At 45.0% G+C, this 144,179-nt stretch overlaps 1 protein-coding gene across 2 annotated transcripts; it reads right to left on the bottom strand.

Annotated features, from left to right (window-relative positions):
* Positions 1-52,935: 52,935 nt before the first annotated feature.
* Hlf (HLF transcription factor, PAR bZIP family member) lies at positions 52,936-109,818 on the bottom strand. 2 transcript variants are annotated; one of them, XM_028885923.2, is made up of 4 exons: positions 109,229-109,818; positions 106,740-107,075; positions 62,278-62,498; positions 52,936-57,440 (listed from the first exon to the last, which is right to left on the bottom strand). In XM_028885923.2, exons 1-4 carry the CDS (start codon positions 109,341-109,343, stop codon positions 57,222-57,224), a joined length of 891 nt encoding a protein of 296 aa, XP_028741756.1. In that variant the 5' UTR covers positions 109,344-109,818; the 3' UTR covers positions 52,936-57,221. The 2 variants fall into 2 exon arrangements, with proteins under 2 accessions (XP_028741756.1, XP_028741757.1); XM_028885924.2 differs by having other exon boundaries at positions 52,936-57,437; positions 109,229-109,817.
* Positions 109,819-144,179: the final 34,361 nt, after the last annotated feature.

Raw genomic sequence — 144,179 nt, forward strand, 5'->3', positions numbered from 1 at the left:
TTGGGTGAAAGAGAAGGAAGAGTGGTTGGGGGAGGACCAGGAGGTCTATCATTTTAGAGCTCGGAGCTTGGCTTTTCTGCACTACTTGGAACTCGATTTGCAGCTTCAGGAAGCTTGTATAAGCCACAAGGAAGTTGAGAAACTGGGGTGTAAACATTAGACACTACCCTAAATAAAGAACAGTTACACTTGTTTATTAAAGCTTTTATAAAACCCATCAACAGTTTACAAGCTTAGAAAATGATGCCCCAACGTTGCAGAAGAACTTTGGATGACTGTCCAGGCAGCCAGCTGTCTCTGTCATTCTAGATTTTTGGAAGTTGCTTACAATCTCCTTCCGGTTTACTTAGATAATATTGTATCCTTCTGAGGGCTTTGATATAGTTGAAGACTAGATAGTTATACTTATGGTTTTCCTTGGTTTTGATAGGAGATAAGTTAGATATGAACCCTTGGACTCACAAATATAGGATAGATAGGATATCTTCTTTGATTTTGCCAAATACAAATAGACTAGCTATTATAACTATAATTCTTGCTTGATAACTGTTTTGTTATATGTAATTTTGCTATGTTGAAGTTGAAACCTTCTTTTTGAATAGAAAGAAAAGGGGAAATGATGGGTGATGTCATTCTGTATGCTGTGAAAATGTGTCACTCTGACTGATTGATAAATAAAGCTGTTTAGCCAATAGTGAGGCAGAATAAGGTTAGGCTAGACATTCTAAAGAGAGAAAGAGGAAGGAAAAGAAAGGGCAGAGCAGGGGAGATGCTGCCAGCTGCCATGAGAAGCAAGATATAAAGATACTGGTAAGCCATGAACCATGTGGCAAAGTATAGATTTATAGAAATGGGTTAATTTATGATGTAAGATCTAGCTAGCAAGCAGCCTGAGCCAGTAGGCCATACAGTTTGTAATTAATATTAGCCTCTGTGTGTTCATTTGGGTCTGAGTAGCAACAGGACTGGCAGATGAAAGAGATTTATCCTGACCGCAGGCAAGGCGGGACACAGGAAAACTTTCAGCTACACACTTATTGATATTATACCATATATTTATTTTATCCCCGAATCATGCAAGTGTACAATTCTTGGAAAAATAAAGATAGAAAAGATTTAAATCTCTGAGTTGACTCATCAGAATACACCTCCATATGCTTCTTATGTCAGTCTTCTTTTCTCGTATTTATGGGACTTGGTTTTGTTTCATGCAGCTGTCTATCTCATATGTAAAAATTGTAGGGGCTGGACAGATGACTCGGGGTGTAAGGGCATGGGTGGCTCCTGCAGAGGCCTGTAACTCCAGCTTATGGGGACCCCAATGCCTTTGGCCTTCGCAGGCATCTGTATTTATGTGCAGACAGACAGACAGACACACACACACATCAGAATTTAAAATTGTAATAAAAGCAAATCTTTTAAAAATGTTTATGTGGCACTGCATTTCCACACTTACCATACACATTTAAAAATATTATCTAGCTCTCGGCTGGTGAGATAGGTCAGCTGTCTAGCTCAGGACATCAGGTCATTGCCAGCCAACCTCTGCTCCATTCCTGAGACCTACACAATGGAAGTAGAGAACTGACTCCCAAAAGTTTTCCTCTGACCTCCAGGTGTGTTCCGTGACACGTGTACAACACACACACACACACACACACACACACACACACACACACTAACAAAAATGGTTTCAAAGTGTGTATGATATATGTTGTAATACATCATTTAAATAGGCAGGATATTCTTTTTTTGGTGTACTACTGGGCACTGGAGCTGAGATCTCATTGCATGCTGAACAACAGAGCCAGAATTTTCTGTGGCTCTACCATTTTCCAGAAGTAAAAATTCTGCTAGTTTTGGATTTGTTTTTAGGGTTCTCTTTCAATATTTTATTATTTACAAATAGTGCTGCAAGGAGCCTATAGTTTGTTTTAATTTGTAGTTTGACTTTAAAGGCAGTAAGCAACTGTGTTTATTTGATTACATGTTTATATGCATGGGTAGGTAGTCTGCATATATGCCTGTGCAGCACATGCATACAGTGCCCAGGGAGGTCAAAAGAGTGTTGGATTCCCCGGAACAGGAGTTTGGACAGTGAGCCACTGTGTGGGTGCTGGGAATTGAACCTGGGTCCTCTGAAAGAGTGTCCAGTGCTCTTATCCACTGAGCTCTGTGTGTTTCTTATAGGGCAAATACTGTTCTGGTTTACCTAAGTTATCTCCTTCAACCAATTGAAAAATTCTTGTTACATACTTTTTTCTTGTCCCCATTTTATACAGGATGAAGTAACCACGGAGCATGAGTTTTTGCCCAGGCTCAGTGGTGATAGCCTGGGAGCCAGAAAGCCTAGAGTCTATTTTTTGTTTTTTGTCAGTTCAACCTCTAGGTCAAAGTTCCTCTGATGGGCTTAGCCAGAGGAAGATATGTTTAGAGATACTTTGCTCTGTATCTTGCCCATTCTTGGTGTTTGGTGTCTTTGGCTTATGACTCCTGCCATATGCCAGTTCGATAGTTCAATAGGAAATGACGCTGACCCAGAAGCAACCTCCCCCTCTTGACAAGCAAACTGAAGTTTCCCCAGAGGTCCTGGGCAGTGCTTTTAGTTTAACCAGGCTTGGTTTAGTGCTTTCAAGTCTTTCTGCTGCCCCTGCTGTTTTAAATAGACAGCGCCAATATGTTCTTACATTCTGTGCCGTTCCCACCTACATGCCTGCAATGTATCAGTGGTGGCGTTTTCCAAGAAGTGGGGCCACTGTGCACTCTAGCTGCTCTGCATGGGGAGTGACGCTATTCTCATCGGGGGCCTGCTTGGCCCAACAAAACCCGTTCTCATTCTGCATAGCTTATGGCTACTCTGACTTTCATTACACAGTCAAAAGACTGAGTCCAAGAGGTCTGAGTAGGCTGAGGGAGTTGGGGGAACTCAGTTTTGGAGCCTTACTCCAACTCTGAGGAGAGACCGTTGTTCTAGGCCATTCTTAATATACCCAGTTGATGTTGGCCAATGAAAAGATCAGGCCCTATTTCCATCACAAGGATTGGGTTTCCCTAAAATGGCGTTAGTGTTTTCTGGATCCCATTGGTGAATGACATACTCATGTCAGCAGAGTCAGAGCACCTGGAATAAATTGGCCGGGTTACTTTAGGCAAGTTACACTGAACCTCAGTTCCTATCTGTTACAGGGGTTTATCTGTTTTTCTCCATTAAGTCATAAGCAGAAAAATGCATTGCATCCTGGGATATCATTGGCATTAGATAAAATATTCAAGTGCTTCCTTACCATATGGCCAAGCTTTTGAAATGATGGCTCGAGCCCACCTGGGGAGTTTTTTTATGCAGAAGCAGCCTTAAGGAACTCTTTAAAATGTTTGTGCACTTTTTTAACTCTTAAAAATAACCATGGGGGCTGGAGAGATGGCTCATTAGTTAAGAGCGTTTGCTGCTCTTGCGGAGGACCTGATTTCAGTTCCCAGCATCCATGTCTGATGCCTCCTAATTGCCTTTAACTCCACCTCCAGTGGATCTGACATCCTCTTCTGGGCTCCATGGGCACCCTCATGCATGCATGTGCACACAAACATGTTTTTTTTTTTAATGGTCCATGCTTCCTAAAGGTTTTGTGTGGTTTAAAAAAAATCAGTTCTTTAAATATTCAACATTTCTCCAGGCAAGAGGCTGTGTATTCATGGAGGAAGCTGGGTGAGTTATTTTGTGCCCAGGCAGTGTTGTATGCTTAGTAACATATCAGGCCTTCAGTAAAATCTGTTCTTACTGAAGCCTGGTTTCTTTCTTTTTTCCCCCTCTAAGGAGTGTCTTCCAACTATCCACTGTAGTACCTTTACCTTGTCTTTTTCCTCCAGTGATGTATCTCACTTTCATTCAACCAATGTTTCTTGGATTTCAACTACTTGCCAAAGACTGGTCAAGACATTGGAATGCTGGAATATTCGTAAAAGCCCAGGCTCCAGCCTGATGCAGGCTACATCCCTCCTTGCCTCACTCTGTAATCTGTATTGGGGTCTTCATGAGCTTTGGTCAGTCTGTTGGCACCATATGAGTGGCCATTCAGTACAATCATATGCATAGGCAAAGAGAAATGAATGCTGATTTACCCAGCTTTTCAGCATAGGGGCCTTTGTTTGCGCCATGCACTTGCTTATCTACTAGGCTGAGTACAATTTGCCGATTTGAAAATCAGCTCTTTCTTTTGAGAGCACCCAAACAGCACACACTTTTTAAGGGAACCCGTGATGAACTCCACTTTCAAATGAATAACCTTCACGAGATGATGCCAGAGAAACACCTGCCTACGCTGAGATGTTGTCCTTGGTTCTGGAATCCCTATAGTCTCTCCATTATCCACACCAGTCCTTCTAAGTGTCATATCGATAGTTGTGGCTGAGAATCCAATACTTAATAAGGTGAGTCTTTGCTGCCTGGCTCATTCAGTCTCCAGGGAAGGGCAGGGGAACAAATGAACAGTTATCACGAAATGTTTATATTGGGTGTCGTTGTCAGAGGAGGGTGTCTAAAGAGTCAGAAGAGTGGCCTGAAGAAATGCCATCTTAACTGAGACTTGAAATGTGACTAGGGTATTGGCAAGCAGGTGGTGGTGGTGGTGGTGGTGGTGGTGGTGGTGGTGGTGTGTGTGTGTAGAGTCAGGGTAGGGAGCAGCATGGGGTGCATTTGGGAGAGTGAACACTTCAGGGATGTCTGGAAGGGAAGACAATCACAACAGCTAATATTGACTGAGCTCCCACTAAGAGTCTGGCCCGTTCTTCATGGTTTTCATCCGTATTGACTCATCTATTATTTTGAAAGCAGGGAAGGTGATTTTGTAAGCATGTAAATTCTTTTCCAGCCAAGTGAATCTCTTTGTCTCAATATTTCTGAATCTCTTTGCCTTTTATCTACCCCCTATGATCATGGCCCTCTATAAAACTGTTATGAAAGAAAAATATTTTATGGTCCATCTGAGTTAATGCCTTTGTTAAAATCGTGATAAAAATAAAGGCATGGTGAAATGCATTATGAATGGGTCATGGCTCATTTGTCATTGGGAGTTATTGTGTTCTGCCACTGACATGCATAATCAAGAGCTGAAGGTGTTCATAGAGGCTCCATCCAGCCATTCAATTCATTCAACTGAGAAAGTCCTTCCTATGCGCCGCTTGCTCTTTCAGGTGCTAGAGTGAAGGCCGGAATCGGAACAGACACAGTGCTGCTTTAAGGGATAGTTACTGCATAGGAGGAAACCAATGAAAACACATCAGGAAACACATGGTGTGTCTGTCAGGTGGTGATGACTTCTAGGGGGGTACAATGGATCAGGATGACGTCATAGGGAATGCTGAGATGGGGTGATCTATGCACAGATAGGGAAGGCCTGCTGGATAAAAGGGTAGGCGAGCAAAAGGCCCTGCCTGGCCACCCTGGAGCTTGCTGGGAAAAGCCTCCAGGCAGAGGCCACAGGAAGTGCAAAGGCCTCAGCTGGAGAGATTGATTTGAACACTGTGGATGAGGCAATGAGGTTGTGGAAGTGACAAAGGACTTGAACCAGGCTTGAGTCAGATTCTTCTTGCCCAGTCCCTGACCACCTGTGTCATTTCATAAAAATTCCCTGCTGTGCATAGTGGGTTGAACTCCGTGTCCCTCCTCGCCTGGCCTTCAGTGACAATCTGCCTACCATTGATGGTTCTTCATAGTAATTTTCCATCTACTGACCCCCACTGCTCTTTCTGGGCTATAAATCTCCACTCATCCTTGTGTTCAGAGTTCATCCTAAATAGCCTCACTGGCTAATCACTGCCCTGCCATCCTTGAGCAATATCAGGAATTATTTTTTTCTTTAATAGTGGCTCTGAATGACAGGCTACATAGGACCACATAAGGCCCGGAGGCACATGCATGGCATAATTATTATTGGTGACATTTCTGGTAGAGTCTTCCATGCAGCAGGTATTATAATTATCTCGGCATCTCTGTTCAGACTACTAAATTGAGCCCTGGCTCCTAAATGGTGGAGGATACTTGGACAAAGACCTCAGCCTCAGCTCAGTTCCTGCTAAAATGCAGCTGATTTACCAGGGCCATTGACCTCACAGAGCAGGGAAACAGCATGAAGATGTTAGTTTAAAAATATTCATCTCTTTTCTTTAACTTTGTTTGTGTGGTAATGTATGTGCACGTGTTCATGAGCGTACAAGTATGTGTAGGTGTTCATATGCATTCATGTGCAGAGGTCAGAAGGTGACATCAGATGCCTCTATCATTCTCTACTTTGGTTTATTGAGATAGAACCTCTCACTGAACTTGGACTTCATCAATTCAGCTGGACAGGTTAGACAGTGACCCCCAATAGCCACCTGTCTCCACCTCCCAATGCTAAGGTTATAGTGGTATACACTGGCACCTGGCTTTTTATGTAGGTGTGGGGGAGTCTGAACTCAAATCATCATGTTTTTGCAGCAAGTATTCACAGATTGAGCCCTCTCCCCAGCCCCTAAAACTGATGATCCTAAAGATAAATGTGAGCCAGCATATCCCTAAGAGCCTCGAGAGCCTAACTTCTTGGTCGAGTGGGGAAAGTCTGGGAACTGATTTGCCACTCAGGAGGAGGAAGCTGAGCTACCAGCTGAATTTCCTCCTTACTCTGCTCCTCCCTGCACCACCCTAGCTCTCCTCTGCTCCTCTGCTCCTCTGGAAGATAGTATCTCTGCAGAGTGTGGCACCTCCCTGCTACAGGCTAGCGTAGCTGCATTCCCGTGGAAGTCTCTCTGGGAGATACCATCCCTGACATCCAGCCAGCCATTCTTGTTTTTACTTAGCATTAAGGGCTTGAGACACTAAGAGCAAAAAGGCTTTGCTGAGGCAATTGTAACTTGAGGACCCCTGGAGAGAAAACAAGAGAGGCAGGTAGCTTAGCATGCTGAGGCTTGATTTCTTCCTGTCCATGGGAGAGAAGGTTATGCATCCAGCTCCAAGGGCTGTGGTGTAGTTATTTACATAAAGTGTGTAGCATAGGACCTGACAATCAATATGTGCTAAGTTCTATTTCCACCTCTCCCCCCCCTCCCCCATCGGGGTGCTCTGACAACTGTGAAATTGTCCTTGGCTAGGAATTAGGACAGAGCAATGCAGGTGGGTTGATCACCTATTTCATTCATTTTATGTCGTATTAGTAGCAGGCAGCCCTCCCTGGTCCTGTCTAGATGCTCCCTTAAACACATCAGTTGCTTGGCCCTTACTGAACCACTGAGTCTCACCACCTCCCCATTTGGGGCTTTCTTTATATTTATCCTCTAAAACCTACATAATGTCTGGGCATGGTGGTGCATGCCTCGGCCCTGCTCTTCCTGGCATGACTACCTTCATTTCCCACATGCATTTCTGACCTCTCGTTCTGAGACTTCTTACTGCTTCCTCCTGTTCGAAGAGCCCTTGAATCTTGTTTCCCGTGACCCTCCTTCCCCTCCCTACCCACTATCCCTTGGTGATCTCATTGACATCTATAGTAAGAGTCTGAAGCCCTAGCCAGGCCCTGATTTCCAAATCCCACAACCTGTTTATCTACTAGCTATTTCTACACAGGTGTCCTACCACACCTACATCAAAGTCAATATTTTCAAAGATAAATTAATTTTCTCTGGAACTGGATTCTCCTGCTACATTTCCCTTGCAAGCCAGCACTGGTAAACATGGGTATATTCACCCAAGTCAGAGACCTGGAAGTTATTCGGATTGTCTCCCTCTGGTGTGTCTAAGCTCTGCACTCCATGGTCCCCGAGGCTCTGTGGAAATGTCTTCCCAGATTCTCACCACCTCCACAGATACTGCCTTGGCTAAAGTCTTGCTCCCCGACTCGTTGGCATGTCATGATAGCTCCCACAGGCCTGCCTGCTGCCCACTCCGCTCCCTCAGCCTCACGGCAGGGGTCCATTCTCTACCTTTCCACCAGAGTCATCTTCTTTCTAATGTGAGAATCTCGTTCAGTTCTCTCCAGGGTTCCGCATCTCCTTCAAGACAGAACTCAAGACAGGATCTTCAGGGCTCATCTCTCCTCCCCCTTCTAAGCTGCTTGTTGTTCCAAGATGCCGATGCTTTCTCTCCCTTCCCAGCCTTTGCACACATTGGATTCTTTTCCCAGGATGCTTTTCCTGCCCCCAACCTCAACTTTGTCCATCTGCGTTGAAAATCCCCACTCAGCCTTCAAGCCCAGTTTCAAGGGTCGCCTTTCTAAAGTTGTTCTGACTGTCCTAGGATTAGAGCTTGCTCCTCCATCACGTTCCCCTAGTATATTCCATTATGCTGGTCATGAATCACATTGTGTTTTACTCACCTGTTTCCATAATAAACCACGAGGTAAAGAAATTTCTTAAATCTTTATACTCTTGATCTTCAAGAAGATCTTGGCAAGGTGGCATCACTTGGAACTTGTTTCTAAAATGAGTCAATGAATGACATGAAAAATGTGAATGAAGACTTGATGGTCAGCGTACCAATGGGAACATTCATTGAAATGAATGCATGGAAAATTCTGAAAAGACAAGAATCGGGCTGTTCACATGTACTGAAGTCTTCAATAATGACAGCAAATAAGGGGAAATACCTTGAGGCAGGCTTAATTCCAGGTAATCTATACATTCACCCCTACCTATGAGGAACACCTCTCTCTTTTTCCAGGTTCAGCCTGAATAAACCAAAATTAAGACTATAATAACCTTAATACCATTTTATATTATCTCAATGCTGAATTAGAAAGATTCATACTCTTTAAGATGAACTGTTCTTTGAGGTGATTCTGTCTCCCTTAGCATGGATACATTAGTTATATATAATTAGCATGGAATTAGTTACATTCTCCAAGAACACTCTTTCATGATGCATCAGGGCAAGCTGATAATACCTTCCAAGATGAAAGTTTTGTCAAGCCAAACCAAACAGAGGACCAGAAAGAACATGGGACTCTGGAGAGCTAAGGTCCTTTCCAGCCATACATGCAGTTAGGGTCCTTTCCCATTTAATGCCAGGGAATTTGAGATCCTTGAATTATAATAACCATAGCCCAGGGATTCTGGGGGGTGCAATAATGATAGTGTCTCCCATCCTAAGACAACTCTCTTTGAAAATTTTCTGAGTGCCTGTCACCCTGGCTCCTCTTCAGTTTTTCTGGAAGCCACTGCATGGCAAATGTCCTCAATCCTGTGTTACAGCTGAGAAGCAACGTCTCCTAGGAGGTTAATGACCCAGGATCACACAGTGAGTTGGAAAACCAGTCAGGCCCTGTGCTCAGGCTTACTAACTAATGAAAGGCTATTTTACCAAGTGTTCTATGAGGCATCATCTGTTCTTTATTTAAGTCTGTGGCAAAATTAAATTTGGGTAAAAAGAATAGAAATATAATTAAAGGATCTGGCAGGAGAATATAAAACCCCTGGGAACAAGTCATTCCATTGTGCCTTTTTCTTATTTATATTTATTTATTTATTTATTTATTTATTTATTTATTTTAGCTGCTTGAACATGCTTGTGATTTTCTTTATTTTTTTAATCCCAAATGTTCCTCTTCCTGTTAAAAGTTAATTCTTAGAGCACTCAAGCCGAGGCCTTTGAGCACCTGACTACCTTGGGCCTGATCTCTTCTTGATGTACTCTACAGGTGCTGACTAAAGACTCAACTCTGGTCTTTTACATCTTTTTTAAAGGTTTGCATTATTGATAATGTCATATGTATACAGGAGTTCACAACGCAAGTCTAAACAGAAAATCTAGCCCAGAGAGATTATAAACATATTAGTATATCAAAACACTATCTCATTTCCCAGCTGCCCTGGGGCAGAGTTAACTCAAGACTTGAAGAAGAATGTCTTCATTCTGCTTTCCCTGATGCTACCTTGTGGTGTTGGGAAAGGTACTCAGAGGCTTGCGTTGTTTGATTTCAGGTTAACCAACCTTTGGAAACTCTGTGACAATCAAACAACAAAGAGGCATTGAAGACCATGTTCAGTAAGTTATACAATGCTCTTCAATATGAAAAAACTATTACTAATGTTTCTCAGGATGCTTGGAGCCACAACAGGCAAAGGTGTTCAAGAATGTAGACAGTAAGTGTTCTGCAGGGCACACTTTCCGTTCAGACTCTGTAGTGGGTAGCCATTCCAGCTTTGATCTGGAAGTTCCAACCCCCATTGAGGCTTCAGTAACTGTCACACCTACAAGGCGGGGCCAAGAGAGGGCTCTGAAGACCCAAGATCTGGATGTGCCCCCTTCCCTTGGTTCCCAGACCCCAGAGCTAGAGGTAGACTGAACAGAGTTCTCCAGAGAACACTGCCGGACTGCGCTATGTCTTCCCCAGACCCTGTAGCCTATCCCTTCATTTGTGAGTTACGCCACAAAATAAACCTCCCTTTTAACTACATGGAGTGGCCATAATAATTTCACCAATAGACTCAGTGCTGAACTGACGATCACCACGTACCATCTTGTTGCTTTCTTTTTTCCTGCCTACTTCACTACCCACCTTGCTACCACTTCCATTTTACCTCTCTGTTCATAACAAGTCTGTCCAACAAGCTTCTCTTCCCACTTCTACCCAGGCTCCTCCAGTCACAGGTCCCGGTTTTGATATCCAGACAAGATCAACTCATGCTGGCTTTGGTTAGACTTTCCCCAAAGGACAGCTGGCATTTTCTTATTCTGGAATATTTCTTATGGGCAGAACTTCCAGTCAGCACTGAGAACCCAAGAAAGAAGCAGTGTAGGCACGTGAAGGAGAACAGAGAAGCATGAGCCCTCGAGGCAGAGGCAAGCTCTCTCTTGTGGACTCCGGAGAGACATGGTCTCTTTATGAGGGAGTTTAGGGACCAGCAATGACCAGATGATACACAAGACCTCACGGAATGTTACAGTCTAGAAGGGGAGATGATTAGGAACAAGAAAAGATAAAATTGATAATAAATAAAATAAATGATAAATAGTGCAGATGGAATCAATCAAGGGTTAGGGACAGACAGAAGACTTTGACTAGAGGGTAGTTAACTCAGATGGTTAAGGTCAAGGGTTGTGGCTTGAGTTTTTTAGGCACCTATCCCACCTTATCCACTGGGTCTAAGGAAGCCCTGCTTGCTGCTGGCAGCCCTCCCAATACTAAGGAAGTTAGAGGTAAAGCAAGACATCAGTGTAGATAACAAAACACTTTTGAGTTGGGTCCTTGAAGCTACGATTAAAACTATGACTTATTAAATCTTGAAGACTGCCCACATTGAGATCTTCGCATTGGCCGAGTGAACACCTTCTTCAGGCCATTTTGACTGGGGTTTTCAGTCCCCAGCAACCACAGACACTGTTGCTAAGTTATGCCTCGCGTGGGTTATTGTTCCCTGCTTAGGCAGTTTTCCCATCTAGGCCCTTACTGTTCTTGCCCTGAGAATCTAAAAAGACCAAGTTTGTCTTCTTGCATTTCCAGGGATGACATTAACAGTCTGAGGCACGTCTTAATGTACCTAGCATATCAATGACACCTGACAGATGCCTGACAGACTGAACTGAGTGAACAAGTCACAGGGCTGCTTAAAAGGTGAAAAACTGAAGGAGGTCCTCATTTCCCTCTAGACATTCCAAAATAGATCTCAAAGTCCTTTCTAGGTCACAGAAAGCTTTCACATATCTTGTATAATTTAACCTTAACCTTGCACTACTCCGGGGAGCATCATTATCTTCACTTTATGGATGAAGAAATGGAATGAGAAGGTTAAGTTGGCAAGGTTAAGTTGGCATGCAGGCACTTAAGCCATGCTCAAAGATAGTCTGCCTCCCTCCCGCACTTTTCTGGACTCTGTAAATAGATGGGACGATGCAGCCCAGAGTCAGGCTCTAGACATGCCTTTAAAAATGACCTATGTGCTTACTGACCTAGGGGAACAAAGTTGAAGTGACTGGAAATGCGTCCGGAATCCACTGAGCCCTGGTGACACCACATATTTGTTTCCAGACACACCGCCTGTTTCCACTCTAGCGCCACTAAAGCTGATTGCGAGCCCAACAGACTCACGGGACAGAAGGTTAAAGGCTTGTATAGCAGCCTGGGGACATGACCCAGTACTAGTCCTGCAAGCAAGAGACTCTGAATTCAGAGCCGTAGAAGCTTTGCAAAGCTGGACGCAGAGCTTATGTTTCTAATATCAATTCTCCTAAAGAGAGATGGAAGGAGACAAGAGAATCCAGCAAGTTTGGGGGTCACTATCCTGGCAATCTCAACCACAAACAACAATAGACTCTTTCTCACATGAAATGGAAGGTGAGGACCAACACTCCACCAGGCTGTCCCCTGACTGCCACATTGGCATGCATATGTCCATACTCACACACATGAACGGGCACAAACATGCATGTATTAGTCAGGGTTTTCTAGAGGTACGAAACCAATGGGATGAAATATATATGTAACAATAGAATTGAGAGCTGGGAACCTGGTCACTGCTCAGTTCCTAAGGCTGGGGGGGGTTCCTTAGCCATCCCAACATGGTGCCAGAAGCCAGGAAGTTTCTGGAAGCCTGTTGGTCCCTAGTCTGGAAAGGAAGCTTGGGAATTCTGGTTCTGTCAGCAAAGAGATCAGTAGCAGCAAGCAAGAGGGCAGATTAACTCCAGAGCAAGAGGGAAAACCATGGGAGGAAAAGGCAGGCTACTCTTCCTTCTGCCCTCACCCACTTCCGGGTGGGTTGGCTCACATCAAACAGGGCGATCAGGACACTTCTAATTTGTGACAAGTGGACATTAAAACAGACCATAGTAATACATATACACAAACATACCACACACACACACACACACACACACACACACACACACACACGATTTTTTTAAAAGACCCCTCTGCCTTCTAATGGTAGCAAATTATGAGGGTTTTGTTTTCCATTTTGCAATTCACCCTTGTTTTTAAATTTTATTTTTTGTATACTTTTTATTTTAGATTTATAGAAAAGCTGTGATGATAATACAGTTCCCATATACCCCTGTGCCCAGTTTGCTCCCTTACTGATATCTTAGACCTCAGGATGTATTAGTCATGGTTAATGTACCAAAATAAATAAATTAGACCTTGTTCACATTTCGTTATATTTTACATGATTCCCTTTGTGTGTTCCAGGGTCCCATACAGAATACCATGTTACATTTAGTTATCATATCATGACTCTTCTCAGCTGTCACAGTTTTTCAGTTTTGTTGCTAGTGGTGTTAGGAGAGAGAGAGAGAGAGAGAGAGAGAGAGAGAGAGAGAGAGAGAGAGAGAGAGAGAGAGAGGCTGTGTCTGTCTGTTTTGAAGAATGCTGGTTGGCTGTGTTGTTTAAGGTGCATTCATTTGGATTTGTCTGACATTTTTCTCACAATCAGCTAGTGGTTTTGGGTTTTTGGTGAAGACTAGAAAGTTCCAGTGATATTTGCATTCTGCATTTTCAAGGGTACATTCTTCCACCATGACTCATCATGGATGCTGTTGACCTTCATCCCTGGCCGAGGAAGTGTTTGTCAGATGGCTTCTCTCTAAGTCAAGTCATCTTCTCCCCTTTTCCTCAGTAAGTCCTGAGGAAGGACATCACAGGGCTCAGCACACAGTTAAGGAATAGGGAGTCACATTCTGCATCCTTGAACACGGAGTAGGAACATAAAATTACTTGGAATTCTTCTCCAGGCAGTTGGTTATTCTCCTTCATGGACTTGCTTCCTCCATCATTTATTTCCATCTGTATAGAGTTTTGTTTTATTTTCTGAAATATGCTGCTTGATTTGTTTGGCTGTGCAAAGTTCTCTGGCTTTGGCCCCTGGGGGCTCTTTCCTTTGGCTGGCTGAACCTTTAACCCACACAGATGTTCAGATGTCTCTGTGTGAAGCAGTGAGTGAAGATTATTGTCACCTCGAACTCTTCCGCATATTTTTCTGTCACTTTGGTCATGTCCCAGCCTATCTCTCTTGTCCTTTCCCTGTGCACGCACGTGGACACCATCTGCTTATCTTCACTTGTGCTGTGGCTGTGATGCTGCCATGACGGTCTCAGCAAGAGAGTACCCTAGAAAGTGAGTCACACACAGACGAATCCTAAGCATCCTTTAAAACCGCTTTGGCTCCCCTCACACACATTGCTAGAGCCTCACAGTTCAAACTTAATAAGTAAGTGAGTATTTTCATATTCTCTCTCAGACTGAGCTTGTGAATGAATTAGGGAAGAAACAAATACAGCCTCACTTCCTGAGCCCTGGCAGGTGGGAATTAAAGGGGATGGGGGAAGACATATCTATGGACAGACACATCAGAACACACTGCCTCCAACTCAGTTCATTTCCAACAGCAGCATCACAAACTAATCCAGGCTTCCGATGTGCAAACCTTGGCCTTGGAGGAAGTGGGAAAGTGTAAGATGCAAAATATGCCATCCAGGGGTTTACAGCTGATGAGGGAAAGCAACTGTTCTCATGGTGTGATCCAGTTCATGGGCAACGAAAATGTGCCTCCACAGGAAGCATGGCTTGACCTGCTCCTTCCACCTGACTGAACACTTAGTCACACCTATCCCAGGCCAGGGGCTCTCATGTTTTCTTCTTTTAGGTCCTTGCCTCTCTTGAGCCCTTGTTTTGCAGGACTGTGTCTGAGTTCTACACTCCATGTACTGACTAGCGGTTCAACACCTCAATTCATGAGTAATCAATTGGATCGTCTAATGCTATCCAAAGTTCTAGGTTGCCAAAGTTTCTTGAGAAGTCCACGCTTTCTCCTGGTGTCTGTTTTCACTCTGAAGTAAACTTCCTCTGGCTTGCTTTGTGTCATCTCTAAATTCTTTCACTGACGGTGGCAAAAACTGGAAAAAGTGAGTCAAGGTCTCCATCAGGTCTCTGTCACTGCTGTTGAGACCCCGCCAGCCTTCACCTACCAGCAACCATTTCAGTTGTTTCTCACTACTTTTGAAATGTCCCAGTAGTCACCTAAGATTATATGTCTTAACCATATTATATTTCTTGGTGTCTTAGTTAGGGTTTCTATTGCTGTGAAGAGACACCATGACCATGCAACTCTTACAAAGTCAAGTATTTAATGCAGGCTGGCTTACAGTTTCAGAGGTTTAGTTCGGTATCTTCATGTTGGTGTGCAGGTGGACATGATGCTAGAAAAGGAGCTGAGAGCTCTACATCTTGATCCACAGAAAGCAGAAGCAACTGTGTGGCCCACGCTGGGAGTAGCTTGAGCATAGGAGACCTCAAAGCCCACCCCCAGAGTGACACACTTCCTCCAACAAGGCCACACCTACTCCAACAAGGCCACACCTCCTAATAGTGCCACTCCTTTTGGAGGCCATTTTCTTTCAAACCACCAAATTTGGGAACAGTCTTGAATGTATGTCTTGACAGCAGCTCCTGGGATGGGATACATGGAGAAGTGTAAAGAAAGATGAATTTAGAGCATGCCCCAGAATCATCTGAAGTACTTATTAAAATATAAATCTTGGGGTCCTGTACCCAGGGATTTTAATTCAAGAGAACCAGCATGGGGCTCAAATACTTTTATGTCTGATGACTTTCCTTAGGTTGCTGAGAGTGGCCATCAGGAGACGCTGGGGACTCTCCTTTGCAGGACTTGGTGACCAATATAATACATCAAGAGGAACAGAGGGGAACATCTATGAAGATTTTTCAGGCCCTGCTCTTGCTACCTAGGAAGATAAAGGCAGAGTAGAAGTTTGTTTGGGACAAAAGGCAATGAAATGAGTTCAGGATATCTGTAGCTTAGATTTCCTTTAGGAGCCCCGGGAGAATATATCTTTTGGGCAAAATTGGCTATCTATGATTTTTAAATTCTAAAGAGAGATTGAAGTGTAATTAACAATTCTAAGGTCGCCAGGATGTCATTGGTCATCACAGCCAACTTTAATGCAAGTGAAATTGCCCAGAGACACAGTGGGAAACAGGAAGGGAATGAATCAAAGGATGGATTCCCACAGTTAAAGCAGCTTCCTTTGTGCCTGGGAAAATGGCTCAGTGGGCAAAAGAGCTTAGTGTGCAGGATAAGGATGAAAGATCTGAGGTCAGTCCCCTGCATCTACAGAAGGCCTGGGCACAGCCACACATGCCTGTAACCTCGGTGTTGGAGCACAGAGACAGGTGGATCCTGGGAGCTTGCTGGTCAGTCAGCCTTGCCAAATGACAAGCTTTGGGTTCAATGTCTCAAGAGAATAAGGCAGAGATCAATAGAGGAAGACATCCAGAGTCTTCCATCATTTTCCACATAAACCCTCATGGCCATATGGACCTGTATACTCACATGCATACACCCTACACACGTGCTACATACTTATACACAATACACACGCATACACACACACACACACACACACACAAATAAATAAAATTACATCTCAATTTTAATAAAGACCTTCAACGTTCAAGAAAAATAAAATGGGTATGAATTTCTACTTGCTATTTTTAATGGAATGCTACTCATGTTTGATCACAGTGACCCAAAATTAGTTAACCATTTTGCTGGGATTCAAAATCCTTGTTAGGAATCTAACCAATGGTTACCTATGTTTTGTCAATGACACAGAGTGAGTTAATCAAAGCTTTTCTTTGTGATATTGATCACTAATAAAAGAGTCTTGGCTGAGTAACAGAAGCTTTATGTTGCAAGCACTTTGTCTATAAATTGAGGGTCTATAACTGCTGCACAGGGTTATGGGGAAAGTGGGGATGACATATGTATGCATGGTATCGGACTGGCCAACAGAATCATCTCATGAAAGACAGTGTGATCATTGCTATGATATAAGTGTGTTGATGAAGCTGCTTCTTTACTGAAAAGTGATCAGTGGCAATTTCAGTTTTAAAGGGCCACAATGTTATAATTCAGAGAGAGAAAATAATTGTTTGCCAGAGCAATGAATGTCATCCAGTCCACTGTTTCATTGTGGGGTTTTTTTTTTTTTTATCATAACTGAATTGGAAAGAAAATAGCTTGCCTTCTTGCTAGAATAGATATATTATCTCCTTGAAGTTACCAATGTAACGCCTTTAAATAAGGCTCCAGTGAATGACCTGAAAGGTGTTTCTTAGGGTGAACTGGGTCCCTCTGAGTTTATCAAATACTTTTTCCAAGCTCCTCAGAAGCTGGGCCCAGGGCTGGAGAGCTGGCTCAGTTGGCAAAATGCTCGCTTCACAAGGACAAGGACTGGAGTTTCATCCTCAGAACCCATAGGAAAATCTAGGCAGGGCAGTGTACGTACGCAGTCCCCGTACTAAGGAAACAGAGATAGGAGGGTCCTCGGGGCTCATGGGCAGCTAGTCTAGCCAAATGGGTCAACTATGTTTTCAGGGGGTGACTTTGTGTCAAAATATATGATGGAGAGTCATTGAGGAGCTGGGCCAGTAGGCAAGAATACTTGCTTCTCAAGCATGAGGCCTGGCCCAAAATACTCAGGACCCAGACCACGTGTGCCTATAGCCCCAGCATTGGGGCCTGGAGACAGGTAGATCCCAAGAGCTTGCTGACCAGCCAGCCTACCTGAAAAGGTGAACTTCTGGTTTAGCAAGGGAGTCTGTCTCAAAATAATAAGGCGGGGTGTGATGGAAGAGTACACTCAAAGTCATGCTCTGCTCTTCACATGGGTGCCATACCGTCATTCTCATTTACCAGACACACACACACACACACACACACACACACACACACACAAACACACGCACGCACGTGCACACACAGACATATACACACATCACACAACACATACACACACACACACACACACACACACACACACACACAGAGACACATACACACACATCCTTTACACAAATAAAGTTGAAAGTGATTGAAGAAATTGAAGGAGCTACTGGATGTCTATTCTGGCCTCCCATGGACTTGCACACATGTGTACATGTATACATGTATCCCCTATGTGAACATCCACAAACATGTACAAACACACGTAAAAGCTAAGCTGGGCAATCACACATGGCCTGCAGTCTTGGTTTCAGATCAGCAGATGGCTGGAGCTGGTCCTGACTCCACTGATGGTCGGCCCGACCAGGTGGACAATCACAGCTTCTGCACATCCTCTTTTTCCTATGGCCTTCTCCTGTTCTCATCTTCTTCGGGAGCCACAGTGCTTCCTTTGATCCACATACTATTCTGCACCAAACAAAACCCTTTCCCGCCTGAGGAAGAAGATCCCTCTCCTGCTGCCATAATCTGAATACTCTCCTAAGCAGCCTACCTGCCTTATCTAGTCCAGCAGCTTGATTTCCTATGAGGTCTGGGGGAAAAAAAATCAGAACTGAATTTGGGAGGCTCGCCTGACATCTCTCCTAGTCATTTGCGTTTTCATTTGCAGAGATTTCTCACTTCTTCCCACATCCTGGTGCGCTAATGAAATACAGCTTCTTTTTGGGTTGCTGCTGGGCACACAGAGAAGCCCAAACGCATTTCCTAATGTTTATTTTCCAGCTGAGCTGAACAGAATCAAAGCCACAAACCACCAAGGAGGACCCAAGATATCTGAAAGAACAAAGGAAGCCATTTAAAAAGAGCTAAAAATAAAACCGGATCAGATACCACTGGGATTCTCTGCAGTTGTTTTATTAAAGGATGGGGAGATTGTTTTATATGCATATAAACGCATAGCCTCAACCAAGTTTCTTGTACTAAGTTGTGTACCAGACAACCAGCTATTCTGGTGCTATTGAGAAGATATATGCTAAGGACTGAGGGGATGGCTCCTTTGGTAGAGCGCCTGCTGTACAGCGTGAGGAACCGAGTTTGGCACACATGTAAAAGCAGCCACATTAGCTTCAGTCCCCCTGTTACAGGGGACAGAAGCCAGTGGGTCCCTAGAGCTCACTGGCCAGCTAATTTAGTCCAATCTATGAGTTCTAGGTTGATGAAAACCCTGTCTCAAAAGGTAAGGTAGAAACTGAGAGCAAGTCACCTAACATTGATCTCTAGTCTCCACACAGAACAAGCGCCCATGTGCATGCTCACATGTATGTATGTATATATATAATCACAAACACATGCATACCTAAACACACACACAATATATATATATATAAAATATCCCCCCATCTAAATAGTCCTTATCTTTGCCTCCTTCCAACCCCTACCACTTTGTCACCAAGAACCTACTAAGTGATTAAGAGACTCACCTACGTTCCCAGACATTCTTTGAGCATCTGCTGTACTTCATTCCTTTGGTGACACTCAAGATAACTGTGTCATCTGCTATGACCTGAATATCTGTGGCCTGCCATTCATGTGTTGAAACCCTAGCCTCGATGATGGTAGTATCGAGAGGAAGGGGCCACTTAAATCAGAAGAGCAGAGTCCTTGTGAATGGGATTGAGACACCGACAGGAAGAAAGCGGAAGGAGATTGCCCTTGCCGATGAGCACAGCCACAGAGGGAAGGCACCATCTCTGAGGAATGGACCTTCAACTGACACCAAAGTCTACCAGCACCGTGAGCTGCCATTTCCCAACTTCTAGAACTTTGAGGATGACATTTCTGTTGTTTATAAGGCACCTGGTTTATGGTATTTTGTAACGGCAGTCCAAGTGTTTGAACACTGCCCTGCTCTCCCACAGTTCAAGATTAGATGGTGGGATAGGTGTCTCCTTCGTTCCCCACTGCTACTTCCAGACAATTATTCCTGTTAAAACCAAACTGAAACAGCACCATATAGCCATTATAAACACAACTTCTCTCAAGCTGGGCTGGTTTATGTCACCCCTCTCTCCCTGTTACTGGTCACTTCCCCTGTTTGAGTGAAGAATTTAGGACCTGCTGCATGATCTTTTTCTCCCGCAGGCACACAGCCCATTCATTAGCTTTGAAGCAGGCCAGTTGCTTACCCAATACCCAGGCAGTATGAACTCACTGACCGCCTCACTCCTACCCCAGCTCATGCACTCACAAACATACCCAGGTGTCAGGTGTCACCCTCCTCACAGATTGGTGTGCCTTTCCAAACCATGGTTTTGCAGCGCTCTCTCTCTCTCTCTCTCTCTCTCTCTCTCTCTCTCTCTCTCTCTCTCTCTCTCTCTCGACAGGGTTTCTCTGTGTAGCTTTGTGCCTTTCCTGGATCTCACTCTGTAGACCAGGCTGGCCGTGAACTCATAGAGATCCGCCTGGCTCTGCCTCCCTAGTGCTGGGATTAAAGGTGTGCGCCACCACTGCCCGGTGTGGTTCTCATTTTTTAAACCCTTCTTTACCAGCAATTCCTCACCTTCAAAGAAGCTTTCAATCTGTTAGTTGAACTACCTGTTTATCTTTGGTCTCATGAAGTTATCTCTATTTCATGCTGATCTGTCAGGACCTAGCAGGCCCAGCCTCCCACGGCCGCTGCCTCTTTTCTGTCCTTCTCACTTTCACCACAAACTGAACAGTCCCCCACTTACCCCAATGCCTCTTTCTCCGAACCAGTCTCAATGCAGACCCTAAGGATGTTTTTCAATTCAAAGTACAATGCACTCTCAATTAAGAGAGGACTGCGCTCTGAGAGTTTATCAGGAGCTTGGAATTCCTAATGCTTAATACTTCCCCCAGAGAAATCATGCTGGCTTCTGCCTTGATTTCTAGTCTAATTCACAAAGACTGCTGAAGGCACACTGTTCTTGGAAACTTCCCAAGGGCCAAGAGCCTGTCTTATTCATCCTAAAAATTCAGCTTCATGGAGATAGGACTCAAGTACCGTACAACTCACTTGCCACAACATAACTCTAAGGCATTTTTATCTCCCTTCTTCTAACAAACCTCATGCCCTTCAGCAAACCATTACCCCATCCTACCACTCCATCCCTAGGCAACCATTAATCTACTTTCTGTCTCTATTGAGTTACTTATTCTGGACATTTTCTGAAATAGATTTGAGCACTTTGTGACTTCTTGTGAATGGATTCTTTCTTTCACTTAGCATACTTTAAAAAAAAACAACAACACTTATTTTGGTGTGGGTGTGTGTGTGTGTGCGCGCGCGTGTGTGTCTGGGGGGGAGGCACACATGCCACAGAGCACTGTCAGGGTAAAAGGACAGTGTGCCAGAGTTGGTTCTCTCCTACCAAGTGGGTTTTGTGGATCAAACTCAGGTCTTCAGGCTCGGCAACAGGGCCTGTTCCCATTGAACTATCTCAGCACCCAGAGTAACTGTTTTTATTTTTTTTTCATCCATGTGGTATTATCACGTCTCTTCAGCAAAGCTGAACCGTGTACAAGGACATTTCAGTCAAAACAGCACATGTAAATCAGTGGTCCCAGATGATCACAATGGGATTGAAAGACCCCTACCAACTATGGTGTAGTTGTAGCGGTACAACATGTTACTGGTGTGTTTGTGATAGTACTGGTGTACATAGAGCTACTGTGCCACCAACTGTATGTAAGTACAGCACATGCAATTAACTACCATACGGTAATATTTGGTAGTGATAAGTGCCCACGCTCCTGTTTATGAACTTCTTGTGCTATGCTTTAGTCATTGTTCCAGAGTGTAGTCCTGTGCATTTTTGAAATGTTTGGTGTAAAATAATATGCCCTGCTACACCAGCACATAAGCCTTATCCATCTCACGGTTGCTGAATCTCTTGATTACATAAAGAGGCCATAACAACAGTGTCGCCTGTACCAGAGAGGTTTGCTAAGTGCACTTTATGATGTTTATATAGTGATGAGATCACCCAGCAATGCAGTTCTCAGAACACATCCCCACTGGCAATCCAAATATGACTGTGCTTCATTCCTTTTTATTGCCAAATACTATTCCGTGTGTGTGTGTGTGTGTGTGTGTGTGTGTGTGTGTGTGTGTGTGTGTGTGGTTTATTTGTTCATCTGCCGATGGACATTTGCAGTGTTTCTGCTTCCTCAGCTACATAAACAATCCTGCTGTGGACATCGGTAGGTGTGTGTTTTTGTGTACGCTTCAATTTTAGTTTTTCTAAGAGTGGACTTACCAGGTGATGGAGCAATACTGTGTTTATGTTTTTAAGTACATGCCAGGTGGTGTTCCAAAATAACTGCATCATTTTGTATTCTTGGTGATTTGTCTTTGTGGTACTTTGAATGTGATCTCTTCCTGCTTTCTAGCCTCCGCTGTTTCCTATGAGAACTTGACTTTCAGGGTTCTCTCATTTCTTCAACATTTGAATAGACGAGTGTTTACATGTCTTGGTGTTCACTGATCTGGATGTGCAGATCAATGCTTTGCATCAAATTTTGGGCATTTTATCCATTCTTGTTTCCAGTGTCTCCTGTCTCGTCTTCTCCATACCTTCTGTTGTTCTCATTTCATGGACGTTGGTGTGTTGAACGGTTCCACATACTACTGGGTTCTAGTCATTTTTTCTTTTTATGCCACTGCCTAATTAATCTCTCTCAGTCAGTCTATCGATTCATTAATTCTTTCTTCTACCAGCTCATATCTGCTATGGGGCCTCTCTCTGGAGATATTCATTTAGGTTATAACTGTTTTCAGCTACAGATCTTCTCCTTGTTTCTTTGGAAAATAATTTGTCCCTTTACTGACATTATGTACTGGGCAGGATTTTTGCACCTTCACCTTTTCTGTGAGCAAATTACCCTTCAGGCTTTGAACATCAAAGCAGCTACTTAGAAATTTTTGTCCATTAAGTGCAGCATCTAGGCCCTACCCTAAGCAGGTTTAGGGTGCCTGCTTCTCATTGTCTTTCTTATGTGTAGGTCACATTTCTTTGCTTCGTTGAATGTCTCACAGTCATTTCTTGGAAAGTGGACACATTTGATAATCCACTGTAGCAGCTCTGGGCCTTGGTCTCCCAGGAGTGGTTGTTTCCTTGGCTGTTGGTCTGTCTAGCAGCTATGCTGAAGCAATTCTGCAGGCGATTTTATCTTCAGCGTGAAGCCTTTAACATCATTGCTTGGATTTTTTCTCCTTCATTTTGCCTTTTAGCCAAATGAAACTAACTACTCCAATACTGTATGTTCAATAACACTTGGCCACATGATATGGAGGCTGTTATCACAATCCAGAGAGCCTTACTACTTTTCTTCCACATGCAACCAAGAAACCATTATTTGGTGGGTCCCTCTGATTCATTCCCCCTGTGAGGGTGCAACTTTGGACATGCACGTGGTTTTCCAAGCTGTGAGGGATGGCTGACTTTACTTCTCAGCCTGGCTTTCTAGTATTTTTGTCTCAGTTGGTTGTTCAGGCAGCTCTTGATAAGAAGCTGTGGTTAAGCCCTTTGTGCCATCAAATTTCCACTCTCTGTCGCTGAATCTGTGGGTGCTATGAGGAACATTTTCAACCTGTCTCACATCCCACACTGGCTGCTCCTAGTGAGGAAAACTTAACAATGATTCTGACCCCCTCAGGGTAGAGCTCATAAGCTTTTACTATTATCCGTGGCTGTTGAGGAAGCCCCTGACCTCCCTATATAGACTAGGATTTCTGCAGACTGAGGCTCTGGATTTGGTGAGAAATGCGCTCTGCTTCTCCAGGGGAGAAACCATAGCTTTAGACTTGGGAGAGGCCACACATCAGCAGTGTTATAATACAGCATAACATGCCCCAAATGCCACAGACTCTTATGTTCTTATTAAGATGTTATATATTTTCTAGAATGAATGTTCCACCTTTGCTATATGGCACATAGTAGAGGTCCTCAACCTTCCTAATGCTGCAACCCTTTAATACAGTTCCCCATGTTGTGGTGACCCCCAACAATAATATTATTTTTGTTGCTACTTTATAACTGTATTTTTGCTACTGTTATGAATCATGATACTAATATCTAATATGCAACCCCACCAAAGAGATGACTCACAGGTTGAGAAACGCTGCTTGTACACTTTCTGGATACTTTAAGTAATGCAAATTTTAAATAATTGTATCTAGTTCAGTTGTTCTTTTTCTTAGGAAAATCTCTACTAACATTCTTGTGATATCATTCCAAAGGTATGGCCTCTAAATTCATCTTTATATACAGACCATAGCATCTTTTCCATAACATAGGAGTCAGAGGCAGAGGCCAGTCTAACCTGCCTGGACTCAAGCCCCTCTTCTGCCACTCACTATCTATGCTCTTTGGGATGGGTTACTAAGCAAACAGTAGCTACCGCACTTGTTATTGGATTGCTATGAGGCTGGATGAGCTAACCTACAAAAACTGTCTAGCCTGGAGCGTAGAATTAGGTACCTCTGGGATGGCCATCTTAGAAACATCTGCATGGCTTCAGATCACCACCAGGGGGCACCCGGCCCTGTGCATAATGTTGAAGGACGCAAGGGTTTCTAAGTCATCCCAACAGCCACATTAGTAGACTAATCAGAGGGAAGTGTCTTTCCAGACAACAAAAGGTGGACATTGAAATCATTTCCTAACTGTCAACATCCCATTTTATACAAAAAAAATTTGAAGGTCATGGTCCTTCCCAAATTCACTGGGCAATGTTCTCAAACTGGAGAGTTAGATATGAAGGAACTGTGTTGCAGGGGGGGAATATCTTTTCAGTTTGTGAGGCACTGTTCCCTGAACTCGAGAGAGGCAACAATTCCCTTAAGGAACAATAAAACATACCGCATTGGGTGTTCACTCACTGGGGGCAGGCTCTGTACTAACATTCTAAATAGCCTAACCCCTTGTTTCTTTCATTCCGACTGAAGCGGGTCCCCAGAGGATTGGGTAAGGCTTTGACCTGTGGCCAAAAGATGATTAAAGAAAGACAACAAGACATTCTGGAGCAGAGAGAGGTAAACTTAATGAAGGAGCATTCTGCGTGAGTTCCGTAGAGCAGGACACAGGAAAGAAGGCTGGCCAAGCCGAGGGGTGCCTCGAGAAAGGTTGCCATACAGCGGTGCAAACACTGTTAAATCAGACACTCAACATATATCTGAATTTTTAAAACCCATAGTAGTCAAGAGGAATGAAAATGGAGCTTTTGTTCTAGCTGGAACAATAGTAGAAAACCCAAGTCTCCACCTACACACCTCCCTCTTACCTTCTAATATACTAGAAGGTTATGGCTTTGAAAAACTGAATCGAATGTTGGAAAAATCTTGGATTTGAAAGAACAATCCGAGGACCCAAACCGTCAAATGAATGGGAAAGACCTGGGTAAAGGATGGTTCTGGGGAAGGAGAAAATGGAGCAGATTGTGACGGAATACCTGGACCCCGCAGGTGCCTTTGTTCAGGCAGAGCCACATCCTACACCCTCCATCTCCTCTTTGGCACTGTTATTCTGACTTCTTTTGTATTCTGTCCACTTCCTGGTGGTAGCGTGGCCTCAGTGTTGGAGCCCGATCTGTGGCATTAGTCTTGCTTCTTGTCATTAATTCTAATTCACGGCTGCGTCTCACTCTCCAAAGGCAATCTTGCCTGATCCTGCTCCATACGTGAGAGATCACTAGCCAGCATGGGCCCAGAGGGCTAATCACTCTGCAAGGATATTCCAGCTTCCGTGACAGCGAAGAGAAGCAGATGAACAGCGCCTAGCTACTGCCTATGCGGAGAGTCACAACGAAGGGAGGAGTCAGTGAAAGGTGGGAACGTTATTGAAAAGCTAATATTAAATGATGTTTTATTGGTTGGATACATTGCTAAGTGCACGTACGCGTGATCGTGCACACATACACACACACACACTCACACACACACACACACACACACACACACACACACACACACAAACGCGCGCCTAACAACAAATATCTAACTCAGGAGAAGTAGAGTAAGACTAAAATTCACATTGGACTTTAAACCTCTTACACTTTTGTATTCTGTAGATTCCAAACTTCTTTGCCTACTTGGCCAAATCCCACTCCAAAAACCCTACCCTACTTCCCATAGCTAGTCAGAAGGCATCCACTAACATGAACACAGGACGGCTCTTGTATGTACTGTAGCATTACTATGGATTCTCAGCACAATATCTCAGGTTGCAGATTCCACTTTACTTAATAAAGTTCAATAACTGAGTGATAGTACAGTCCATTAGAGACCGAATAAAGGGAAAGTAGACAGACACTGACTATTACAAATCAGCTTTATAACCCATCTCATTACAGCTGCATAGAGTCTCATACAGCAGACGTGACAGGATGGTTGTCTCTTTCCTGGAGATGAAGAAACTATAGTTTCACTGCCTCAAGTTAAACAAACCTTACCAATTCATCCCAGTCCAATGAAGCTGATCTCATGACCTAAGTTGTCTCTACAGAAATTACTGCTGGCCTCTGGCTGTACAGTCGTCAGCACCTGGGTGGTTTCTGTCAGTACCATCCACAGTTTTCCTGGTCCAGACAGAAACAGTGATTTTATGAACAGTGGGGTTTTGTTGTTGATGGTTGTTTTTTACAAACATAAACAGAAAGCCAATCCCTAAATTTTCCCACCATTAATAATCTACCGAGTACTCAGAAATACACATTTTAGATGGCGAGAACTGATAGGTTTTCCTCTGACTTACAGACACAGGTCAGACAGAGTGGGACAGGGATGAGATCCCTGCAGGCTGAGATCCCTGCAGGCAGCCCCAGAGCGGGCAAGGTAAGAGGATGTGAGGATGAAGGCAAAGATCAGGGAGTGGCTGCTGAGGAAGCGGGTAAACGGTGAGCAGAGCCACTGATACATATACAAACATCAGCCAAACGACATCGTTCTTCCTTTTAAATCATTTAATGAGGTAGGATGGGCATATGACTCAGTAGGTGAGGAGGACTTGTCTGGCACAGACAGGGTCCTAAATTCAATCCCCAGGATGCCAAAGAAAGGACATCATTAAATTATTACTTCTAGGTATTTCATTACAACAGTAAGAAGAGTACCTAATATAGTAGCTCAGGCTGACTTAAAACATGCCATTTTCCTGCCTCAGCCTCCTATGTGCTGTGATTACAGGCATGTATCTATCTCTCCATCGGGCTTGGGGTATGTCTTTTTAAATGTGTCATTCAATTTCAGATGTTTGTCACCACATGCTCTGCCACTGAGCTATACCCTTAGTCCTCCGTTACTAAGTCTTCAATTTTTTTCTTCACCTTTGTTCTCCTCTCTCCCCTTTGGTACGTCATTATTCATATATATTAGCATGTTGTGTGCTCGATGTTTGCTCACAGGTCTCTGGTGATCCCCGTTTATCTTGATGAGGTTTTTCTCTTTTCCGCAGACGTCACAGGCACAATTGACCCACTCTCACGCTCGCCCTGCAGGAAGCTCCTCTAGCCATCACAGTTATTGTAGACTTCTCAACTCTACAACTTCTATCTGGTTCTTCCTTATAACTTCCGGCTCTGTATCGATGGTCTCCATGCAGCTAGGATTGGTCTCACGATTTCCCTGCATTCCTCGCATATGGTTTTAGATCTTTGAGCAGAGTGATAATTGCTGCTTTGAAGTCTGAGCTTCCTCACAGGCAATTTTCATGGAACACTTCATTCTCTGAACACAGAACACAGGCTGTAGTCTCTTCTCTCTCTCTCTCTCTCTCTCTCTCTCTCTCTCTCTCTCTCTCTCTCTCAACAGGGTTTCTCTGTGTAGTTTTGGTGCCTGTCCTGGATCTCGCTCTGTAGACCAGGCTAGTCTCTGCTGAGATTAAAGGTGTGTGCCACCACTGCCCGGCACTGTACTCTCTTTTTATCTCCGAGTTTTGTTGTTGTTAAAAACTGGATACTTTAAATGGTTGTTTGCTTATATAGCAATGTTTCTGAACAGATTCTGAGAATTCTCCACTCAATCAGTTGGTGATCAGCTAACAACTGAATAGAGATGATCTTAAATGCATTATACTATTTTGCCAAGGCGCTCTCTGTGAGCTTTATGATGAGCCTTCTCTACTTGGGCAAAGCATTTACAGCTCTGCCTCCTTGGCCTTCACTTCCTGCTAATGTGGAGCCTCGCTGTCAGCAGAAGGTAAGACATTGGAATACTCTTAGGTCTTTTTGAGGGCCCAGCCCTGCATACATGTGTGACCTTCTCGATCTCTTTAAAGATGCTGCAGCTTTCCAAAGTCTCCTGGGGACATCTCTGTCTTGAGTGTTTCCTTTTAAGGCTTCATCTTTGTCCCAACTGTGACCTCTGCTTTAAGTGACCCCAGTGTTAAACATTGCTCATGATTGTTTTCAGCAGATGCCCCCAACTTGACTTATCAACAGAGCTCTGAAAAGATTCAGTAGAGTTAAATTTGAGCTCCTTGAGACACAGGCACGGGCAAGGACTTTTTGGAAAGGATTCCCTGATAGCTCATAAAGTAATAGCAAGCATCAAAAACCCAAAAAGACTTCTGCTTGCAAAGGAAACATCAGCAGGGTGAAGAGACAGCCTATGGAATGGGATGAAACATTTGCCAACTATTCACTTGACAGGGGCTAGTACATATAGTCTATAAAGACTCCAAATGACTCATCCTATCAATAAGTGGAAAAATGAATGGAAATTGCTAATAAATATTTGAAAAAAATGTTCAACATCCATTGCTGGAAGGGAAATGCAAAGTAAAACTATACACAGAGAGGTCACAGATCTTCAAGGAGAACATACTACCACCACTTTACTAGACTAGCCTAACTCCTAATTAGATTCTAACACATAACCTTATACCTACAGAGAAGTACAGCCCTCATCCTCATCAAAGGAGATTCTCTTTGCAGTGACCAGAGACCATTAAGAAAACCACAACTGATCGTATTGTAAAGATAGCAGGTCAGGGGGTGCCAGGCCCAGTGGAGATAACACACATCCATAACACAATTCCCAATTTCCACCATCTTAGGATCTGGGAGCATGGAGGAAGAGGGAGCAGAAAGATTGTAAGAGCCAGAGGAACAGAGAGTCTACTGTGAGACTATGTCTCCTAGAAAGGAGAGAGAAGCTACAGCCATGATATCTCAACAATGTAGCTTCCTAAAAAAGACCCGAGTGATGGCCATACCAGAAGTCATGCTAACATGCAAAGGGAGAGTCTTGCAGTCTCATCTCTAGACAAAGAACTGCAGGCAACTAAAGACTGAGTCACCCCCAGGGGTGATCCTCTTGAATGGCTATCCACTTCCAGATGGTCAGCCCTGAAATCATATACATACAAGCAATACTAAAGGGACTCACTAGGTTTCATTTACATATTTATACATGTATACATACACATATACATATATCATAATATATATATATACACATATAAAATCAATAACAACTAAAGAAAATAAGCCCATGAATTTTAGATGGAACAAGGGGGGAATAGAAAGGGTTGGGGGAGGAAGGAAAGGGAAGGAATGATATATCTTAATTTCAAAACTAAAAATAAAAATGTTTATAAAAAATAAAATCCCACAAAACTACATTGAAAATTCTGTCTCATACTAGTCAGCGATGTCAAGAAACAAGCAGCTGGGCTGTGGTGGCACATGTCTTTAATCCCATCACTTGGGAGTCAGAGGCAGGCAGATCTCTGTGAGTTCGAGGTCAGCCTGGTCTACACAGGGAGTTCTGGGACAGTCAGGGCTACATAGAAAAACTCTGTCTCGAAAAACCCAAAACAACAACAACAAAAACAAAAACAACCCCCCCACAAAAAAAAAAACAAAAAAACAAAACAAAACAAGTAATAACACATGTTGGAGAGGATGTGTGGAAAGGGGAACCCTCATGCACTGTCAGCGGAAATATAAACGGATGCAGCCATTATGGAACTCAGAGTACAGGTTCATCTAAAAACTAAAAGTAGGACTGCCATCTGAACCAGCCCTGTGTAAATACCCCAGTCACCTCCTCCAGAGATGCTTGCACAGTCATGTTTGCTGCTGCACCATTCACAACAGCCAAGATATGGCACCAGCCTAGATGTCCACCAATGGATGAGTGGATAAAGAAAATGTGGCCTATATACATAGTAGGGTTTCATTAAGCCATAAAGTAGGATGACATTACACCATTTGTTTAAAAAAAAGGGGGGGGGATTTGGAGGTCATGGTATTAGGTAAAATAATCCAGACTCAAACAAATATTGTCTGTTTTCTCTCATGTGTGAAGTAGACTTAAATACATATGACATGACAATACACACACATACCCACATAGGACATAAAAATTAAAGAAAACTATGAGGGAGGAGAGAGGGACTAAGAGGGGGGAGGGCATGGGAACAAGAGAGAATAATGGGAAAAAGAGTGTGGAATCTAGATATAACTATATATCCAACATAGAAACAGTAGGGATGCTGCTAGTTAGGGAAAAGAAGAGGACCAATGGGAGTGAGGAGGAGGGACAGGATAAGGTCGTGGAAGGGTGAACACAAGCAAAGTACAATGATAGGCGTGCCGATGAAAATATCATCATGAAATCCACTTAAGATATTAAAATTAGTCCTAGTTTTTATTTGAAAGACAAGCTCTGCAAGCAGAGATCTTCAGGGGTTCCCAGACAGGCCAAAAAGCAACAGCTCTCTGTGTTAGGTTTTAGGTGGTGCTCCAAACATGCTTTGCTCTCCCTGGGCTGCTAGGATGCTGATTTTTCAAAGCCACCAAGATGGTGAGGCTATGAGGTTTTATGGCTATAGTGATGCTGGGAAAAGGGGAATGGGGTGAGGTAGATACCCTAATTGCTTTTCCTGTTGCTTTGATTAAATACCCTGACAGAATCTACTTAAGACATACAGGGTTTATTCTGGCTCTCAGTTTAAGGATTTAACCTATCATGGTGGAAACCCCACAGCACCTGGAGCTTGAAGCAGCTGGTCACATCACATCATCACACCCCACAGTCAAGAGGCAGAGAACAATGGATGCATGCTTCCTGATGCTCAGCCCTGTAGCAGGTTTTCTTAGACTGCCAATCCTCAAATCATGACATAGAGACTTATTATTAATTATGAATGCTTGGCCTTCACTTAGGCTTGTTTCTAGCTAGCTTTTGTTGTTGTTGTTGTTTTAACTTAAATTAACCCATTTCTATTCATCTATGTGCTGCCCTGAGGAGGCTCGTTTATGTCATCTACATACTGTCCATCCTGCTTTCCTGCTTCTTCCATGTCTGGCTGGTTGGCCCTCAGCTGGCTGGCCCCTGACTGGCTGGCTGGTTGGCTAGCTAGCTCCCCTTTTCTCTCTGCCTGCCAGCCCTGCCTGTCCTTCCTCTGACTAGCTATTGGCCGTTCAGCATTTTATTAAACTAATCAGGTGCCTTAGGCAGACAAGGTAAAACAGCAACACATGTTTACCTAGTTAAACAAATGCAGCATTAACAAAAGTAACAGATCTTTACATAGTTAAAAACAATTACTCCGTAACACAAACAAATGCAACATATCTTTATATAGCTAAACAAATATTCTATTCAACAATACAACCCCATTTCTCTGCTTACACAATCCAGGATCCCAGGCAGGAAACCATGCCACCTAGAGTGAGTAGGTCTTTCTGCCTTAATTAACTCAGCCAAGATAATCCCCAACACAAATGCCTAAAAGCCTATCTTAGTTAGGGTTTCTATTGCTATGAAGAGATACCATGACCACAGTAATTCTTGCAAAGGAAAACATTTAATTGGTTCTGACTTGCAGTTCAGAGGTTTAATCCATTATCATCATGGTGGGAAGCATAGTGACTACATCTGGATTTGCAGGCAGTAGGAAGTGAATACTGCTAGACCTGGTTTGAGCTTCTGAGACCTCAAAGCCCACCTACTAGTCACTAATGACACACTTCCTCTTACAAAGGCACACCTACTCCAACAAGGCCACACCTCCTAATAGTACCACTCCCTATGAGCCTGTGGGGGCCATTTTTATTCAAACCAAGACAAGATCCATCTCCCAGGTGATTCTGGATCCTGTCAAACTGACTGATAATACTAGCCATTACAGTAAGTTAGCATGCCACAGAGTTCTCCAGAGCTATTAACCACATTCTGGCGTGCTCTGAGCCTGGCCAATATTCTTAATCCCTATAGCACCTAGTCAGTAAGCAGTGATTGATCCTCATGATAATGAGGATCTGCCATTTCTCCCTCTATGAGAGCTGCTGACCTGCTTCCCAAGTCAGGCATACTATACCATGAGCTGGACAACAGTGGATGTGGAGAGCCCCAGCCTACGGACACCCACAGCTTATATGCTTCCTGAAAGTGTCATCACAGTTCCAATGGAGTATGGAGCATCTGTGATTCCCAAATGCAAGAGGATGGAGAAGTCTCAGGGTACCAAGAAACACTGCTTTTGAGAACTGATACAATATAGAAGAAATAAAGGCTCCTCGAGCACAGATAAGGATCAAATTCTTTGGCAAGTTGCTTGGTATCTCTAGGTTTCTAATTCTTAAAATAAAAGCACATCTCCGATTAGGATTTATAGGAGAGAAAAAGATGTGTAGGTGACACTTGACACCCCAGAGGTCCAATAAATAGTACTTAGGGAATTTCATTTTCTTTCTGTGAGCAATTGCCAACATTTACTGCTAGGTGGCGCCAACGAGCGGAGCTGCTGTTCCCAAAGGCTTTATTTTTCACCCTAGACGCTAGGTAATCCTTCCTCTCTGCCAGTGCTCAGGCTGGCATTTAAAAATCCAGTGCTGCACACAGACTTTGTGTTTTTTGATCCATCTGCTCTATGGAGAACTGTGAAACTCAGAAATACCTATTCCTAGCTAGACATCCATAGGAGTTTTTAGATGATAGAACTTGGTGATAGCTAACCGTGCAGCTGGGCATTCAAAAGAAGCCAGACAACACTTAATTAGTCATCTGCGTCTGCAAGCTTACCTCTATTATACATTGCAAAGGCTGCAAAAAGTTCAGAAACTCAAGTCCAGGCTGCGTGGGTTTTTGCGTCAGTGACAGCATTAGCTTGGACGATGATTTGGTCTCTCTAAACCTCAGTTTTGCAGCTTTGTTGGGATGTGATACTGGTGATGACAAATGAGATAATGCACACGTGATCCTCAGCCCAACGTCGGTACTTAGGAAGTGTTCACTAGGTACATGTGATGATGCCTCCTGGAGTGTGAGCTTTGGGATCAGATGGATATCGTCTTGACACCTTAGCGCTTTCACTTGGAAACTGTATGTATGATCTTGAAGTTGTTAGGTAACCCCTCTGTCTTCCTTGGGGTTTCTATTGCCGTGATATAACACCACGACGGAAAGCATCTTGGGAGAAGGAACAGGTTTGCTTTGGTTTACAGTTCCACATCACATTCCATCACGAAAGGACGTCAGGACAGGAAGTCAAGCAGGGCGGGATCCTGGAGGCAGGGACGATGGAGAAGCCGGGGTGGGGGTGGGGTGGGGGTGCTGACTGGCTTACTCCCTGTTGTTTACTCGGCCTGCTTTCACGTACGCCCTAGGATCACCTGCTCAAGGGGTGGCCCCACCCACAGTGGGCTGGGACCTCCCACACCAATCATTGGCTAAGACAAAACTCTGCAGACTTGCCCCCAGGCCAATCACATGAAGACATTTTTCTCAGTTGGGTCCCTCCTCTCAGCTATGTCTAGGTTTGTGTTGAGCTGGCGAAAACCAACCAGCAGACCCTCTGAGCCCCATGTCCCTGGTCAGTTGCGGAATATTGGGAAAACTTCAGAGGTCTATATATGTTATATTTTATTCGCTGTTTAATAGTCTTCCCCTTGATCCAGAATTTGAGCTTAGTTGTCCAAAGGGGGAGGGGGAAATCTTTCCAAATATTCATTTCATTTCATTGTCAGCATCAAGAGGAAAGAAAGGCAGAGACAAAACAGGAAAAGAATAAAGGTAAGGTTAGCCTTTTCTATCGCATCACAGGATTTGGTAGATGTACTAGGGATGGGTCACAGATTTTATTTTATTTTATGTTTTTGGCCTGGAGCATCTGAGCATCCAAGGCAAGAAAGGAAAGGAAATATGGTTGGTTAGATGACTCACAGTGCCAAGATAAATGCAGAGGAGTTCTGGAGAAGAGCTCTAGCTATTCCTAGGCCCGATACTGAAGACACAGTAGCACATGGAGGATGCACAGTGGTTGTCTATACGGTAGCTGTCCTCATCTTTGAGCACAAAGAGTCAGCCTAAGAATAGAGGCAATAAAGAGGTAACTTTGGAGCTGGATCAGGCTGAGTATGAGGTTCCTAGGAGCCTGGAGAGTCAGCAAAGGGAAGAGCCTTTCCATGGGGCCCAAAGCTGCAGCATCTGGATGGTCCTCACACACTAAGCATGGTAATTTTAAAGTACAGGGCCCATGCAGAAGAGAGATTCCCTTTCAGCTGAAAGGCACAGGAACCTGTGGTATGAGGGCCTGGAGGGCAAGGGGACCTGAGAAGCCATGTCCACACAGCTGCTTTGTTTTATAGGATTTCCCTCCTGGACATCTGGTACTTCATGGCAATCCTTAGCAGGAAGTTAGCTGTTCTTTTATTGTTTCATAAAGTGTTTTTTCTTTGGTTCTGTTTTCCCAAGGACTGAGGAGAGTACCTCTTGAATGAAGAAAATGAGGAGAAGAGTTATAAAGGATGTTATCTTTCCTTCTACATCTTTTAATTCATTACAGCCAGAAGAGACACAGGCGCAGGGCAAAAGGAAGCTTGGAAGTAGGGGTGAAGAAGTGGGGATTCTGATACTCAAACAGGTTTGGGGGAGGTACATCATCTTAACAGGACACCAGCAGCATTTCGTTCTTTGCTTTGTGGCATCTCTGAGCGGGGGACTCTCAGAGCTGGGATGACAACTTTTAGTTCCTCAGTTTATAGATGAAGACCAAGGTCATGAGTGTTGTAATGTTCAAGTCATGTAGGCCACACAGGTAGCCTCTGTCAGAGCAAGGGCCAATGCCTCTGCACTCCCAGGCTTTGGAAGAACACGTTGTCCCAGGGCATGGGTTAGGAGCAGGAGAAGAGATCTGAGGAAGAATTTTTGGTCTCATTCCCCAGGGCAATAAAGCCCATAAGAACTAGCTGTAGGGAAACAGCCAGGGGCCTTTGCACAGCCTAATGGCCACGTGTCTGCCTCCTGGTGCCGCTTTGACTCCAACTCACCAGCTGGGAAGTCAATGGAGCTCCAACTCCTGCCCTGCCACAGGAGATCTGCCTTGTCTTAAGTAGGCCAGCTGTCTACAAGTAAATGCACAGTCTCATTTCAACTATCCAATAGATGCCAGGTGTTCTATCAACATCTGGGCCTCTGGCAAGATACCTTCTCACAAGCCTCCTGGTCTAGTAAATAGGCAAGGGTAACTGTAACAATCACAATACAGGAAAATACTCTATGGGATCATGGGGGGGGGGAGTATTTTAACCAGCCTGGGAGAGAGAAGGGGTCATGAAAGTTCTGGCAAAGAAACGCTACCCAAAAGCCCAAGGGTGGAGTAGGCACTGAACGGGAGAAGGGCTGGAGCATAGGAGGCAGAGGTAGTGGATAAAGGTGTGGTGCATGGAACCAAAGGACATGTTCAGAAAAATGAAAACGTTTTGTTTCCTGGAGTGACTAGTCTGCAGAGGAGATATTGAGTACCAAGTTCCTAGGACTGATGTAATGAAATGCTTCGACTGGCACCTGAAAATAACCCAAGTTCATTCTCTTATAGTTCAGGGGACCAGAAATGCAAGATCAAAGCTCCAGTGGGGGTTTCTTTACTCTCTGAAGGCTTTAGGTAGGAGAGGGGCCTTCCTGGTCTCTTTTAGCTTCTGGTGGCTTCGAGCAAGTCTTGGCATCCATGGGCTGTCCCTATGTCACTAGCCCCTGTCTCCATCATCCCAAGAACAATCCTTGACATTCCATGGGCTGTCACTAGTCCCTGTCTCCATCATCCCACGAACAATCCTTGACATTCCATGGGCTGTCACTCTGTCACTAGCCCCTGTCTCCATCATCCCACAAACAAGCCTTGCCATCTATAGGCTGTCACTCTGTCACTAGCCTCTGTCTCCATCATCCCACGGATTCTCAACCCTGAACTCTAGGTGCTTTGTAATCCTCTCCTCTTCCTACAAGAACAGCAGTCATTGGATTCAGGACCCACTCCAATTCAGTTTGACCTTTTCTTTTAAAATTACATCTTCAAGGACCTTATTTCTACATAAGATTGAATTCCAAGCTTCTGGGTAGATTCCAAAGAGAAAATCCATAGTTTTTTTATTAACTTTTCTTCCATAAAGGTCCCCCAATGCAAAAATCTTGAATCATTGCCTAGATGCATTTTTGATTTGGGAGAGGGACAGGAATCATTGTTCATTTTAACTAACACATTGTCACCCGGTTCTTAACCCCAAAGCCAATCTGAGCCAGGGCTGCTGACACTCCCTAGCAGGTGGTTGTCCAAAGCCCCTAGAACCCTTTGCCAAATGTGCCCGGTCAACACAGGTGGAGCCAGGAAGCAGAAAATGGCTGGGAGTTGTCCCTCTGCCCCTCTCAGGGTCTCTCATCTGTAAAACGGGGCACAAATCATTTGACAGCCCATCTTCAAGGCTGCTGGAGGACAAAGTGTTGAGTATAAGCAACTGAGAATATGTTTTTCAGGATGTAAAAGCCCTCACAATTGTAGGAAAAGATATTCTTATTGCCACTCACACCAGCATCATGGCTTCTTTCTCCTTCCTTTTTCATTTCCAAGTTTCCGTTCTTTGAACACATTATCTATCCATCTATCCATCTATCTATCCATCTGTCTATCTATCTATCTATCTATCTATCTATCTATCTATCTATCTATCCATCCTCTACCCTTCTTCTTCTCCCTTCCCCTTCCTCTCTCTTTTAGAAGCAGAAGGAATGTAGGGTAAGCGTCACAGAATCTGCTTCCTTCTACTATAGACAAGGGAAGGTAGGGGTGAGGGACCATTCAAGTGTCCCATCCCCTTGGGACTTTGTCCTAAACCAACTGGATTACAAGGACATAGAGCTGCTGCTTGGATGTGTTCGTGCCCAGGAGGTTGAAATGGGCTAATTAGTAATCTCAATTAGATTGAATTCCTGAATACAACACTTGGAATTAGTGCCTTGCTCTCAGGAGCAGTGGGGTGAATAGTCACCCATTTCCAGGACTTCAGCACCCTTCAGGCTGTAAAAGCCCTCACAGTGCTCTTCTGCCCAGGACAGACATAATCTGGTTACAACAGCCCGGGGCAGGACCCTCATATCTTAGCTGTCATCTGTTTCCTAAGAACTGGCTCTAGGACCAGTTCTCTGTATCATTCAGACTTTTATTTTCCAATCCTCAGCAAGTGTGACCCATGCAGTCTGGCCAGGAATCACAGAAGGGAGAAAGGATTTGACAGTCCAGATATCTGAGTTCAATTTTACCAACTACAAAAAAATAAAAATATAATGTATTGGACTGAGAAGATGTTTCTGTTGGTAAAATCTTGCTTGCTTGCAAGCATGGCGACTTGAGTTTGACCCCCAGAACTCATGCAAGAAAGTCTGGCTGTGGTAGAATCCAGGCCTGGAGAGGAGGAGGCAGGTGGACTCAGGCTCCATGGCCAGCCAGCCTAACCTGCATGGTGAGTTCAAGGCCAGTGAGAGGCCTTGACTCAAAACAAGGTGGATGGCACTTGAGGAACAGCACCCATGGTTCTCCTCTGCCCTCCACATGGACACATGTATATCTGCACTTCCACACACAGGAACATGTGCACACATGGAAATCTTGTGTTTAAGTTTTTGGCATTACATATTGTAATAATTTGACTTGATAGTGAAGAGAAATAGCTTAAGTGTCATATTGCTCCTGAAAGAACCTTGTCAATTTCTGTTCCAAGATGATTTCAGTTATGTGACTCACTCATGATAGCAACAATTTAGAAAGAGCATGACCTAAGAAAGCAATTCAACTCAATGATATTGAGACAATAACTAAATAAACAGCCAATTTATGGGGATATGGAGGCTTTAGATACAAGATGAAATTATCTTTAAATAATACTTTTACTAACTCTTTGAGACTTTCATATAATGTGTTTTGATCATATTCACCCCCAAATCCTCCCAGATCCCACATCTCCATACTAGCTTGACTTTTTGTCTCCTCCCCTCCCCTCCCCTCCCCTCCTCTCCCCTCCCCTCCCCTCCTCTCCCCTCCCCTCCCCTCCTCTCCCCTCCCCTCCCTCCCCTCTCCTCTCCTCCCCTCTCCTCTGCTCTCTTCTCCTCTCCTCCTCTCTCCTGCCATCTTTCTTTAAAATTTATCAAGTACAATTTGTATTGCCCAGATACTCTTGGACATGGGGCCTGCCCTAAAGCATGGCTGACCTACCAGGGGTCACATCCTTTAAAGAAAACAATCTCTCCTTCTTCCAGAAGCTATCAAATGCCAATAACTCCTCAGCTAGGGGTGGAACTTAGTGACTGCCTCCTCCTTCTGTGGTGTTTTTTGTTTTTGTTTTTGTTTTTTTTTTGTTTGTTTTTTTTTTTCTCTGCCCTGAGGTTGCACTGGTCTTGTGTACAGGGTTTTTTTCTGCCCTGAGGTAGGCAGTCACCTACGGCCTCTGGTTCTTAATCCTTTCTGCCCCTTCTTCTAAGATGGTCCCTAAGCCTTGGGGATGTGTGTGTAGATGTCCCATTTAGGGTAGGCACTCCACAGTCTCATTCTTTATACCTTCATCAGTAGAGGGTTTCTGTGTTAATTGCCATCTACTGTGAGAAAGGTTCTTCCTATATAGCCCAAGCTTGCCTCAAATTCGACACCCCCCTGCCTCAGCCTCCTGAGTGACGGGATCACAGGTATACACCACCATGCCTGCAAGGAAATAGTCTCTTATGTATGGGTTCTTTTGGAGGAAAGGATCCATGACTATCATCATTTTTCTCAAAAGCATCTGTAGCCAACAGATTAATAACTAAGAATAATTAGGAATGTCAGGCATCTAACTGTTGAGCAGCTTTTTGTGGATTGCCGACTGCATACAAGGTCTTCGGGCATGGCCCACGACTGCAAAAGCAAATAAGAGCCCTTTCAAGGAGGCCATTCTCCTATGGAGAAGGCACAACTACAGGGAAAGGCTTACAATAGGATGTAACATCTAAGATACTGTGATGCAATAGTGATAACCTGGGTAGAGCAGCAACGATGCTCACAGGATGACTGGGGAACATAGAACTCTTGGAAATGTTCAGAAATTCTATCCTTACTTCCAGAGGAGTTGTGAAGTGTTAGAAAAAGAGGAGGCTGGGAGGCTTTCGCAGCAGGGCCTCACTTCAGGAAGCACACACCCTCAAGTTCATCTGAAAGTGCAGGTCACTGGCTTTCTCATGCCCAGCATCTTTATGTCTTTCTGTGTCTTTATGTCTTTCTGCCATCCACATTGGCGATCTTGAATGGACATGGGCCTCTTCTTTTCTGTCTGTCTGTGTCTTCCTCAGACTTCTTCAGGGTCAGATGCTCCACAAGGAGTTCAGGGTCTCTCAGCTCTTTTTTTTTTTTTTTTTTTTTTTTTTCCCTGCCCTTTCCTGGTGGCCTCCCATGGCCTATTCTGTGACCAGCATTCCAGGAAGATGGATGTCAGAGATACATGATCATGGCTCAGACCATGTTACTCTAGTTCCTGTGGAGACATTAGCAGTCCCCATTGACCAGGTCATCCAGCAGAAAGCACTGTTGGGGGAGGGGAGGGGAGGATTCAAGCATTTTTTTTTTTTCTAAAGATTTATTTATGTATTATGTATACAGTGAGTGTTATGTCTACAGGCCAGAAGAGGGCACCAGATCTCATTGTAGACGCTTGTGAGCCACCATGTGGTTGCTGGGAATTGAACTCAGGACCTCTGGAAGAACAGCCAGTGTTCTTAACCTCTGAGCCATCTCTCCAGCCCCAGATTCAAGCATATTTACACTGCCATATAGTAGGCCTGGAGCACATGGTTCAGTGGGCTTAAGCCCTAGTTCCTGTTCTCTTACTTACCCATTGGATCCAGGCCTTTCCATAATGTCCCTACCTGGAGTCCAGGCTACCATCTCTTCCACTGTGGACTTTTCCACTCAATTTGCGTGCAAGCCTCTTTCTAATTCATTCGCCATATGGCAGCCAGAGGGATCATTTTCAAATGTAAACCAGAGCAAGCCTGCCCTCTGTTAAAACTTTCCAAATATTTTCACCGCTTTTAGAATAAAACCCGAGCTTCATACCATGTCCTGTAAGCTCTTCCACGTGCATCGGCATCTGTCTTCTTCTATGTGCCCATGCTGGACCCCTCCACATCCCACCAGGCCCACTGATGTGTCCATCCCTGCATCAAGGCCTTTGCACTTGCTGCTGTACCTCTCTTTTCTCTCTTCAGATGGAGGCATGGTTTCTTCCCCTCATCAGTTTTAAAGGCTTTTGGATTTTTTTTTGAGCATCTCTCCTGACGGTCTACCCCCTCTCCACCATCACAGCCCTTTAGCACCACTCTCTCTCAGTCTCTTCACAGTTCTCATTATAATCTGAAACTACTCTGCTCATTCCCTTACCTGTCCTCCCTGCCATGTTCACTACCAGTCACTGCTCCATCCCTGCCATCTAGAATACAGACAAGAGATGATGAATAAATACTTGTTCAATGGTTATGGTAAAAGACACGTGATACAGCTGAGGCCCCACAATTCTTTAGCAGAAAAACAGAACGGAAAAATGGCTGCTTAGTAATCATCTAGGACCCTTAGAAAAACTAGGCAGCCGCCGCAATTAGAGTCATGGGACTGTTAAAGAACTGTAAAGTCAGGGGCTGGGGAGAAGGCCCAGCAGGCAAAGCGCTTGAAACACAAATGTGAGGACCAGATTTCAGTTTAAAAGCACCCATTCAAAAGCTGGGTGTGGGCCACACACCTGTAATTCCAGCCCCAGCAGGCTGAGGCTGGAAGATCCCTTGGACCTTCCATCTAGCTGGTCAGTCCATGTAGCTACTTCAGCAAGCCCCAGGTGGTCAGTGGGAGACCCTATTTCAAAAAAAATAAAGTGGAGAGCAATTGAGGGAGATGGCCAGTGTTGCCCTCTGGCCTCCACATATGCGTGTGCATACATGCACACATACATACACACAAAGAAATACAAAGTCAGGTGGCTTGAGGCTTTTGAGTAAAATCATAGTTGTAGGCTGGAAATTAATTTTCATCAAGATTTAGGAAAGAAAAGCGGGAGCAAGGAACCTTTAAAAATATATTCCAGGCCGGGCGGTGGTGGCGCACGCCTTTAATCCCAGCACTCGGGAGGCAGAGCCAGGTGGATCTCTGTGAGTTCGAGGCCAGCCTGGGCTACCAAGTGAGCTCCAGGAAAGGCGCAAAGCTATGCAGAGAAACCCTGTCTCGAAATACCAAAAAAAAAAAAAAAAAAAAAAAAAAAAAAAAATATATTCCAAATTTTAAGTCTCAGCAAAATGATAGCCATTCATTGGCAAGTGGAACTGTATACTACAAGTGGAGCAAAAGCGAAGTCTGTGGCTCAGACCTTGTTCACAAACACACACACACACACACACACACACACACACACACACACACTTCTTATTCATGCGATTCACTCTGAATATCTCCATCACACTCACAATTCATTTAGTTACACATAGGCCCCATCCTATCTCTATTGTTGACAGCCAGACACCCTAACAGGTGAACAGTGGCTGCAGGGAGGCGTCCCTGAGTAATGCTAAGGGCACGCTCCCGATAGCTTCTAAAGCATTTGGTTCCCAATTAGATCAGTTGCTCAAACTCTCACCTCTTGACCAAGTAAGATAATGACCATGAGGCCCATTACCCAGCATTCTGGCATGGAGTAGAATTTTTTCCCCTACCAGATCCATCCCATTAAAAAAATATAGTTCACATGACTCTTGTGGTCTTTTCTTAATCCACAATCTGTACGAGCAACTGAAAGCAATAAGCATAATTTAAGTGCAATGTCTTTCCTAATTAAAATCTACCCCAAAAGGAATTCCAGAGTTATTTTAGTCTGTGTAGCAGAGGAAGTTCCATTATACAAATCCAGACTTCTAAATCAAGTCCAAGGGGAGGTGTGCCCATGCATGTGTGTGTCACACGCATGTAGCATAAGTTTGGGGGCGCTACCAGGAATGCAGAGTTGGCCCTGAACAGGCTGAAGGATCTGAATTTCCAGAGACAACTGCTGACAGAGCTGTGGGGAGTTACTTTTGAGGTTCCTGTGGCTAGTAAAGAGTCCTGGAGTCTGCTCTGGACTTCTCCCGTGGTTCTGAAGAAACATACTTGAATGGTTTTTCCATGAGGGAATGTTGTCTGAGCTCTCTCAGGAGAGGCCCCACATGCTTGGCGACCCTCCTTGGAAACACTGGTTGCCAGCGCAGCTGTATCTGTCTGGCTTCCCCAGAAAAGAAGGCAGGCAGTCAGCAAGCCCTCTGCTCACCCAAGGGCTTCTTTCCAGGGACAGTCCACACAGGAAACCAGCCCCGAGCGAAGGCAGAGGACAGTGGAAGGAGGGTAGAGAAAGGACAACTCGGAAAAGCAAGGGGGGTTTTCAAAGCTTACACCACAGTCTCTCTGAGGGTGGGTTTGGATCTTCAAGGGCAACAGATTATTTCCGTGTGGGAGGACAGCTGGCAGAAGTCTGAAGATAATTTGGAACATGCTTTTTCATTTTCACAGAATTCTTCCCATCACCTGGCCATGAACCCTCACCATAACTCTGTGAGTGTTTTTGAAATGGACATCAATGTTTCGATAAATCTGCTATCCCTTGGAAGGAGCAAAAAAAAATGTTTCATAGGTTCGAGTAGATAAATTGTTAAGGGAGGAGTGTCCTACTTAATTACAGGTGTCAATTTGACATAGCCTAGAGTCACCTAAGAAAGGAGTCTCAACTGAGGAACTATCCAGATCACACTGGCCTGTGGAGGATTGCGTTCACTGTTAATTGGTGTAGGAGAGCCCAGCCCACTGAGGGCGGCAACACTCTCTAGGCATGTTGTCCTGGGCTGTATAAGAAAAGCTAACTGAAAAGTGAGCCGGCTAGTGAATCCCCATGGTTTCTGCTTCAAGTTTCCACTTGAGTTCTGCTCTGACTTCCCTCCGTGGTGGCCTGGGACCTGGAAGTACAAGCCAAATAAACCCTCTCCTCCCCTAAGTTGCTTTTGGTTAGAATTTTATCACCACAACAGAAAGGAACTAGAGCAGTGAGGGGGAAAAAAAAACATGGTGGGGCATGCCTGTATCTTGAGCATTTGAGAGGTGGAGGCAGGAGCATCATGAGTTCAAGGCTATCCAAGGCTGCATAGTGAGAACTTGTCTCAAAATGAAAAGATAAAAGAATTCCCCACTCCACAGGGGGAGGAGTGGTGGTGGTCATTGTAGTTCTGAGGAGGTTCAGAACAACTTGGATTGTTTCAAGTGGGAAGGAAGAAAGGACGATGAGCAGGACCACACAGATAAGGAAATAGAAAAATCACTTACACCTGACCTAAAGAGAGTCCTTGGTCCACACAACTCATCCTCCAAGATAGCTCCAAGGCAGCAGGATGAGGGCTGGGAAGGTGTCCAGGTAAGTTGGCTTGAAGCCCTATATGCTAATATGCACAGATTGTGGTTGATGAAAGACATGAAGGACAAGAACAGACCAGGTGATCAATAAGGTGACTTCAGGATGCAGAGACCCCACTCCTAGAGGCCAGGTCTGGGAAGACACATTAATCTCTGAAGAACAAGATGAACACTATGAACTCAGTCTCAGATATCCCAGAGATTAGCACAGACCTGACCTGAGGCCAACATGTGGATTGAAACTCTACCACTCACTATCATAGGACTGATAAGTTACACCCGACCCCAATATACAACCTCAAGAGAGATGCTGAGGAGAGAAAAATCATAAGCATCTGTCCTTTGAATTGATCTTCAAAGGGATTGTGTTGAGTGGAAGAGCCTCTTTTAATTTAGAAAAGAGGAAATTACCTTTAATTGGACAATTAAGGTTTGAGGGACTGAAATAAAGATGAAATCGAGTTCTGGACCTTTCGAAGAGATTCAATTGCCCCACCACCACCACCATTGAGTTGTTACATCTGATTCTTGACCTATCATAATGACTTTATGAAGCCGTACAAGTCATTTCCCTGTGTGTGTTATCTCTTGTGAACTTGATATCAAATCAGAATAGATGGTATTATTTTTGATTTCTAGGTGTGGGGTCAGGGGAGAAGAACAAGAAGGAGAGTTCAACAACATTGGCCAAGTTCAACAACGTAAAAGGGAACCGTTTCATCAAAGCAATGCCGGAACTCCCGTCTCTTACCGTGGTTTTCAACGGAGTGATTTCTGGCGGGCAATTCTGTTGTCACAGTCAAGGAGGAAGTACTTCTGGTATTTAGAAGGTAAACACAGGGATGTAGCTGGACATTCTAGGATGCTCAAGGCAGTTCCCCCTAATGAATTGTCTGGCCTGTCAATAGTGTCAGTGTAGAGAAACCTTCCACCCTCTGACAGGAGGTTCTGAGGATGGAAAAACGTCTTTCTCCTTTCACACTTACAAAAATGGGCAAGGACCAGAAATTTAATAAGAAGCTCCAAGTAATACACCTCCTTGCCAGAGACATCACCTTATTTGAGCTCTGTTTCCAAAATTCTGTGGGGATGTTGGAGGTCTTGCCAAAGAATGGATCTCCACAGCAGGGGAGTACCCAGCTTTTGTTTGGAAAGCAGCTAGCTTATAACCTCCTCTCCTCTGTCCAGTGTAATTATTTTTAGTAATGTTGCAACTTGTAAGAAGTAATAATATTGGCTAGAAAGCCATAATTTGGTTCTACTGACTGAGTTATTAAAAAAAAATCATGGTAGTAAAATAAATATAATAAATAGAAAAAAAGAGTAGTTATAATAATGTTTTTAATTTTTCACTAATTTTTGTTTGTTTGTTTATTGTTTTTAAGACGGTATTTCCCTATCTAGCAGAGGCTGGTTGGAACTCGTCATGATCCCCCTGCTTCAGACTGTCAGGGAGCAGAGATTATAAATCCATTCTACCAAATCTTTCTTATTAGTGTATTTTGTATGTATGCAGTGTAAGTATGTGTGTGTTAATATGTTTGTATATGTGTGGTGCACATCCATGTACATGTGTGCAGAGGTTAAAGGCCTACCTCCAGTTCTTCAGGAGTCATCCATCTTGATTTCTGAGACAGCCTCTCCCTGGTACCCGGGGCTTGATGATTAGACTGGTTGGCCACTGAGCCTAGGGATGCTTCTGTCTGCTTTCCCAGTGCTGAGATTACAAATGTGTGCCTCCACACTTGGTTTTATATGGGTCCTGGGGAAGAACTTGGGTCCTAACGCTTGTATGGCGTGTACATTACTGACTCGGCTTTCTCCCCAGTCTCTCTTCGTTAGTATATTTTTAAAGGGAAAAACTCACACTTGAGTATTGGCCTGTTTCAAAATTATTTTTATTGTAGGTTTTATGTTTGTGCCTTAACATAGGTATATTTTTTTTTTTGACTGACTGTCAAAATTGCACTTTTTAGCATATTCAGTTAATGGACAGGGTAGCTTTTTTCACATCAAGCTTTTTCCGTCTGTGGGCAATTGGAGAATGCTCATCAATCTAATTTCTAAGATTTTCTTTCACATAAAGCAACAGGTTTACAAATAGGAATTTTCCAAAAAGAAATTGAATATTCATGTGTGCCCAAGATCAGCAGTGATTCATTTAAAAAAAAAAAAATCCCATTTCCCGATAGATTGTCCCAAATTACAACACTCCCAATGTCTTTGTTTTCCTCTGGGGTCTAGTCTACCAGTGTTCCAAGTTTCTACAACTAAAATTTTCCACTAAAATACCTTCAGCAGAAATTTCACAATTCTGATTGTATTTGGTAAATGTTTAGATAAGTTATGAGAAAAGATAAAATGGTCAGATAACAAAGACTATTAACATCATCTCATTTCAGATCACTTCAAGCTATGCATAATGGCACACTCCTGTAATGTAATGTGGCACTTACAATGTGGACACAGGAATATGAAGGGTTCTAATGGAATTTTTCCAAGTCCCTGCCCTGAGAAGATTCCTCCCAGAGTCCTGGGGAGGACACTGCATCCGACATGGGGTTATCTGAGGGAAAAGAATCCACGTACACCATGTTCTTTGGCCATTTACTTTATTCCTCTATGACAAAATTCTATCTACACAGCTTCAGTTCCATCCTGAGCCTCCATTCCTCTCCATATCTACTTTTTCTGTTCCCTCATAGCCCTAGTAATAACTAAGCCCTTATGCTTTCGATCTCATCTTCATCCCCTGTTCCTTTGTCTTCCATCTTTCCTTCCTCTTCTCCTCTCCTGATCTGATTCACCTACAATCTACAAGAAACTTTGCCTTGCTCCTCACTCCTCAGCCTGCGTCATTCTGCCTTACCGTCTACAGAAACTTTCCTTGTTCTTTCTTTCTTGGCCCTGTGGCTCTCTGCCTGCCTCTGGAATTCAACTCCAGTCTTTATTGCACCAGGTTATGCAGAAAGTCCTATTGCTCTCAGTCAATCACTTTGCAATGCCACTAGGCCTGAAGGCAAGGAATGATCTGGGCTTCATTTGCACAAGAAACAAAGCTATGCATCTACAGTCTGCCTGTCTCCTAGGCTCTGTGGAGGAGTGTTACCTAGTGGATCAGCATCTGGGAAGCTTACACAGTTTGCCAATATAGTCTAGTAGTATATGGGCCCACAAGAATTTCATAGCAGCTGAAATATTAAAAACTGAATAACACCAAATATTCCATGATAGATGGCTTACTCTACAAAAAAAAATGCCTTGAAATTTCTAAGTACAGTTTTAATATACATCCGAGTCTCTATAATATATTCTTGTGGCCCACATGAGGGTTCAGTGTCATCCTGAGCTACATAACTAGTTAAGAGCCAGTCTGGGATGCATGAAGTCCTATTTCAACAAGACAGAACAAAACAAAAATCACTTCTGAACAATTAGCTTCTTACTACCTGTACCTGGGGCAGACCCAGCCTACCACCAGCCTTTGGTGTGCACCTATTGAGGGTGATCCCTTGAGAGGTTGTTTCACTAGGATTGGGTTATACATGGCAAGCAGACTTCAATAAACAATGGTGCTCCAAGGTTAGAGTCTTTCCTAACTTTGTGGTGTTTCATGTGTGTGTGTGTGTGTGTGTGTGTGTGTGTGTGTGTGTATGTTCATGTGTATACATGTGTACACGCATATATGTGTGCATGGATTTAGAGATCAGAGGCCAACTTCCGTTGTTGTTTCTTAAGTGTAATCCACCTTGGGATTTTTTGTTTTTTGTTTTTTTGTTTGGTCTGGGACTTGTCAGGTAAGCTAGGCTGTCTGGCCAACTGGGGTTGCAAGTGTACAACACCACACCCAGCTTTTTCAATTTCTATTTGAAATTGAAAATAAAATAAAATATCATTTATTTTATTTTATTTTTTTAGTACTTTCTGAGGGATCAAAATCAGGTCCTGATTCTTGCAAGACAAATATTTTACTGAACAAACCATCCTCCCAATCCTTCATTGTATTTCTCACTTAATGTTCATCAAAAGCCAAGAAGGGTTTGTTGTGTTTCCTTAAAAACAAAACAAACAAACAAAAAAAAACCCCACAAAACAAAACAAAAAACTTTGCAAACCAAATCTGTGCAAACAGAAACACATTTTAAAAAGCTCACATGATGATGAAGTAGTTAGAGTTAGATTTTAATCCCAGTCTCAGGCGTCGAGTCTCCATCCTCAGAGATGCTGGCATCTTTTAGGCCCGTACTATACTATGGACCAATGTACTTAATCCACATTATAGGCAGTTAGTCATCAGAAGAGGAGGACATAGGCAGCCTCTAGTGGAAATGGGTGAAATTCTAAGGAGGGAGCAACCACTGGCAACATGGGAGACTACAGAACATTTCAGAGAAAGTGATTTCAATTTATAATGAAGAGTGGGCAGGATTTAGATATTTAGAGCGAATACTCCATCCTAGGAGAGAGTGGACAGAAGGGATGAAGGTCTTCCTGTGCTCATTTCTCCATCTGCAAAGCAAGAATCAGGCCAGTTTCACGCTTTGGGTCTAGTATGGGGAAATAGCCAAAGAAGAAAGAAGGGTTCCGCATTAAACACTGGGCGGGAAAGCAGGGGCTGCTGCAATACAATGGTGTGCAACTGTGTGCAGCGTTCTGCAACTCACCTTTCTTCTCAAGACCACAAGACCACTTCTCATCCAGACAGTAAAGGGATTTGATAAATGGAATCTAGAAAGTGCACCTTCTGATTCCAACATTATGTTGTGATGCTAGGAGGTCAGTATTTGAAGATGGGAAATTATATTGACTTTTTGGTGAATGGGTCTCAAAACCACGGCATGTATATAAGGTCACTGTCAGAGGGCCAGGAGGTCTTGGCTGCCCTCTGGCCTTTCCTCTTGGCCATCCTCCGCATGGAGACATGAATCTCATCCTCACTTTCCCACCTCTTGTCCATGGGCAGTTATCCCCCTGCACATAGGGGGAGAGAAGAGTGAAAGCCAGGGAGCAGAGAAGAAAGGGACAGGGGAGATGAAAGACAGTACGATTGAGAGGGAGAAGGGCCCTCAGCACACAAATATCTCAGATCCGAGGCTCCTAGCAGGAGCTGGGGGACCAAGGAGTGGCTCATCTTCTTTCTGTACACCCACCTGTCTCCTCTTTCAAACCGCATCCCCCTACTTCTAAGTGTCATCTTCATTCAAAAGAACGAAAAGCCTTTGGTCTTCTAAGAGTTCTTTCATGAGTCTCTTCTGTGTCTCCACTCCTGTCTGTAGCTGTGGGAGGAGGCGACCTGAAAGAAGGATCACAGGGTTCCACAGCGCTGCCCAGTTAAGAGGGAGGCAGAGGCAGCTGCAGACAGGGCGAGGCATTGCCAGGAAGCTTTGTCAAAGAACACCCATTTTTAATGGCAAAGTTCTGAACAGAAAAATTAGGGAGAACTAGATTCCAGGTGAAGGAGGTTCCTTCTGGAGAAGGCAGCCCTGTCTCAGATGGAGTCAGCCCCCAACTGTCATCCCCTTTGCAAATCAGAATCTTCCAGTTCAGGGGTAGCGGGTGGAAAAGCACTGGGGTGCAGGCTAGGGACTCAACAAACTGCGTCCGGTATTCATTTTCTTAAATTTATTCGAGATTATCTAGTTATGGCCGAGGACATTTGAGTGTGTGTGCATAGGACTGAGAATGACATGTGACCTTCCCTCTCCTCCCCCGCCGCCCCTGCCCAGACCCACAGGGAAGGAGGCTGGGTCAGGATGCACCCCCTTAGGAATAGAGAGATGTCAGCTGGCCTTGCCACAGAGGGCTGTCCGACTTCCCAGACCTTTGGGTGAGGCTTGCCATCGTGAAATCTGTTTCTTTGTTTGTTCGGCCCCGAATACCTCCCAGAGTTCCTGAAAGGGCTGTGATGAAAACCAGGTGAGAGAATGTTGCTCATCTTACGCAGTGCTATTCAGACATGGCGAGATCCTCATCACAGGGAAGGGAGCAGGCCGCCTCCCTGCTCCCTTCTCCACTGCTGCTTCCTCACAGAAGTTCATGGGAAGACCCCCTTCCTCTCTCCCCTCTTGCCCCTTTCCAAGATGCGAGTGAGATCCTGACAAAAAGACAACTGATTTCTGGGGAATGAAACTGGATTGCATCCGTGCCTTGTGACTCACGCTAGAAGTCCACCCAGCCTACTTCCAAGGAAAACTGCACAGTTTCTAATTGCCTAATGACTGCAGGTTCAACTCTAGGGCACAGACCTCTTTTGTATATGGGAACTCATTTTCAGTAGTGGTTTGGGGATTCTTCCTAGAAGAGGCTTAGGGGCTGCACTCTGAGTGGAGAGGTTACAGGCTACAGAGCTGAAACAAAACTATGTTAGCAAAAAAAAAAAAAAAACACTCTGTTTGCTTGTGCATATACAAAATTGGGGTGCCTTTGAGAGAGAAGCCCACAGTACTTACACTACTTCTTTATCTTGGGGGTGGAGGGTGATGACTGTTAGGAGGCTGTCTTTGTTCCTTTGTGAGTTATCGTGATAAAATATTCAGACAATAGCAACTTAGGCAGGAAGAGTTTATTATTATCACCAGGGGTCAGTCTATCCTAGCAGGACGGTCACAGGAACTTGAAGCCATTGGCCACGTTACATCCATAGTCAAAAATGGAGAGCAGTAAATGCCTGCTCAGCTCATAGTCCAGGATCCCATCCCATGGAATGGTGCCACTATGGTGGGCGGGTGGGTCTTCCCACCTCCATTAACCTAACTAAGGTACTCCCTCAAAGGTGTGCCCAGAGACTCATCTCCCAGATAATTCTACGTGTCATGAGGTTGACAGTTGACATTAACCATCACAGAGGTGTATTACTTTTCTCACTGAGATGACCAGATAGATAACAGACATAAAGAAGGTAGCAATTATTTTGCTTGATGGTTGCAGAGCATTTGGCCCCGTGGTCACTTGGTCCTTGTGCTTGGCAAAACAATATGGCTGCAGAAACGTGCAGCTGCAGAAACGCGCAGCAGAGAGAGGAGTTCACCTCAGACAGGAAGGACAGGGGTTGGTGTAGGAAGGCGAGAAACAGTACCCCTAAGCATCCATCCCAGTGACTTACATCTTCCCTCTAGGTCCCAGCACCCAGAGATTTTGAAACCTCCAAGCATAGCTTCAGCAGCTGGTGGCCACATATCAATCCATGAGTGTGTGATGGGTGGACATGACAGATATAGGGATCATAACGGATATACAGAGATGGCCAGACCATTAATCCACTTCCTGTCCTCTAATTTATTTGAGAGAGAAACCTTGTGTGTGACTCTAGCCTGAGGGAGAAATGGCTAAATGGGCTCTTTGTTTCTTTACGCCCCTCCTGGTACTCATTTGATTTTCAAAGGCCAGACAGAGGACACTAATCCTGAGCCAGTTAATTCTAGAGACTTCTTATCTATCATTTGGAATGTCCAAAGAAAAGGAGTGGGGACTGGACAGTATTGGGGAGCAACTCATATTTGCTGGGTATTATATATTTGACAAGTGATGTGTGTGTGTGTGTGTGTGTGTGTGTGTGTGTGTGTGTGTGTGTGTGTGTGAATGTATATGTATAAAATCTGGTGGTGTAATGTAAATGATATTAAAATAACATCAATACGCCAATTCAGAAATATTAACTATAAAGTTACCAGCTGGGAAGAACTGATTGTAAGAAACTGAACTCCTCTCAAATTAGCCCTTTAAAGGGTGAAGTTGGAGAGGGTAATTCTCAGGGCTATTGATTTTAAGGGAATTTGAACAATGAGGCACTGGGAAGGTCAAGACCTGGGAAGTCTGAGGATGTCAAAGGAACACAAAGGCCTTTATAAGCCTGTCTTTCACTACAGCGCTGGTCTCTTTAGCACCTCTCCATCATTCCCAGGAGGACTTTGCAAACTTTGAGTGTGCACAGGGATTAGCTAACTGTCAAACTGCCGCACCTGGTGGAAGGCAAAGTATTCCCAAGAAACACATGCTCACAGGCCAAGTTTACAGGCGTTCCCGCCACCTGTATGTATGTTTTCCTTTCCTGAAAACTGATCTGTCTGAGAGAGTACTTGAGCAAGGCTCAACCTGGATGCTGCTCTTCTATGCTGTGTAGTGGGCTTGGGATGGTTGTGTCTACACTGCACATGCACAGACTTTTTCCCTCTTCATCATTCCCTATACATACATCCTCCTATATAACATTTACATTGTAGTAGGTATAGGTACCACAGAGGTGAATTACAGCATCAGTTGGAGGATATAAATACAGGCTACATGCAAACACCGCACCGTATTATATAGAGGACTTGCGCATCACAGATTTCAGTCACCGTCGAGGGTCCTGAACCAATCCCTTCAGATCTGGAAGGTCAACTATGCTTGATCATATGTATCAATTAGCTGGGGGCACTAAAAAAATTCCCATTTCTGGGCCCCAACTCAAACTAGCTTCATAATTGCTTGGCCTGTGTGCCTATATGTCCCTGTGTGATTCTGTTTACCCAACAAGAACACAGACCCAGACTAGTTTTTGTGATCTCCCTGTATATGGTACCTAGTCAGCAGATCAGTACTCATTTCTGTAGCTTATCACTTTGAGAATGTTTTGTTTTTAAATTTTTATTCTATGTGTATGGGTAAGTTTTGCCTGTATAAATGTCTGCACCCACAAAGGCCAGAAGAAGTTATCAGATCTCCTGTAACTGGAGTTATAGGTGGTTGTGAGCTGCCATGTGTGTGTAGGAAACTGAACCTGGGTCCTCTGGAAAAGCAGCCATAGCTCTTAAGCACTGAGCCAGCTCTCTATCTCCTTATGTAAGTTTCTTAACTTGCCTACACTGTCATGTCCTCTTCTGTAACAATTGTTACTTCATTGGTTAGTTTGGAACTTACATCTTCCATGTGTATAGTGCAGTGTGGTGGTAATCTAATTGTACTGAAATGTGATTTTGATTGTATGTTAATAAATAAAGTTGCCCGGGGGTCAGAGCTATTAGAGCCATAGCAAGAGTGTGGCGGTGGTGGTACACGCCTTTAATCCCATAGATATCTGTGTGTTCAGGGATATAGCCAGCATTGGAGACATATGCCTTTAAGACCTAGGGGGCTGTACATTCAGACAGTGACGAGGCAGTCACGTGTTTGGGTTTGCAACCAATGAGAAGGCAGAACAAAATACTTTAAATAGACGAACCGACAGGAAATAGAGTCTCCTTCGGGAAGCTGGGACACCGCAGGCGGAAGGGTAAGATTTTAGCTCTGAGCTCTGACCTCTCAGCTTTCTCTTTTGCATTATTTCTGTGTTTCTTATTTAATAAGACGGTTGGTTACATCTATAGTGCAGTATTTGGTACATAAGTCATCCATAAATGATACTTTATTACTAATTATATAGTACAATTAACATCTCTGCAAATCTCTGCAAATGAACTATGGGTTATGTTGACTGAAACAGACAACTGCTAGTCGGCTGTTCAAAAAAAATACATGAAAAAAGGAAAAAAATCAGTTTATTAAACATTTAGAAGAACAAATAAAGTTTTGGACTTGACAGCATAAATACCACCTATGTCATGGTGTACAATTACACTAACCTCCAGCTAACTTGAACCTGTTTAACAGATGCGATCTTTGTGGTGTTGCCGGAAGGATAATAGCTAATTGTTACATCTGGTGAGGTGCTAAAAAATTTACAGATTTTATGTCTCCACTTAAATATCCACACACAAACACACATTGCCTTACATACATTTTGGCAAAATGCATTGGCTGTAGTTACTAAAACTTTAATCCGTCAAGACCTATGGTTTTGTTCATTTGTTAATGACAATGATTTTACCAAACATCTGGAGTTGAATTTGGCTTCACCAGAGGGATGTCCTGAGGAGCCCTCAGCAGGAAACAAGCACCTTCAGAGCCAGAGTGGAAGGTATCTACCACAGGAAAGGCATCACACCTCAGCTCAGTCACCTGCCGGGGACCGACCTCCAAGTTAAATCCTGGCCCATGGAGACAGGCCACACACAGTCCAGTAGGCTACCTGCTTGCGGACCTCATATTTAACTCTGACAAAGTTTCAGTTTTTCCTCAAAGGAACAATAGGGACAAACAGATGAACTCTTAGAAACACCAACGTCTAACTTGTATGTTGTACAATGTTAATCGCTTCACCCTTGGGCAGGAGAGAAGTTGCCATCTACAACTTTGTCCCCCCCCCCCCCGCCACCCTCCACAGCTTTCCCCAAAACAAGGCTATGGCCCTTTCAAAGGTATATTTAGAATTAATGTAAGTTCCCACAGTAAGCTAATGGGTTATAAGGAACCTCTGGGTTCTCTAATTTAGTTCCCACTCAACCAGTGACTGAATTCCATTCTGACTTTCTCAGACACAGGGTCCTTCTGCTTCAAGGGATGGTTCTTTAAAGGCCTGTTATATTTACAGACAAAGGCCTAGCTCAGCCATGCCTGATGTGGTTTGTGATTGGTCCAAAGTACCACTTCCTCTAGAGTCAAGAGACTTTTATTTATAGCCCTCCCATTCCTTCAAGGTAGCATGAGCAGAGAGACACACTGATTTATTTTTGTTTTTGCTTTTTACTTTCTTTGAAAATAGTTGAAAAATGAGATGACATGACCTGGTAAGGAAGTGCTATACTGTTCATTCCAAATTATGTCTAGATCACATAGCATGCTACAGCTTGGATGCATTTTTAATGGCCAAATAATCATTGAAAGATGCCTAGGTTGAAATGGTGACTGTTGAAAACAGGACTTTCCTAATGGCCGTGATCTGCTGTAATCATCTGACCCCGGGCCTTGCTTCTTGGGACACTGAGCATCATTGTTTTAATGTCCCCAGACAGACAGAAGTCTGCCAGGGGAAGGAGGGGGTGATAATGACCTATATATAAGGCACCTGTGGAGACTCCAAAGTGGTGGTGTTTTGTTTTGTTTTGAATGAGGTAAGTTCCTAAAACCTTCCCTGGCATACAAAAGAGTAAGTTTTATTGTGATCTTTTTATGTCTTCTGCAGAAAACATTTGTAAGGTTCATTTGGTACAAACAATTCCAAGAAAGAGCAGGTATGCCCTTCTGTCAGTTACCACTTACCAGTTCCATTTGAATCTGGATGGTCTACAGTACAACACTTCAACACTTCTCTACTTAAGTTTAAATATATTCATCTTTGTATGATTAATACTGTCATTGAGCATTTCTGCAATCAGCCCCTTTATCTTCAAAAAGACCAACTCTTTGTCATCTCATGGCTATTACTGAATCATCTCTTATTCAGTTCTATGTGAGGCTGTCGAAGTATTTTTTTTTATTAGTAATTTACTTGGAAAACGTATTGCAAGTCTCTATTCTCTCATCTCTTGCCATAATCTGTGGCTTGGAACAAAACAGGTACCTGGGACTAAATCCTAAAGGTCTCATGTTCCAGAACTCTGACACTAGACAGAAGAGTGGCTGATAGAAAGAGAAGGGCATCACTGGATCTGCAGAGAATTCAGATACTGTGGAGGCAGGAAACTGGAAAACATCCATGGATGAAAGGGGATTTTAATCAAGCACAAAATGTGCCTTTGAAGCAGCAGCAGACTCTCTTGACATTATACAACTCAGTGAAACAAAAGAACAACCATCTTTATAGTCAAAACATCCATGAAATCATAAGCCATACACATAGCACCGAGGTCAACCTTGCATTGCCTGAGATACACAGGCCAAAAGAGAACCAAAGCATTTGGGGCTCTGGCAACAACACTCCAATCCAGCAACCCAGAATTCTGAAGTGAACATTTATGTGGCAGATGCTTTTCCTAAAAAACACTGTATCATCCAATAAATATTTGACTAAAACCCATTTTGTGCTTTTGGGTGACGTTAACTGACTTCCTTCTGAGACCTAATAAGAAACAAGAAAGCGTTGGAGCAGGATTCGTCACAGCAAGCCTCAATATTGTCATAAAATTTTAATTTTAAGCAGAAAACATGCTGATGTGTCAGTAATAGGTTTAAAATATTAAAGACTTCAAAAACCCCCAAGCACTCCTCTGAACAGCATTGGTGAATATATATCTTTGCTATATAATTTTAAAACATGGAATAGTTTTCCTTTTTTTCTCTTTTCTATATATAATATATGTCTTCCAAAATACATTGTCAGTATTTATATCTGAAAAATACTGTACAAAAAAAGAACTTCCTATAATTACTCTGTATAAACATTAAACAATTTAATAATCTCTCCTTTTGGTCTATAGTAAACATTTAAATGGATTGGATAAACCACAGTTTGTGACAACACCATCCCCTTCTGAGATACACCAGTGTCTTTTACATTCATTTTTTTCAGAAGTCCACTTGATAGGCGCACATATGTTCAAAAGCAAACAGAGGGTAAGGAACACAGGCTCCAGAATCATTGATCTGTGAGGCATTCAAAAAGGACACCACGGGGGGAAGGGGCTTTACAAAACATCAACCCTTTAACTTAATTAACTGACTTCTAAAAACAGCAAAATATCCTCCCCAAAATATATATTACAAAAAAAGTCGGTGAACTGAATCTTAAGTAATTCAATCGTTTTGAATATCAAGAGGGACATGTTAACTAGAAAAGTGGAATGAGCTGGGTGTGGGAGAAGGGAGATAGCAAAACGAAGCACATCCATGGCAAAGGCTTCTCCAAGATGCATTATTAATTATTCTTATTATTATTTTTGGCTTACATACTGATAAATCAACTCCTCATTCTTAGGCCTCCCATTGCCCTCTGCTTCCCTGTCCTGAGAATATTCTGGTCATGCGCAAATGCATTACTTTAATTTTGATTTTTTTTTTTTTTTAAAGACAGTGAAATTCCTAGGTAGGGAAAATTTCCTACGTCCACTAGTTATACTCAGGCAGCATGCTCTAGCGTACACTAGGATTATTGCTTTAGGTACAGACAGTGCAAAACACACTCTGTGTTCTATAATGGTACTTACTTATCTGGGGTTGGTAGAATTAAAAGGAAACTTAGTGTAGGTAGCAGTAAGTAAATATGGGATCTACTAAATCTAAACAGCACTTTAAATTTGAAGACAATTATCACCAGAACTGAAAGGAAAACGAGAAAGGGTAGGAGAGAAAGAGGTGGTGGGGGGGAACGGGACGGGGGCAACCTATGAAGGAATTCAGCTGCAGCGTAGTGCTAGGGTATGCTGTGCACCTTTTTAGCACGGTAACTCGCGGCTGAAACAGAAACAAGAGCTTATGTTCTAGATAGCCGAGATCTTTGCCAGGGGGCCCCGCTTCCCGTAACCACGCAGCCCCTGGAAAAGTGAGCTCGCTGGAACATGAAGCAAGGTGGAAAGGGCCAGGAGTGGAGAAGGGAGGGGAGGAAACCCCACAGGAGTCTCCAGAGTCTAATAAAAACGTGGCACCTTTCTTGTTCGGAACTAAAAGACAACAAGAGGACTATCTTTAAATGGCAAATGTGAAGGAATACACACACACACATACACACACGCACACATGCACACCACTGAGCACACATGGGACCATAAGCACGTGGACACGTACGCACGTGTGTACACACACACACACACACACACACACACACACACACACACACACACACACACAGATGCACACTGAAGTATGAGTCAGTTTGCGTTTATGCCTCTGGTAAAGTGCTGATGTCGGAAAGGTTGGTTTTGGGTGTGGTGCTACCAGACAGGAAACAAGCTGTCCATCTATTCAAAAGCCAGCCCACAAGAAAATGCCATCCTACAGGGGCCCGTGCCTGGCCTCGTACTTGGCAAGTATGTTCTTGCATTTGCCCAGCTCCTTCCTTAAATCAGCCACCTCCTGGCGGAGGGCTGAGTTCTCCTTCTCCAGGAACGAGGCCCGGATGGCAATCTGGTTCTCCTTCAGCCGCCGGGCGTCGCGGGAGCGCTTGGCCGCCATATTGTTCTTTCTGCGCCTCGCCCAGTACTTGTCATCCTGCTCATTAGTTACAGAAGGAAAAAAGAAACAAGATATTAGGTTTCAGCCGCACACACTGGGTGTCAGCCAGGGGTGTGCTGGGACACCAGCCCGGGGTTTCTTAATTCCTGTCTCCTTCCTTTACAGCTGCTACACGGCTGAGGGCATGGTCTTGCCAGCCATGGCTTCCTTCCTAGAGAAAGGACCGACCTGTCACAACAAGCTTTGCCCAACGCAGTAGTGTGCCCAGGAAAGCAGAGATCAGAGCTCCACTGAAAGCTGGAAGCTCACCACACACCCTAAATTCCATTCCAATTTTCTTCACTCTCTTGGTGGAAAGGTTTTTTTTTTTTAACTTATTTTTTTTTTCTTCCGTGAATACACATGTAGGCTTTTCTATAAGTTGGGACCCTGTTCCTGGAAGGCAATATGGTTATATTTCTCAGTAGTATGCATACATAATTTTTGTTTTTTTTAACTAACTAATTACCTACCCCCACACACTTGTGATCAGGTCTTACATAACCCAGGATAGTCTTGAACTCACTATGTAGCTAAGGGTGGCCTTGAACTCCTCATTCTCCTACCATTGCCCCTTAGCACCATCACGCTAACATCTCTAAAACCTGTCTTCAGGAATACACTGTCGATGTAGCAACTCCACCTCTATGATTTCATCTCACATTCTCCATGTATGCAGACACAGGTGCAATTGTTGATCATAGGATTGTTTGTAAAAGTTAAAAAGGAGAATAACTAATCATCTCTAGTAGAGTCGATAACTACATTATCACAGAGTCACACAAAGGGATACTCTACAGTTGTTAACAATGAAGACCTGTTGTGGGGGGATACTGCACAGATGTGTGCGATACACTATGATGTGGGTAGAAATTACAGTGGCCTGCTGGAGAACATGCATGTTTACCACAGTTCGATTAAAACTATTCTTTACTAATAGTGGGAGGCCCAGATGGCTTTATAGTGACCAATATAGGTGCCTCTAATAAGAATGGCCAAACCAGTGAGGCAACAGACAAAAGGAAGATCTCCCGCCCTTTTAGTTTATATATCCTGAGCTATCAGAATGTCACACAAGGGCATGTACACTTTGGTAATTGAAAACAGAAATGAAAAAAATGTATTAGCTTTCATTACTCAGTGGACTCCTACCAATGACTAACATTTAAATAATGTATTCTAATTTCCTATGTAAATGCTTACTGGGCTTCAGTTACCCTATCTGGAATTCCCATATCTGCCTCCATCATTGCTCTCTCTCTACCAAGAGAAAGGACAGCCCCTAGGAGGGCTGAGGGGATCTTTTTGACCTTCTTAATCCATTGATGAGATGGTGCCAAAAGGAAGTTTCTAACTCCTTTTGTATCACCAACGTGCTACAGCAAATACCTCTGTCTTAGCAAAGCTGATACTTTATGCCACCTAGAATAAATGGGTGAGGCCGGTCCCTCCCCTCTCTCAGGATGCCAAGAGACAGTTGGTATCAGAAGAAGTCACTCACAGAGGTGGGGCTCAAGGCTGCAAAAGAAGTCTGGATCAGTGGTCTGCCCCTACACTTGTCCATTATCCTCAGCGGACATGTACCTTTTGCGAAGACAGTGTGTGAGATGGAAAATGCGTGAAGGTACTTCCTGTCTGCTGGTCACAAGATTGTCCTTTGTTCATAAAGTTTCTCTGGACTTCTATATATTTCATAATGTGTCACAGGAGGAAAAAGTGATCTTCATAATAGCTGGTATGAGAATTCTTCTTAGGGAGGAGGCAGCCCTTTGGGGAATACCTCCATGAGCAAGTGTGGACAGGTATGTGGTGGCTGTTGATAGAATTTGATGTTTGTGCTTCTCAAAGCTGGTGGGAATGGCAGAAAAGGAGACTGGCTGGGAGGTCCTGGGAAACCCCTTGACATCACATAGGCGAGGGCAACCAAAGGTATCCTCCTAACAGTCAAGTACCCAGCTTTGATGGAGGCCATTTCGCTCACTCGTTGTCATCCTCCATGCCACCCCTTTATAGTATCAGGAAAGCTACCACACTTGTCAGTGTGCCCAGGAGTATGGTTTCCAAGAACATTCCGATGGAGGGCTGAGTCAGAATGGATCAAAACCTACACACAGGGTAACATGAGGGCACAAGGTGAGGCTGTACATGAGAGCAAGCCCTTGGGAAGTGGTAGAATGGATTTGGCACTCTGTGACAATTCTGACCATGCCTTTAAGGACCACGGAGTCACCGAATGACCTTAGTGTAACAACCAACTCTTCTTCCTCAATTCTCTTCAGACTTAACTCGGTTTTTGTTCAGGCCTCTTATCACATGTAAGGTGTTTTTTTTTTTTTTTTTTCCCAGCCTCATCTGCCCACACGTGCTGATGAGCTAGCAGAAGTGTGGAGTGGAGAAGAAAGCTCTTGAGTGGGAGGGAAGCAGAGAACAGAGCTGTAAGAAAGGATGGAGGAGATGGGAATGATGGAAGAAGGAATGCCCTGACCTAGGAAAGCCATCTTGCTCCTTTCGTCATTCTGACTGGAGACAGGGAGGCAGGATCTCTACATAGGAATGATAGTCTTGGCACAGGGTCCTCTGTTCCATCCTGTCCCTGCCAGGAGCTGATGCTCTCTGGCTACCCAGGTACCGTCACACAGCAGGGACCCACTCATCCCACCCACTTCTAACAGACACTCCCCTTTTCTCTACAGACTAGAATTCCCATGAGCCCAAATACAGTGTTGGTGTTGGCTTACTTTAGCCTACATCTCTGAAAGATGTCTGTCAAGGCAATGAATGCCCATTAAGAGTGGTAAGAAATAGATGTGATTGTGTGTGATCAGTTAGGAGCCCCCATATGTCCCTGTTTAGCTTTCCCTCATCCCTCAGTATTTGTGCCAGCCCAAAAGGCCAACTTCAAAGAAGAAAGTCAAGCACTGGTGGGGAAAACCATTCTTGGTAGGTCCCACTCAACTCTATTGCTCTGACATCCAGTGCTGAAGGCCACATGCACCTTGTCTCCCACCCACCCCAGCCCTGTCCTCTCTGTGAAAGAACACTTCTTCTTCCTGCTTCTCAGCAGCTCCAGATTTGTGCCTGGTGGCTTCACCTGCAATTGTAAAAAAATCCCTAAGGGCACACTGAAAGAGAAGGTTCCTGCCAGTTCCCTACCCACCATGTGGAAAGGGCGGGCTCAGCCATGACAGAAGCAATATGCATCATTCCAGCACAGATGGTTTAGTATGGCCTCTTTGCTGCCAAGAGCACACGGGCCATTAAGTAGGCTCACTCTTCCAACATGCAAACTTGGAGACTCTGTGAAGGTTTGGCTAGAAGTTCAATCTACTGCTCAGTAGCATCCTGTCAAACCACCTTCCAGTCAAGAAGTAGCCCCAGCTGAATAGGCTTCCTGGTTTAGGTGAAGGGCTAAAACTCTGAAATACAGAGAACTAGATGACTAAGAACTCAAAACCCCTGAAGGCATCCAACTGTAATAAGGTGTTTAACTCGACTTGGACCTAATTCTGTGGCCCCTTACAATCTAACCATCAAAGCCCTGAGAAGTTTAGGTTTTCTGGGATTTTTTCCTATAGACGGTCTTGGTTTTGATTCTTAGGGTGACAGTTCTTGGTTTGTTATGCAAGAGTCTCTTGTCTGGGTTAACATGCTACAGTGACCTTTCCCAGAATCTGTCTTACTCTAAAAGTAGAGTTCACCTCAGTTCCCCTTTCTGATTCTCTATATCCTCCACTGTAAAGTGATAACTTTGGACTTCAGCCGTGACATTTGCCCATTCTGCAGCAATTAAGGAGTTCTCAGATGTGAGATATATGTGAGGATAACAGCTGTCTTTAGATCTTCTGGGCACATCTGCCTCCTGTGTTCTTTCTAGATACAAACAGGTAGAAAGACTGGCCTTCATCAGTTCACACAGTGTCCCAGACTCTCATTTTCCTAGGGAGTGTCTCTACATAGGAAGCATATTTATGGTTGGGCAATGAGGATTTGGTATCAAAAAGGGCTAATTATGCTTGGTCTTAATGCCTTGCATATATATAATAATTTATTGTTCTCATGATTGGGAAGAAGCATGAACAGAAAAAGTCCTATGCAATGGCTAATCACACATAGTTCTGTGCTGGCATAATTTCAGGAATATCTCTTATCCTAAGGTAAATGTATCAGAATAAACAGGCAAATCTGTTTCCCTGGATAAGTGCTACATGCCTTTCAACACTGTTGAGAAAACCCACTCAGAACTAACTGTTGAATTAACATCAAGAGAACCTTACATGGCAGACAAATGATAGCAGTGGATCCCCCATCTCTGCCCATAAGATGCCATCCTGGTGGCCCCGAATCGGCAATATGGAGGGGGTTGTTCAGACTTGTTTAGTCTCCAAGGCACTCAAGGAAATGGTAGTGCTCACTATCAACAAACAATGAACAAAGGAGGTACGCCTCAGAAAGCTGAGACCCAGGTTCCCTTCTCAAATCCTCTTTTTTTTTCTTTTTCTTTTTCTTTTCCTTTGCAATCTTGAAAGATCTGGGCTTGATACATGGGCTCGTGGGATCCCTTGTAAAGAGGATCCAGTTTGCTTCCTGTGGGGACTTAACATCTCTCCAGCCTTTTACTGCTTCTCCTTATTTTTGATCAGTATCAAGACATGAAAGCATATTTCAGAAAACTCCTAGAGAGGAAGCACCGTGCCAAGAAGTCACATGCCAACAAACATAATCAGAACTCATAGGCCCTTCTTTTCCAAGTGTGTGCAGCCTTCCTGGAATCACCCCTTTAATTTCTCCTAATCCGGCTTTCCATCTACCCACAGCCTGATTACCAGTTCCAATTTACCTTCAAATCATCTGGGATGAAGACTTTGCGAGCTTTCTTAATCATGGGCTGTGGCTTCAGTTCTTCCTCGGAGAACTTGCGTTTGCGAGGGTCAAACATTTCCTGCCCTGGGATACTGGAGAGGGCAAGGTCTGCTGGGTCTGGTTCATAACCGACAGGGACCTGGATGGCGTCAGGGTCAATGGGACTCGGTGTATTTCGGTTTGCCGGTAACAGCTGGCCTGGAACAAACACAGGAGTTTTCATTTATATCGCCTCTCAGTCTACCCAGGACACAGCCACTTAGTGATTCTCTAGGCTTGTTGAGAGTCTTTAACCAACCTATGTCTGGCCCGACTGCCATCTGTCCTTACTTATCTTCACTGTGTTTCTGAGGACACAGCAGGCAGAAGATGATCGACTCATGTCTTCTCAGGCAAAACAAAGACACATACATACTTGTTCACAAACAGGATGAAGAAGGTTTAAAAAAAATACACATTCTTTTTTTCCTATTACAATCATTGTGTCTGTTAGTTTTATGTCAGCTTGACACAAGCTAGAGTCCTTTGGGGAGAGAGAACCTCAACTAAGAAAATGCCTCCACCATATTGGCCCGGGGCAAGACTGTGGCGCATTTTCTTAATTGATGATTGATGTAGGAGGACCCAGTTCATTGTGGATGGTGCCACTCCCAAGCTCGTGGTCCTGGGTGCTATAAGAAAGCAGGCTGAGTAAGCCTTAAGGGGCAAGCCAATAAGCAGCACCCCTCCATGGTCTCTGCATCAACTCCTGCCTCTAGGGTCCTGTTCTGTTTGAGTTCCTGTCCTGGCATCTCTCCAGGATGGACTGTGATGTTGAAGGGTAAACTAAATAAACCCTTTCCTCTCCAAGTTGTTTTTGGCTGTAGTGTTTTACCACAAAAAGAGTAATCCTAACTAAGACAGAAATTGATAGCAGAGAGTGGAATGTTCCTGCGACTGATCCGACCATTCTGTTTTGGGGAGGATTGTGGAAGGACTTTGGTACTTTGGACTGGAAAAACCAGTCAGTGCTCAGAAATCAGTGGGTTGTTCTATGGGAGCTTTGAAGATAATGTTGTGCAGCATAAATTATGGAGGCCTGGCATGTGAAGTTTCAGAGGAAAGTTTGAGTTCCTTAAAGACCTTATTAGGGCCATTTGATATTTTGAGTTTAAGAAGCTGTGGTTCTGGTCAACTGGGGTTGTAGAATCAGCTGTGATTAACAAGAGATCAAGACCACGGAAGTGAAACCTTTGCTTTACTAGGACAACTAACTGATGGTGGGTACCTGGGTCAAGAAATTTGTGGTGATTAAAAAGAGACCAGCATCACTGAGGTGAAATCTTCTGAGAAATGTTTCCTTGGAGTCAGCACAGAGAAGCTGTGTTCCAGAGGTGGCCAAGGTTGGACCTCATGCTGGCAGCCAAACTTGTCCATGTGTAAGAGTCTCCCAGGTGGTACTGGTTTTGAAGGCATGACGTCAAGTGCAGCTGAAGGTTGGCCTCATGGGAAGCTAAGTAAGGCCACTAGTGAATGTTCAGCTTCAGTTGAAGTATAAGTCCCAAGACTGAAGAGTTCATGGAAAGAAGTTGAGACTTGCTACTATGTGGAATAGATCAGAGTCCTCAAAGAGAGCCTAGGAGAGGCTATCTGTGAAGGTGCAACTGAGTTGACCCCAGGATTATGGAGAGGTCAGAACCATAGGAAAACCACCATGGTGTTTCATCACAGCAATAACAACTCTAAGACACACATGGAGCATCAATACATGCCAGGCATGCTGGATGGTGTGATGGATAGAGTTATAGGATTTTAGGAATACAGTTGTAGGAAACTCCAGGTGTTTCCCAGGTGAGTCACAGAGACAAGCCTGTACTTAGCCAGTTCGGCTAAGGGGTCTTGGTAGAAGGATGGAAGTAAATCCCATGTACAGCCATAGTGTAGGAAAGCATACATAACATAAGTTAGAGGATGATCTTGGCGATGACACCTGGTCCAGCTGTGTCTTGGAACAGATAGTAAGCAGCAAAGAGGTACTCTAGCCACAAAGTTAAGATAGAAATTTTCAAGTGTTTCAGTGTATGTGTGTGTGTGTTGTGTTGTATGTGTACTTGACAGTGTAGGTTTGCACATATATGCATATGAGTATGCACGTATGCCTGCGAGGCAAGAAGCAAGCGATAGGTGTCATTTCTCAGTCATTCTCCACCTTTATTTTTCAAGATGGTGCCTCTCATTGAACTTAAAACTCATAAATTTAGTTAAGCTGGCTGGCTGATGAGCTTCAGGGGTCTCCACCTGTCTCCATACCCTCTCCCTTTTGGGTGTTCAGATGGGGTCTAGGAATCTCAACTCAGGCCCTCATGCTTTGGTGGCAGGCAATTTACCAACAGCCATCTCCCCAACCCTTTGTTTTCTCTCTTTTCTCTCTCCCTCCCTCCCTCCCTCCCTCCCTCCCTCCCTCCCTCCCTTCCTTCCTTCCTTCCTTCCTTTTTATACTGGGGATCAAACCTGGGGCCTTGAGCATTGTAGGCAAGGGCTGGGCCACTGTGCTGCAATCTCCAGCCCTCTGGTTTGCATTTTTTTTTTTTTTTTTTTTTTTTTTTTGAGAAGCTGCAAATTGTCCTCAGTGGTTGGAACTCAGAACCGGAAGACAGACTAAGTTTAGGTAAAGCCACAAGAGATGTGGCCACAGGCAAGGTGAGCTGTGGGGAAGACAACAAATGACTCTGAATGTCACAGAGAAGTAATGAATAGCTGGCTTAGAAAAAGACTTGCAGTAGAATGGACTGAAGGGGGCACAGGTGGATACAGGTCAGATCCAAGGCTGTTGTGATAGACCAGGCACACTTTAACAGTGGCTTTACAGACGCTGAAAAGGGGTACCTTAAAAAAAAAAAGATCAGAAAGGGCATAATGGAGACAACCTAACTTCAACTTGAGCCCTCTGCAGACAAGGCCACTGAACTACACCAACATCCGTGGAACAATGGGTGGATTGTGTTTCTTTGTCGAGCTGGTGAAAGTGAACTTAATAATAGACCAAATGTTTATGCTGGGAGTCCTGAAGCTTAACTTCTGGTTTCATCTCAGTTTTACAATTGCGCCTTTCATGCTGGAGGAATAAATAGGAGGATGCAGCTTGGCTGTGTTTGACCCAGCTCCTCCTCTCCTTCACTGCCAAAGGTGGGCCCTGTGTATGAAGAAATCTTTACGTTTCGTTAAAAACCTACCCGAGGGCAAAGCGTGAAGTCCATTGCTTATATTGTAGTGAAAACGAAACCCTGTGTGCCTGTTTCAGAAAAGGCCTAGAAGGGTGCTTGAAAAAGAAATGACCCAAATGACCTTCTAGGTTCCTTCTCTGCTTTGAGCTCTGTGTACTGCATGCCAGAAAGGAAGAGACGGCCCCTGAGGCGTTGGCAGCTGATGGGGTTTTCTCATTAGCCAAGCTGCCTCACAGGGACTGCAGGGCTCCGTACTGGATGGTGATCATGCAGTTTCATCTTGTGCCTCTTGACCTTGCCTTAAAAAGGAACCTCATCTCCATCAAATAGGGATGTTATTTTTCATGAAGGAACTCTCTTTGAATTTAATAACAATAATCCTAATGTTCTCTCTTCTTCTAGCTTCTTGTTATTATATTCGTGTCTCTCTCTCTCTCTCTCTCTCTCTCTCTCTCTGTGTGTGTGTGTGTGTGTGTGTGTGTGTGTGTGTGTGTGGGCACGCATGTGGAGGTCAGAGGACAGTTTGCAGGAGTCAGTTCTCTTTTTCCATCATGTGAGTCCTGGGGATTAATTTCTGTTGTCCCTGAACTTAGGTTATTATTACCAGCCTTGGTGCCTTTATCCACTCAGGATCTTACCCACTTCTTTCCCTACCTCTTCCCACGTCGCTCCTGTTTTTTCAAGATGAGGTTTCTCTGTGTAGCCCTGACTGTCCTGGAACTCACCCTGTAGCCCAGGCTGGCTTTGAACCCACAGAGATCCTCTGCCTCTAGAGTGCTGAGATTAAAGGCCTGAGCCACCATGGCTGCCTTTGATTCATCTCTTACTGCTTCCCAAATAGAATTTCTCCATTATTTCAGATTCCTCCTTCAGACTTCAGTGTTCTGTTTATTATGCTATCTTAAATGGGTTTAAGCTTTATACACACGAGCATGCATGTGTAAGCAGACACACACACACACACACACTTACTTTCTATCAGAGGGCATAGATCTTCACATTTTAATTATTTCATGCCATCCAACTACTTGTTATGGTATCTACTTCCACATTCAGCTCTGGCAAAGAGCAATCCTTTTATTTTTTATTTTTTATTTTTGGGTTGGTCCTCTGAGACACTGAACTCTTTTTTTTTTTTTTTTAATGGGTGCTGGGAATTGAACCTGGGTCCTCCAGAAGAACAGTTAGTGCTCTTAACCACTGAGCCATCTCTCCAAGCCCCGAGACACGGAACTCCTGACATGCATCCATGGTCACTCTAACAGTGGTACTTTCCCATTTAGGCAGAACATTCTAGCATTCTATCTCTGTAGCCCTCTTCTCCAGAGGAGCAGGTCAGCATTTCCCACAGAATGGGACAATGTAAGTGGACCTCAGCACGAGTAAATGGCCGCCCCAGGGTCAAGCAGAAAGTGGCTAGGGATGCAAAGAGACAAAGCCAGGTCCCTCCTGTCGTCTTGTTTATCCATCTTGTCTGCTACATTACCTCCCGCTGAAGTTGTTTTACCCTTTATTGAAAACTCCCAGGAGTCACTGGGTCATGGCGAGAAAGGCTTTTGTTACATTTTTCTACCTTTTATGAATTTTCAGATTTCTAATGTAAGAATTATTGATTTAGAGCGAAGCATTACATTTTACTTTTAAATTACCAGAAACGTTCACAGCAAAACCTCAAATGCAGAAAAATGTCAAGAAAGGGAATGTGCAGTTCCCATGGCTCTTCTCTCTCCAGCCCCTCTCGACACCTCCACCCCCACCCCCACCCCGGGGATGAATATCTTGATGCAAAACCTTGAATAGTTATCATTTCAAAACTTTAGGAATTGGTATTGGGGATCAAACCCAGGACTTCCATCATGCTAGACAAACACCCTACCATTGGGCTGCACCCTTCCCCCATTATGCCTTGGCTTTTACACATAAACAGTATAAGCCAAGTGGGAATATGTATCTTATATTTTTTTTTTAAATATTTAAGGCATGAAAATATTAATACAAATAGTAAATGTATGATGCATTGCTATGTAAGCATCAAGCTCAGGGACTCTTGCATGCTAATGAGGTGTTATCACCCCACCTCCAGCTCCATGCCAAGTCTCTACTTTGTTGTTAAAGAATTAGTGTTGAATATAATAATTATCCAATAATTCCCCAGCTAATGAGCTTTTTCAGTGGGTTTTTTTTAAATACAGGAGATCTCTAGAAATTGGGCTGCTCACATGAAGCCAAGTACATTTTTTTTTATATTGTGATGAATGTACTTCCAAATTTTGCCCTAAAATGTCATCCTATTCATACTTACACAGGCATAAATGAGGGTCCACATTTCATATAACTAAACATTCATTTTAAAATGATGCCAATTGGATAGGCACAAGTTTTTGTTTCTCTGGTTACTAGTCATCCTCATCATCCTACACATTTATTGGGTACCAGCTTCTTCTCCGTACCCCTCATAGTTTTATCCTACCCAAATGGGTACATCTACAAGACAGCGCCTACACCTATAGCTCTGAGAACATGGAGGAAGAGGGGGCTGAAAGATCGTAAGAAAGAGAGGACCAGAAAGTCTACTCCAAGACTGTGTCTTCTGTATACGACAGGGAAGCTGCACTCATAAAATTCCAACAGAACAGTGGCCTAAAGAAGACCAACACAATGACACCAGCAGTTAAAATGCCAATGTGGATGGAAAAATTTTACAAGACCCTACCTCTAGATGAAGAACTATGGATAATTAGTGGCTGCTGAGAGAGGGAGAATTGGTGTTCTCCAGGGACAAGCCCCCAGCAGTTTATCCAATCCAATCCCAAGTGCTCAGTCTTGATTTAATAATAATTATATATATATATATTATATATATGAAATTAAGTAAGAGGTCTTGAATATGAGGGCACAAATAGAGCGGAGGGGGAGAGGGAAGAGTGGAAATGATAGTGTAAACACAATATACATATGTGAAATTCTCAAAAAGACTTAAAATGATAAAGTAGATTTTATGCATTTTAAAATACATTTATTATATTTTATTTATTTTGTGAGCCTGTGTGAATATTTGTGTGGGCTCATGTGTGCACACAGAGTGGAGGTCAGAGGGCACCTTGTGGGAGTTGGTCCTTTCCTTCTCCCATGTGAGTCTTGGGGATCAGACTCAAGCCATCAGGCTCAGTGGCAAGCACCTTTACCCACTGAGCCATCTTGTGAGCTCAGTGTTCATTCAATTTTAAAATTAAACTTCATAAGCTGTCGACACACTCTTCTCATCTGGGTTACATATAACAGTGTCCCCCTATGTTTATGATCTTACAGTTTTTCACCACTGAGAGATTTTTCCATTGTCACGGTATATCTTACATATGTACGCAGTATGCCCACATATCTGCATATAACCCCATACTTTCCTTTATTACAACTGTAGCTGGTTTATTCTGAATGACCCAAAATTTCTCTTCATGTACAACATAAAAAGGGTGTTCGCTAATGCTTTCCAATGCCTGGCTCTAATGAATGATATTGGTAAGGCTTAATGTTTGACAGGAGAGGTGCCATCTCCATTACTGTCCTTTGTAAAAAATGTCTCTGGTTGCTCCTACACTTGCATCCTTTTAGGTGAGTTTCGGAATGCATTTGTTGAGTTGTATTTAAAATCTTCACTAGGAGCTTTGTGAAGATCACCAGTGAGCCCTGCAGGAACAGTTATTCTTAACATCTCAATTTTATTTTAGGAGTCTTAAAAAACATGTATTAGTTCAGTTCTTACAGTAGTCTTAACTTTTCAATTTTTTTGCTGTGTTTTTTTAATTTTAAATGCTCTATGGTGGTTGTTCCTCATTCCCTTATTTCTTCACTAGCTATGGCTGGGATGTAGGAAGGACCTGGTCTTAAAGTGCCAGGCTCACATCTAGCCACTTTCCCCATCCTGCTTCTAACAGTTTTAGCAAGTCTGACTTTTCTTAACTTTTTGGTGAATAATTTTATCATCTGCCTCTAGGGCCGGTTACAGCTTGTTTTGAACGCTTCTAATTCCCACTTCTCTCTTTGGGAGAGGTTTAATCTGCCTGTATCAGCTGCACCTGCAACATGAGGTGGAATGAGGTGAGATGGGTGATCCCACTGTACAGACGTCAATGGAAAATGCTGTTGACTCCTCAAACCATTAAGCCCAAAAGGTCAGTCTCACGGTTAGGGAGTTCCACCCTATTGTATTGTATTATTGTATTGGCAGTTGTTTTTTTAAATCAGAAATAAGAATGTTAAATTTCCTCAAATGTGTCACCCTCTTTTTAAAAAATGTTAAGATAATTGTGTGTTATTGTTTGTGTTTTTCCCCTGTATTTTCTATGTTTAAACTTGATGCTTCTCTAAGGTTTGATTTAAATAATGCAGGTTCAACCCCACTATGTAGGGTTGTGCATGGGTTTCCTCTTTTACAGGCCTCATGATGACATTTCCAGAGGAGCCAAGAAGATTCTGGAGGAAAAGGTAGAAGAGAGGTCCTAAAGAAATCTGGGAAGAGATTCAAAGTCACCCTGAAACCCAAAGTTGGTCTCTGCTTTGGCCACCACACAGGCCTGCTGAAACCTTCTCATTCCTCCTTTTTAGTAAGAATTTAGCAGCCCCTGTCCAATGAATTGATTAGCTGGCAGGCATCGACGAGTGGGGACCGCCGCAATCTGTGTCCTTTCTGCTCAGAGCATTGGCTTATGTTCTTAATTTATGGCTGCATCAAAGTAATAAACAATCATGTTATTTATTGCTTAGTCCTCAAGATTAGTTGCAGCAACCACAACCCCTCTGGTGTGCGCCACATTCAGGTAGCTAGGTAGACAGACAGGCATTAGATTTAAAGCAGCCGTGTCAAAAGAGACAGAGACATGTCGCTCGGTGTTTGTTCCTCAAGAGCATGAGCAAGCTGAGGGCAGTCATCCTCTATCAAGGAAGGCGGAGAAAGGCAAAGGTAGTTTTTACCTTGGCCAAATGGATCCCTTTCCATTTCCGGTGGGTGAAAAGCCTTGTGATCCAAGTCTTGGCTCTTTCTCTCCTGCCTCCTTCTCTTCTCTCCATCATTAGCTTGGATCCTTTTGCTTGTTATGATCTTCCCGATCCCAGATGGTCATAATAAGATCTTTTATTCTCTTGGCAACCCCCAGATTTCAGGAGAAAACAACATTGGGGGTTCATAGCCTGCCGGCTTCAATATAACACACCCCTGTTCCTGGAAATCCCTTTAGAATGTAAGAAGCCCATTGCCTTGGGAGATATTTCAGGATCAATAAGGAGAGTTTGCAGTATGTACAGAGATTAAAGAAAAACTTCCTGAGCATATCCTAAAAGTATGGGCCTCCCCAGACTCTGAGTCCAGGCCAGTTGGTTTCTGATGGCAGGGGATGTAATTTCCTTTAACAAGTGCAGATATGTGCCCGTGGTCAAGGTCCCATCCCTCCCCTGCCCATAACTTTTCCACGTAGCTTTGCAATTCCAGGCACAATCTATTTCCCAGCCTCTCTAATCCAGGCTGGTCTCCTACCTTCCTTGCACTGGCCAAAAGAATAAGGGAAGAATGCTTTGGTGTTTCTGCAGCTAGGCCGAAAGGCACCATGCAGGTTTCCATTTCTTTATCAGTAGCCTGTGTGCCATCACCACAAACATGTCTGGGCCAGCCTGCGGGAAGATGAAGGGCGCTGGAAAGGCCAGGGATCAGCTCAATCACCTCCTTCCTAGATGCATGGGTCCAGCTAAGGTCAGAGCAGCCACTGACTGACTCACAGCAAATGCAGATGAGTGAACAATAAATCCTTACTTGCGTATGTTCCTGAGTTTTCGCAACTGGTTAGCATTCTCATGACAGCACACGACTGACCCAGGAACTGAGCTACTGTGCATGGGGGATGTTTATGGTCTCCTTCACATTAAGCCAGAGGTTAAGGAGGTAACGTTCAACTGGGAAGTGAGACATGCTTAGGTTCTTTCGAATTCCAGTTCTGCCACCTGGCTAATATACATCAGGACACTTGTGAATAGAAGGACAAAATGAATTGCTCTGCCACACCCCATCAAAGTCTGTTTGGGAAAAAGAATAATTGCTCTCTCTCTCTCTCTCTCTCTCTCTCTCTCTCTCTCTCTCACTCTCTCACTCTCTCTCACACACACAGACACAAAGAGAGAGAGACACACAGAGAGACAGAGATAGACACAAAGACAGAGACATACAGTGATGAAGAGACACAGAGTTGGAGACAGAGAGAGATGGGGAGAGAGAGTTGGAGAAAGAGAAGGACAGAACTGGAGAAAGAGAGAGAGATGGGAGAGAGAGTTAGCAAGCAAGAGAGAGAGAGAGCGAAAGAGAGTTTGGAGAGAGACAGAGAAGTTTTATCAGCCTCTTTCTGAGTTTGATTTCCTTGACTACAAAAGGAGCTGAGAGTGTTGGCCACACAGCCAGGGAGAAGAATATGTGAAAGGAATGAGACAATGTACACAGGTAAATGTTCAGCATAATACATAGTGCCTGGAAAGAACTTGGTGAGTGATCTATATATAACCAAATGCAGAACTGTAGATATTATGATCACAGAGACTGACTCACACATAGATTCATCCCTGTTTCTAGACCAGCGCCATCCTCTCCTGACCTCTGGAACCTCTGTCCTCCTAGCCAGTCTCTGTCCTTCCACCCATGCCCCAACCATCAATCAGCTCCAGAAGACATTCTGCAAGCAGACAGACACCCAGGCAGGTCACCTATTACTACCGAAGCTTCCAGAATCATCCACTGTCACATGTGACAACACTGAAGACCCCTGCCCCACACTAGCCCTCCCTCTGCATTCACACAGGCAAGTGCCTGCTGCCTCAGGCCTGGGTACTTGGTATCCTCCCCATCCATTTTCCCCTCCATTGCCTGCCTGCTCCTCTGCATTATATTAGTTCCGGCTCCAATACCGTCTCCTCCATCCTCGCATGTGCTTCTGCCCCACCCACCTCCATCCAACCCCTTTGGGTTTCCTCATAGTATTCATCTCCATGCACTTATTATTATTATTATTATTTTTTTTTAATAGCACTGGAACAGGGACTGATTTTTCTCATTTTTGTTTTGGATTGCTTCTCAGGGGCATCTTTGCATTTCAAACTCTGAAGAATAAAAGCATTTTTAAGCGGGCATGTTTTCCTGGATACCTATGTTGTAAGGAGCTGTTCCATATGTTGCGAGGGAAACCACCCAAGGAGCTAGAAAGTTAGAAGAGGAAGAAGAAAAGGGGAGCCAAGGAGACGGCAAAGATGGGAATGGAGGAAGAAACCCAAAGAAGGGCCACAAGAGTGAATGAAAAAGAAATGCAGGTTAAATAAAAGAAAGGTGTGGGAGGGGAAAAGGAGTTAAAAGTGGGGGCGGGGAGAAAAGAAAGAGACAGAGATAGAGAAGGTTTACCCTGGGCTGGAGAGATGGCTCTCTGGGTAAGAACACCTGCTGCGCAGCATGGAGATGATTTCAGATCACAGCATCTAAGGCACAAGGACGCAAAGCTGGGCATGCTCCTGCGGCTGCTATAACCACAGCAACTGAGGGGCCGGGAAGGGGGCTTGCTGCCTGCAGCCTAGCTCAGGGAATGGCAGAGAATAATACAGCAAGCCATTCATCCTTCTCTGGCCTTCCTATATATATGCACCATACCGTGTGTGTGTGTGTGTGTGTGTGTTGGTGTGTGTGTGTGTGTGTGTTGTGTGCTCACACATGTGCCATAGGAAAGGTTTAGCCTAAGATCATACTGAAATGGGTCCTCTGTTCCCCGGAACTAAGAGCTTGCTAAGACTGAATGTTTTTAAGTGTCCTGAGCCTGGGATCCTGGGCACTCATTCTGCCTGTCTCTGTCTACACACACACACACACACACAACACACACACACAACACACACACACCACAACTACACACACACACATATATATAACATAATATATGTCTTTCTATATAAATATATATGTGTGTGTATGTGTAGTCTCCCGCCTTTACACACACACACACACACACACACACACACACACACACACACTTCAAGCCATCCTCAGACATGGTGCCAGGAAGTCTTCATTCTCAGACTGCAGAATAAATACAAAGGAAGTCCCACTGTAAAGATGCCTTTGATCTCCAGGCTCTTATCCAACACCTCTATTCACTGAGTAACAGGCTGTCAGCAGAAACAAGGGTAAGCAGTAAATCTGCAAGCATCTGAGCCCTGGTGTGTAACAGCAGGAGGGGAGCTGCTCTCTTCCATCCAGTGTGAAGATGGATGCAATGTGTCCTGGGGCAAGCAGGTGGGCTCCCTCCCGTGAGTATCATTGTTACTAACCGAGGGTAACCAGTGGAACCCTTACTTCCACCAGCTTTTCAGAAAGCTCAGAGTTTAATCCTCACATTAGCGCTCTGAGGGTGGAATCACTAGCTCCTCATTCTCTAGCAGGGAAATAAAGGAACGGAGATCAGAAGAACAAAATCAGCTCTGAAATGCCGCATCATTTCCCAGGCATGCCCGTAACAAAATCAAAATCAGATTCTTCTGACTTTCCTTCTTCACTCTCAACAGACAAATGTACCACCCGGGGTGGGGGCAGGGGGCAGGGCATGAAGCCTAGTCCAGCCTCTAGGGCAAGCTAGGGGCAGCCCTGCATCCTGACTGGGCTAGGATTCTCTGAACAGAACACATTGACTCATCAGCCTGCCCTGCTCAGGGACACTGTCTCATGTCTTACAGAAGGAAAGAAAGAGGTCATAGATGAGACCACTCACATGAGTCAGTCACTCAAGTCAGCTGGACTCGGCCACCAGCAGCAAGACCCTAAATGCATACTTCACTCTACTTCACCCTCTCCCTCACAGGTGCAGAGGAAGAAAGAGGGGTATCTTCAGATCCCAACATCTCCAGTCTAATGGGCGCCTCGACAAGAGCTGGTAATCCAAAGAGACAAGTACACCTCCTGTCATGCACACAAGCTCAGTAAAGTCCGATCTCTACCCTTGTCCCTCCCTCCCTCCCTCCCTCCCTCATTGTCATCCATCCATCTCCTCCCTGTTCTGGTTCCAGAATAGTGAGCTTCTGCAGAAAGTGGGACCACATTTGCCAAGACAACCACAGACCCACCGGCTAGCACACCTGCCACTGTGGTCCCTCACACCAGCATATGTAAGGAACCTCTACGTAGCCAGACGCTCCTCCTCCTGAGGAGACAAGATTCCTGAAGGGCACACATATACCTTCTGTACATAAACAAAAAGTTGGCTTACAGGTCACTTCATGGGGAAGAAGTGTTTTCATATCTATACTCTTTAGGATTAGCATGACGATTAATGTTTGGTGTGGGTAGAATGCTATTGGGAGGCTCTCACTCATGCTAGGACCCTTGTCTGGGACCTATCCTAGAGGAGGGAGCATCACATCAGAAATGCAAAACAAATCAGAGCTTTTCACCACAGAGCTTGGGGCTAGTCACGCTACCCTGAAGAGTCCTACCACCCCTGCCTGTGAATTGGTTGAGACAACACGGCTCCCCTCTCCTGGAACCCTGGACATACAGAAAGAAGAAAGGCCCTGAGTACGTCTGGAGCCTGAACCTCTCCTGCCGTGCCCCTGGCACCCATTTCCTCCAGCCCTAGCCTCGCTAAGCTGTTAGATACCGCCAAGTGTGACCCTGTGCTCAGGACAACACTTTGCCCTGGGGCGGTGTATCAGCACTCGGAGTGGCCCTGACTTGACTCGGCAGCTTCTAGCTTGGCAGGAGCTTGGCCCGGAGGATTAGCAGGCCTCTCATTCAAGGGTGTTTGTCACCAGGCCTCTTGCCAGAGCTGTCAGCAAAATCTGCTTTCTTGAACCCGCTGAGCGGCGAGAGAGCGAGCGGTGGGACCAGAGCTCACAACCACACGCCTGGCAGAAGCCAGTCGGTGGGAGGGAACAGATGTTTCAACTAGAGGTCAGAGTGTGTGTGTGTGTGTGCCCTGGGCCTTCCCGTTTTTATCATCAAGAAGAGGACGCAGGGCACCACCCTCTGCCTGCTCTTCCTAGGCTGAGGACCTCTTGCAGACCTGGGTGGGGCGTCACAGAGAAGTCAGCATATAGGGCTCTGTGGGTTTCTATAGCCATGACTGCACTCCAGGAGGCCGCTAACGAACTCACAGTGCCAGCAGTACTGAGTACCAGCGTGAGTTCCTTTTGGGATCTTGCAGCTCCGAAGCCCTAGAATGGGGGAAATTCTAGAAAGGGAAAGGTGGATACAGAGGCTATGGATAGGGTGGAAACAATGCCCACCCCCATTCCATACCTATTCTCTGTCCCACACTGCACCCAATGTTTGGAACTACATAAAAATGGGGCAATGTCCTAGTTCCTGCCATACTTGTGAGGGATTGGGGTGGGGGGTAGGGCTAAGTCCTGGGAATGAAAGATGAAATCAGGTAGCCAGTTGCTGGCTGGCTCAAACTCTGTAAATTGTTTGGCATAACAGTGGCCCCTCTTAAAAGGGAGCGGCCAGATCTCTTCCCACCACGCCGCCGCTGTGGGGCAGAAGTGTAGAAAAGAACCGCATTCCAAGCTGCCTTTCAAAACAACCCACATAATAAAGGACAAGTCAAAGGGTCCAGTGGAGTGGGAAAAATGGAGCTAGACCACAGCCAACCCACTACAGAGCCCCTTGTGGTATGCAAGGTGACAATGGCCACCGTATCTCCACAGAGAGAGGGGGTGGGGATTCTGCTCTCACCACGAACACCTTCTAGACCTTCTTGGATATCTGCTGCCGTCTATGACCTCATTCTGCCCCTCTGCCAACCCTGTGAAATGGTAGGACTAAATGGGTACATTTTACCGGTAGAGAAATCGAGCAGTAAGCAAACTACCTGACTCCCCCTAGGCCGGGCGACCTCCTTATCGAGCAGGGGAAATGAGCTGGCCATACCTGCAGTCTATTTTCAGAAAGCGGCTCTTCCCGGTTTCAACGGCAGTCCTCACCGCTAGCATCCGCGCTGCCTAGGTCCCCGGAGACTCTTTAATCGCTGAGTTGGTGGAAATGTGCACGCCTAGCCATTTAAAACCTGCCGTTTACAAAAGTGCTGCCAGGGTTAGTTATTACACGGACGGCTTTCCTTTGGGCTACGTTGCAAATTTTTGGTTTGGATCTAGAAGGGGGCCGCGAGGCCGGAGAGCCGAGGAAGAGACCGGTGTTGGCTTTTTGTCCATTCCGAACCTAGGCTCGAACCGCAAACAAAGGGCCCATGCGCTCGACCCTGACACCCTTGCTCTCTCCCCACCACCCCCACCCAGCCAAATTAAACAAGACAGGAAGGAAAACAGGATTGTTTGAGACATCCACTTCTGGATAACATGAATAGCACTCAGGTGTGTCCCTGGCATCTCAAGGAGCGCCACAACCCCCCCCCCAACGAGGCACGAAGTTTGCCCCACCCCCACCCCGCGCCTGGTAAACGTGCTTCCCGCCTAAACCGCCTTGTCTTGGCTTTTGTCCAAGTGCTTTCTGCAACTCCCTGCACTGAAGTTCACACAGAGTGCTAACTGAGCTGCTGCCTGCCAGTCAGTGTCTCCAGCCTCACCATCATCAGCCTGGATGCGTTCAAGCCCAGATACCTCCAGCTCCCACTGACCTTCACCCTTCCTGCAGGGCTCCTCATGCCTGGAAACTGGCTGTTTCTCACGCTGTCCGGCCTTAAACTTTAGCCATCTACTCTCAGGCAGAAAGGAGAAATGAGCCATGGCTTGGATTCCAAGGACCCTCTTCTCAGTATGGGAACCTTGGGAGTCACGCCCTGAACCTCGGTTTGCACTCCCATGAGATAATGAGACAGAAGCTAGTCCAAGCTCCCTCTGGGTGCAGTCATAAATACAGTCCAGTACAGTCTCTTGCTTGTGTTTTGGAGCCCTGTCGTGGGCTGGATGCAGGCCTGTTTATATAGGACTTGGACGACCAAGCTATATTTGTACTGATCTTTCTGCCATTGCTATATCCAACAGAACATCTTCACGATCCAAGGCAGCCCATAATGTTCCAGTGCCTCTTCGTCCCAGCCCTTTGATGGTGGATGACCTCCATGGTGAGGCGTATCGCCCCTGCCTTGTACAATCTGCCCAAAGGCAAACCGTTGTCTTGCCTTCGAACACTTGTGTTCATCTCTCTCCAGTTTTCTTTGTCCTGTCACCTAAACAAGCCCTGATCAGCCCTCCACCTCCCCTGAACTATGACAAAGTTAGCTGAGGTTAGGGCAAACCGATCTCTCCTCAGATACTATCAATGCCATTTTGCACTTAACACACACGCCAACCTGGAGTTTCTATCATATTAACTGTCTCTTGACTTTTAAGTAATTACCAGTTCTCAAACTTGATTGTAAATCTTTTCAGGCAAGACCATATCCATGACTTATACAGGAGAGTAATAAATGCTTATGATTTAAAAAAATGCATTTGTTTTTAATACTTTTATTGGGTGCCTATTTGTGGACTGGGTTCTGAGAACATAAAAAGGAAATCTAAACTCTACGAACATGCAGTCTGGCTGTGGAGACTGCTAAGTACACGGATGATTAGAGTACAGGGTGTAAGTGACTGAAAAGAACTCTGTCCAAAGAGCCAAAGGTTATAGTTGAAAGGTTGCTTATTCATCTCTCTCTTTGGAGGGAGTACAGGACATTAGGAAACACTTTTCAAAGGGAGCTGGCATCTCCGCTAGGCCAAGCTCTGGAAACTGGCCAGAAAGTAAACAGATGAAGAGCAAAGGGGAAAGGAACCGAACACACACGAAGATTCCAGACACAGGAGAAGTCACACACCAGTTGGGGAACAGCTGGGAGTTCAGGGGCAAGGAGTGTGGACTGAGAGCCAAGAATAGTTGGAGATGGTCAGATTTTACCATCCAGGAAATGGGGGCCAGCTGGAGAGACTGGAACAAGAACATCACTGGCATGGCCCTTTTCTGGAAGATGGATGTGGCTATTGCATGGGGGCGGGGTTAGAAGAGAACAGAATGGGTGAGGGTCCACACACACCAGGGCAGAAACTCATTACTGATGTGGGATAAGGATGAGTTTCAGCCAACTGCATAGGAAGAGGAGAAGGAGAGGGTGATGGTAACGTGGCTACTGGACAGGAAGGAGGTGTTATCAATTCACTGGTGAGGGAGTAGGCAGAGTGAAACATTCAGAGGAAGAGGCAGAGTCTCGTGGCCCCATGCTGATGGAGCAGCCTCGAGGCCATGCACCGCAGGTTTATGGGTCGATTTAGGTGTCTGAAGAGCTGTGTTAACCGGTTACAGAAGTACTGATCTTGAGGCCTCGCCAGGAAGAGAACACACAGCGCAAGAAAGTCAAAGAAAAGATCCTGGGGAAGGGGCACGGACTCTTCAGGGACAGGCAGAAGAGGGGACTCAGAGCAGCACACTTAGAAAAGGCTACCAGCTCTTTCACAAAGCAGAAATGGGACGGACCAAAGAGAGATGCTCCTGACTACACTGTCGATCACTCAGGAGCAGTTACCAGGCCTGTGAGTAAGCCCGACCACATCACCTCCATTAAACAAAAGAAGAAACAGTTCACGCTGAGTGTGGAGGACACACCTATATAACCCAGCACTGGTAAGTGGAGAATAGAAGGTGGCCAGTTCAAGGCCAGTCTGGGCTGGTAGCCAGATCCTGTCTTTAAAAAAAAAAAAACTAAGCCAACTAGATAAACAATGTCACTGAACGAATTAAGTCCTTTGCTGAAGCTTAAATGGTGTGTTGAAAGAGGCTATATTCAAAGTTAAGGCTAACTCCAAAGTCCTTTCTTCCTACACCTCCACTCCCACACACCCAAGCCCATCAAAGATATCACTAACACAAACAGCTAATGCCAGACAATTTCTTCAAGCAACACTCACATGGCTCCTGCATGAGGCAGGGATGCTGGGGCTCTCTCGCATGTGTCTTGGGGTGTCGGGTGTCTGCATCTCTGCGGGGAAACCCAGAGAGATGCTCCTAAGAGCATCTTAATAGGCTGAAAAACCTAGTGTGATAAAGGTGCCTCTTTTTACTGCCTGGTAAATCTAAGGTCTCACATTGCTACTCCATCTTTTATGTGTTTTTATATCTAGGTCTGGAGAATGATGTTATGGAAGAAGAAAGAATGGCAAGTGAAATGCCTGTAGAGACATCCTCTGTGGTCTGCTATCAGGGCCATCTGCCCCCTAGGTTGCAAAAATACCACAGAATAATGGTCATTCCCTCACTATATATTTGTCATTGATAATTCTGAAAGATTATGGAACATGTGTAGTTAGGCGGAGGGAGTTCCAGGGGTAGAGGTTGGTGATATGCTTAGTCAGGAATATGGATCTCAGAGGACAAACCGAGTTAATTCCACAGGGGGACCTGGTGCCTAAACAAAACGGATTTCATGTTTCCAAAATCTCAAGGTGAACTATCTCTCCAATGCTTTTGCACTCGGTGACAGACAGGTTAGTCTCATGCATGTATTCAATGCTCAAGTCTTCTTGTGCTAATTGGTATGTAATTTGGATTGTGTGTATGTATTTGGATGTGTGTATTCTTCATAGCATGGGGGACATCATTGGAAATCTACAGCTCCATTGTCAGTCCCTGGGGCAGTAGGAAAGGGAATATTATAGAGCCACATGTCTATTACAAATACCTATTATCTGAATCAACAGTCATGGAGGACATAGCTTATTTTTACATTCAGATGCAAGCCAAGATTCGGAGAAAAGGCCTACTTGGACTTTCCAAATACATTCAAGTCTTTCATGAGAGGAAAACTGTTTAACAGCCATGGATACAGCAAGTAAGAAAAATGAGGGGGCTTCTTAAATCTCTTCTTATGTGTAAATAGGAACGAGGGGTTCAGGCAAATCCTCACACATATATCTAAGCATACAGTAGTTCAGCTTTGCCCTATGGCCATGCCGCTCTCTCATACATACATGAGAACAATTTTCCACCCCAGACAATTTCTTAGAAATGTGTTATTTCAGTTGAAATTTCCCAGCTTGCACTAAGATTAGCCAAACTGAACCCATCTGGCTTCTGCATAATGTAGTCTGTGCAGAAACCTTCATGGGACAAAAGCTGCTTTTCTCTTTCACAGACACAAGGTGAGGTCTGTGTGCATCTTGGTAACAGAAACGCAGCATTGAGTCATCACCAGGCAGTTGGATCATCCATGCTGTGGCTCCCTTTCAGCTCCTCTTGCTCATGCCCATCAGGACTGTGCACCAAAAAGAAGTCCCATCTTAGTATCTACATTTCCATGGACCAAGAGCATCCCAGAGCTTCCAAATCCCATTTGTCAGGCCAGGGTGTTGACAGGTAACACTCTATTTGGTGTATGCTTCCTACACAAAAGCCCCTATCAAAATCTTATCTTTACCTAACCGTGGGAATGAGTTGAATGAAGAGAAAACCATTTTTTAAGGCTATGCTGAGCTTCATGGTTATTTGACTACCAACTTGACATGACTGAGAATCACACGGGACCACAGTTTTACTGAGGATTTGTCTAGACCAGGTTGGCCTGTGTGTATGTCTGTAGGGGGTTGTCTTGATCGTTAACTGGTGAAGGAAGGTCTGCCATGAATGTGCGCAGCACACTTCCCTAGGCAGGGGGTCCTGCACTATACAAGGCAGGAGAATGCTAGATGAAGCAGGCCAGCAAGCAAGGATCCACGTGTTTATTTTCTCTCTGCTCCTGGCTGTGGAAATGATGCCTGAAGTTCCGGCCCTGACTTCCCTGCAGTGATGGTCTAAAACTTGGAATTGTAAGCTAAATAAACCCTTTCTTCCCTGAAGTTGCTTTTGGACAGGTTTCTTACAACAACATTAAAGAAAGAAGAACACTAGGAAAACCCTAGATAGGAGGGGGCAGGAGGAAGTTCTCTCAGAAGGAAAAAGAAAGAAGCCCGGTATGGGGGCTCATGACTATAATGCCAACTTATAACACCATCTCATGCTTATAACACCATCTCATGCTTATAACACCATCTCATGCTTATAACACCAGCCATTCTCATGCCTAGAACACCAGCCATTCTTTTATTCAGAAGTCTGAAGCAGGAAGATCAGAAGCTCAAGGCCAGGTTGAGCTACATAACAAGCTTAAGGCCAGCCTGGGCAACGTGGTGAGGATCTGTCTCCAAAAAAGTAATAAAATTGTGCAGGTGATACAGCTCAGTGACAAAGGAGAGGGTTTGTCTGTCATGTGTGATGCTCTGGTTTAACCCCCAGTACTGAAAAAGGAAAGGCAAAAGAAAGAAATGCTATTAGGTGGAGATGAATGGTCTCTTTCTCTGTCTGTCTGTGTCTCTGTGTCTGTGTCTCTGTCTGTCTGTCTCTCTCTGCGTGTGTGTGTGTGTGTGTGTGTGTGTGTTTTAAGTGTGCACTGTGAGGGAGAGAGTGATCAGGTACAGGCTTCAGAGCAGCTCGGAGGACAGAGACTCCCCGGAGAGAATGAGATGGTACAGCCTCAAAGGACAGGATCAAAGAACTGAAGACTAGTGATGTTTGTCTGAAACGGGCTGCACAGAAGACAGTAACTAGTGTGAGTCTTCGGGTAGATGACATTTTCTGTGTCTCTCAATGTTTTGAGTTACCTAAGCAAGAGAAAGAAGAGACTTTGAATTTCTGAAGGTGGCAAGCTTTGCATCAACCTGGGGCACTTCATATTGCAATAAAAGCAAACAGTGTTAACCTTTAATATCTGCAAACTAGCTACTTCTAAGAAATCTGAGGCCATGACTTTTCCTTAAGAGACCATACAAAGAAAAAAAATGCATTGTTACTAAACAATTACAACAGAGAGGAAAGTATCCAACAGAATCTATGCAGCATTTCTCTGGTCCTTGTTGTTTCAATATACCATGTTTATGGATAGAGATTCATTTAATGCCATGTCTGTCTAAATGGGATGTCCCGCGTAGTGGGAATTTCAGAAGAAATACATCATTCTGTTTCTCCCAACTCACAACAGTGCACGAGCTCTTGCTTTTTGGATCCCAAAGGATGACCAAGTAATTACCCTTACTCTCTACTCATGGCTCATATTCTCCATCTTGTTCGAGATCCACCTATGAGGCTCTGAGGAACACTGAGGTAACACTGACATCCAGCACCCTCCCAGCTCAATCAGAAGATCTGAAAATGTGGCCTGGGCTCTCTGATTTCTCTTTTCAATGAAAGAGGAAAGAGATTTCTTACATGCTTCCAGTGGGAGTGTGAATTGGTTCTCTTCCTCTGGAGCCTACACATTTCCATCCAGCATTTCCACATCTAGGAATTAAATTTTAGGTCTACCACAAACGTGAACGGTAGCATCTGTGGAAGAAACCGATCTAAATGCCTAGAAGCAACGACGAACCACTGAACACCCAGACAACGGGACTCCATGCAGCTGGCAGATCTCTATGTGCTAATAAGGGTAGTTCTCCAACAGATATTAAAAAGGCAAGTTGTGCAACAGCACGTGCCAGGTGCATATAAGTATATATACATATATTTTCATGTCCCCAAACACACGGTATACACACACCCACCCACCCCACACACATATATATGTATATATGTATATGCTTACAAAGGCAAAGAAACTCTCTGGAAAAGCATGCAAGAGATGGTAGGAAGCCAATCTGGAAATAGGCTGTAAGAACTTAAGCTATATTGCTGTATAGTCTGACTTTAAGAACGACCCTGCAGTACTTTTTTAATGGAATATTTAAAAAAATGTCAAGAATCGCCACTAGTTAACTATTCTCCTGTGAGGCCAACTTTACGAGCTACTAAAGTGGCCAAAGGAGCCTGGGCTTGCAAACCAAAGCTTGCCTCCAACCATTGCCTCCAACCACGTTATACAAGGATTCGTCGGAAGGTGGCGCCTCGGAGGCAAGCACCGAGGTCTTTGAAACTCATCACAGCCAATTTTTCATTAACCCAAATCTTTCTGCCACTCGAAAGTCTATTTTACTTATGTCCCCGAAGCATTCCGTGCTACTGCTTATAAAAAAGGCAGTGTACACTCACGGAGGCCATATGCATTTATGTTTTTCATGGAAATCCACAGGCTACTCCATGCTTTCCAGTATGGGGAGATGCATCCTGAAGAGTTGGCAAGCCGGCTCGGGTTCCCTCTCCCTCACCGTTTCCCTGTAACCTCCTAGCTGGTGTGCTAACTGTGTCCTTATCTTATTCCAGGGTCAATTTCACAAAGACCGGCTGCAGTGAGCCACGTGGGGCATTTGTCCTTTTGAATTTGTCCAGACCTTTGGCCCAGAGCAGGAGATAGGCGGGCACAGGAGAGTACGGGGCAAAAGCCACAAGCTTGCCTGCCCTCCCACAGACACTGACTCTCTAGAAGTGGGTGTGTTGCCACAGCGACTTCTAAATCATATCAATTATGCCGCCTCTAACCTCCCAACAGCTTCTTTAAACACACCATGTTTGAGACACAGGCTTTGGCGCCCTGGGCGTGCTGACACAGGCCCCACACTATGCCACGAACTCTTCCTTCATCGGGGAAAGAGAGCCAGTCAGGTGGAGTGTATTAACCACCACTTTCATATTTTTTTCCCTCTTTTCCTCTCTGACCCACGTCCTCTGTCATATAACCCTCTGAATGGTTCTTGCCTGTGATTCACTGGTGCGGATTGGCTATTTTCCCCTGCACATTACTGGTACACTGTTAATGCCTGTTAGGAAAAACTCATTAAGTCTCGTAAAACCCATTCAGTCGGAAATCCTTCCTGTCGACTGATGGATTCTGTTTTTGCTTATTCTTCACCACGTTGAGGACGGAACTGAGGATCATCTCTGCTATTCCCTCTTCTACCTGTGCAGAGATTATCATTCATGTCTCCCTTCCCCCTCTTATCACACTCCAGTCATGATGATTTTTCTCCTTTGCACCTCACAGGCTTTAGCAGCTCAAAGGACGGCATCTTCCTTCTATCTCAACTGTAGACGCCCAGCTCAGCGCACCGTAAACAATTGGCTCTGAATAAACGTGAGGTCAGAACCGAATGGAAGCAGCTCTAAATGAATATCCACAGTCTCTAAGCTTCCCCTCATCTTTGCTGTCACTAAGCAACCGGGGAAATGATGTGATGGCCACGCCTTTAACTTGAAGGCGATACCTGAAATCCATATATCCACACATGCGTTTGATAAAGAGCAAGACTCCCGGACTGTCTTTTGGGCTCTTGTTTTTTTTCAGATCCACAAATCACATGGGAAGAGAGGCTTCCATCTGGAGAGAAGCACTGAGGGCCTGCACGGGAAAGCTGTCACATTCCCGAGTCCTCACCAGGCAGCCTGACATCTGGTCCACACTCGGGGAAAAGAGGCCACATCCTCACAGGCAGAGCTATTTTTGCATTCCGAGTTGTCGAAGCCTCACTCGCTCGTACAACTTGCCTTACACACAGGAAGAGGAAGGAAACTAATATTTACCAAGTGAGGCTGCATGTCCTGTGCTGCCTCCCGTAAGCATCTCTGAAGAAGCGACTTCCTTGGCGGGCATCTGGAAGGAACCCTCACCAGGAATATCACAGGGAAATAGATGGATAGGAACATTGAAAAAGTGCCTCTGTCTCCCTCCCATGTCTCACTGAGGGCTAAACCCACAGCTGATGTCCAACATAGCCAGGTATTGATGCATGTGTCTCGCTAAGGACCTACATGCATGTATGTGTCCATACAAGAGAAACCTATTCATGAAAGAAGGAGGCTCTCTTGACCATATCCACATATCATCTGCGGCACTGGGCAGTGTGGGTTGTGACTTGTTTGACTATGCTGGGAGCTGGGCACCCGTGGCCTCAGAGGCACAACATCATTCCACATTCCTAACTCCCCCTCGGCCATTCCTACATATTGCTTGATTGCCAAGTCAAGTTCTTCATCCCGGGTACATCTCTGCTGCTACTATGTCAGAAGGAACTGAGGTTTTGCAAATTGTACAAAAGCACAGAATTCACTTTTAAACTAAACCTTCATGATTTAAACATAAACCTTGTGCTTTGCAAGCTGGTCTGGCTGTCCTTTAAAATTAGATTCTCTCGTTGCTGGTTGAAGAGAGCCTAGGACTCGAGAGATGCTGCCAGATCCAAACATCCTTTTCCCTTCTGTCCCTCCACATTCAGGATCCTAGAACCTACCTAGCCAGCCACCATGCCATACCATGGACACAGGTGCACCGATAGCGCCCGACATTCTGCTCTCTCCTGCGGGCAGAGACCCCTCTCCTGAACAGTGGAGGAGGCCACAGCGACCTAACATAGAGCCCCGGCGCCAGATGGTGGCACGACATCCTGTCCCAGCCCTGCCAGCTGACTGCTCTCTCTCCTATTCTGCTCACTTTCTCTGGGTCTCATCTGTAAGAGGACAGCAACAGCAGTACCAATCTAATGCTAACGCCAGCAATACCCAGGGGTGGCTTTGGAGTTTAATGAGCTAACACATATAAAACTGTGTAGCCTGGCGCCCGAACTATCCTAAGCACAAAAGAAGAGGCTAAGTAACTAGGGAGCTGTTCCTTTTCTGCCTCCTGCCGGATAGAAGGTTGAAATTTGGAGTAGAGGGCACACGGTTTCTTGTCGGAGTAAGGGTTTCCCAGGCAGAAGGGAACAGGAAAGCTCTGTCCCTCATCAAGGGACCAAGGATGAGAGGTCCGTTCCTCTCCTTAACATATGGATGAACCGAGGCATGGTGCACGTGGGAAGGATGAACGACTCCGGCTGCTGCCGGAGACTCCCATTCCACTCCCTGGCATGGCCCCGTGGGATGGAGTGGCAGGCTCAGGATGGATACAGGGAGGACTGCGGACATCCGAAAGAAGCAGCTGACCCTTCCACCTAGGGGGACACTGCAGTAGTGGCCGCTGTTAAATTGTGAAATGGTTCTCTTCAGCACTGGGCACATCTGTTCCCATGTCAACCGTTGGATGGTGTGGAGAGACTCACCATTTTGTAAACCAGTCAGACCCTACACACAAAGAAGCTGCAACTGGCATGTCTATAGAGAAGTGCTTGCCTTTATCTACTAATCAAAGAAGTTTAACTTGATGGTGTGTGTGTGTGTGTGTGTGTGTGTGTGTGTGTGTGTATGTGTGTGACTATATCAGCTTTTTATGTGGGTGGTAGGGGATTTGAACTCAGGTCCTAAAGCTTGTAAAGCAAGCACTTTACCAATTAAGCCATTTTCTTAACCCTTGGTAGATAGTTACTTAAAAAAAGAAAAAGAAAAGAAAAGCACATCCTCTTCTCTTAGCCCACTCTGTCTACTTGCCCAGTTAAATCCCAGCTAAGAACTTGTTGGGTGGGTTCTAAGAACTCTTAACTAGGGATCTGGGCACATGCAGGTGGAGCAGCTGACTTCCAGACATGCCTCTGTGATGAAAAGGTGGAGAACTGGAGTTGGATATCCACCTAGATTTGCAAGCATTGAAATTCTCTACTCTCAGAGGTTTCTTCTTTCTTGCATGTTTATACAGTGAATCAGAAAATAATGACATGTAACAAAAGCAGATCATGAAAGTGTCATGCGTGGAGGATCCCAGGGCCTGTCATTGCATCAGCGGTGGGAGACTACACTTGACCTCCTCCGAGACCCACCGGCTAAGGAGCACCCAGTGGCTCGCTGCACCTTCAGGACCTTTTGTAAACACCTACTGTGTTGGAAAAAAAAAATTTCTACTGGCACAAGCATCCACTTAAAACCATTTCTAACCAAAGCAGGGGTCTTTGATGTATCCTTCACTCATTCACCTACTGATTCCCGGCTACCAGTTCTGGTGGAAAACATGTGCCGAGGAGTTATCAACAAAAACCTAGTCAAAGGATTGGCAAGGTCTCATTATGAAGTATGGAGAGCTTCGGGGAGCCTAGAAGATCAGTTTCCACAAATCTTTTCTTATGAAAAGGCAAAAATCCTGCAAGCTTCAAGTTTAACACTGGTAAAAGGCAGGACACAATCCCAGTCCTACAACCTTAATGACTGATTCTCTTAGTCCAGGCACTGTCTGAATAATAATTGTCCTATTGCTATAATGTTGCAAAGAAATTACATTCCCCAAACACTCCCTAAGTGGGATAGAGGTCAATGGTCTTTCCCTAAGTGGCAAATAGTAACTAGCCAGGTATTCATTTACCAGGCCAAGTACACTGAGAAGATAATCTACACATTCACAGTGGAGAATTGGCACTTGATGTTGACAAGTGACTGACTCTCCATCCTCTCTCAGAGATTTTGTCAAATAGCCTCCCACCTGCCCCCACCAACAATGTGACAGGTTTGAGGGTGCCTCTCAGTGGTAAAGTGTATGCTCAGGACATATGGAACCGTGGTTCAATCTCCGGTCTCCTCAAAAAGAAAGTAAGACTTAAAAATGCCCCAGTCTCACAGATGAAGGGAAGGGGGCGTGGCTCTGAATAGATTTCTGACCTTCCACTATTCCTCAACACTTGCAGATCTCGTGGAAGGCACAAGGTGACGTCATCTCCCGGATAACCTGATTTAACCCTACCGGGAATGACTAGAGCGATGGCCACAGCGTTTATTCTGTGAAGCAGCACTCTCTTTCCTTCCCACTGAGTTAACGCACCCAGCAGCCATGTGTGAACCCTGGCATTATTTTTAAAGCTAATTACCAACAGGTTTCCAGGCGGGTGGATGGGTCTCTGGCACCTGCCTTCTGCAAAGCAAGCAAAGGCTTCACCAGGAGCTGGCCAGCAAGAAGCTGCAGCCTGGCTCTGAGAGTCTAGGCATCCTCTATGAAGGAGGGGGGTGGGGGGCGGCTCCCAGGGGCTACCTGGCCTAGGAAACAACAGCCAGACACGTGCATCTGCCAAGGAAGGTTCTCTAGGTCCCTATCAGTTGCTGCTTGGCCACACAGTACTGACAGAAAGTGCAACCTTCCCAAGTTTCAAATGTTAGAATGAGAGCAAGGCTTGGCCCTTGAGAAATCTTTATGTAGCTTCTGGGTGGGGGTGAGGGCGAAGACAGAGTTTCTTTTCACAGAGAGGGGTCTAGCTCATTAGGGAATAAAGAGGTCCATACTATGCCAGCAAATGCCTTTTAGCCATTCTGATCTTTCTTAAAGGAGATTTCAAATTCCCAAGCCAACTTCATCACACAGACTCAAGTTTGGCTTCAGGTTGTCACTTTACAAGTAGAGAGCAAGAGGTAACCGAGGAAGATTACTCAAATTAGACTTCCTTTCTTCTGATTCCTCAGTTTCGAAGTTAGGCATTTTGTTTTACTGGAGGCAGACTAGTGAACGCGGTCCCGGAGAATATGAAGGTGGGGAAAGGAGCAGTATAGAGCAGGCGGGGTACTGCAGCGTGCTGGAGAACAACAGGGGGAAAGAAATAAAAATAGACAAGGGAGGGAGAAGGGAATGGAAGAGGTCTGTTTGTTTATTTTCATAGCATTTACCATTCCAAAGGCTTGCTGGAGTTCCTTCCTTCGCTGGCTGGCTGAGGTCCAACCGTAGGGAAGTCTCAGATCTTTTGGAATGAAAGAATTGGACAACAATGTTTTATCTGGGAGAGGAGCCCCTTTGCCCCCGGAGCTGCAGAACTTAGCTTTTGATGTTGTTACCCTGGCCTAAGTTTCTCCAACCCAGGCCGTGTTGGCTGTGTTTACTGATTATGCAGGGCAGCCAGGGACAAAAGGGGGCGGCGTCTCCTTCTCCTGCTGTTCCTGCCTTTTGCTGGATCTTATAGATATCTGGGCACCCTGAAGATGCGAGGATGGGAAAGGTAAAACACGTTCTAAAGGTCCTATCTCCTGACACACTCCTAAGAGAAAAACAACACTTCTCTAACTTACTCCCCAAATAGACACCGCCAGGGATGTTCTGCCAAGGAGTGATTCGAAAGTGTGTTCCGAAGTGAAATGTAAGCTTGGCCCGGTGCCCGGCTCTCTGCTGTATTTTGCACAGAGCGCTGCAGGCTGGCGGACCAAGGAAACACATTTCTCTCCACGTGACTGCCAAACCAGGCAGCCCAAGCAGATTTCTTTGTGTTAATAAAATGTGATCTCTAGACTGTACATACACACTGACAGCCCCGGGAAAACACGAAGGACCAAAGAAATCGACGGGCCTGGCTAGAAAGAGGCGGCAGATGCTGGACCCACGGTGGGTGCCAAGGTCTGGGAGATGGGAAATGGGAACCCAGAGAGGAAGACAGAGTCAGGTGCTCGGGCGAGTGCTGCTTGCTTGAGCAGTAAGGGCAGTTCACGGAACCCCATCAAATATGATGTGTATAGGCCCCCTCTTTCTTTGTGATCCACAGACCTAAATCCTTAGTGGACACTTTCTCAAGGTTTGAAATCTACCTAAGACTCAAGGTATCTGTTGCCCAAACCCAGATGTGGTGAGAGCTTGAAGCCAGGTTCCAGGGTCTATTCTGACCTTGCGTAAGGTGTGGCCAGCTTACGTACGTACGTACGTCTGCCCTCTCACCCCACGGGCACTCAGGCCACGGTGGTCACCTAGGACAACAATGATATCCAATCACAAGCATCCTGAACCATCACCGTGGGTAGATGGGGACCTTGAGGAGCCTGCGTTTGCAAGCAGCCCCTGCCCCCACTGTCACTATGGCCTTAACTTCCACAGACCTCTGCTGGGATCCAGTGCTTAGTGATGGGGGGGGGGGGGGGCGGGGACTGTCAGTCTACATGTGTGGAGAGGGGAGGTTTACAGCCTGAGGAGGAAGAGGGGGCTGGCAGTCCCCATTGCTGAGTCCTGGGTCTACTTTCAGCATATTAGATGTCTAATCACAATGACTTTCACATTCACTGCACCCCATGGTCAACTTAGATTTCCCAATTTGGAAAGTGGGTTGCTTCCAACACAAGGTGGGGTGAGGGCCCAAGAGCAGGGTCCCAGGGAATGTCTGAACCTCTGGGGAACCGGGCTGGAGAATCCAGAGTTTTCCATGACCAGTGAAAACCTTCGGCTGAAGAAAGAAAAAGGTCGTGGACAAAGGTGCCCCTTGACCACCCTCCTCTGCTGTGAGTAGCCCAGTCCCAGAGTCTCAGAACCCTAGAGCAGGCAATCAGCCATAACCAACTAATTAATCAGCAAGAGCAACTGAGTTGAAGAGCACCTCGCAGACCCAGGTGAGCCCTCACCTTAGTTAATCTGCAAACTGACTAATCAGGCTCAGGATAATTGAAAGTTAATTGTATGCAGAGCTCAAGTGCAGTCATTGGAAAATAACAGGAAGCAGCAAGAACAAAGGAAGTCAGGGCCACTCTCCACTCTGTGAGGTCTTCAGTGGATTCTTCACAGACAATGTTCAGCCTTTCGTCCCTTCTCCCAACACTGCCCAACATCCTCCTGAATATACATACCCTCTTTCCGCAGTTACCAGGATCCCAGGGGTCACATAGTAAGAATGCAATACAAGGTAGGTGTTAGGATTCCAATGGTACCATTCATGGGCTTAAAGTGAGGAGGCTTGGAGACATTTGGCTGGCTATGAGAAACACATCGAGAGCTGCAAAAAAGCACTTCTCACCCCCTCCACTGTTCTTAAAAAAAAAAAAAAAGAAAAAAAAGAAAGAAATCTGAAATGCTCAAACATCACCGGGAAAGCAGATCAACAGTATAAAACTATAAATCACATTCCAAAACTGGAGAGAAACAGATCTCAGATGCTCTGTTCCATCAGCATGAATAACTGAAAGGTATCCTCAATTTTAAATGAACTGGCAAATTCTCCAGGGCCATGGGATGTGGAGGATATGATTGATTGCCTACCAAAGGCCCAGTGTCCAGGGAAGTTGTAGCCTTGACCTTCTGGCCAGAGGCAGGTAAGATCTGTGGTCTGTGGTCTGTGGCGGCCTTTGCTGGGCCAGGGGCACCTTGCCTGGTCTTCACTGGAGTTTCCACAGAGTTACACGGTGGAGTTTCCAACTTTCTTGACCTTGCAGCTCCTGCCTTGTGACTGTGGAGCCGAATCAACCGACTTCCTTTCTTCCATTCTCTCTGCTCACTTAACTAGAATAAACCTCCCCTAGAGAATAAAACAGAACCTGCTGGAGGCTTGGAAAACATTTTTTTTTCCAGGACACCGGAAACAACACCGGCCCAAGTCCTTGATCTGCTGCCCAGTGGAGGGGACACGACCTAGAGGATCTTCCCAACCTGCTCTGGGTGGGGGGGGGAGGGGCGCGGACCGCAAATATCTGGCACTAATACTGCCACACCTAAGCATGGCAGACCTTGTTAATTAATCCCAGAACTCTTTCTTTCCGCTGATCCAGGCTGAGCCTCTGAATTTTTCAAGGTAACATTCCAGGCTGTGAGATGAAACTTACCACCACGAGCAGGCCTAGAAACTTGCCTCCAGACACACCAAAGAGCAGCTGAAGCCCAGGTGGGAAAATTGCCATCAAAAGAGGTAGCTGAGGACCTGGAGGGCGCTCCCTCTCCCCCTCTGCCTTGTAAGCTGTCTGGCTGATGAACCACGGCTGACGCAGTCAACCCTTGGAGCAACGATTCCAGACAGATAACTGAGGTTCGGAGTAGCTCCGGAATGTGTAAGAAACCAGTGGTTTTCATCCAGAATCGAGGTTGTTTTTTAACCCACTTTAATTGTCTCCCCTCCTCAAACGGTGTCAAATGCCTGCCACTAAAGCTTCAGTTTTTAAACACCATCGACTCTGAGGAGTGGCAGGCTGTCAGGTTCTCAACTCATTTCCCTGGCACCATGACTCCAAGAGGCTTTTAAGAAATTGTTTTTTTTTTTTTTTTTTGGTCCTCCAAATATGACTATTAGTGTCACCGCTCAGAGGAGTCTAAGCACACAGAATCACAAAGCTAAAACCCGCACCTGCATTTCACAGACAAGAACGCCGGGGCCTTGAGAGCAGTGGTCACCTGTCCAAAAACACACACCGTCATCCTGCCAAAGTGGCTGCCAAGCCTGGATCGGCTGACTCCAAGTTCTTCGTTCTTCAGGGCTATGCTACCTTTGAAGTGGTTTTGCTACATGTTCCCCCCTTGGCCATTTCAAATCCAATGGAAATAATACAGCCAACCCAGTTTGAACTTCACGCTGAGCTTTGTTTGGTCCGATTTCTAACTGGCTTCTAGATGACACATAGAAGACACGCGTTGTTGTCCCTTTATAAACAAAGAAGTAAAACCCAGAGAGGTAGCTAGCGTAAGACGATTCTTATAACTAGTCACACAGAAGAATTACACACAAGATCTCTTCCTGTCCCCAAGCAAGCATCTCGGAACTTGTAAAGACTCAGTCTAGCAACCTGAAACTGATACTCCAAAGCTAGGAACTACACACTCATTTTAGAAAGTTTTCTTTAAACAACAGAATGTGACTCTGAATTAAAATGACAGTCACAACTCTTAAGGAGGCCCAGCCCCAGGCTGTTTCACGGGTATCATGTTTCATGTAACTTAACCCCCATGGCAACTTCGTGAAACAGGCCACCATTTCTAGAGGAGAAGGGCAGAGCTCAGAACTGGCTCAACTTTTCATGGCTTCCTATAAGAGCTGGGGTTTCAAACCCAGTCTAATTTGGTGACATAAGGGTCCATACAAGTGTGAGGATGCCCTCAGGACCATTTCTCTGGCTAGCTCTATCAGAGCTTGTTATTTCTGCCTTGATAATGATTTCATCCTGATTGCCATGGTTTCTGGCCACTAAGATATGCCCAACTTATTTTTAAGCTGCTTGTAGTCAAGATGGAAGGGCTGATAGAGAACAAAAGAAGAAGTATTTTGGCAAAGCATTTCCAACATTCAACCCTCCTAGGAAGAGGCTAAATTCCAAGAAGCACTCTCATGCTTAGTATGAGTAAATCTCTCCCCTTCTTATATGGAATCCTTAGCACGACCCTGGCTTACCCACATCATGGGAGCTCAGAGGTATATGGCTTGACAGGTAAAGTACTAGCTCTCCAAACATGAGGACCAGAGTTCAGGCTTTCAGAAGCAGAGTTGAGACTCACTGGGCAAGGTGACTACCCTGTCTCAGTAAATAAAATGAAGAGTGATTGAGGGAGCTACTTAGGGCAACCTCTGGCCTCCTTATGCATCTGCGCGCGCGCGCACGCGCGCGCGCGCGCGCACACACACACACACACACACACACACACACACACACACACACAAAGGAAAAAAAGCCCTTGTGCATATGGCAATGATTCCATATTGCATTTTGCTAGTTTAAATTTAGGAGGATTAGATCTAATCTTTTATAAAAGGAGTGGCCAGAGATGCTTGAGAGGATGAGAAGATCTGATGAGGGCGCTTTAGCTGAGATGAAAGCAACATCCTTCTTAAGAGGGGAACATTGTGTTAGGTCTGGTGCTGTAATACTGTGTAATCCCTTTGGGTTGCTGTACCTCCGTTAGCTTTACCCTGCCTCATCCACATGTGCATGCAGCACATGACAGGGTGCCAATAAATACACCAAGAACCTCACACCTCTAACGTGGTATGAGAGCAAAGATGTACCAGGTTCATCACTTTTCTTAATAACTGTTTCTAGCAATCCCTTTATGTTTCCATCTCATGTCAGGAAAAGGGCAGCATTTCCTGTGTAAGCTTTTCTAGTCACCTTCCTGTCTGGCATGGTGCTCCCCAAATAGCACTGAAGAGATTCCTATGAAGGGGAACATGGGCCTGTGGGGATGCTGGCTTTGGAAACCCACTGTCCTGTTTATTCCCATTAACAAGAGTGTCACCCCCCAAATGGAGAGCAGCATATCTCTCCTTTGACTCAGAGGTGTCCCCCCAAAAGAAGACAGAAGGGAGCATCGCAAATGTCCCGTCATGGTGAAAGGCTCAAGAGTGAAGAGGCACGTATCTCTGCTCTCTTTCCCTCTACATACTGCAGCCGTGTTGGAGGAGGGCAGGGTGGAGGATACAGATGAAAGCAAGTTCCGCCTTCAAAGAGGTGGACTGGAGGAGCCGCCCAGGAAAGCACGTGATGTCCTGAAGGGCTAACGGCAACAGGATCAGTCATGGAACTGCAAACGTGTGCATCTTCCCACAGGCACAGATGCACACAGGGTCGCCTCTCTGCCTCCTCTTCACAGCCCTTTCTTCCCTACGTTGGCCCAAGAGGTGTGGAACAGTGTCCATCCATCACCTCACTCACACGGGTGTGTCCACAGGTGAGAAGAGGAAGAGGAGGAGAAACAGTGACTGTATGACACAAACAAGAGTGCTGGAAGCCACCATTTGTCACACAGATAAGACGTGCCTTCCTATCTGCTGCCTCACTGGCTCCTCCCAGGGTCCTGGAAGCAGCTGTTTCCATTCTCTTACAATGCAGGAAATAAAGGCAGAGGCTGTAGGCCGCTGGTAAACAGTGGAGTCAAGGCAGAAGTCCAGGGCCGAAGTTTAGCAATCGCTTCTCAATAAAAAGGGAGCACTGAGCCGGGCAGTGGTGGCGCAGGCCTTTAATCCCAGCACTCGGAAGGCAGAGCCAGGCGGATCTCTGTGATTTCGAGGCCAGCCTGGTCTACAGAGTGAGCTCCAGGACAGGCACAAAAACTACATAGAGAAACCCTGTCTTGAAAAACCAAAAAAAAAAAAAAAAAAAAAAAAAAAAAAAAAAAAAAAAAAAAAAAGTTGACTGAGAAGTGGCTCTGACAGGTGAGTTTTTATTAGTAAAATTCAAGAAAAAAAATTACCTTTGGAAATTGTCTATGACATCCTCTCCGACAACAAATCAATGGGAAAAAAAGCTATTTGGTTTTTAGGTCCCTGTATGGAACTTTTGTATAGGAGCATAAAACACTTCTACATTAAATAGCACTGGAGGGGGCAGCTGGAGACAAAGAGCAGCAATGTGGAGGGGACACAAATGTGACACAGAAACGTCTCCGTGTCACAGGTCCTTTGGCTTCACTAATACATACTCGTGGTTAAGAAGGTCAATGCAGATGCTCATGGTTAAGGTCCTTAAAGACTTTTTCCTGCTCGGGTAAGTCCAAGTGCTCCCCAAATCATGTTTCCATAATATCTTTCTTTATAAAGAGACACAGGCGATGGCTCCGTCAGCAAAATGTTTGCTACGCAAGCTGAAGGACCCGAGTTTGTAATCCCAGCACCCACATCAAAGTCAGGTACGATAACGACATGCACAACCCTATCACTGACAGGGGAGAGGCAGGAGGACCCTGGCACTCGGTGGCCAGCTACTCTGGCAGAATCAGTGAGCTCCACATTCAGTGAGAGACACTGTCTCAAAAAGTGAGGGAGAGAGCCATAGAGGAAGACATCTGATATAGTCTCCGGCCTCTACAAACACACACAATGGACACATGCACATACTATACACATATAAAAGCAAAGAATGCAAATTTCAGTATCATTGACTGTAAGGTCAAATGGTCGTAAAATCTAAGTCAATGCAATGCTACCACCAGACAAGCTGAAAGTCAAAAAAAAAAAAAAAAAAGAGAGAGAAACAGACACAAGCAGGCTCAAATGTTTCTTTATGTCTAGTTGATAAAATACCCACACTACTATATAAAGTACACCTTCAAACATCTAAGGGATCTAATAACTGGATACTTTTAACTGGCCTTCACTATTTGGGCAAGTTTAACTCATAAGCTAAAAATGAAATTTTTTTAATACAGATCAAAACCTTTAAAAATTCGTTCATTTCTATGCTTATTGCTAGCCATTTAAGCCTACTGCAGATTCTATGAAGAAATATAACTGTTGGCTTCCCTGAAAATGTAGGTCAGTATAAAGAACTCAATTGTGAGCCGGGCGTGGTGGCGCACGCCTTTAATCCCAGCAGAGCCAGGCGAATCTCTGTGAGTTCGAGGCCAGCCTGGGCTACCAAGTGAGCTCCAGGAAAGGCGCAAAGCTACACAGAGAAACCCTGTCTCGAAAAAACCAAAAAAAAAAAAAAAAAAAAAGAACTCAATTGTGGGCTGGAGAGATGGCTCAGAGGTCAAGATCACTGGCTGTTCTTCCAGAGGTCCTGAGTTCAATTCCCAGCAACCACATGGTGGCTCACAACCATCTGTAATGGGATCTTGTGCCCTCTTCTGGCATGCAGGCATACATGTAGGCAGAACACTGTATACATAATAAATAAATCTTAAAAAAAAAAAAAAAACCCACCTCAATTGTAATGAAACAAAACCTATGCAGTTCTTATAAAGTCGGCCCTGCAGGGCTGTCATCCCCAGCATGTCTATCCAGACTTTGTTTCTCTCCACATTCTCTTCTTTCTTACTTTTCTACCTTTCCCCCTGGGTCTTTCCAGGGCGTTGGGACTTTTAAAAGCAATGCGAGGGCAGCAGGATGGCTCCCTGGGTAACGGCACTTGTTGAGTCTGACAACATGAACTTGACCTCAGGGCATACATAGTAAAAGGAAAGAAGGAACTTGTGGCAGCTGTCCTCAGACCTCCACGTATGAACTGTGTCACACAGTAAGCACTCACACGCGTGCGCGCGCGCGCGCGCGCGCACACACACACACACACACACCCCACTAAATTAAATATGTAAATGTAATTTTTAAAATATAATGAAAGTAACGCAATGCTATTGTGACTGAATTCAAGAGTGCTTCTTCCTTTGTTTCATAGTTCTCTTGAGCAAAATGCAAGGTGTGTGCATAATGAATAAGATGAATTAAGTCTTCTGTGCCAAGCATGGGGCTTTCTTTGCCCACATCCTTAACAGAGCTTGTATAATACCTAGGGGTATGGTGGTCTCTGTCCTGGCTAAGCTGACTGCTGCGTACCTGGGTGATCTTGCCCAGCTGGTTTCCAGCACTAAATCCCATGGGTCAGGGCCCTGTGGCATCCTTTCCCTCACTGGCAAACTCTCCTCTTTCTCATTCACTCAGTTCAACTCAAGAGGCATTCCGTGTGCATGGATGGACAGCGTCTTCTTAACCCTTTCCAATGACAGCAGTAGCCCTCGGGCTGGGGAGCTAGTTCAGCTGGTAAAGTGCTTATCTCACAGACATGATGATCTGGGTTGGATCCCCAGAACTCACATAAAAAGCCAGTGGTGTGTGGTTGTAATCCTGGGAAGCAAAGACAGGGGGATTGCTGGGATCCCTGGCCAACCAGTCTTGCATAATTGGTGAGCTCAGGCCAACAAGAGACTATGTCTCATAGGAAGTGGACTGTATTCATGAGGTTGACATCTGAGTTTTCTTCTGACTCACACATGCACACATGCGCGCGCACATGCACATACACACACAAATTAAAAAAATATATATATGGCAGCTCTACCAGACCACTAAGGAGACCTCAGCCTGGGTTCCTCAGCGAAGACATCAGGGAAGATTGCTACCCAGAGCTAATTAGAAGAGCAAACAGCGCTCTTCCGCACTCAAGGACTTGTGCCAAAGCACTTATTTCTGCCGATCCATTTATGCAATTCCACTCTTTGCAAGAACATTCTGTCACAGATGATTTAGTGCTGTGGGTCCCACGAGCATCTTTCTGTAGCACGCACTCATTGTTTTTTAGGAATTCAGGGTCTATGGGAAAGACTCGAGTGCCAAGGGGTTTCCATTAGCCACCAAGCATACCTCATTATAAGACCGACAAATTCCAAAGCATTCGTGCATCGATCATAACAATAATAAACATGCCAGATTAAACTTTTAAAAGTAAAACTTTTCAGAACTTGGTGTGCCCAGTCATTTTTTTCAGGAGAGGACATGAGGCTGAGTAAATGGTGATTTCAGATGGTAATGATATTGGTTAGTGTCAGAAAAGAAGGAACACAAACATTTTAGAAAATTTCGTGTATACAGTCACAGGGGAACAGAAGCATGCACTGTATAATTTCTTCTTTAGTAGACTCATCCCAGAGATTGTCCACTGCATGCAGCCGGAAGTGAAACTGCAAAATAGCCTCTAACTTATTTATTTTTACTAAAGGTCACTGGTTTGGGTTGTAGTAAATCGTCCAGTCTCCTGTAATGCTAGCTTGATATGTGCACCATCTAGGGGGACCCAAAGATGTCATTTCGTGCTTGTCTCATGCAGCACCTACCTGCCATCCCAACGCCTCCCACCAAGCCTTCTCTAGGAAGAAAACCCCCCAATACATATGGATGCTACAAACAGGAGGCACAGTTTATTCTGGTTTCAGGGAAGATGGGAGCCACAGATACAAGGTCAGATAACAAGTATGCACCAGTACGATGATGATTCCTTCGGTTCTCAAGTAAAACTAATACCCTGGCCAGAAACTTGGGTAATTATTTTTAGCTTGCTATTACTGTTGTGGTTAACCCTTACGATCAAGGACTGCTTGTACCACTGAGGCATTCACTCCTCCCACACTTGCATGTAATCACATACACACCTACACACACACACACACACACACACACACACACACACACACACACACAAATGTGCTCATAAAAATTGGTTCAATATGCTTGTTTGCAAACCTAGTAATACATATAAAATAGAGGCATTTAAAAGCAATGAACACTAATGGGCTGAGTTTATTAAAATCTATTTTTTACTCCTTTGAGGCTGGCTCTGCTTTTGGACATTTAAATTCTAAACCATTCAAATCCCTCCAACTATCTTCTTGCCAGACAGTGCTTCCCCCAATCACCAAAATTATGGGTTTCACAAGTGAAACTTAAACCCTGTGTTTTGAAATTACTTCATCTAGATCAATTAGAACACCGTGTTTTAAAAAGCTGTTTGATGTTGGAGGGAGAGTGTTTATTTTCAAAATAATTTAAAAAAAAAAAGAAAAAGGAAATCCTAGTTTGCCAGAGGAAACCATTGTCAAGTTTCTAAAAATGTTTCAAATCTAACCTTGAGCCCAAATAGAAACATTCACATGCTGTTTCCCTGTTCCTAAACCTCCAGTGGCTCCCCACTGCCTCCGGAACACGGGTCAGGCTCTGAAGCCCGCTACGCATGGAGCTGCCCAGGTGACCGACCACCACAGACCTCTCCCACAGAACTCTCCACTGTCGCCTGCAGACACGAACCTTCTGTACCAGCCGCACCCAACCTGTACCTTGTTGCCCAAGCACACCGAGGACTTCATTCCTCTACAGCTCTGTGCCACTTCCCACTTCCCACTCCCCAACCTAGCTCTCCCATTTCTTCTGGGGCCCCCCCGAGCACTGGGTCCAGCTCTTCTAGGAAGCCAGGCCAGGGGCACTTCCTGTGGGGTCTGTCAGCTAGGGCTGGCACTAATCTCTTCTGTAGTTTTAAATGTTATACGTGTCTATTTCGTCCTCCTCTTTTCAGTAGACACCTGAGGCCTCAATAAACTCATCACTTGGCACTGAGAGCATAGTTTGTCCTGGTACTGATGTGTGTGAAGTTTGAACTTCCTTCTGAAATGACCACCCTCTGGAGACAAGCAACCAGATCCTGGCTCCTCGGTCTTCCCCCAGGAGCACAATGGTAACAAAACAAAACCTGATGCTATTTCTGGGCCTGTCCATCCTGCCCCTGGCATCTTGCAGCCTTCTCCGGTCCAGTCTAATCCCTGTATCACCAGAGAAAGGCAGCAGAGCTGACTTGTGGGAAACATGGCGTCTGCTGGGCCCTTCTTGCATAAGGAAGTTAAAGAAGTTTGAGGATGTATACACTAAAGGAAAACATGGGGGTGGGGTGATTAATAAACGGTTTTGCGGGTCGCCAGGACTATCAACTGAACTCTCCTTTCCCAAGAAGTCTTGCTTTTCCTTTCTCCTGGGGTCAAGTGCAGTTATGAAAACTTCCTATAAAAAATTAGGCTGTGGCATTGGAAGATATACTAGCCAATAACTCATGAGATAAATCTAAGCAAGCACTTCTTCAAGCTGCATTTTGTTTGCTTGCTTCAGTTTTTAATCCTGTAAGTGAGGAGACATGAGTAAAGGTCACCATTAGCCATGACCGATCACCTGAATAAAAGCCAGAGGCTAAGTGAGGGCCAGGTAAGACAAACTAGAGAGGCAGAAGAGAAATCCTGAGTCCTTGACCTGAACTCTGGTCAGGAGGGCAGCGTGAAGACTCTCTGAGTCTCAGGCTCAGTCCCCTAAGAGAATGACACTCCCCGGAGATTGGTGGCCGTGTTCCAGGCTCCGTGCTTCTGCCCTACCGTGCCCTGCCTCAGAGGACCTTCACAACCCTGTGATGATTCCAGAACTCCACACGGGAACCCAGCAGCTCACATCACTTAAACGACTTACCCGACCTCAGCTGGGAGCCCGGAAGGGGCTGCGTCAGGACTCATCCTTGGCTGTGTTTTTCAGAGCCCATGCTACCTTGTATGTGGACATCCATGTTTCAGACCCAGAAGATTCTGAGACACACGATATGTGGTGAGCCACCAGGCCATTAGGTCTTAAGAAAATTTAGGTTTACCGCAAAAATAATGGTTCCGTGGTTGAGGTGAAGATGTTTGCAGGGGGGCACGTATGTGAAACACAAGAATGACAAAGGGTCAGTATCAATGTTCCTGACATGACAGAACCAAACCCTGTACCACCCGTCCCTCTCCGCCTTCTGGTTGCTGTTAATGCGTTTCCCCATCTTATTACTTCCTCTATCTTCCGTCTCCCCTTCACTTTCACTGCTAAGACATAAAAAATGATTCCTGGGTAAAAGTGATTAGTGCTAGTTGGAAGAGAGGTGTCAGAGTCACATAATAAATCACGGCTGTCGCCTCACCCTCCGGCGTTCTGCATTAGGATGTCATCAGGGCTCCCTCCCAACTCCCTCACCATCTCTCCCCTTTCTCCACCTAATTCTGTCTTTCGAGTGCTATTTTTCTAGTCTGGTAGGCACAGCACTGAACTGAAAACGCTCTGCCAAGACCCTTGGCAGCAGCCGGCCTCCAGGAATCCTGCCCACAGCCACGGTGCAGGAAAGACAGAGGAGACAGGGCCTCTGAGAGGCAGGCCAGAGGGCCAGGCTTAGGGGCTGGCTTGGATGCTAGACAGAACAGGTTTCCCTGGCCTGTCAATGGCCCTCCCTTTGGAGCTCAGCTTTCTCATGCTAGGGTCAGGATTACAATGGCTCACTGGCACTTGGAATAGTTCTCTTGGAAGAGAAGCGAGAGGGAGGAGGGAAGAAGGAAAAAAAAAAAAAAAAACAAGCCGGTACACCACCCAGAGTTGGGCAAGCTCCACAGGGCATGGCCACGTGCCTGGAGCACCCGGTCCTGCAGGCGGGCAGCCAGGGTGTCCAGGGCTCCCATGAGACCTAGGGGTGGGGGATGGATGGATGCTGGGTTGTTTCCCACAGGCAGAAGAGGAGCTGCTAACCTAGAGATGGTAGTGCTAGGTTAACATCAGGGAAGTAATTTGTTCTAACCCAGGAGGGAGAGACAGGTCACACCAGCTGCAAGAAATGATTGTTGGGCATGCTGAGGGAAAAAGAAAGAAAAAAGAAAAAAAAGCATGTCCTATTTTTGGGCAGAGGGAAGAGGACTAGATGAACAAATCCCGAAATGGAGAATGGGGACAGGGAACCCGTCATTCCTTTACCCCGCCACTGCTCTCCTAAGGACACTTTCCATCGAGCTTTCCTGTGCCCCACAATTCATCGCATTTTGCCATGCCTCATCGTGTTTAAGCCTGATGAAACTCCCTGGGGAAAAGATTATTTATAGCCTACACTCTATTTCTCCGTAAAACTGGGGCTTAGAGAGGTTGAGAAGCAGACACAAAATGACCTGGCAGGCCAAGGGTGGGTCTAGGATGCAAAGCTCAACCTCCGGTACCAAAGCCTTCATTTCTACGGCCAAGCGGTCTTGCTTTCCATTTCCCTCCCTGAGTATCTCTTGCCCCAGGCAAGGGATTGCTATTCAGTATATGTCAGCAACATGGACAGGAGAACAGGCTAAGTCTGTCCCCTTTTAGGGCATGGTGGACAAGGTAAGTAATTCTAAGAGACTGCATTCAGAACAAACTGGACTTTTTGTCTCCCTTTCAGAATTTTCTTGATCTAAGTGAAGTAGAAACTCCCAAGAGTCTCAAAGTGCTGTACAAGACACCATCACTCATACGGCTCCCAGCCAGCGAATGGACATACGCTGGGTAGGAAAAGATATGATCTGCAGGTCCTTTAAAGCAAGCTTCACCCATTTTCCTCTGTGGGATTTCCCATAATCCTGAAACCACCTGCCCAGAGCTCCCCACATAATGACACAAACTCCAAAGCTGGAATTTCCCTCCCATGTCAAGAGTCCCACCACCAAGGACACGAAGCAGAAAGAAGACACAAACTGCAGGCTGCAAAGCCACAGCAAGTGTCCCCATCCCCTTCTCTGGGTACCATTCACTCAAAGTCCTTCTCTTCCCACATGTGACCACACAGAAGGATTTTCACATTTCTGTGCACCCAGCCTTCATCATAGCTCAGTCCCTGGGCTCAGAACTGAAAAGAAACCTTCTTAATTCTCAACTGAATCTGGGTCTTAAAGAGGCAGGACACCACCACGCCTTTAATCCCAGCACTCGGGAGGCAGAAGCAGGCGGATCTTTGTGAGTTCGAGGCCAGCCTGGTCTACAGAGAGAGAGATCCAGGAAAGGCCCAAAGCTACACAGAGAAACCCTGTCTCAAAAAAAAAAAAAAAAAAAGGCAGGACACCCCAAAGCTATATATATATTTATATATAATAGATGACTGTCCCTAAAGGGACAGCTTTCCTTAAAGCAGTCACTCAATTCTCAGGACAAACAGATACTTATTTTTCTAAGTACCCAGCACATAACCGCCAGGAGCATGCTTTCCCCATGACCTCTGATATAATCTGATGTACAAAGAGCAAAGCATACAGAATGACTTTCTGCCATCCTGCTGGGCTGGGAACAGCCAGCATGCTGCACTCAGACACCCTGAGGGCCCTACATCCAAGACCCACCACTCTCCCCTTCATGGACAGGACAACCCATGGCATCACCACCACCACCACCACCACCACCACCACCACAGCTTTCAATGTGTCTCTAGAGTACAACACGGAGGAACTGGATCAGGATGCCTAACATACGGAAAGGGTCTGGGGAGCAGTCATGATGGACAGTTTTCAACTAGGCTCACCTTGTTATTCCAAGATACTCTCAAGCTCCACCTCATCCTGCATGATCTGTCCATCTAGCTTCCCTACCTTTCACCCAGACAGGTGACGCAATGCTATTGACACGATGCTGTTTGAGCAGAACTCAAAAGCTGCACACTGAGCAAGCAGTTGAAGGCAAATGTTTGAACTGTGCTGCACCATCTCCTGGCTACCCTGATGACTTCATTCTATCCCCTAAAAGTGCAGAACACTCTTATTAATATCCATATATTTTTTTGTCTCTGGACCTTCCCCAAAGTTTTGCCATAGAGTATTATAGGGGATAAAAAAAGTACTCATTTGTATGATAGCAACTTAAATTAAGTCTAGATTTTGCTGCTCACATTGAAGGTCCATGTCATTAATTCTCAGCTAGGAAAGATTTTATTCCGGGGGGACATTTGGAGGTGACTGAAGACACTTTTACCTGCCACGGCTGGAGGGTGGGGTGCCACTGGCATCTAACGGGGAGAGTAGAGATATCCTTTAACATCCTGTAATCCACAGGGCTGTACAACACAAGACTTGTCCTCCAGGGAGAGTGCCAAGGTTGAGAAATCTCAGTTGGGGCTGAAATCACACAGTTCTCAGAATGCTCATGGCTACATCTGCGCTCTTCCGTTCTGAGGACTTACTTTCCTCAAGATTCACTCGGTATTTCTATTCTGGTCAGCCCTGTGAGCTATGCAGAACAGTCAAGAACGTTGTCTTTTTTTTTTTTTTCTGGTTGGCTTGACACAACACATCCATCAAGCCTGTGTCCCGTAGCATTTCATTTCTCAGTATAATCTTTATCATGAGCACCATTGTATGAATTGCAGAATGTGATTTTTTTTATCTATTCTCATTTGAAAAAGAGTTTTGATTTTTTTCTTGTTATAACTACCACTGCATTTTTCAATTTGAAGAATAAAATCATTTTCAAATGTAATTCAACTAACCTTTTAAAGGATATTTAAATGGAGGGGTTGTTTTCCAGATCCCTCAGCATGTTTCTTCCGTAACTTAATGAAGTGATACTCACAGACACTTGGGAGTTCCTTGCTAAGGACAGCAACTCTGAGTGGGTAATCCCCATCACCTGAGTCATGGACCATCGTGGTCTCTAGGGAGCTCTGAGAAATGACTTGAGCCTCGAATTCTAAGGTCTCAATTTCTCACTCTCAGTAGGAACACCCTAGACACTGAGCAAACTCTCCTGATACTTCCCTCCAGAGAGAGGCTGTGTACTGTCTCTAGTGACTTTAGGAAGGTATTTCAAGTGACACTGTCCTAACAGGGAAAGTTAGCAACAGTCACAACCACGTGAATTAACAAAACACCCGAAGCTAGCCACCTGACCTTGGTGCATTGTCTATAACTTCCAAAATCACCTCCATCAAATTGAAATTACACCTTTCTATTAAAGGGGAAACTGAGGCTCCAAGAGGCTCTGCCATTGCTAAGGTCACTCAGATGTGCAGCAGAATGTGGGGAGACTCTGCCCTCTCTCTCCCTGTGGTACATCGTTATATCCAGCATAGTATTTTGCTAGCTACATTTCCCAGTGAAGAAACTGAGGACAGTGGAGCTATGCATTCTTCATAGCAAGCCGTCTAATTCACACCAAGAGGGTGATGCTGTCTCCTGGGGTAGCAGCAGGTTAAGACTTCATTCCAATAGAACCCATGGCCTAGAGTTATCAACCAAAGTGGATTTGGGAGATGGGGTAAAATAGATTTGAAAGCCCAGAGATGTACAAAAGAGTGAATCTGAACTCCAGAACTAACCCAGAAAGGTAGGTGAGCCCTCTCTACCCCCTCTTTCCCTTCCATTTAAGCCCTGCTCTATGTGTGACAGAAATTTCTGCCTGAGTCGAGGACACAGAGTTCAGCTGCAAATGCTAACACAAGTCTCTCCTTGTCCTGTTTTCTGCCTTTCCCTGCAGCTAAGACCTTCCGTTCGGTGACCTTCCTGTCAATTTATCAGTTTGAATCTTTGTTCCTGGAACCGGCACATACAGTGATCTTTCTTCCTTCTTGGTTGGTGCTGTGGAGTAGTAAAGGTATGGATCCAGGGCTGCCTCAGTCTGTGCTTATCCCTGCCCATTTGGCAATGGATTTTAAAGGCTAGTTCTTTCCAGGTAATGTTTTTGTGTCACTTAAAAACGGCTTTCATTGTTCATTTGCATATATGTGTGAGCCTGTTTCAATGCAGTGTGTGTGTGTGTGTGTGTGTGTGTGTGTGTGTGTGTGTGTGTGTGTGTATGTGTTTGATTTGATTTAGCTGGCTGCCCACTAACCTCAGCGATCCTCGGGTATCCACCTCCTCAGCACTAGGGTTACCAGTGTGCCACTATGCCTGGTTTATTACGAGGGCACTAGGGGTCAAATTCTGGTCCTCACACAAGCACGTATTGACAGGAGCTTCTCTCCCCAGCCCTGTCACAGGCCTTGATAAAGGTGGAATAAATGTGATGAGCAGATGACAGTGAAAAGCTAGAACAGAAAGGCAGATTGGCCCCCAGGAACACAGAGTGCTAAGAAGAAAGAGGCTCAGCCTCAGCTAATGGGAGGGCCTGCTTTTGTTTAGATTCTGGGTCTTAGTCAAGGACAAGAGGAGATGAATGAAAAAAAAAATTGTCCCACCCCTTTCCTAGCGTTGACCCCTTTGGGCCAGAGAAGAACGGATATGGGTTAACCCAGCCTTCTGGGGTCTACTCAAATTATCCAGCAAGATCCTATTATGTTTGTGTTTGGGGACCCAGGAGGAGGGGCAGGAGATAGGATGGATGTTTACATTAACCCATTAGCCCAGTCATTAACTCTAGGCTGGAGTATCTTAAACTGTAGCCTTTGAACCAACTACTCAGAATTCTCCTTGGAGCTGGTTAAAATGAACACTCCGGGTTCGCACCCCAGATCTGAAAACACCAGCTTTCTGAGGGCAGGTCCATAGAGTCCCAATTTAACTGACTCTGCAGGTGAGAGCTGGGCATGCTCAGTGAAGGAGGAAGGATGTTCAGAACAGAAAGAGGAGAGGCTTCCTCTCCAGGAAGGTGTGCTCAAGTCTCCTTCCTACTCGTGCCAACCTCTCCCCCCGCGGCCCCCCCCCACCTCCCACATCTAATGGGTGAACTTTCCAGAATTTACCTGGTCTGATAGGGCTCTGCATACAGTTCGGAGATGGGATGCCAGGGTGGAGAGGTGCAGATGCCCGGCTGCTGAGGTCCATGACCGAGGGAGCCGTGGAGGACGCCGGTTGCAACCCAGGAGGGTGCGGGCTGTGGTCATGCTGCGATGGACTGGGGGGGATGCCATTTTCTGACAGAAATTCCTCCAGGTCCATGTATTCCAACTGGAAAGTATCTCCGTCATAGGGAAGGGTCTTGTCCCATAAGGTGGGTCCCAAGAAGGCCGACTGGGGGACGGTCGGGCTGTTGCTCTCATCATCCAGCTTCTTTCCTTTGTCTTTATCTTTGCTAAATGCTGAAGGAGAAGGCAAAGGTGAGCTTTGTTTTAAAAACAGAAGAGAAAAGGGGTCACCAGCTTTCCTGCCATCTGTTACCAAACTACTTCTCAGGGGCACCAGAGGCCCTCTGGATGCTGTCTTTTGTGGATCTAGAGTTTCAGCACCTTCCTATTTACTTTGGAAAGAAAGCACCAGTCTGTAGTGCCGGGCTACAGGGTGATTTGGAATACAATCAAGAGAACAGTCGTCCTCGGTGTGTTATTTGAAGGGATAAGTCACTGAAATCTATGCTGGGAAAATAACACCCAAGATTATGTACAACTGATGTGATTTTTTTTTTTTTTAAGGAAACCGCCAATAACCTGACATGATTTTTATCTTCCACAAATTGATGACAGCAAAAACCTGAGGTCACTCAGATTTATAAGCCAGGGTGTTCATGCTGAGTCTTAGTAAAACAGCCCTCCCCTCCTTAATATTATGTATCTAGTTCTTACACTGTCCCTTTCCATATATTATCTCAATAAACTTGCAAGAGACTACAACTATCCCCATTTACAAGGAAGATAAGGCAGCTCCTGTCTTAGAAGGAGCCAGGGGCCTGTGTGGGAGCGGTAGCAGGTGGGGGTGGGGGGTTGACGGCAAGAACCTTCAAACTCATCCATTTGCTTGAAAAGCCATGGGACAAAAAGACAAAGTCGGTTTTAAACAGTGGTTTCTTCTTTCTTTTCCCCAAAGATTTAAGTATTACCTAATTTACCAAAAAAAAAAAAAAAAAAAAAAAAAAGTATACATTGATGCATCCCATCTGAAGCGGTAGGTACTATTATATTGCACAGGTGCTGTATTCTACACTAGGATGGAAGAATGCAGCTATTTCCTGCCTGGAAATACAGCTCCCCCGGATTTGGTCTTTACCAAGAGCTCTCTGCATTTTGCCAATATTCAGGTGTGGGTGGAATCTAGGATTACAGAATTTGCTTCTGAGTTTTTCTTCCTTAGAGATATGCAGCCCCACTGCCACTCACTCTAATCTCCAAATCCTCCACAGTCTCATTAGAGAGTTAGACTTAAAACATCCACCGCAAAAAGCCCACCGCATCCGCTTTCTCCAAAATGCTACTCCTTCAGGCGCAGGAAGGGTGCGGGTTTGGGGAGGTGGTGGGGTGGGGGTGGGAGTGGGGGTGGAGAGGTCTCTAAGCGCAATCAAGCACCAGCAACTCTTGCAACGCAACAGGCGTTCTCTCCCAGAGAAAATGATGCAAACACCCCGAAGCTATTTGCAGCCAAATAATCTTTCAGGACTTTATTCTGGAGCCACATGATTCGCTTTTGTCACTCTGATACCACCAAAGGCAAGAAACTGCACCCGCCCCAAACAAAACACAAATCCGTGGGGGCATCAGCTGGTTTCCCCGCCCGGTCTCACATGCATGCCCCCCCTACCCCACCCTATCCTTGTCTCCCCAGCTCCAGCCATGGTTGCCTAGGGAAGGTTTGAGACTTACCAAGAAAGGGCTCAAGCCAGAGGCGGCTCCTGCACGCGGTTACACGTGAGCCTGCTCAGCTCTCCCCTCCCACCGGGAAGAGTGCACCGGGAAAGTGTCAGCGCTGGAGGCGTGCACCGCTTCCCGCCGACAGACCACTCCCCCCACCACCCCCACCCCGCTTTGTGAACTGCCCTGCTGCGGGAGAACAAGCCTCTCCGCTCCTGCCGCGTGAGTTCACAATACAAAACAGTAACGGAAACAGTAACACAATCCAAATATCCAGGCTGCCGAGTGAGCGCCCCCCCCCCCGCGCCCCAGCTCTTCACTCGGACCCCAGGCTCTAACCAGCCCTCCTCCCCCATTTCCCCTCCTCAGTCACAGGGACAAGACTCTCCCGCAGACTCCCATGCCCTGTCACTCTAGGCAGCGATCCAGACCTGTCAAGTTCACCTGTCACCTGCGTTGCAGGACAGACCTAGACAGTCCTGGCCAGGTCCCCAGCGCTATTTCAAATGTTGTCCCGGAGGGATCCCCTTTGCACTGAGGAGAAAGAGTGATGAGTGAGCCCCCAATTTCACCAAAGCCAGGCGAAGGGAAGAAAGATTAGGATGCCCGGCAGAACAGGGGGTCCCTGGAAGTGTTGTCCCTTCCCTGAGCCCTGCTGTCGAGGCAACGCTCACCGTCTTCAGGATGAAGGGGGAGCTTCAGCGGGTTCTCCAGCAGGGACCTGAGCACGCCGTAGGGAGGCGGGATAAAGGTGGGGTTCAGGGGGAGCTGTCGGGACATTTTCTCCATCGTGGTGCACTCAATTGTCTTTTAAAAAGAAGGCCAATCGCCGCCCCGAAATGTTGATGAGCTTTTTCCTCCGTCCTTTGCCAACCAAAAGTACTCGCTTTCAAAACAGTTGCAGACAAGGAAGAAAAAAAAAAATTACTTCTGTCTTTGTAAATACACCAGCATACAAATATCAAAATAATAATAATAAAAAAAACTTTCGGGTTCTCGGTGCTGACAGTCCCGGGCAAGCGCACTCACTCAGCGCCGCGGGATCCTCCGGCCCTGTGCAGGATGCTCTCACCTGCCTCCAGTCACTCAGACTTGCAAAATGTTCAAAATTGCAAAGGGGAAAAAAAAAAGAAGAAAGGGGAAAAAAAGAAAAGAAAAGAAAAAAAAACGTAGACGGCAGCAGATGAGCAGAAGGCAAAGCGCGGGCCGCGGACCCTCGCACGAGCACCCGAGGCGGTGCCGTCCCGCCCCACCCCCCTCCCCGCCGCGGCCGCTGCTCCCCGCGCTCCGCGGCCCCGCAGCGCCGGGCTCAGCGCATCAGGCAGTCCATGTGCCGCTGCACTGACAAGAGTGACGTCAGGGCCCGCACCGCGCGCCGATAGGCGTGCAGGGGCGGAGCACGGGCCATCCCCGCCCACCATCCCCGCCCTTCCCGGGCTGCGTGTGTAGCATCGCCGCACGCTCTGATTTTCTGGACCTTCTTGCGGCGACGGTGGGCTGCTAAAAGCGCAGGTGCCAGATTTCCTGGTTCACTGACTGCCTTGGGCTCTGAGGAACCCCACTCACGCCCCACCTCGTCTCCTTTTGCGCGCTCGTTCTTTTTTTGTTTTTGTTTTTTTTTTTTTCCAGAGTGAGTAGAGCCATGAGGAATTCGCATCAGTGGTTTTCAGCGTGGACATTGATTCTTTTTAAAGAATAAAACGAAAGATGGCCACTGGCATCCCAGATTTAAATTAGACACACACACACACACACACACCCCCGACGGGGGTGATGTCCTGGCAATCGTGGGTTTTTAAAGCTCCTGGGGTGGCTTCAACCAGAGGGCAAGTTTAGGAAACTCCTGTTTGGATAGACCTAAAGCATAAGACTTCTAAGTATTTCTCCTGGGCCCTGGAGAGCTTTGTGCCTTCTTTCTAGCCCCACTCCATATCCAACCTAAAATAACTACTTTCCTGAATTCTAAAGAAGGTGCAAATGTAGAATGGAGACGGGAGTGGCAGACTGAGCTGAAGTGAACTATCTCCCACGCTGTCAGAGGGAATTAATGAGACAGACGTTTGCTTGCAAAGGAAGGGATGGCATGAGAGACTTACACACTGAATGAGATTTGATGAGTGTTTACAAGACCTAGCGCAACGGTAACTGGGCACAGCTGTAATTGGTCTGAATTCTAATGAACATAAGTTTACAAACTATTTGCTAAAAGGTAAAGGGGATCCTGTCATCTGTGACCGCTGCACTTCTGTCTGGCCCTCTGAAAGCTGGTAGAGCGGCCAGTCTTTTGACATTGGCGCTGAGGTGTGGAGTGGATGAGGTGGAATGTGGCCATTCAACATCGCATGCCAGGAGAGCAGAGAGACCCACAAACTATCCCCACGGCCCTCTTTCACCTTTATGCCCCCTCCGTTACACATTTTCTAGCCAATGCTAAGTCCCCCTGCCCCATAAAGGAACCTGTGTGGTGGTTTTTGCAGTAGTGATGATTGAACTCAGTCCTTACCCATGTCTGGCTAGTGCTCTTGCCACAGTGAGCTGTGTTCTCAGACCTGTGGGGAAGGGGTCTGCAAGAATCTGTTCAATGAGACATAAAGACCTTTGTGGCCATAGACTGGGTCCCTGGGTGCAAACATTAATGCCCACCCCCAAGCCTCACTGCCAAGAGTAAAGGGTAAGAAAGGGGAGAGAAGAAACTTAAAACTCAGGAAACCCTGAGGGGCCATTGGCCAGGGGCACAGGAAGCTCATAACAAGTGCCTTTGGCCAGCTGTAGCTCTTTCCCTGAGCAGAAGTTTCCTGGTAAAAGGATGGTTGGTTTTGTGGCCCTCATTCCCTCAGGCTAAAACCTGGACAGAACGTTAAAGTAACATGCTAACCAAGATGCTCTTGGAATGCTGGATTCTAGAAACACAAGCCTCCGTGGTGAGTGCTGTGTACATCTACTAAGCACCACTGCATGCTAATGACTGTGCCTGGTCTGGTCTGAAGAAGATGGGTAAGACACGAATCTGTTAAGAGTGAGCCATGTAAAGACTGCCATAGAAGCAAACTACACACACACACACACACACACACACACACACACACACACACAGGCTTCCCTTCCCATGATCTTTTCAGAGAGAGAGGTATCTCCCCAACCTACACCCCTGTGAGCCAATAGACCAGGAGAGGTGCAAGCATTCTGACTAGAAGCAAGCGAAGATTCCAAGCCGAAGAAAGGAGGCCAGGCCCTGTGTGACAGCCCGCCAGCCTTCCTCGGTGCGCACCTGTTCTCTGCCTTCCCCACTTCCCCGTGTTTCTGCATATGGAACCCTTATTGAGTCAAGGAATTTGTCTGCCCGAGCAACCTTTTCCTTCTCTCCAGAGAGAGCCTAACACCATGGCTTTTGAAATAGTTCTCATTTAACTGGCGTGGTGACTGATCACTCAGTTTACTGAGACGTTGGTTCATCTAATTTGCTTTCACTAGGCGTGGTCACCTCCAGATATAGGCACCCTGGAACTCCATCCCCTTAGACAGTTCTCAGACTGTGGGTCACGACCCCTTTGCCAATTCTCTGTCTTCAAAAGTATTTACAATATGATTCATAGCAGTAGCAAAATTACAGTTATGAACTAGCAATGGAAAAAAAAAATGTGTGGGTGCACCACAACATGAGGGACTGCATTGAAGGGTCACAGCATTAGGAAGGTTGAGAACCACTGCCTTAGACCATAGTGACTCTCTCTTCTGTCCAGCTCTGCCTCTTCACTTCAAGTGTATAAGCTAGTGTTACCGAATTTTAATTACAGGAGACACTGCTTCAGAGCAGACTTCCTGGCATTCTGTCTCTTACAGTCTTTCGGCCTCCTCTTCTGAAATGTTCCCTGCCATATACATGTAAGCACCGTGATTGCGGGCTCGTGCTCCCCATGATCCATTTACCTCCGCATTGTGTCCAGCTGTGGTTTTCTGTGATGTTCTCCATTTGCCAGGAAAAGGTGGTTCTCACCCTCAGGCTGATTCTTCAGTCTATGCAGACCTGCATATCATTGTAAAGGTTGACCTGAACCCACGCGCTGAGTTACAAGTAGCACGTGTCCGTTTTCAAGACCTTTCCACACCATGCTATCGTTTCATCCTGACAATTCCATTTAAAAAATTAATGATTAAAAATTAATCATCCCAATCTTCTATTGTTGGACAATAGCCTCCAAAGCTGGTGGTTCATATACACCTAACAATGTATTGTTTCTCATCACTTTACATTGTGGGTAAAGCTCAGCGGGGATGCTTGCATGGTTGGCCTTTCTTTTTTTTTTTTTCCCCCTCTGTAATATCAAGGTCTCTCTCTCTTCCCACATGGCCTCCTTGGATGTTTTTTTTCCATGTCCTTTCTCAGCAAAGTAGATAAGCCCCCATGTGCTGTGTTCCAGAAGCTTTACTTGCTGATGCCCATCATTCAAAAATCAGGTGTGTGGCTAGGCCTGAGTCAACAAGGGAGGTGAGTACATAGGGCATGGAAGTTAAGCAGTATAGTTGAAGTTAGTAAGCACTAGATACTTTGGCTATCAGCTCAGTGAGTCATTAGTTGAATGTATGGCCCATGAGCCATTCATTCCATATCCATTCTAAGCAATGACTTGTACAGCTATCTATGAAATGCAAAGATAAATCAAACTGAGCCAGGGTCAGGAGCTCAGTCTAAGTGGGCTATGCCAGGACTAGCCACAGTACATGCCAACTGGTTTCTTACATTTCATTCATGCTGTTCATTTCTGGGATGCCCTTCCTTCTTGGCTCCATCTCTGAATTCCAGTGGACAATGACTGAGCATCCTTAGCATCCTAAGAACTTTGCTGATTTTCTTTAGATCCATCAGTATGCTGTTCAGAGAGGAGGATAGGATAGACCATAGGAAGAAAGAACGATTCTATGATAGCTGTAAGGCCCTCTGCTCTGGTTTTGGCCAGTGGCTTCTACCTGTTGTCATTTCAAGAGACTTAACAATAAGGTTAAGTAGGGACACCTTGGGGCTGTGCAGGAGAATGGGGTGGATAGGGCAGGTGGGAGTTAGCCATCTTGGCCCTGACCCTGAAGCTCTGTGGAGGGGGTCTTTGCTATGTGAATAGTGTCTGTGTTTCAGACTCCTGGTGGCTGTGAAATCTAGCTCTGCACACAGTGCCTTCCCCTGTTCCTGTGCCCTCCCAGGGCCTGGGAACCTGTGCATTGGTAGGACTTCCCAGCGATTATGAAGTGCATTGTATGGCTAAGCCAAAGGTCTAGGTGAACCTGTTTGTCCTGTCTCCAGTTTATCTGGGGAATTAATTTCAGTGAAAAGCACTGAATTGCCAAGCCAAGGGTTGTCCCTTCCGCTCTTCTAGAGGCCTCCAACTCACCCAAAACATTGAAAAGGACAATTATAATTAATTAGCCTAACTACTGAAGAATGGATTCTCTGGCCTCAGGAAAATGGAATACAAAATTAAGACATGTACTGGGAATGCTAGGCTCTTCTTCAAGAATGACTAGTGAAAGAATCATGGCGAGACTGCCCTTCTCTTTCCCTAAGCACTGTACTGCTCTGGCAAACATCGATGGCAAATATTAAGAGAGGCGTAAAAAGAATAACACTAGGTACAGATGGCAGGACTTACACAGGTGTGGTAGAAGACCAAAGACATTGTTTAGAAGAGAAAGAAAGAAAAAAATATATAGCAAGGAGAAAGGAAAACAGTGTAGAGTATTACACGGAGTGAGAGCATAATTTGGGGCCAAATGTACATTGGTTCCTGGGTACCTGCTGCCACTAGTCTACATATCAACAACAGCATGGAGGAGGAAAAGGAGGAAGAGGCCATGGCAGCAGCATGTTTATAATGTGCTTAGCGGTGTTCTTTAACTGTGATACAAAGTATTAATCTTGGTAACTCGTCATCTTATCTATGACTTATCACACAGTATAGGGTATATGGCATTATCACCCCATTTTACAGACAAACCAATGAGGTTCAGAAATGAGAGACTTGGTATTTTCCTGTGACTAGCTAGCACACACACAAGTTATGAGTCAAAAACAGCTCTGCTGGACTCTAGCACCTGTGTTCTTTCTCTCTATCTAGAGAATAAATGATATACATCCCTTTAGTAAACCCATTGAATTTCCAACAGGCTCAACTCCTGTCCTGTAACCTTGGATAATCCATCTGATCTCCATGCTCTTTAGGGGAAATATAAACAGATGCCTGTGTTTCTCAGCTGGCAGTTACTAGGAGACTGAAATGCTGCAATGCATAGGCAAGTGCTTAGCAAACTTTGAAGGATAGACTAAGGCGAGGCCTGGCTATTGGAGACTTCATTTTCTTTCCTTTGAGGTATACTCACAGATTAACCTGCATACCCATTTCCTTAAGTCTACATTGCTAGTGACTATTTTGCATCTAAATATGAAAACTTTTTTTTCACCTTCTTTCTCTCTCACCAGGTAGCCATGTCATATTTATCCTAACCTCAAAAAAATGCAACCTAAAATTTAATAATAATAATAATAATAATAAAATCCAGCAGATTCTGGGTAGAGTTGCCCTTATCTTGGTTCATAGTAAGGGGTGACGGAAAAGAATTGTGTCGATTAGGTAACAGCTTAAAATGAGTAAATATAGCTGAAGAAAGAGACTGAAGGTAAGGACACAGGGGTTTACCATGATTCAGAATCAAATGTGTAATTCGATCAATTGATAGGTCAGGGGAACAGTTTACCAAAGTTAACATTCATCAACTGCATTCTAAAATATCACTTCTAAACTTCAGATGACCAGAGTTCACTTTTAAGCCAAGGAGGAGACTGCCAAACAAGCTTCGTAGACCAAGTACTGAGGCAGACAGTGCTTCTGGTAGAGGAGACCTGAAGCCATGCCAACCATCTTAGTTATGGTTTCTACCACTACGGTGAAACACCATGACCAAAAAGCAAGTTGGGGAGGAAAGAGTTTATTTAGCTTACACTTCCAGATCATAGTCCATCATTGGAAGGAGTCAGAACAGGGCTGGAGCCTGGAGGCAGGAGCTGATGCAGAGGCTATGGAGGAGGCCTTCCCCACCTTGCTCAGCCTGCCTTCTTTTTATAGAACTCTGGACCATGAACCCAGGGATGGTACTGCTCACCATGGGTTGGGCCCTCCCAGACTGATCACTGACTGAGAAAATGCCTTACAGCTGGATTTCACAGTGGCATTTCCTCAACAGAGGCTCCTTCCTCTCCAATGACTCTACTGAGTGTCAAGTTGACCACAAAACCAGCCGGTACAGTCCGTTATCATGGTATGACATGTTAGTGTGCAGGCAGACATGGTACTAGAGAAGTAGTTGATTGTCCTACATCTTGACTTGTAGGCAACAGGAAGTGGTCTCAGACAATGGGTGGCATCTTGAGCATATATGAGACCTCAAAGCCCGCCTCTGCAGTGACACACTTCCTCCAACAAGACCACACCTACTCCAACAAAGCCACACCTCCTTATAGTGCCACCCCCTTCGGGGGCCATTTTCTTTCAAACCACCACAGCCAACAATCATGCAGAGGCTCAGGGCCAACTCCCCTCTATTAGTTGAGCCTTAAAAATCAAGTGAAGGTTTGGATTCATCAACATTGCCACCATCCTATAAAGTTCCTGGGCTTTCATGTGAGCCATGTCATGAGTGATTGGCCAATTTTATGTTTATATGTGGTATCTCTGTTGGATCACGTTAGTAATCGGTTCCCTTTTTACAGGCCATGACAAGCCAGCCAGTACAACTCAGACACATGGGTGTCCCATGTGCAGCCAGCTTAGCCTGGCACGGCTTTTCTTTAGACAAGAATTCTTTCTAAGGAGCATGCCAGTTATGTGGAACTTCAAGCAGTACTTAAAAAAAATCCCTGTCACCTGGCCAGTATGTTCTCTTCCCTGTGGGGCTACTCTTTGCGGGGGCCTTTTTGCTAAACATGGAATCGGAGCACCGGAAGTGACTAGCATCACCTTAATGATAAGAGCTAGTGCCAACCAGGTGTGCAGAGCCTTGCTGGTTTCTCTCTAGTGGAGCAGCTGTGTGGATGTGGGCATTCATCACAGGGACGTGGACTGGGGGAGAGACGTGGGAGGAGAGACTGTGTGTGGCCTGAGGTGATTTAGATCTTTTGACATGCGATGGGATGAATTCTCAGGTTACTTTCCTCCTGTTTGTTATGCCTCTCGGGCATCTGCTGGTCTCTGTACCACGCAGGAGGCAGCATTCTTGAGTTTTTAGCCTCTGCTTTACTAGACTCCAAGCACACTATTCCCCATCTGTTAATGCCAGGCAGAGAACATTAAGATTGATGGGCTCTCAACAGGACGGCTCTCCTGAGATGGCAGCATCATGGTCTTCTGGACGCACACACACCACCAGTGGAGGGCTCTTCTGGACCAGGTGCTGGGCTGGGCCCTGAAGATTGGAGCAAAGGGTACAGATTTAGCTCCAAGGCCCCTGCACTCTGGCAATCTACCATCAATGGTGGGGGGGGGGGTCACAAAGGGCGATTAGCTCTAAAGACAAAGAGAAGTCTTCATAGGGCAGCTGTGGGGAAGGCTTTGAAGATAGGAGTGGACTAAGGAGGCCGGGAATGGGGGAGGAGGTCCAGTCAGGACAGACGGGTGGGAATGGGACAGTTGCAAGTACAAGCTTTTCAGTTTTCGGCAACGTGAGGTTTACCGGATGGCTGTAAGAGGCGCAACTATTGTTTACTATACTCTGCCTCGGCGAGGCACTTGGCTAGAGGGTTTGCATGCCACGTGGTCATCCATCTTTAAAACAACCCCATGAATCAGCTGCTAACATTCCTTATGAAACATAACTCTGAGCTGCATCACAGGCCAAAGTCAAACTGGCTGAGGCAGCACAGGGCGAGTATCAAAAGCCTCTGCCTTGTTACCTCTCGTCCTGATGCTTCATTCCCTCTCTACAGACTCACCTGAGGCGCACACGGGGGCACACCACACCCAGGAGTTCAAGAGTTTGTTTTATCTGGATTTCCTCCACTGACAGGAAAATTCTCTCCTTGGCTTTTAGTTGGTGTGTGTGTGTGTGTGTGTGTGTGTGTGTGTGTGTGTGTGTGTGTGGTGTGCATCTCTGTATGTGTGTGTCTATGTGTGTACTGGCCACAGGGCAACACTGGACATCTGTCCTCAGGCACATCCATCACGCTTGTTTGGAGGCAGGGTCTTTCACTGTCCTGAGCCTCACTAAGTAGGCAGCCCCAGAGATATCCCTCTCATTGCCACCAGTGCTGAGATTTGAAGCCCATGCCACCACATGCAGGGTTTCATATGGATTCTTGGTATTGAACACAGGTCCTTGCGCTGGCAAGGCAAGCACTCTATCCACCGAGCGGTGTTACCGTCATTGGGAATCACATGGAAGCCATGGCTTCATGGCTTGAAGGTGTATACAGATTCTACTAGGGCGGGGGTGGAGGGGGTGAGGGCAGTGCCGAAGTCCGGGGTCATCTGCCTGGGCCATATGCTTGGGCGGATCTGTTTGTAGAAGGGTTGTTTTCTCTCGCTCTCCAGTTTCAACTGTTCTTCCTCGCCCACCTCTGAAGGAGTGAAAACTATCGCTCTAGAGTGAGCAGCTTGTTCCTTCCTCCTTCCCTTGTCAGTTCTTACCCAGCCCTGAAGGTTAGCAGTGTTTGTTATCAGTGCCTCCCATAGTCTCCGTTACCTCCCTGGCTTGGGTTTCTGTTTACCTGCTGGGGCTTAGTCCTGACCATTCAGCTCTCCTTCCTTATTCCTTTCGGAACACGCCCAAGCACAATGGGTTCCCATCCAAATGAGATCTACTGTTGAATGTGTCGCCTCGGGTGTGCCTCCAGTTGCCAGCTAGTCCGCGCTTACGTAGTTACAGAGGTCCAGTAGCTAATAATCTGGGTATCTCATACCACTGCCTAATTGTCTTGGGCATTTTGTTAAGAAAATGGCAAGCAGCCTATGAGATTTCCATGTTTAGTTCTGAAATGCCTTTCAGTACTGAGCTATTTGAGTCCAGAGAGACCAATGCCATACTCAGTTGCTCTTTTCCAGTAGCAGTCAAATGAGATTGTTTCAAAGTTCAGAAGGATGATTCAGAGTGCAGATCCGTGGGTCTGTCTGCTGCAAGAGTCTGTTCTGTCTGAATTAGGATGCGTATGTGCTTTTTAAAAATATATAGTTATTCAAGATTTGTGTGAAGGAGTGTTTCACGTGCCTGTATGTCTGTGCACCGTGCCCTTGCTTGGTCAGAAGAGGGCATCAGATTCCCTAGAACTGGTTGTGAGCTGCCAAGTGGGTGCTGAGAACCCAACCTGAATCCTCTACAGCAGCAATTCTCAACCTGTGGGTACTGACCTCTTTGGGGGTTGCATATCAGATAACTTGCATTTCAGATATTTACATTACTATACATAACAGTAGCAAAATTACAGTTATGAAGTAGCAATGAAAATAATTTTATGATTGGGAGTCACCACAACATGAAGAACTGTACTAAAGGGTCACAGCACTGGGAAGATTGAGAACCACTACTCGATAAGAACACATTGTCTTCATCTCTGAGTCATCTCTCTAGCCTGGTGACTGCCTCTTGGAGACATGCCTTTTTCCCCTAGAGCTGCCTAGCACAGCATCACAAATTTGATGTCTGAAAACCACAGAAAGCGTTCTCTTACAGTTTTGGAAGTCAAAAGTCTAAACTGAACATGCCAGCAAGGACTGGCTCCGTGTGAGGGGGAATCTTGTCTTCGTTCTTCTGGAACCCAAGCAGTTGCGACTTGCCTTCCCAGCCACCATCTTTAGCAGAGTTTTGGGGGGAGATATTGTCCCCCAGTCAAAGTCATCGGGCCTGTGACTTGAAATAGAAATACCACATCTGTAATTGAACATGCAAACACAAAGGCATGGGGGCAAAGTTCTCTTCATTCGTTCAGGATTTTGTGTATTGAAAGGTGAAGAAAGATTCCCCTTCCCACTCTGTAACACACACACACATCACCCCAATGTCTTATCAGTATATATTTACCAATGAGATAAGATTTCTCCTTTCCCTTCCGCTGCCTTAGTCTCCTTTCCATGCTGATCCAAACCAAAGGTTTTAACCTAGGAACTGCACTACACTGGCTCTTTCTGCAATAGAGTGGAAACTCAGTCTAGGTCTGCTATCTGCCTTGTCCACAGAGCCCCTTCTCTGTTGTCTGGTATTCATTTCCTGTGTCCCTAATCCTCCAGCTATCAGCTACAAATCCTTTCCTTGGTGTCTCTCTTGGGACAAGACACAATTTACTTTCTGTAAATCTTCCACTTCCTCTTTAAAAGCAAGTCCGGGTCCTTGGATGACCCCCAGATGACCCTCACGTCAGGCATCCTAGGCCAAAGCTCCCTTCCCTCAGCTAGCTTTGTACTCAGACCTGCTCTTGGTAGCAAAACTCTAGCCCAAACTACCTCATCACGCTGTTCCTCTCTCCTGCCCTTGCCTCCCTGCAGGGAACCATTCGCCTCCTAGTGACTTGATGCCATGTTAACACCAGGGATGAACCTTGAGTGATGTGGATGGAGCCAGAGAAATGAAAGCCCAAGAGTATGTACTGTAAACAGCATGCCCTGCCATTGTGTGTGTGTGTGTGTGTGTGTGTGTGTGTGTGTGTGTTGTGTGCGTGTTGTGTGCGTGTGTGCCCACATGCAGCGCTTGTGGGTGGAGACCAGACATTGATGCTGGGGGATGTCAATCGCTCTCTTGCACCATGCTTAGGATTTTACCTGGGAGCTGGGGATCAAACTCAGGTCCTTAGGCCTTCGCGGCAAGCCCTTTACCTGCTGAGCCATCCCCCCAGCCCTGAACAATAAACAGTCTGTAGGAATTTAAAAGCCACCACACTGTCCATGTCTGCCCAACAGCTACCTCTTTGGGCAAGTCAACCATGATTTTTTTTGGTATTGTCAGGTTCCCACAGTGTCAAAGCTCTTACCAAGGCTGATTTCAATTACTAATGCCACACACTTAATGTGGAGTTGGGAAAAGGAGGCTGTCTCCCAGAAGTATGAGGCCTTTCTTCCCGACAGTTTCACGAGGAAAACAACCTCAACAGCGTGAACCACAGTGGACCTTTCTACACTAACCCTGACGCAGCTCATTTGAAGTGATTTTACCCACGTCCAGACGGTGAAAGATCTTCCCAGCAACTCCCTTTCACTCTGAGGCCAATGCTTCAATAGCTCATGTCACCTGAGATGACAGGATTAAGCTGGCTTTCATTCCCCACCACACCTTTGATTACCACCTTTCTCATCTACCCCGAGTTTAAAACACACTTACTCTGCTCTTTAACAAATGCCAATAACAAAGTTTGGGTACTTTTTTCCTTTCTTGACAGTTTTACTGAAGTTTAATTGGCATATAACACCACACATGCAACTTGATTAGTTTTGACATCTGTATACACCCATGAAGCCATCATTATAATCAAAATACAAAAGTGCCCAACCCCTTTCCCAAAGATTTTAATGGCCCTTTCTGGTCCCTCCCTGTCTCCTCCTGCCCCAGGCCACACAGATCTACTTTCTGTTACTATATATTAATTTTCATTTTCCATTTTCCATATATTTCTTACCTCTGCATTTAGCATGCTTTATTTAACTGTGAGTCTATATGAAGTCATTTTTAACAGGACTGTGTGTAATTATCAGCTCCAAAACTGAAAATGTGAGCATTAGTTCTCAGAAGCACCAAGGTGGCAGTTAGGGCATGCAAGTGAATGGAGTAGACCCTGGGAGAGGATTCATAAGACTCGTGACTTGGAGGAGTGTGTGTGTGTGTGTGTGTGTGTGTGTGTGTGTGTGTGTGTGTGTTTGGGGGGGGTTGTGTTCATGTATGTGCATGAAGATATATACATATATGTGTGGGTATGTAGAGGCCAGAAGTCAACCTTGGATGCTATTTCTCAGGAGCTGTCCACCTCATTCTTTGAGATGATCTCTCACCGACCTGCTATTTCGTTAGGCTGGCTGGACAGCAAGCTCCAGAGATCTGCCTGCCTCCTTTTCCCACAGTGCTGGGACAACATGCAGGCACTATCCCATCTCCTTTTGAATGAAGATTCTGAGGATAGAACTCAGCTTGCCTCATTTTACCCAGTGAACCACCTACCCTTCCTCTCTTTTCTCTCTCCCTCCCTTTCTCTCCATCTTATATCTGTATTTACTCATTTTTTCTTTTTTTTTTCTTTTGGTTTTTTTGAGTCAGGATTTCTTTGTGTAGTTTTGGTGTCTGTCCTGGAACTCACTCTGTAGACCAGGCTGGCTTCAAACTCACAAGATCCACCTGCCTCTGCCTCCCAAGTGCTGGGATTATAGGTGTGTGCCACCACTGCCCGGCTCATTTTTTCATACTTAAAAAATACTTAATTGTTTTGGTCTGACCTGTGCCCAGGACTGAAGTGTCCTGAAGCTCCGTGAGGGTAGAAAACAGATGAATTGTGTCCTTCAGTGTGGCCCAGGCGTAACGCTTGCTATCTAGGAATTGTTCAATCCGTATCTAGTGATTGAAGCGCTTGACTCTTGATTTTCTTGAACGACACAGGAAAGCTGTGCCTGGAGGTATGTGTGGACTTAAGGAAGGGAGTGGGGCATGCTAAGGGAAGGAAGGAGGAGTTGGCCTGGAGTGCTTAACGTGGGACTCTTTCTGTCACTCCTGAACCAGACACAGGATCCACATCCCTTCTCCCCTACAGTGGCCGAATGTAGACCATCTGCCTCAACTCTAGCACCCCATGTATTCAGACAGTTGAAGCCCAGAGGGCACAAAGTGATGAGCAGAGGTAACAGAAACGCCCATCTCCAGACTCCAATACACAGCTGTTACTTCCGTCTCCCATCGTCAGAGGCACCAGTTCTGCCGAGAGGGGACAGAGCCGGAGCTGGGGTGGAAGAAGGAGCATGGACATTGGCTAGATCCAGGCAGGGAAGTAAAGCTAGCCTTGCCATCATCTTGTTCACCATTCTTAATCAAATAGTCAATGCTTCCCAACGTCAGTTTTCCCACCAATAAAACCAGGAGCATAATAGCCCTTTCCAGGAGTCTTGTGAGAGAATAATAGAAATAATGCATGCAACACTCCTACCTCATTTTTGGGACCTAGCAGAAAGCATGGGTTTCCTTTCTCACCTGCAGCTTGAGCAGTTCATGGGAAGCGGGGAAGGTAAAACCTCTCCTCAGGATCCCACGAATATCCTAAGCAAGACGCTGATCGTCGCACAGTTTAACTGACATGCTAGCAGTGGGCTTGACATTTATAGGCTCTAACTATCTAAACAAAGCGCCGGCACTGTGCTTTGCTAACACATCAAGCTTCTGCCGCTGAGTGTCTAGTGTACTCATTCCTGTAGGCACTTCGAGAAGAGAGGAAAAGTTAGCTGCATGTTGGACAGAATGTCTCTATGGCAGTTGTAATGCATATAGTCAATAACTCCCACTTTCCCAGAGAAGTAGAATCTTTTAAAAGCCAGATTATAACCCGATACCTCCTGACACACGTGTCTAGTGAGGTTATCCTTTTATTGAGCAGTTTTTTCCAATGGTAGGTATTACTTAGGGCCCCATTAAAACTCAGCTACACTGATCTCAGAGTCCCAGGCATTAAAATCATGTGCTGGGTGAACAGGAGGAGGAGGAGACTAATCTATTTTTAATCTTGTTCCAGGCTCTGTATTGTCTTCCTGTGAGAGACACACAATCTTCTCCTAATTAAGGACCTCAGGTTTCACTGAAGTATAACAAGAAATATGTCAGTTACACAGGATCTAAGAGTCTGTGGCCATGAGATTCTGGATGTCCCCAAGTTCCAATGCCTTCCAACTTTGCTTCTTGCTCACATAACTATCCAGAGAGAGGCAGCCCAGGATGCTATGATGTCTCTAAGATCCTCAAAGCGCTGCTTCCATTTCTGAGTCCAACACGGCTGCCATCTCTGTTATTATTGTGCAGAGGCAGGGAAGGGCAAGGTGGTCTTTTAAGGACCCAACCCAGAAATGCCGCACATAACCACCACTCGCATTCCTAATGGCAGGGATTTGAAAAACATAGCAATATTTTCTCTCCTGTGTAATCATCAATGGCTTGACACCTCCACAGTGCTGGGTACCATATTTCTCTTCAGTTCATCATCCTCAGGAATGCATGGCAGACAGCAGTGCCTTCTCATGTGGGTCCTCATTGCAGCCAACAACAGAGGGAAAAGAGGGGGACGGTCCTTTTCTTGCAAACACAACCTCGAACCGTCCACATCACTTCTGCTCAAGACCCATTCATCGGCCAGACTTTAGCGGCTTGGCCAAAACTGGCTCTAAAGATAGATAGATGAGAAGTGTGTCCATCCCAAACTGGATGATTCCATTCCTGAAGGAAAAAGAAATACAGGAAAATAACTCTCTGTCGTAGAAAGCCATGGCTAGGCTATGTGCAAGGCAGAGACATAATTGATCTGTCTTTCCGAAGTCCCTGTGGATACGGGGTGGGAAGGGCACTCCAGAGGGTAGGCTCAATCGTGAAAGCAAGAGGAAGTGAGGTAACGATAGCTTGGTTGCCCATGGGACAGCTAACACGGAGAGAAGTGGTCCGATTCAAGATGCATTTTGAAATCGCTTTTCAAAATTCCTCAGTGGGACTTTGAGCGGGGCCGGCCCCAGAATGTGACCAAGGAAGACCATCTGGGTGAATAGCTTCTTCCAGTCTCTCGTGGTTCCACTGAAACTGTGGGACATCCTTGTGATCCACTGCTCTGCGGGAGTCACACCATTGTATCGCCCTGGATTCTCTTCCTGGAATGGATCTCTGTCTAACGTGACCCTGTTTAGTTTCTGTTTGCTTAATTCTTTTCTGCCTCTTTCACTAAAAGGCATGCTCCATGGAGTGGAAACGTTCAATCTTGTTCGTTATTCTAGTCTTGGCCTGTTGAGCAGTGCTTGACATCTGGGGATACGGGGAGCAGAAGCCAACTTTATTTAATATTTGTTGGATGGATGGATGCGTTGAGATAGTTGAGCTACCAGGCATGGTGGTGCATGCCTGTAATCCTAGCATTTTAAAGGTGGAGGCAGGAGGATCAAGAGTACAAGTCCAGTCTCTGCTACACAGGGAGTTTGAGGCCAGCTGGGGCTATATGAATGAACAAGCAAACAAACAAACAAATAAACAAAAAAAAGATAGTTAATGTTTCTAAAGATGATAACAGAATAAAAATAAAAATTAAATAACAGAGTAAGAAAATGGGATCATCAGGGTTCTGCACACTGCAGGGTTTATAATATTCTTTAAAGATGGTTAAATATTGACTAATATTGTCACATATATTTGTGACACTGTCCTTCTAAAGATCTAGTAGACGAGTAGAAAAGACCAGTGGCTGTCTCTAGAGATTTAAGAGAAAACAAATGTGAGCCCAGAGTCAGTGAAATTATCATTCAACCACATAAAGGAATTCGGGAAGTTCCTCACTCCTTTATTCGTAGGGCCTCTGTGCGTGGTTGGAGTGTGTGATGCTGAAGTGTATATCAGTGTTACTAGTGAGCACTAAAATGTATTACACCTAAAATAAAATCTGAACATTTTAACTAATGGTGCTCATAAAATGTAACGTAAATGCTGTCATTCTTAGAAGGGAAGTTACACAATGCAAAGCAATAACAGAATATAAAGTTGGCAGCTCTCACTGTGCTGTGGTTTGGCTACAACATGTTTTCCCAGGACTCCTGTGCTAAAGGCTCCATCTTCAATGCAACCATGTTCAGAAGCCGGGCTTTGGGGAAACACTTGGCTCATGATGGCTGTGTTGTCAGTGTCTTCACCTGGGAGATAGGCCTCTGGGGATGCCTTGGGGTTTTTTTTCCCCTTGATTACTGAATTGAAGTGGGAAGACCCAACTGAACTGTGGGCAAGGCTATTCTCTGGGCAGAGGATTCATCTCACTGCTTTCTGAGTGTGGATTTGATGTGACCAGCTCTTTCAAGCTCCTGCTATCTCAATTTTCCTGCCATGGTGGACTGCATATTGAACTGTTTAAAATAAACCCTTTCTCTTTTAAGCTTCTTTTTGTTCAGAGTACATTATCATAGCACCGGGGAAAGAAACAGAGACACTGAATCTCATCTCGTGAGTGGATGAATCCTCTAACAAAGTCATAATGACATGGACAAGTGAAGATGACGTCATGGTTAAGTCGTATAGAAGATGGAGTCAAGTGAAGAAGGTCGATGGAGGCACACCATGAAAGAGGTATCTTGTCCCCTAACTCTGCCCTCCCCTTCCTTATTGTCAGGGGAGCAGCTTTGCCACACCATGTATTCCTGATCATGATGTCAAGCTTTCCTTCAGCATCACACTGATGAGACCAAGGACTATGGGCTGAAACCTCTGACATGTAACCAAACCATGAACATTTGAAATAGTTTCTTTAGGGTGTTTTGTTACAGTGATGAGAGGTTGACTGATACATGCAGGTGTCCAATTCATAGTAATGTGAACAAGACAGAGGTTTATCCCTTCTCTCATGATAGTCTGGATGCAATCATTTGTTGCAGCACTATTACTACTGTGTTGAAACAATCCCCCCTGGTAGGAGGAGAGAGGTTCAGAAGGCCTGTGACACTCACAAGAAACTTACAATAATTATGAACCCTTCAAGCCCCCAAGTGCATATAAAAGCAGTGAGCAGTTGCTGGGGGAGGGAAAACTCTTGGGTAGAATTGCCTGAAAACTGCTCCAGGCACTCGAGTGATGCAGCTTTTATGGGTTATCACTCCTACTGGGGTGAATGTTTCACTGATGAAGCTCCTGGAATCACCCATTCTCTTCTGAGTGACCCCAATTTCCTGAAAATAACTTCAGTAAATGCATTGGTTCATTAAGCTGGAGTTGGGCAAAGTTGGCCTTTGGTTGGCTATCAGCAGCCCATCTGGGATGAAGAGAGAATTATTCACGTCTTCCCAAGAAAAATCATACCCTCACATCCCACAGCTGCTCTAGGGTTTCTTGGTGGTAGACACAGGCTTCCTCTCTGTTGTTACTTATTCCCAAGTAGATGGCCTTCTTCAGCTTGGTTGGATATGGCTCATCCCCATGTCCCCTGGATCCACGTTCTTCTTAAAATCTATACGTGTGTGCGATGTGCAATCATGAGTGCTTGTACTTGCACATGGATGAGTGTATGTGTTTACGGGTTTGCATGTGGGTGCATGTGTGTGCAGGTGCGTGTGGAGGCCAGTGGCTGACACTGATGTCTTCCTTGATCACTCTTCCTTCACCTTATATGTTGAGGCAGGGTTCCTTATTTGACACTAGAGCTCACTGTCTAGCTAGGCTACTTGCTCTGGGGACTACAGGCGCTGGGATTACAGGCAGGTCACCAAGCCCACCCAGCATTGACATGGATGCTGGGGGTCTGAACTCCAGTCTTCATGCTTACACAGCATGTATCTCCCCTCTGATACGTTTCTCCAGTCCATAGATCCATATTCTAAACATGAGAAAGATTACAAGGTGGAAAGGGAGACACTGTACATGCTGTCTCTCCCACTCATATCCAGGCTGCCATGTGGGTCTCCAGTAATTATTAGATATTCTTTTTGAATGAAAACAACTTTATAGACATGATAAATGTTGACGATAAGGTGATCCAATGGTATAGAAGACCTCCTTCCCCCCAAAAAAGACTGCTTGGAAAACCATCTTAAGAGTCAAGTACCACAAACTCTGTGTCCACAGTTGATCATTTATAAAGTTCTTCCTTAAATATAAGATGTAGTAGCTCTTTAAAATATATCAATACTTTAAAAAGATTTATTTTCACTTTAAATTTATGTAGCTCCATGATTTCAACCAATTAGCCATGTTTTGCATATTTTACTATGTTATTTGGTGCAAAGGCCCACTCATGAAACACTTCAAATGTCCCCCCTCTATTCCAACTGTCTGATGTTATGATCTCAATTATTCCTTTTGGCTCCCTCTTGTCTGGACACATTAAGAATGATACATAAACTCACTCTCAAGCAAATTCAAGACCTGAGTATGTTCATTCTTTAAAGGTTTGAATTTTCTTTTCACCTTCCTTTACAACAACTAAGCAGCCCTCAGAGCCACACACCTTAAATTTATTATTAGGTTCTGCAAGAACCTGCAATCTTTTAAGTGTGTTTCTTATTGAGAGGCCTTTCTCCCATAAGGAAGAGGACTTAGCCAAATCAAACCAGTGACTCATCTCCACAAGTTTATTGTCATTCTGGTCTTTCTATGTAGCCTAGACTCTCCTCAACCTCCGGCTTCTCCGGTCTCTGCCTTCCCTGTGCTGGGATGATAGGCATGCACCACCATGCTCCCCAAACCTGAGTCTTCAGCAGATGGCAAATGAAACCAAATTTACAGCTACTGTGTAATCTAAAGGCATTTTAAAGTCTTTAGTTTGACTCCTGTGCAAATGTCATATACACGCTAACATTTTGTGCTCAGTCTACAGAGAAGCCTACATATCAGAGTTGGTGCTCTATTTACAAAAAGTCAATTAAGAATTTTCCAGATTTAGTCTGATTCCTTCTAAATTCATCTCACTGAGATGAAGCTATGAAGCAAAAGTAAACAGGGCTTCTTTGCACCTGCCTAATTTTTTTTTGTAAGAAAATAATGATGATGCTTTTAATCATTTGAGAATGCCTAGTATGTGTTGGGCATTTTATCTACAACGTTCTTCCTATGAGTCTCATAGCAGCCCTGTCATGGAGTCTGGTGATGGCCAATCTGCAGGTAAGCTCAATGAAGCTCAGACATCAAAACAGAAGAGGAATGATGGGTGTGGACTAGATATGGCAGAGAGAACTGGAGGTCAACTCTATTGCATTTGACACCAAAACTGCTGCTTCCTCTGCTGCTCCAGTAGTTGGGTCTTTGGAGAAAACAAGTAATTGTTCCTCAGCGTTTTAAAGGGTGTTTTCTCCTTTTCTCTCCTTCAGTGTTAGTTTTTGGATTCCTTAATATAGCAACAGAAATGTGAGTGTGAAGGAATGGAAAGCCAGAACCTGTTTGATTTACAGTTCAGCAAACAAATACGATTTCCTTAAGTAAACTCTCCGGGAGGGTTGACGGGATCAAGACTCTTATTATTTCAGTGCTGTAATTCCAGAATGTTCCTTAGTGACTTAACAAAGAGCATTGATTTCAAATATTGCTCCCCATCTATTGTGAAGGACAAACTTTGGCTGTTGCTTAGAATGTGTAAGTTCTGCAGCAGAATATCACACATAATTTCAGAGATGTTGACTGCATTTGCAACGACAGAATAACATTTTCTGAATTGCTTCATTTTATGTCTTACAACCAACTAAAGCTCCTACTGTGTGTCTTTGGACAATAGATGTGTTGTTCATCTATTGTTGGTGGCACCAGGGCTTGAACCTAGGCCCTCACATACACGAAGTGAGTGCTCTATTGCTGAGCAACAGCCTCAGGCCTGAGCTGTTTGTCCCTCTTGATTACAGTTGTGTATTTCCATTAATGTGAACTGTACTGGGTAAGACATGATGTTTTAGAATCACTAAGTGAAAGAACATTGACATGATCTAATGTAAATGAGGAAATGATGGTTTAGACACACATGTGCAGCTCTGAACTGGTGGTAGGTAGCACTGTGGAACTATCCACAAATGCAGCCCTTCCCCCAGATTTACTGAGTTGTAGCACGAATCTTAAAAGGTCTTATTAATAAAAAAACAAACCCAGAGCAAGGTATTGGGGTGAACGCTGAAAAATCAGAGAGACAGAACAAGTCACATCCAACCTCACCTTGCCAACTTCTCAGCTGATCTTGCTTCCTCAAACTGGATGCCTCTGAGTCCTCATCTGAATGGATCTCAGCTGAACTGCTGCTCAAAAGCCTAAAAGTTTAAAAAGCTGAAGTTTCTGGTCCTCATGCTTTATATACTTCTCTGCTTCCTGCTATTACTTCCTGGGATTAAAGGCATGTGTCTTTCCCAAAAAAGACATGAGATCTCAAGTGCTAGGATTAAAGGTGTGTGTCACCATGCCTGGCTGTTTCCAGTGTGGCCTTGAACTCACAGAGATTCAGATGGATCTCTGCCTCCAGAATGCAAGGATTAAAGGCATGGGCTACCACTGCCTAACTTCTATTGTTAATATAGTGGCTGTTCTGTTCTCTGACCCCCAGATAAGTTTATTAGGGTGCATAATATATCAACCACATTTCCCCTTTTTTGTTTAAAATAAAAAGTTATAACTAATAAGTAAAAGTATATACAATATATATATATAGTCAAGAATTACATTAACAATGTGCAGTCCATTAACATTTGACAAATTCAGACAAAAAATTTCATTATTTATCCTATGTAAAACAAGTAGTTCCTTTTAAAAAGTAGATTCAATAATCTACCTTTTAGCTTATCATATTCATTTTCTCTTTTTTCTTTTCTGAGTAGATTCAAAAGTCTACTTATTATCTTATCATTTTTATATCTTCCATTTTATAAAAAAATCCACTGTTCATCTTGTTATTTCTATATCTTTCCTTTTTTCTTTTCAGAGTAAATTCAATAATCTACCCTTTCATTCTATTATTTCTATCTTTTTTCAGATAGATTCAATACTCTACCTCTTATCTATATCCTTTTTTCTTTTTCTTTTTAAAACAAGAACGCTAAATCTAATCTCCTTTGTTTAGTCTTTTTTTCCTGACAATTAACAATTAACAACTTGTAACCAACCATCATAAACAATAACAATATCCATAACTCAAATGACCAAAAACTACTCACTCCACCTCTTGGGAATGTGGGCATCATTTTCTTAAAATTACTTCTTGCTGTCTTAGGGGCAAAGGCATCTTTAGGGGATCCTGAAAAGAAAATTTTGGGGTTAATTGTAAAATTCCAGGAAAGGTAGCTATATCATTTGTTGTCCAGTCTCTGCATAATGCAAAAGTGCAGGGTTTATCTCAAGTCCTTGTTTGAGTAGTCTGTGAGGCTGGATCATCTCAGTTAGCCATCACAAAATTGTTCTGAGCATGGTCATGTCTCCCTGCAAAAAAAAAAAAAAAAAAAAAAAAAAAAAAAAATTTGTATATGTGCCCCCTCTTTGATTTTGGAACAATCACAATCTGATAAATGTCTGTCTCTTGGAACTATGAACATTTTTCCCTAGAAGATAGTATCTTCACAGCAATTTCTCCTCCCCACCACTTGCCTTATCAAACTTCTCCAAAGTGTCCTTTGCTGATGCTTTCTTGTAACACGATGGTCCTAGCAATTGTTCTCTGAACAAGCAGCAGTAAACACTTCGTTTCAGTAGCATCAGTTACCAACGTGATGAGCAGCCAGCAACTAGGAGCAGCAGCTGCTGCCTCCATGGTCCCACCGCCACTGTTTGTGGCTCGGCCCGGCTGCAGCTTCTCTTTAGCAAGCCTTCCAGGTTGATCCTCCTGCCTCTGCCTCCTTCAGCAATTCCTACTGGCATGCACCACCACAACCAGCCGAATGCAGCTCAGGCTTGAGCTGTGGACTGCAAGGCCACATGCAAATAGGTTTTTTGAAAATTCATACTGGACAAGTTGGATACCAGATGTAGCATGAATCATAAAAGGTCTTGTTAATAAAAACAAACCTGGAGCCAGGTATTGGGATGAATGTTGAAAGATCAGAGAAATAGGGAAATAGGGAAATAGGGAAAGCCACCAGCCAACCTCACTAACTCTGCAGCTTCCAAATGTAAGTACTTCCTGTCTACTCATGCCTTTATTGCCTTGCTGTTCTGCCCTCTCATTGGCTATCTTAGCCAAGCTACTTCACTTCCTCTTCCTACACAGCTCTGTCACTTTCTGTCTATACCTTTCTGTACAGACCTCCAGGTCTCTATGGATGATACTGGGATTAAAGGCATGTGTCAACATGCTTGGCTCTGTTCCCTAGTGTGGCCTTACACACACAGAGAGCCTGCCAGATAAGTGATAGGATTAAGGGCATGTGCTACCACTGCCTGACTTCTTTGTTTACTTAAAATGGCTTGCTCTTTTCTCTGATCTCCAGGGAAATTTTATTAAAGCACAAATAAAATATCACCGCATTTCAGCACAAATAAAATATCACCACATTTCCCCTTTTTTGTCTAATGAAAATAAAAAATAAAAAGTTATAACTAATATAAGGAAAACTACATACAATAAGTACAATAACTATATATGATATATATAAGCAATAAATACATTAACAATGTCTAGTCCACTTGCATTTCACAAATTCAAAGAAAATATTCCATTATCTATCCTATTTTGGTGAGTCCAAAATGTACCTAATCACTTTTTAACCTGTTTTGTATTATCAACAGAAAATTATCTTATGACGTCTTTGAAATCTATATGCTTCACACCTCTTAGTGAGTTTCTTTTCTGAATTTCTTAACAAGAAAAACTGTAACTACAACTATCTAATCTTCAAGTCCCTTGGAGACCCGAGAGGAAATAATATTACCTAGTAAAACAGGAAGTGGAAATAAGCGACTTCCAAAAAAATGTGAATTGACAGAAATAGCCAGCTTCCTGGACAGTTACCCAAGGTTTCTCTGAAATGTTGGAGCCTCATCTTCAGCCTACAGGCTTATACCTGACAGACTTGTTTGTGAAGTAGGATGTACACAAGGCCTACATACAGCTCAACCTCACATTCAGTGCGAGTAGTCCATGTATCAGATAAACTTGAATTCCACCAGTGTCCCATCATGATTCAGGATTTTAAATTCTGGAAATTGCTGTTTTTTTTTGGAATTCTGTTGACCATTCTTCTCAGCATGTGGGTAGCTTCATCTCTTTTATTAAATGCCAGTCTACACTGAGAGGTTAGACTTTGTCAGCCTAGTTACTCTTTCAAGAATAACTGTTTCATCTGCTGTTCCACTACACACCAGAAGCCATCAGTCCACTGCCCGTTCAACTGCCTTCGAAGAAAGGGGCACTGTGCCTTTTCCAAATTGCAAAGGCCAATTCAGTGATGGTTCCATATTGTCCTGGCCTCATAGGATGCCTATTGCCAAAGCTGCAACCACACTTGTCTTGGCAAGGATCAGTAGTCCTTTGTTTTATGTCCTGTCTGTCCACTTCGGAGAGCATACTATCAGCAGTTGATTCGAGGGCATTTTCTTGCCCAGTGGCTAACTTTTGCCACAGTGAAAGTTAGCTCCACATGCATTTTCTTCAATGACCATATCTTCTCTGAAGTACATTGGTGTTGCCAGGAGCAGACGTGTCTCATAGTCATAAAAAAAGAAAAAAAAAATCTATGTTACTAAAACATTTTAAATGCCATATTCTGTAGATCTCTAAACGGTTTGAAGATGACCTGTCTATCTAAAATATATCTCTGCTTGACCTTGAAAACATACCTAATATGACTACAAGTTCAAATGTAATGTCTAACTACGAACCTTCATTTCTTCATATCCTAACAGTTGGTAATAATAACATTCAAGGATTAGCAAATTGCATTATATTGTTAAATGAACTGTATAGGTACAATATCCTGAACAAAAGTAGAAATATACGAACAGCATTTTCTAACTATATATATATTCTAACTATATATATAGTTATATATGTATATATACATACATACATACATACATATATAATTTGTATACAATATATGAAATCCAATCCAATGTAAAGTATTTAAATCTCAGCACTTGGGAGGCAGAGGCAGCCGGATCTTTGTGAGTTTGAGGCAAGCCTAGTCTACAGAGTGAGATCCAGGAAAGGCACAAGCTACACAGAGAAACCCTGTCTTGAAAAACCAAAAAAACAAAAACAAATTAGTAGTTGTCTTTTAAAAAGTAGAGTTCTCTGACACCCAGATAAGTTTATTGGGGTGCATAATATATCAACCACACTGAGTCACAATTTTTTAGGAGTAGAATCACAGGAAATGTATCTAGCAAATCTCCCAAGTGATTTCGATGTCCATCTTTGGTTAAGATGCTGTGAAATTAAGCTTTCCTTTACTGGGATGTATCTACAGTACACTGTAGCAATAATAAATTACTTTCCTTGGCTGTCTGTCTTCTATTACAAGTCATTGGTCTTCTTTCTCTCATTCCAGAAAAATAGAGAATTACACAATGAAATAAAGATCATAAAATGCACAAAGATGAGCGATCTGGATCATCTCATTCTCAGGGTCAAACATTCACAGTCTATCATGAATATGGGACATAGGCAAGACTTCATGGACACTTGCATGCTGGGAAAGCTTTTGGTGAATAATACCTGAGGCATTTATTAATACCCTCTTTTCATTCACTAATTTGATGAATAGGTCAACTAGAAACCATGGATTCCAACAGCTTTGTTTCACTTGGAGAGAAACTGAAACTGAAGTGGAATGTGATTTGTGTCCCACAGTTTGTCCTTATAGTACAACCCACCCAATTCAATGGCTAATCTCAGAAAGCAAACCAAGCTCTTACTCCTCTGGGGAATGCTGCCTTACTGCACTTGGAAAGCGCACACAGGCAGTTGTTTAACCATGCCTAGAACTGAGGTCCCACTGCTCAATACAACACCAGCAGTCTGGCCAAGCAATGTTAAGGGAGAAGGGAAAAAAGAAATCATCCTGAGACAAGCCCTGGAGTATCACAGCAACAGACAAGGAGTAAGACATCCAGAGTGCCTTTTCCATTTGCTGCCCATTTGACATCAACATGAATTGCTCTCTTGGGAAACATTTAATGGTGGTAGGCTGGCCAAAACTTCCCATGCTCTTTGTTTATTTGTTTGCTTTTCATTCTGGATCTAGACTTGGAGGAGACCTTTCTAAGCCCAATCCCAGTCTCCAAACTCTAAACAAAACTTGGGATAGTTAAGGGATAGTTAAGATACAGGCATATGTCTGATACCAAACAACACATCATACACACACACACACACACACACACACACACACACACACACACACACATATATATATATATATATATATATATATATATATATATATGGCTGGATTTTATAGGCTAAACTGTGTCATTAAATGCAGATGTTCATATTCCCGGGGAGACATGAACAAATGCCTATTCACCCCAGAAAGGGAACTAGTGACAAACCAACGTAAGGATACTATAAAAGTTCATCTTAGTGAGCCAGCCAGTTTTAGTGGGGTTACATACAGGAGTATGAGTGAGGGGTTACTTACAGAAATGACTCAAAGATGGCTGCCCCACCAAAGCCCACCTCAGCACGGGTGACAGCTCATGAAAGTTGGAAACGAGCACACTGGACAACCTTCAGTCAACTCAACAGGTTGAAGAGTGTCTTTCCAGGTAACTCCGTTGGTCTGAGCCTTTGCCAGTCAACTTGGTGATCTCTACTACTGTTAGGTAGCTCTCCCAGACAGCTTGGCTGGTCTGAAAGTGTCTCTCAGCAGTCCTCACTGCTCATCTCTGGTTGAGGAAGGAGGGGGCCTAGTAAATCTGGTGAGTTTCAGTGACTTCCTGGCACTTTGTGCTACCAGTCTCCAGGAAATGTGTACACTGGACAGTGTATTCATCTGCATGGAGATGAGATTCCATTCACTCTATCATGTTTATGCTCAGAAAGAACAAAGCCAGTATCATTATTTAGTGCCTCGGTTACATGTAGACCAGTACATGGCATCAACGTGATTTTTGTGGGCAAGTAACACAAAACAAATCCTACAGATGGGAACAATACACAGCATGTGTTTGGCTCAACCAACAGAAATATCCGCAAGTGTAGTCTGATCAAGGGGTGGCCTTCTCCATCCCTCTGTTTATTAGGTCAGTGGCTAGGTTATCCTTCCCCAAAAGTGGGAAGATGACATAAAAACACCATCCATGTTTCTTCACCCTCACTCCAGGAGGAAGAATGGAACCAAAGGAAGTCCGGGAGCTGTAGATGAACAGTCTTATTAAATAAGAAACACAGAGCCAACTGCAGAGTTAAAAGCCCAAAAGGTCAGAGCAGTAGCTGAGAACTGAGCTTACCCTTTGCTGTCATTGCTGTCCTTCCTCTCAGCAAGAGCGCTACTTCCTGTGTATCTGTCTTTTTATAGACTTTCTGTTCTGCCTTCTCATTGGTTGTAAAACCAACCACATGACCTCCTCGTCACTGCCCATCTATACAGACCTCCAGGTCTTCTATGGTTGGTATTGAGATTAAAGGCGTGTGTCTTCATGCTGGTGGTATCCTTGAACACACAGAGATCTGCCTGTCATGTGATTGGGATTAAGGGCGTGTGCTACCACTGCCTGGCTTCTGCTATGGCTTGCCATCAGCTCTGACCCCCAGGCAACTTTATTTATTAACATACAAATAAAATCACATTTCAGTACAAATAAAATATCACCATAAGGAGCGCCTCTGAATGAGCAGCCATGAAGCGACAGCAGCAGTAGTGCCAGTAGAAAGTCACTGAGCACTTAGTGTGTGCCAGTCTTTTCTAAGAGCTGCTGGCTGTAGATGTAACCAACCGTCTTATTAAATAAGAAACACAGAACCAATGCAAAGAAGAAAGCCAAGAGGTTAGAGCTAAGAGCAAAAACCTTACCCTTCCTCCTGCGGTGGTCCTACCTCTCTGAACCAGAGCTACTTCCTGTGTTAAAGTCTTTATATAGAGTTTCTGTTCTGCCTTTTCATTGGTTGTAAACCCAACCACATGACCGCCTTGTCACGGTCTGTCTGTATAGACCTCCAGGTCTTCTATGGTTGGTGTTGAGATTAAAGGTGTGTGTCTCCAATGCTGGCTGTATCCCTGAACACACAGAGACTTACCTAGCTCTGCCTACCAAGTGCTGGGATTACAAGCATATGCCACCACCACCCTGCTTTCCTATGGCTTGCTAATAGCTCTGACCCCCGGGCAACTTTATTTATTAACATACAAATAACAAATAACATTTTAATACAAATAAAATATAACCATAGATGGCTGCCTTCATTCCCAGTCCTCATATGAAGAGTGATGGTATGTGAGGAGAGACAGGAATTATGCAAACCACTCAATGGTCCACTGACAGATGAAAGGATAAGAAAGATGTGGTATGAACATCCAGTGGAATAACTCTGTGACCTCGAGCAGAAGGAAAATTTTCCATATGAGACAAGGTAGACAAATAAGCTACACACAGAAAGACAAATACTACATGGCTGCACATCCAGGATGTATCTAAAACTGTAGAATCTGGCATGGGATGGAGGTGGCTTGGGGTTAAAAGAGGAGCAAGAGGCGCTGCAAATGAATGAACATGAAGTTTTAGTCAAGTGAGAGAAATAATCTCTAGAGAGCTATCTTATAATACTAAGCAATGATAAAGCACCGTAAAATAAAAAAACATAGTAATCGTGAATTTTATATCAAGGGTTATCACAGTAAAAATTAAAAGCAATAAAAGAAAAAAAACTAGCAAAAACCAAGGAGCAATAGCACTACCCTGATATACTAATTCAGTTCAGGCCAATCCCTGACTCTGAAGGGGAGGTAGATTTCCCCATCCCTTCTGAATGTATATGATGGATGGATATACAAGAGGCAGAATGGATATTAGGAAAACAGCTGTTGTGTGGACCTGAAGCTGCTCCAGTTTTTCTTGATGATGTGGTATGATGCAGGCAAAATCACACCATCCAAGGCATACTCTTCTTTCAATGCCATTGTTATCTCTGTCCCAAAGGTCTCTCTATGTACCCCTGGCTGTCTTGGAACTCACTATGTAGACCAGGCTGGCCTTGAACTCATAGAGATCTGCCTGCCTCTTCCTCCTCTGCTGAGATTAAAGGTGTGCACCACCATGCCCAGCTCCAAAAGTTGAATGTCACATTATCTCTTTGTACAGATATCAATGCAAATGAACCTGGGAGGGACACCTGCTTTGGGAAATTACCGGATGCTTCCCCAGCCTTCCTCCTGTACATAACAGTCATGTCTTGGGTCAAATTACCCAGATGCCTTTGGGCGTACTGTAGCTTCCTCAAGTAGGGGTTAAAACAACTCTGGATTGTCCTCAGAATGTCCTGTGCTAAAAGCTTGGTTGACAGCCCGAGGTACTAGTAGCAAGTACTGGAAAGCAGGTATGCCCTTGTCATTGGGTGTGTGTCCTTTAAGGACTCTTGGAAACCTCCTTCTTACTTCTGCTTTCCAGACTTAAGTCCTAACCCTAACAGTGTGAGGTAAGCAGTATTCCCCTCAGGCACCCCTAACCAGGAGGTATTCTCTCACCACATGCCAGCAGGGTCAAGTGACCACGCACTGAAACTTCTGAGATGGCAAGCCAAAAGAAAAAATGTCTCCTTTTCAGCTGATTGTCACAGCAAGGGAACACTAACATGTCACTTGTTCTCGCTGCGGGGGCAGGGGTGGGGGGTGTCTCTCATCTCTGTTACCCTTGGTTCACAGCAAGGGCTGCATTCCACGTGCACCCCTTTTCAACCCCACCCCCCCAGTTGTGATTCCCTGTATGGATTAAATGAACTGACTGGACATTTTCCAATTCCCAAACTTCACTCCAATTAGACTTACGATGGCTCACAGAACTCAGAAATGCATACATTGAGATTTATGCCATTCTTAGAGATCAGGTGTTAATCTCACTGGCTCTCGTGGATTTGAAATAACTGGCAATTTACCAGTCGAATGCTAAATATCTTACAATAACTCAATGCTGATTTTTAATATTTAACAGTAGTACTCAATGTTTGCTATCTTGGTACTACTTAAGAAAATATTTGACAGTGTTTATCAAAAATTAAAAATTAGGGCTGAGGAGGTTGCTTAGTGGTATACTGCTTGCTTAGCATGTGCAAACCCCGGGCTCCATCCTCGGCATCGAAAAGAAAGGGTTAAAAGATATTTGCATTTTTCATAGCAATCTGAGTCCATAGGAATTACTCAGAAAACCAGGAGAGAAACATCATGGCCACGGACATTCTCTCACGGACCAGCTTAGAATCACATACACATAAATAATATACATCTCAGCATGGCTAAGACAATTCTCGTAAAAACTCCCCAGGGAAATATTATGTAACTATTAGTAGTTCCTTTTGTTTGGAACACTTTCCCACCCCCTCTGCCTAGCGTCTCTGCCAGCTCACTCCCACTTAGCCTTCAAAACTCAGGGTACCCACCCCTGCATTTGGACGCCCCTCTTCCCCTGCTTATGTAACTCGTGGGTACACCTCTTGTCAAGAGATTTATAACCTGCTGCGTGGTAACCCATTGATTTGGCTTGCCAATCTCCTCTCTGGGTTGCACTCATTGAGACAGAGGTATCATGCAACAAGTTCAAAATCATGGAGAGGGTGCAGGAATCAATTATTCCTAATACATACAAGCTTGGCTTCAGCTATCTAGGAGTTGCGATCACCCCTCTGCCCTCCACCCCAGCCCTGTTCACAACCTCTTCTGCCTGTCACCCCCCTTCCCTGTGACCTCGTATAGAAAAGGGGAACAGTGCATTGAAATGAGTGTTTTCTGGGTTGGTGGGTGAGACTTTAGAAATGGGGACTGTGAGTTATTCCTGCAAAACTCCAGGAACCATTAACTTCCTTTGCATTTTCTTTCAAAGTTTGTTTGCCAGAATGTTGGAGTTGCCCCAGGTACACACTGACACTGCAAAGGATCCTTGAGATTATTTCTACTTCAAGGTGACCCAGGTTCCCTCTTTCCTTGCAGAATGTCTTGAAGATGGAGAACAGTGGCCTCAGTCTGGGCTCCTAGGCCAGTTTCCTCCCCCATTCAATTGCAGCTCTGCTTCTATCCACCTCGCGCGGCATCAGCTTCTGCCCGCCCGACTCCCGACCAAGCGCTCTGAAGGAAGGAGAACCCACAAATCCTCGCGCGGCCGGCCCGCCCCTGCCCGCGCCCGCCCGCGCTCGGCCCCATCACGTTGGCTGCCGAGCACACCCGGCTGCGCCTTGGCGGGGAGGCGCCGAGGGTAGCTAAGGGGAGCGGGTCACGTGAGAGGAGGAGCCTGACCTACTTTCAGTGGCGGGAGGCGCATGCGTCCTGGGCTTCTGCGCTCCGGGCGGGCGGCTCACGTGGAATCGCACGTGCCCGGGGCATCCAGGCCAGGGCTGCACTGTCCTGGGGTAGCAACTGCAGGCGGAGCGGTGCGCGGGCGCTGCTGTGATCACCGTGGACCTGAAGTTCGGAAAGGACTTTTAGGAGTTTCATTTGCCCTTTGAAATCCGTGATTCGGAGTTGATCCTGTGCATTGTCCCTAGAAGAAGGATCATAGCACCTCTGCCGAGGCAAGAGGGTGAAATAACTTCAGTGCCCGACAGCATCATGGGCTCCGTTTGTGGAAACCAGAAAGATAGGGCTGGACCACGCTTGAAAAGAGCAGTGACTGTGAAATAGCTCTGTAGACATCCAGGCAGAGGAATCTTGAAGATACATTATGTGCTTTTAATCTTTTTTAAGGAGTAGGCTGGCAGCAGTTAGTTAACACTGTAGCGGAGGACAGACTGGCCTCAAATTAGCGGCAATCCTCCTGCCTCAACCTCCTGAAAGCTAGGATTACAGACTCCTCGCTCTATTATGTGACTTGGCTTTAAAAACACACCTATAAACAGTGTGTAATATGTTAGCATTTGAGTGAAAGATTACATGCACACCCACCCCACCCACCCCTCCACTAAGGCACTAACTAGAAAGGTAGAGAAAGATTTGGGAGGCTGGGGACACAGGCTTACTAGCTTACTAACTCTACCAGCGCTGGAGTAACTTTAATTTTGTACTTTATAGGACTAACTTGTTTTTAGAGTTAAAAACAAATAAATAAAAAACCAGAACAATTTAATATTGTGTGGGGCGCCTGATTTGGGGCATGTAAATCATTTCCTTTCCTTTTACAGTATCTGTTACATTGCCAGCTCTACTCGGCCTGCCTCTGAATGTCTAAAGTATTCTGATAATTTGCATGGAAAGTTTTGAGCTCATCAGATGAACCACATAAGTCAAGTCCTGCCCGTTGAGGAAAGGGGTATTGCCCAGGGATTCCCAGAGGTAAATATTTGCATAATAAAGCACTTTTGCACCTGCCATTGGCTTTCACTCTTCTGGTTGCTCTGAGCTGTTAGTGAGGATGTTATTATTTTTGTAGTTATTCTGTGGGTAGCTAACAGAGACTCCCATACTGGCTGGGATTGGCTGCAAGGAACAGAAGATAACCAAAGCCAGAGCTCTCATGAGACAGCTGTCTGACTAAAATATGTAGTAAGACCGCCTTCCTGGGTATTTTGAGTTACCAGCTAAACAATGCATAGTACTTAAGGGTATTTTTTTGCTTTTTTTTTTTTTTTTCCACCTGCCAGAGCTTTCTGTGGCTTCAGCCATGACACCTCATTTTCTACCACGTTTCTTCCCAGAGACATCAAGCGAACATCTTCCTCATACTCATTGGCCCTGCGCTAGGGCCGGGGTGCACACACATTTGAACCCTTCCTAGAACTCAGGCTTAGGGACTGTGCTGACTCATTGGGGTTAAGGTACTGGCCTCTGAACTTTGGGGGAGCAAGAGAAAACAGACCCCAGGTAGGAGTGCCGGGCAGACAGCCACTGTGTCCCTCACAGCACCACTGCTGTTCCAGGCGAGGTGAGATGGACTGAGTGACAGCCCTGTCTTCCCGCACCCAGCATTCTCCCCTGAGCTGTACACTTTTCCAGTTTAGCATAAGAACAGAAGAACTTCTCTGCTACTGAAAACAGCACCCGGGAAAGGAGAAATCAGCATTGCTGATTTGGCAGAATTCTATAAAAGGAAGTCTGCAGACACCACAGTGGAGACGCCGTTTCTTTATCTACCCGTACAGTAAGCAGTCAGTGCCTACTATATGTAGAGGCACCAGCGCATTTGGAAAACAAAAGATTGGAACAAAACAAACAAAGAGACAAACAAAAAAGCCCAAAAGACATCCATGACTAAATCCCAGAAGCCAAAGGGAATATAATGAATATAATGCAGACAGTGATTGACAACTATTAAAGCAGTCCTGGACACCAAGCAGCTAAGGGTCTCTGTAGAGGTTAATGCCGTGTGGTCGGTGTTCAGTTGCATAGGCAGAGAGAGGTTGAAGGAGAGAGCCAGTGGGAGACGGTCATGAAGGATTGCTCGGATCCAGTCAAGCAAACAGGAGAGAAAATGGCTGTGTATATGGCTGGACACTGTGAGCACTGTCGACTGTTAAAGAGGCCAGAGTTCATGACATGGGGAGATTGTGTCAGAGGAGTGAGAGGTGATGAGAGAAAGGTGAGGAGCCAGGATACCCAGGTCCTACTCTCCTGTGGATGTAGCTGCATCGTAAGCACTTAAAGACACTGGCTTCCGTCTTCCCAACTGCTCATGCAGTTACACCACAGAAGCGGCAGGCGCTTTCCTATGTGCCCACAAATTACCCCCAAGAGTATCTGTCATGCTTGTCCTTTCCCAGATCTGGTCCCTGTCCTAGCCCACGCAAAACAGGATGAAACAGGCCTCACTACCACTTAGCTAGCTGTTTGGGAAGGAGAGGGAAGACCCAAGAGTGTTTGCTGTGTGCTGAGCCATAGCTGCACACATACCCAGCACCCCCACAGCCATCAGGTCCTCACTGAAGTACATTCCAACATGTAAGCATTTAACAACTGTCAGCTCAAGTCCAAGGTGTGCGCAGAGCAGGGCCAGCACCAAGGAGAGGGAAGCGATGCAGCTAAGGTGCAAAACTGGATTGGCATTTATCCTGAGGTCACAAGAGTTATACAGAAAGGCCATGCTGCTGTCGTTGTCTTGTGGACCACAAAGACCAGTAATAGTAACCTGAAAATGTCTCTTAGAAACTCCAAGACCACAGTGCACTGAGGGCATCCTAGGAGCGACCAGATGGCAGGAGACACAGACCTTTTTCTTCATATGTTTTCTCTGTCTTTCAGAAGTCCTTCTTATCCATTGTTTTATCCTGTGGTGCAAGCCTTGCTTTAGGCTGAGTTGTCAATGGATGTGTGGATGTATGGATTTATGTGGACAATCTGGAAATCTGTATACTCATCCAATAATTAAGCACACATGCAGAAGGCTGTGAGAGGCTAGGTCAGGGTTTGCCAGTTGTTGGCCTCTAGCCAAGATCAAGTCTTGTAGAGAAACTGGTTATGAGAGTTCATCTTTATTGTCCTCATGACTGGATTTGGAATCACCTAGGAGACACACATATGGATGTGTCAGTTAGGGTGTTTCCACAGAAGTTTAACTGAGGAGAGGAGACCACCCTCCACCCCCACACACTGTGTGTTCTGCAATGCCCAGAGACTGGGATTCCAGACTGGATAGAAATGGAGAAAGGGAGGGAAGAAGAAAGAGAGTGGGAAGAAGAGGGAGAAGAAGAGGGGAAGGGAGACGGAGACTTGAGCATCATCATTCATCTTTGCTTCCTGGCTGGGGACACTGTGACGGGCCCAAATAAACCATTCTCTCCTTAAGTTGCTTTGGTGAGGTGTGGTGTCACAGCGGAGAGAGAAGGAAGCTAATACTGTACCCTCTGGGTCACAGGTGTCTAGACAAATAAGAACAATAAGGAACTGTAAATTCTTTTCCAAGAGGATGCTTTTCTTTGAAGAATGCATGGGTGTTTCTGCCACAGTCAACATTCTACAGTCAAGCAACATGTGGTACCTGAGTAAGGTCTTCAGAGGTGAGGACCCCCCCCCCCACCACCCAATTTTACGAGACCTTGTGTTAAACAGCTGGGGTAAAGAAAGAAATGATATTTAAGTCCTGGATACAAAAGAAAAAAGAAAAAAACCCTCAGAGGCTGTTAGGGGGCAGGCTTGCAAGCAGAAAATTGCCCAAATCCTAAGAGATGACCACCTGAGGATTGAACTCCCTTTCACCAAGGGGTAGAAGGACAGGCAAGATCCCTGTTTTGGGAAATGGGAGCTTGGTTTCAGGCATTGCAAAGCTACACATTCCATAAGGCCTGGAGATTAAAAGGTACTGGGTGGGGTTAACCACATTGGCATAAGGCGGCAAGTATTATGATGGGAGGTTCTCTTTTTCCCTCTTGATGTTCAATGGTATTTGAAAACACCCGATGACTGGTAGATTGCCATGAGAGGGCACTAGAGTGTCCAGGTGATGGCACAGCTCTGGCTGTCAACAGGACATCAGGGATCAAAGTGAGAATGAAGCATGTCTTCCTGGGTGGGACAGGGTATCTCTAAGATGTATTGCTGAGGAATGGCCATAGTGTTAGGAGCTTCACACAATGCTTAAGTAGGAGTCCAGTTTTCCTTTCTCTACACTTCCTGTGAGACAAAGAAAAGCCAAACCAAACCCTTACCCTCAGATACATTGATTCTGGAATAGTCCATACCCACCTCTCTCCCCCCCCCTCTCTGTGTGTGTGTGTGTGTGTGTGTGCACTCCCACACAGTGGTCAGAGGAGGTTATCAGGTGTCCTGCCCTGTCACGCTCTCAGCCTTATCCCCTTGCGGCAGGGTCTCTCACTGAACCTGGAGCTAGGCCAGCAGGCAGCAAGCCCCAGAGATCTCCCTGTCCCCAGCCCAC

The sequence above is a fragment of the Peromyscus leucopus genome, chromosome 8b (assembly GCF_004664715.2).
Source record: "Peromyscus leucopus breed LL Stock chromosome 8b, UCI_PerLeu_2.1, whole genome shotgun sequence".
Taxonomy (NCBI): Eukaryota; Metazoa; Chordata; class Mammalia; order Rodentia; family Cricetidae; genus Peromyscus; species Peromyscus leucopus.

Bases quoted from the DNA above. Each gene is read 5' to 3' on its own strand.
- Hlf (XM_028885923.2), bottom strand. From the start codon at position 109,343: ATGGAGAAAATGTCCCGACAGCTCCCCCTGAACCCCACCTTTATCCCG. The intron at 107,076-109,228 runs GTGAGCGTTGCC...CTTCTCCTTCAG, and splicing joins CCCCCTTCATCCTGAAGACG to CATTTAGCAAAGATAAAGAC. The intron at 62,499-106,739 runs GTAAATTCTGGA...TGTTTGTTCCAG, and splicing joins GCAGAGCCCTATCAGACCAG to GCCAGCTGTTACCGGCAAAC.